General features: G+C 33.2%; 7 protein-coding genes across 12 annotated transcripts; 4 read left to right on the forward strand and 3 right to left on the reverse strand.

Annotated features, from left to right (window-relative positions):
• Positions 1-40,911: 40,911 nt before the first annotated feature.
• Positions 40,912-51,832, reverse strand: LOC125067344 (D-aspartate oxidase). Of its 5 annotated transcripts, none has more exons than XM_047675887.1 (2): positions 51,766-51,832; positions 40,912-42,328 (listed from the first exon to the last, which is right to left on the reverse strand). In XM_047675887.1, exon 2 carries the CDS (start codon positions 42,320-42,322, stop codon positions 41,306-41,308), a length of 1,017 nt encoding a protein of 338 aa, XP_047531843.1. In that variant the 5' UTR covers positions 42,323-42,328; positions 51,766-51,832; the 3' UTR covers positions 40,912-41,305. The 5 variants fall into 5 exon arrangements, with proteins under 5 accessions (XP_047531843.1, XP_047531847.1, XP_047531845.1 ...); XM_047675891.1 differs by lacking the exon at positions 51,766-51,832 and adding an exon at positions 51,229-51,252; XM_047675889.1 differs by lacking the exon at positions 51,766-51,832 and adding an exon at positions 49,637-49,655.
• Positions 47,429-52,316, forward strand: LOC125067539. The gene is made up of 4 exons (XM_047676200.1): positions 47,429-47,483; positions 47,831-48,061; positions 51,216-51,303; positions 51,788-52,316. The coding sequence occupies exons 1-4, from the start codon at positions 47,429-47,431 to the stop codon at positions 51,936-51,938; spliced, it is 525 nt and encodes a 174-aa protein (XP_047532156.1). The 3' UTR covers positions 51,939-52,316.
• LOC125067345 (protein transport protein sft2) lies at positions 48,221-50,753 on the forward strand. Its single transcript, XM_047675892.1, has 3 exons — positions 48,221-48,528; positions 48,608-48,759; positions 49,659-50,753. Exons 1-3 carry the CDS (start codon positions 48,343-48,345, stop codon positions 49,927-49,929), a joined length of 609 nt encoding a protein of 202 aa, XP_047531848.1. The 5' UTR covers positions 48,221-48,342; the 3' UTR covers positions 49,930-50,753.
• A 1,015-nt stretch (positions 52,317-53,331) lies between the features above and the next one.
• On the reverse strand, positions 53,332-67,724 carry LOC125067156 (fragile X mental retardation syndrome-related protein 1). The gene is made up of 13 exons (XM_047675542.1): positions 67,618-67,724; positions 67,200-67,252; positions 66,971-67,124; positions 61,925-62,088; positions 60,648-60,797; positions 60,262-60,348; positions 59,718-60,147; positions 59,178-59,328; positions 58,603-58,705; positions 58,142-58,292; positions 57,920-58,007; positions 55,938-56,012; positions 53,332-55,070 (listed from the first exon to the last, which is right to left on the reverse strand). Exons 1-13 carry the CDS (start codon positions 67,666-67,668, stop codon positions 54,880-54,882), a joined length of 1,848 nt encoding a protein of 615 aa, XP_047531498.1. The 5' UTR covers positions 67,669-67,724; the 3' UTR covers positions 53,332-54,879.
• Positions 67,725-68,901: 1,177 nt separating this feature from the next.
• Positions 68,902-75,001, forward strand: LOC125067374 (GDP-L-fucose synthase). Of its 2 annotated transcripts, XM_047675932.1 has the most exons (9): positions 68,902-69,078; positions 69,164-69,318; positions 70,236-70,350; positions 70,893-71,021; positions 71,554-71,627; positions 72,095-72,234; positions 73,453-73,581; positions 74,145-74,426; positions 74,985-75,001. In XM_047675932.1, exons 2-8 carry the CDS (start codon positions 69,164-69,166, stop codon positions 74,378-74,380), a joined length of 978 nt encoding a protein of 325 aa, XP_047531888.1. In that variant the 5' UTR covers positions 68,902-69,078; the 3' UTR covers positions 74,381-74,426; positions 74,985-75,001. The 2 variants fall into 2 exon arrangements, with proteins under 2 accessions (XP_047531888.1, XP_047531887.1); XM_047675931.1 differs by lacking the exon at positions 74,985-75,001 and having other exon boundaries at positions 74,145-74,508.
• A 250-nt stretch (positions 75,002-75,251) lies between these two features.
• On the reverse strand, positions 75,252-79,784 carry LOC125067372 (phenylalanine--tRNA ligase alpha subunit). The gene is made up of 6 exons (XM_047675930.1): positions 79,423-79,784; positions 79,000-79,351; positions 77,753-78,030; positions 77,155-77,292; positions 76,132-76,339; positions 75,252-75,495 (listed from the first exon to the last, which is right to left on the reverse strand). The coding sequence occupies exons 1-6, from the start codon at positions 79,693-79,695 to the stop codon at positions 75,275-75,277; spliced, it is 1,470 nt and encodes a 489-aa protein (XP_047531886.1). The 5' UTR covers positions 79,696-79,784; the 3' UTR covers positions 75,252-75,274.
• A 325-nt stretch (positions 79,785-80,109) lies between these two features.
• LOC125067365 (saccharopine dehydrogenase-like oxidoreductase) lies at positions 80,110-102,605 on the forward strand. The gene is made up of 9 exons (XM_047675917.1): positions 80,110-80,278; positions 88,260-88,431; positions 91,487-91,674; positions 96,111-96,240; positions 98,244-98,340; positions 98,739-98,825; positions 99,449-99,833; positions 100,146-100,237; positions 100,630-102,605. The coding sequence occupies exons 2-9, from the start codon at positions 88,260-88,262 to the stop codon at positions 100,730-100,732; spliced, it is 1,254 nt and encodes a 417-aa protein (XP_047531873.1). The 5' UTR covers positions 80,110-80,278; the 3' UTR covers positions 100,733-102,605.
• Positions 102,606-105,825: the final 3,220 nt, after the last annotated feature.

Here is a 105,825-nt window from a genome sequence, read left to right on the forward strand (position 1 = left end):
TTAATCAATTATTCCTACGAATTTTATTGCGTTATACATATAATCTAACAAGCTCCGTCATTAAAGATTTTTTGACATCAAAAATTTTTAATAAATTTATACAATGGTGTTTATTCGTGTCGTAAAACCAATTTAAAAGTAAGCAAAGAGATTTTTTTTTTTTTTATACTGATTAAAAGTATCAAAAATATACATATATACATATATATTTTTGACGTCCATTCATCAAGATTTAGTCCATTTAAATTCTTTACCTATAATTTATTCCATAATCAAACTTAATACTATAAAAATACTCGCTGTTCTTAATATAATTTCAAGGAGGCGACACTCTTCAGTGGTTATAACACTCGAATCTTATACTGCAACTTCGAATCGAGATAAACACCACTGAATTTAAATCTGCTAAAAAATAATATCATAGCAATGAAATAAAATTACATAAGGAAGGATCAGATGAGATCTACTTACTTTACTTTATACTTTTATTGTACACCACACAGAGAAAATAAACAAATACAAAACAGATCTTGTCTTAATAAAAGACGCGTACAATTTTGGCGACATTATCGCTACATAGCGATCTCTTCCAGGCAACCAACCTCATGTATCTTCTATTCCATATCAAATCAATTCTTTATTCAAGTAGGCTCATAAAAGCGCTTTTAAACCGTCATGTTACATTAAATGTAAAACTACCACCGGTTCGAAAAGTAGATTCTGCTCAGAATATCCGGCAAGATATTGGAGAAGCGTTATGGAATAGCAGCAAATGTGAAGGAAACCTTCGCTTGGCAGAGAGACAGTTACGGACAGTTACTTTGACTTGTTTTAACTTTAATCAAAATCACATCAATTTTATTCAAGTAAACTTCATAATTAAGCGTTTTTGAATCGTCGATATTAAAATACTACCACCGTTTCGGAAAGCAGAGAAGCCTCCAGCGAGAAGAAACGGCAAGAAACTCGAATAGTTGCTCTTTTCAAATAAACAGATTTACAATGCTGTTTTTTTACAATAATTAGTGTCCTGTGATGGAATCCGAGCCTAAATCCAGGCGGTTTTTTTTTCTAAAAAGTACTCTTTTGATGAATAATAAGATTTATTTAATTATTTATTCTTAATAAACTTTTTAAATGGTAATTTGGTTACATTTCTCGGTATCTTATGATATATGCGTATACCAATACCCAAAAACGTTCTCTGTACCGTATGCAAACGGAAAATAGGGGTTACAAGTTTATTCTAATTTCTTGTATTAATAGTATGTATATAAGCTTTTATAGAATATATTTGTATATCATATATAATATCATCCACAATCAATTACAAGAGTGTATATCTATAAGTAGGTATGTTACAAGCAAAGTGAACTACACGAGAACCACAGCCGTACTAAGCAAAAGGATTTCTCAGTCATTTAATTTACATTTAATTACGATCTTGTTGATCAAAGTTGATCAAGCTTATAGTACTTGAGTTCGACGACTTCAGAACGAAGTAATCAAAGACTGAAACGCACACACATATGTGTAATTCTAAACTCGATCAATAGTGATTGAATTGGTAACCCAAGCTTGAAACACATTTCTTCTCTGAAAGTCGTTACTCATTTATTTCTTCCCTATCTTGTATGAATATATTTTTTTATATATTAGCCCTAAAAATCCCTATTAGGGATGCTATGGAGCTCCGTAACAGTATCCGAAACTATCGGATATCCGAATTAAAAATCTATCCGTAACTGTAACTGAAACCGATAAAAAATATTAATTAAAATTTTAGTTTTTGTAAAATAATGTAAATAATAAATAATAATGGTAGATTTTTTTTTATATCCTATGCGGTATAATAGACTTTTGATGGTGTTGATACGGCTCGTCTAGAGTATTTTAGTTATTTCCACAGTATAATGTCTTATGGCATTCTACTCTGGGTAATGCAGCTGATATTAATACTATTTTTGTATTGCAGAAGAGGGTTGTTCATGCAATCTATAACCTGGACCCAAAAGTTTAGTTAAGATGTAAATTTAAAGAAATCAAAATAATGATTGTCGCTTCTCAGTTTGTTTTTGATAAAGTTATGTATGTACTCAAAAACAATGATAATTTTTCAGAAATTGTGACGTACGTTCTATTAATTCTAGAAACAAGAATAAACTTGTTACTCCAAGTATCCGATTACACAGGGTTAATAACTCTGTTGTGGGGCAATGTATACGTTTTTACAACAGGATCCCAGGAAACGTTCAAATATATTCAATTATAAAATTTAAGAGAATCATTAAAGAGTTTGTTTGTTAAAGGATATTACAACACTAGTACACGTTTGTGTGCTAAAGGATATTACAACACTAATGATTTTTAGTTGATTGCACACCTTGGGAATGACATGATTGCCTCCAGGCTGTTTCAAAAACAAAAATGTGTTTATTATTATTGTACATGAAAACATGAAATCTATACTTGTAAAATTGATAAAAATATATATATAGGTATATCCCGCTAAATTTCTTTCGCCGTTTCTTCTCAGGTCCGAGTTGTAAAATTCCGAATTGGTTGTAGATTTTTGACTATCAATAAGCAAGTGTAACACTTCCATATTGAATTAAGATTATTGACTTTGAATTGACTTTGATTATTGATCTTTCTTTCGATCATTCATTAAAAACTAGTTATTTTCAATTTTCATTCGTATATTTTGATATTACAAAGCTGAACAGTTTGTATTATTCAAGCGCTTATGTCAGATAAAGCAGGATTAGCCTATTGTCCTAGGACAGATGACAGTGTATAAAAATTAATAACTGGCTAAGTAGAATTTGCTCACTGAGGGTTCCGTACCACAAACTTTGATGTTATTGCTTCTACATAATACATAGCAAGAACCAGACGCATACTTGAGAAGTTTTTGTCGTTACTGCTTCGTGAAATCATCAAAATCCTCATTTATACTCTAAATATCTATGTTGGGATATTACAATCTAAGCGTATTTATACCAGCTGCCCCCCACCCTCAAGGGGGTTTGTGTATATGTATTTATACTTTTTTTAATGATGGTTGTAAATGGACCATCTAGTGACTACCATGGACATTGGCACAGAAGTATAAGACAATAATTCCTTACATTGACGTCATCGTTGCTATGTACCACCAACCATGCTAACTCAAAAGTTATAACCATCTCGTCCTTCGTCCTTCGAATCGGAATCTAAATTTAGGTAAACAGGTAACCGGATAAATTGCTTATCTAAATTCTATAATAAAAAATATTTCTGTAATAAAAATGCTTAGTTTCGGTTATACTACATTTTTAAGTCCTTAGGAAACATCATCTAAGGTTTCACTGAGAGGCCGATTTAAAATAATCTTTGATAATAAGGCGATCGCTTTACCGCTTTCCTTAACAAAGAGTGAAAGTAATGATCAAGAATAAAAGTCTAGTATCTTAACTTACTTTAACGCTTTATTTTTTATTATATTGGTAGGCGGACGGGCAAACGGGCCACCTTATGATAAGTGGTCACCATCGCCCATAGACTGTAGCGCTGTAAAAAATATTAACCATTTACATCACCAATGCGCCACCAACCTTGGGAACTGACAGTTTTGTCCCTTGTGCCTGTAGTTGCACTAGCTAACTAACCCTTCTAAGTATTGCTGCTTTGTGATTGAATATATGATGAGCCCGCGGTACCTTCCCAGGTGGGCTTCGACAAAGCCATCAAGTAAATTTTCCATCAAAATAATAATTTAATAAAATTAGTATTTTATGAACAAACTAACAAAACATTATTAGACGAGAAGTACTGAGTTCCAGATCAATAAAGACTCGCTATTTCTATTATTGTTGAAATATTTCAAAAAGCATTCGTGTTCAAGGAGATATTAGTTTGAACATTGTTTGGACTGAGTGCATTTATTGATGACCATTTAGTCGTTATAACAACGTCTTCGAAGTTGTTATATTTCCAATTTATATATATTGATTTGAATATTTAAAAAAAAAACTATATATAGCTACTTATATTATATAATTAATGACAATGTAACTGTTTGTAACATTGTCATTAATTATATAATCAATCAATCATCACACTTAAACCGCTTTTATAAATGTTGCGCAGGTAAAGCCGCTAGTTCAGCTAGTTATGACATAAAACGTATATATAATTTATTCACTAGATATTAATGTACTAAAATAACATTCTTAAATTACAATCATTGACTTCTAAGAATTATTACGCCTTTTTCTATCACGGCTTAACATAATTTAAAAACAATGTTGTACAAATAATAATTATTATACAGAAAGTAACCTTCCCCTCAAATAGAGAGGATCCCTTAGCCCAGCAGTGAAAATTTTACCGGCCGTTACTATTATACATAAAGTAAAAAAAGTAAATAAAACTGAATTTATATAATAAAATAATATGTTATATTTTCTACTTAATATATCATAAAGTATAACAATAATGGACTTGCCAACTTTGACAATTCGCAAATATATTATACCACACAAAATCCAAATAACAAAAAAATTGGTTTGCTATAAAAGTAAATAGTAAAAAGTATTAATACCCTTGATAACAATTGAATATTTATATTACTGATTTATTATTAAAAACATTGAGACGATAGCTTTAAGAAATTTGTTCTAAGTTTAAATTAGAAACATAATTTATTACATGTAGCAACACTGGATCGTTTTCTAAATTCAAACAACTATGGCGATGAGTTATGATTTCATCAAAATATTTTTATGCAATAAATAAAAAAAAAATGTTGTAAATTTCGTTAGTGTAACGACTAGCCCAATTTTCCCCGTCTGCTTGTTAAACTACGCTCGAATTTCACTAAATATTTCTTTAGTAAGCAGTAAGAAGAACTTCCAGTAACGAGAGACCACAATTTGCATCGGGCATTTCTATAAAAAATAAGGTAGATAATTTTCATTCACAAAAATAAGCAATTCTGAACTCTAAAACGCTAAATTTAAAATTCAACTTGGCCTGAAATAGAACAAGTAATTTAACATGACAAAGACTTCTGTTGAATCCTAATAATTTACTAGAGACAAGGTTGGTAATTGAGGAATTTAACGCTTAGACAGATTCACCGCTGGCTAATGAACGCCCGCGTGCTATTTGTTAAACGTATTCCTAACACGCGGATAATGCAGTAATAGATTAAAAGACATTATTACTTAAGTGTGATTTGATTTGTTATATCTATTTTTTTTAATTAATATAAGTTGAGTGTAGAGAGTTTAGTTTTATTGTTTAATTTTAATGTAGTTTATTTTATTTTTTATGACATTGGTCGACTCCACAAATAGGCCAATTTATGTATGTTGGGTATACCATACCATAACCATTCCTTACATCGCTAATGCACCACAAATCTTGGAAAATGAGTCATTTTGTCTTTAGTTACATTGGCTCACTAACCCTTAAAACACATCAATACTAAGTATTGCTACTTGGTGGTACAAATATTATATGTGGTTGGTACCTACACAGATGGGCTTGGACAAAGCCCTGCCACCAATTGAATGAGTAAATACCTGTAATGTTGTATCTACTATGATAGCCTACTAAAGTCGGAATTCGTAAATTTTTTTTCTGAATACGCCGATGCTGTTTCCTATTATCAATAAAAACATTTTATATAAAAAGTTGAACGGGTTTGGCAAACCATTGAACACAGGTGAAACAGCAATTGGAAAAATTATAAATTACATCTTCATATTTATATAAACTAGAAACGATTAATTTGCAAAATCATTACCAGTTTTTTTTTTTTTTAATTTTATTGAATATCATTAAACAAAAAAAGGATTATTAACAATAAGTACTTAACAAACGGTTAGGTTGGTTTGAAGGGAAACGTAAAAAAATAATAACTGAACGTTCAGCACATTTGCAAAATTAAACAATTAAGATCAATTTTTATAATAACGTATATAATAATGTAATAATTTACAGAGGAACATGTTTATTACCTGAATAGTTATAGAAATGTATAAATTTTAAGACTGGATACTCGAATACATTCAAATGCAAGTTCTCTAAAACCTTTATTTTTGCAACCTAAAGATTTTTAAATACGTTTGAGTTTATTCTACCACGCTTCTTTAGTAGAGGATGGTAGATACATAGATATTAGGAGTATGAGAATTGTATTCGATATATGCAAGCATGTTTTCTCGTGGTGTAATTTTCTATAGATCGTAAGATAGTAAAGAATCAAAGAATATGAAACTTTACTAAATATTGCAAGTATTTTAATCTGCATTTTTCGGTGAAAACTGAAGATCCTCGTGTTGTATCCGCTGAACCACGCAATTGATGGAGAGCAGTGGTAGAAGAGGGAACTAAAGAGGCGCGATCCCCAAAAACGTATGAGTTTAATCATGATAAATCTTAATTATTATGATAATTCTACTTAAACGTTTTAGCAACATCACACCACCTAAAGGAAAATAAAGTGCTATGTGCTTTATTTGAATTTACTAAAACCAATCCTCAGCGGGGTCAAACCCCTCCCAAACGACGATCGTGGATCCGCCGTTGATCGAGAGGTCATATAGTTTCAGTGAAAATTTGCCACAAGTTAAGCTACGTGCAGTTCCGACCGTAACTCGGTTAACCATCCGGTAACGAAATTAGTATAAGCGTACAAACTTTGTTACACGTGATTTAAATTCGGTTCATATATATTTTATATTAACGTAATATAATCGCAAAGAATACCAAATGAGTCAATATAGGACAGAGGTTACATGTCCAATGATTTCGGGTTCAAAAGTTGAAGTAACCACCGATTTTCATGTGCATAATTTGTGTTGAAGAAACCTGTATGTGTCGGAAGTTAAACTGCCAAAAGTGTATCTACCAGGGGGCCTTAAGCTCTAGCAGTGGATTTATAAAGCTAAAGGCTAAAGGATATTACAACAATAATGACTTCTTAGTTGATTGCACACCTTGGGAATGTGATGATCGCCTCAAGGCTGTTTCAAATAACGAAATTATGTTTATTGTTATTGTACATGAAATCAATACTTGTTAAAATGAAATTAAAAAAAAAACAATCCCGCTGAGTTTCTTTTGCCGGCTCTTCTCGGGATTTCAAGATTTTTGACTATCAATAAGCAAGTGTAACACCTTCCTTAGTGAATAAAGATTTTTGATTTTGACTTTGATAGGCTGTTGCTTAATCATACCAAAAACTGCTTGTCTTCATTAAATTAATTACCTCTCATATTTTGAAGTTGGTTTATAAATTACAATATAACATACGTATCAATATTTTGACACGAAGAATGAACAAGGAAGATTGATTGATGTAATCACGATTAATTGTTTTATTTTTACACTTTCTGATAAAAATCAAATCAAAAATTATTTACGACGTGAAAAATGATGCTCCGTTCTGCTTCATTTGTCATTTTATTTCCAGTCATAGAGATCTGAATGAGTAATGAAATGAGGTCGTACTAAAATAATTTCGGCCACGGATTTCGGACGAGCCAATTATTTAGGATACTAGATAGAAAACTCTCAAAATGTAATGAATCCACACGCTGACGTAGAGGTTAGAAGCAGAACAAAACAGAACAGCTTTAAGTGCTTTCATAGCCACGGATATGAACAATCTCTGCTGGTCATGAGAACTTTTGACAGTGTAACTACATTAACAAGAGACATCTTAGTTCCCAAGATGGATAGCGCATTGGCGATGTAAGGGTTAGTTGGGTTTAGGGTGACCAAGAACCACCTAATGCCCCATTTAGCCCTCCGCTTACCAATATTATGGAAACAAATATACACGTTTAAGTTCTTATGAGTATAAATTTCATACGCATATAACTAAATGGTTCGTTTTCAATTTCACTTATTCAAATCCTGTGATTCATTGATTATTTTATTATCTTTAAATCAATTTCGATGTTCGTGTTACAAGGTAGGTTCATTGTTCATAGAATCCGATATCCAATTACACGGACACGGCAAATTCCGTCTCCCAACGTTCTGTCAGAGATAAATTGTGGTTTCGCTTCGTTTGCAACCAGATACCGTCCCACCAATTGAATACTGTTACAGTGCTTTAATATTTAATTAAAAGGTACTGAGTCTGAGTCTCTTTAAATTATATACAGTTCCATGCCTATGTATTACAATTGATATGGCCATCGTATTGGCCCCAAATTTGTTGTCATATTTACGATACAAGGGACTTAGTTACTATTTCTTGCAATGCTATATATATGTATATAATTGGCGTTGACCACTTACCATCATGGCCAATTGCTAGTCTCCCAACATATTTTCTGCCTCGCACACCATTCTGTGGAACCAGCATTCGCCGGCGGTTTTTCCGAACCGTTTTTTAAAGGCCGGCAACGCACCTGTAAGCCCCCCGGTGTTACAGATGTCCATGGGCGGTAGTAATCACTTTCCATCAGATGAGCCTCCTGCTCCTGTATTTGCACCCTATAACATAAAAAATAATATATATTTGAAATAAAATACCGTACAAATGTCCCTCTGCTGGAATAAGGCCTCTATGTGGATTGTGTATACATAAGTGGCAAAACTTTAATAAATAAAACATATTACTCGATACAATATAATATTAAAGATAAAAAAGCATGGAATATGTGTTTGTTATTTTCTAGGCAAGATACATAAAAAATACTGTACGTTTTTTTCCGGTTCTCCTCGGTAGAATCTACTTACCGAACCGGTGGTAGCTTTACGTTAATAATGTTGAATTTCTGTAAAATAACGATTCAAAAGTACTTTTATGAGCCTACTTGAATGAAGAATATTTTGATTGTGATGTATTACTTCACTCACTAGATGAATGCTTGAACTAGATTTATTCTCGTGCTGTTAAGTAAATATACTGTAATAAATAAAGCGAAATAACGCGACATCTCCGTGGTCGAGTAGTGTGTACACTGGTTTTCATGGGTACGCCACTCCGAGGTCCCGGGTTCGTTTCCCAGCCGAGTCGATCTAGAAGAAGTTCATTCATCGTTACTTCTGATTTTCCATTTTTATCTTTTACATTGGGATCAGAGCAATGTATGTGACGTTGTCCAATATTTATTTATTATCTCCGAAAATATAATTCCAATTGTAATTTATAGAAATCTTGTCATTTCAAACCAATATATATTGAAATTTTCGACATTAACGGATGAAAATGATAGATTTACTTTATATGAATTATAGCCGTACGTAATCGGGACGGACAGTGGTTAATTTATATGAGTAAACTTATTTGTATATAATATTTATTATTGTTATTACATATCTTTCGCGAATAAATAACCTACACATTGTATTTAAAACAGACTTTGAAGGGAAATGTTATTGAAAACCATATAACAGTTGAATTAATGATTCCCTGTAATCATTTCCCCTGAATGCTATTGCGATACGCTTGGCAATAATTACATCTGTAATTATTGCCAAGCGAATCGCATATATTTATACGATATCTATCGTACAAATATATCGACATATCCTAAACCGAGCTTAAAGAATCATAAGAATCAGATTTACAGTCGCGTGGAATTCAGTTTGTAACTTTGAGAGTTTTATTGTTACTGAAATACTAAATTTTATAGTAACTATGAGAGTCTTTTGACTGACATGAAGAAACTTAAAACGAACAAATCATTTTTCTTTATAAAAGCTTACGTTACAAACGTCTATTTTTCACTTTAACACTTTCTTAAATATCAAGGAGTATTTATAGCAATGATTAAAAAGGGGACATCCAGGTCACGTGACACTAAAGCCTCCTATCTCTCTGCGCGACACAGAACCGTTCTTACTTTGACGGTCTTTGTCTGAACATTTCAAAGAACTGACGAAAGTCAGAGGTTATTCACAAAGGTTTTAAGCTCGCAAATAGGGCGCATTTAACTCTGATGTTTTATTAAAGATAATAACCAAATTAAGTAAAGTGTACTTTTTTAATTTCAGTACTTGCTAGAATCGAATATAACATTAAAAAAAAAAAACAATTTGGTACACACATTTATTTTTTCTACAAACTCATCTATGGCTTTTTAATCTATTTAAATAGTAGGAGCAGTAAATCTAAACTCTAGATTTACATACTCTATGCGATTAGCTTATAGCTCGGCTATATTATGCACAACAAACGCTATTTAATTAATATATTTGTACTTACACTAACTATACTTTACTTCCAAAGTTCTGATAACTTCCAATATTTTGTAATACATTATTTAATCATGGTTGATTGATCAATGATATATTTCTTTATGATATAGGAGGACGGCAAATGTACCACCTGGTGGTAAGGGGTCCCCATTCCCCAAATATATTGGTGCTGTTAGAAATATTAACCATTCCTGATCACCAAAGGCCCGCCAACCTTTGAACTAAGGTATTATGTCGCTTGTGCCTGTAGTTACACCAGCTCACTAACCCTTTAAACCGGAATACAACGTTACTAAGTATTGCTATTCAGCGGTAGAATATCTGATGAGTGGGTGGTTACCACCCAGGTGGGTTTACACAAAGCCCAACCACCAAGTCAATTAAATATGTAAGTTGTTTATTTGTGTTTACTCGGACGCCAACGACATGTTTAATTTTTTTATAACAATGAATTAAGGCATTCAATTAGCCGGACTTACAAAGGGTTTTCTTCGTAATAACTTCTTTTATTATAAATAACACAGAAAAATGAATCTTACAAATTAAAGAATAAAGTTGAAAATTACCCCACACCGTGTTTAAAGAAGTCCATTACCTCTCGAAGCTAAGTAGCAAAATTAAGGTGACCTGCTTCGGTGCTCAACGCGCTCAATTATGTATGAGAAATGTAGAATTGAATAATGTTGTAAGGGTCTGTCGTTGCTGGTCACTGGGGCTATTCAGTAGCAGAGTACTATCCTGAGAAACATTTGTTTTATGACAGCATTGTGTGGAAAGGTATGTTTTTTCTTTATGCTCGTTTTATATGAGTTCATTCAAATATAATCCTTAACCAGTAGTAATAAAGGTGATTACATAATTATAGTCGCTCTTTACATAATAATATATTTATTACTTTCTCCTGGATTACTTACATATTAGACCGTGTTATATGTGCACCACAGAACTTAAGTAGATTGAGTCTTGGAAAATAATATTAATTGTTAATGTTTCTTACAACGCCAAAGTATGACCGGTGATGACCACTTGCCGTCAGGTGATCCATTTGGCTGTTCATCTATCTTTATAAAAAAAATATGCTAAGATGCGTTAGAACATCATAAAACAGTTCTACCATTTCCAGTCGCTCGGTCTAGTCATTATATAATTCCTGATCTCGTTCATGAATTAATTACAGAATAAGTAAATTCGAATTCTTCACGTAAATAGATTCGTAGAAAAATTCCAAAAGGCCCGACCTCATTTCAGATGTAAATTTTCCAACTTCATTATTGAACCTTTCCTTATCTGTTGATGGATTTTTTTCCCATTAACGCCTCAATGATTTCTTTGAAATGACAAAATAGTCGAAATGAAAAAAAGGTAACTTCAGATACTGACGATTAAAATAAGAAGAAATTTATTAGTACGGTATTGTTAAGCCGTAAAAAATTATATTAAATGTTTTGTATGAAGCTGATTTCTGAATCGCACTAACGTTTGGTTCGCCTCATTATTGTATATAGGGTCTCGAAGGTAAAAATACAATGCAGGCATTTTTGAAACTCAGTGTTTTATTGCAATTACCACGTAGTAGTAAAAATTACCGAAGTGGTTTTGTGGATGGTGAGTTTACAAATATAAAAAAAAATTAAATATTCTAAATTGTTTAGTGGTTTATGAAATTTTTCGCTTCGTTTTCCAGAGATGTAATCTACTTTACTTCTGATAGTAAGCTGACAACGACCGCCAGAACTCCGAATATAACTAACTTTACAAGATGAATTATAGACATTTCATGCGTTTTTTAAATATAATAACTCAATTCAAATTTGCATAAACTTACAATAGCGCTAGATTTTTTACAAAAACCCTTACACCTGTCTGGCAACCTTTGCATTTTCTAACGAATTCCGAAAAGCATAGACTTCTTACGAAAATGATGCCGAAAAGGCGAATTTAATGTTGAAGATACGGTGTTTAATCGAAATAAATTACGAAAAAACTGCCAAACGGTAGCATGTATAAGGGATTAAAAAAGGAAGAGCTTCGATTTCGGTCATCTTTGTATTAGTTTCCAAATTTATTATGATAATTTTGAGATTTTATGCTTAGTAAAAAAAGGCTTTTTTTTATAATATAATAAATTTATAAAGAACGATAAACCTGCTATAAGTGCAAATATGTTATCTCCTGGTAAATCATTGTGGTAACACCTATACGAGGTAGCACTATTGTTTAACTTATATTAACAAACTCATTGTCTTAATGCTAGATTTCAGATAATAAACCCTTCCCTCCTTAAACCGAGCACATTATACTATTATGATGGTAAAATGAAAATGCCTTTTCTTTATTAACGCGCGTCTCTCTTCGGTTGATTGCCTTAGTCATTACAACGTTTGTAGGATAAAAGTTCCGTGGATAACTTTATTATTAGTTTAGGGACTGCTTAGTGCTCGATATATAAATAATATATAAAAAAACATTTATTACTTTGTTAAACTACCTCGGGGTTGAGCTCGTACAAGCCGGTCTGGCTATTTACTACCCACTTATAATATATATTCTACAAACGGCATATGTATTTAGTGTTGTTGTATTCCGATTTGAAGGTCGAATGAGACATAACATCTTAGTTCCCAAGGTTGGTAATATGAGCAATGATAAATATTTCTTAAAGCACGAATATCTGTGAGCACTTACCATTACACATACATACCAAAGTGACCCATTTGCCAGTGCCAATAACATAAAAAATACCTAGTTTGTTTATTCGCTAGCTTGGTAGTCCCGCGTTTATATCCTGGGTCAAGCGAATTAAATCCATCGGTCAGATTAGACTGGAATGAATACGTATAGTGGTTGGTGAGAGCTGATGATCAGACACTGTGGCGTGCTATGAGATGACGTCCAGTATTGGACGAATACGGGCTGATGTTGATGACTTTAGACGACGTATCATCAGACTTCTTGTTTGGTACGGAGTCTGTTCTCTATCTTCTAAAACAAAGGATCATGCACCTTAACCCACCTCCACCTTCCCTTCCCGTGTAAAGCATATAAATCATGCTTATTATTTAACAATTGTCGGATATTGGAAAAATAAAAAGTTTTTACAAAATAAATACATATAACTCTGCGGACATAAAATAAGATGGTGACAGAGCGGGCAGACAAAATTGCAGAACAATTTCAAAAATAATCTCTATCATCCGATCACCGATCAATCTCCATCGCGTCTGTTACTCGTGACATAGAGGTTATTTATGGTACACTTGGGCTACACTTGGGCTCAGGAGAATTAACAGTCGTGACCTTTCCACAACACATGCTGAGTCACAAGTGACAATCTTAAGTTTTTTTTTTTCTTAATAGAAATATAATTATTTCTTAATTGTAAAACTCTGTTTGACATAATCCGTTGGAATACTGAGCCCTAAGCTATGAAAGCCCGAATCATGCGAACTTCTCATATCTTTCCCAAACATTGCTTTGAAGGTACTTTAAATTGTTTTTTAACATCAAAACCAAAGTCGTACAATCAACCCTTGCATACCGTCTATTAAATAATAGTTTATATATTTTTTTCTTATCAGAGAATAGCCATTTCTACTAATCTGGTGGGATGACTCTGAATCCGAGCCGTTCGGAGAGAGTTCAGATGCAGCGTCAGCGGTTTTACATGCATTCCAAGTGACAAGGTATTGGAATGTTAATGTTATGTTATTGCCTTCAAGAAAAGAGCGTACTCCTTTCTTTAAGGCCGGCAACGCATCTGCAAGCCCCCCGGTGTTGCAGATGTCCATGGGCAATGGTAATCTTAGCACTACCAATTATAGCAAACTATGGCCTAAGATTTTTTACAAAAACATATAACTCTTTCTAGATTTGCCAATGAGATAGCCAAATGACAATAAATCAGATAAATGACAATAAATATGTTAGTAAGATTTTTAGAATACACAATACACCGAAAATCAGTTAAGATGTTCAACCACTAATATGTAACGATCATTAGTATAAACAGGATTAACGAATAACGATAGACTATACTGTTCAGATAATTGAACAAATTAATATTCCAAGGCTATAATTAATCTAATTGAATTATAAGCTGATCAATTTACTGTACGGAAATCAAATGTCCCAAATAAAATATAGGGCGTGTCTCGGAAGCTTAAGGTGTAACGCAATCACGTGTTCTATTCCAGGCAGCCCTGAAGAATACGACAACTGAATTGGCCTCTAGCTGACGAACACACAAGCAAGGATTGGGAGTATATTGACCATAACCCACCAATCCGCTGCTAGTAAAATATTCTATAGCCAATGAAAATAGGAAAAAGTTAAACGAACCTTAGATTTACGTATTTCATACGATTTGCTAATAGCTCAGCTATATTGTACAATACTAAGAGTTTATGATTAATATATATTTATTTATAATACAACACTATTAAAGTTAACTACTGATTTCCACTTTAATTTTACTTCCAAAATTACGATAACGTTTTAGTCGACGATCAAAACGCAATTTTTTCGCAAATACAAAATGCTGTCAAATCTTGTTTATGTGGCTTTTTTGCTCCTATGGTTGGATTAGAGTAGATGATAATACAGAATTTGTTCTTATAAATGGTACGATAGGTTAGTAAAGCCCAAGAGATAATAATGCCTTCCTTTATAAATCATTTTCTTTACATTCAGATAATGGAATCCTTCACAAAGGTTTTTAAAAAGCACACTTGCCGCTTAATCGCTTGATACTACGTAATATTCGTAACTTTGAGTTATAAGCTTCTCTTATTGATACGCCTACGTCGCCTTGTGACAGACATTTTTGTACAAAAGATTTCGTATTAAGTATAATACTTGCAAGAATATGATAAATTACCTATGATTATGTAATAATATTATATACTAAAACCTTATGTAATCAATTTTATGTATATTGGATTTTTAGTTCGACATTTGTGCCTCCAAAACAAACTTCTTAAAGATAGAAGATAATAATATATAAATATATTTTTTTACGATATAGGTGGACACCCAAATGTGCCATCTGTGATAAACGTATTAAGAAATATTAACCATTCCATATTATGTCCTATGTGCCTGTAATTACACTGACTCACCCCTCAAAACTAAACACTACAGTACTCTGCTGTTTGGCAGTAGTATATCTGATGAGTAGGGCTTGCCCAAAGCTCTACCATCGAGTAAAATATGTTTTTATTTTATCTCGTCATATATCAGAACTTAAATCCGTATCACATGAAAATATATAACCATCTTTATAACTAGCGTACATAGATTGTTCCACACATAAATAAATGATTCTACTAATGACATCTGAAAGAGACCGAAGTGCGTTGAAATAACTACAGTTTTATTACGCAACATTTATGTAACGAGCTTGTATCCGCAACATGGACCGTAATAACTTAGTAATTGATATATATATATATATAAACAATATATAATACATATCTATACATACATGCCTTGCCTATTCGTTCGTTCGTATCCGTTTTTTCTATTGGGTAATCTTTATCAATGTAATTTTGCTACTTAAAATCATTAGTCTAATAAAATGATTGACATTTTTTTTCTAAGATACAATACGATATACTGACCACCTGATGGTAAGTGATAAGAAATTAAAAAAAGGCATCATATTCTCTTTGAAACATAAAAACAGAAATAAATATTTAAGCTTTCCAAGTTTGATATAATTACCTGTATAACACGTGTCAATCTATTTTAAGTGTTTATTGATATGTTATTGTAACTTGAAATACAATTATTTATTTGGCGACTAGTCTAAACAAATAACGATGTCTTTGTGTGGACTATGTGTTGTCACCAGCACCAAAAATGGGAGGACATTCGTATAAAATTCGATTGTAACATTTGACCCGCTCTAGCAAACGAAGTTAAATAAAAAACGTGTGTGAAAGCGACATTTTTACTGTTTTATTACGTATGGGATATAAATAGATATAAAAAAGAAAAGTTAGTATGATTCTATCAAAATAGTATTCTTTCTCACCTTCATAAGTCACCCTATTTCTAAGCAGAACTTTGAACCTAAAAATACCATCATGTTTAAATTATAGTTAAACTTTCGTCTCTATTGTTTTAAACATAAGTTTCTCAATACATGCCAAATTTGATCAGCGTGTTACGAAATATTCCAGATATATTTTTAGCAAGAGAGTTTTCGATTAGTTTGGCAATATCCTTGACAAAGCTGTTTACTAGAAGTTCTGATTTTCTATTTAAAGTTATAATATATTCATTATTTGAATACAGTCAATATATAACTCTGAATAACTTTAGACACATCTATTATGATGTAGACAACTCTATTCTCAAGCAAATGATGGGTCCAAGCTAAATCTGTACCAAATGGAATGTGAACAAAACCGTTTATCTAAATTTGATTGCATTTAATTTTACCTACAGCTACCAGTAACACTACCCACTTAACACTATCTTAGATCCCAATGTTGGTAGAATATTGGGGATGTAAGGAATTTCATACCGCGCCTATGTTTATGGGCGGTAGTGGCCTTACAAGATGGCTATGTTGGCCATCTTTCTATCTATTATTTTTACTTGCATTATTTTTACTTAATGATAGATGTTATAATACTGATGTCTTCCAGTAGAGTTTTCTCAAATATGAGAAGTTTCTTTTGAGTAGTTCATACATGTTGACCAAATTAGCTTTACTAGTAAAACTTTACTGTGTAAAGCGTGTAGAAGCCTATTGGCCTTATTTACTCTAATGCATTGATGGAAACTCAACATCAGAATATCATCGGTGGTCACTGCTAGTTCCTAATTAAATAGGTAAAAACATTTTTAAGTTTAACGATTTTATTTAAAAGGAAAATAATGGTTATATTGATAATATACTAAAAAATAAAATAATAATAAGGTAGGTCAGTACAAGTCGTCGCACCACACTCCTCATCAATCTGACGCATTGATCAAAGTGAATAATGAAATCAACATATCAATTGCTAAGTTTGACCCAACAAAATATCAGCTAAATGAAACCGTTTAAAAACGTTGATTTCCCTAATAATATATACTTATTACTATAATTATATACAGCAACGAATAATATACTACATATCACTGACGTAAATAATATTAGAGAGCGACGATGTTAGAGGGAGATGGCATGACGGTATAAGTGAGCGTCGTGCCGTTTGACGTCACGGTATACGATTCGGTCTTATCCCCTAAGCGGGCTAACAAATACATATGAAAAAAACAACGTTTGTCATTCATGTAAATATACAATTCAAAATCATTAAAGCTCTCGTAATAATGGATAAAATTTCTTTTATATTTCTTATCTCATACACAAGACTGAATTACAAAAGTATTGTTTCAAAACAAAAGCCGTCTCCGTTCGAAAATTTCGTCAAGGGATTCAACAATTGACGTTAACAACTGGCGTCTTTGTCTTAAAATTTCTCCGTTTTATTCATGATATGTAAAGGAAACACTTTAGAGGTTTTTCTTAATCTTAATTATTCAAAAAATTTAATATATCGATTCATAATACTCACCTACCACCCACCCTTCACATATTCTACCATCAATACATAGTATTGCGTGTTATAGTTTCTATGGGGAGTCAGCCAGTATAACTACGACGTCAAACTATATCACTATAAGTAAGAGGATTTTTTTTTAATTTATAATCGTGATTTCACACGAACACAAACGTCATTTTGGCACAGGATTTAAAGTAGGTCTTGCTAGGAGTGCTTGGGCGCGAGATCAACTTCGCTCCCCGAGGAGAGCTCCACCAAGGCTTGAGTTGAGCACAGCATGGGAGGATCTACAGATTCCAGCATTATATCGACACGATCACGCAGCCTCTCCGATCTGCGCCGAAGACGGCCATCGCAATAATTCTAGTTTGTAGGAATGGCCCATTACACGGTCCACCCCCTAGGAGCCCGGATACTTTTACTACTGCTGAAGGTAGTAGAAAAGGATATACAGCAGGTATAATCTATCATTAGATTTATAAATAAATACAACATAGTTGATAAAACAAGTATAATAGAAAAAGAGCCTATAGTGGGATGACCCACAGGTGGGCAAAGGTCTCGTCTCGTATGAATTAGAACTATGAGATACTTACTCACCTTTCAAAACTACCATCAACCACGACCTCAAGTTGAGATTATTTAAACCTTCATCGTGATTCAACATATGCTGGTTTTCTAACGATTTTTTGAAGTTGTGATAAAAATTTAACGAATAACTCATTAATGCTTGCCTCTATTTATATGGGTTTCATTTCTGCTCTACGACAAACAGATACGTCGCTGATGTAAGGAACGATTTACATTTATCAACATCTGAACAGCATCGTATATGTCCGGATATATGTCCCGTTGAATAGACGCGTGCCGGAAATACGGTCGACGTAACATTCTGACCGCTGCGAAGACATTCGTATATATGTATATGTTCATATACTCTTGCATTATCGATCTTGTGGCAAGCTAATAATGCTGTAGATTCCGACTCGCTTAAAGTGGCATTGCAGAGCATGCTGGATTCAAATTCAACTCAATATATATTGTATGACAAATGTAGCTCTTCGTCCTCCCTTCGGATAGAATGTTTCACAATAAAATATAACTATGGTATATTCTAATCACAAGAGGTAAAAAAAAATAAACAATATAGATATCAAATAGGCGCGATATTATTGGTCGAGGACTTGAATAATCTATGATATTAATTATGTATTTCCATAAAAATGGCGTTGTGATCGACGAAGCTGCTATCGGAACTTTGGAAATAAAATGAAACTGCATATAAGTACTGACTACGTACTAGTTACACTTTAATTTACTCACTCATTATATTTTTAATAGAACATTATTCCAATTATTTAAGCGATAATGGATTATTAATCAAAAACTGTTAGTAATGAAGCTGAGCTATTAGGAAATCGTATGGAGTACTTAAATCCAAAGTATGATTATCTTTATTCCGTCTTCAATTTGAATAGACTATATATTGACTAATGTGGCAAAAACCAGTAAAACTTCCAATCGGTAAGTTTTCAACACCTTATAATATTGTAGTATAAGATTATGCAACTAAAACTTCTTCATGTATCGAAGCATTCGTGGTGATAATCCGTTCCGAGTTGAGCTAATTGCGTTCCGACAAAGGAACAGGCGACGGGAGGACTTTGTTCTATAATATGTAATTGTAGTATATGATTCGACTTATAAAACTAAAAGCCGAGTTTCCGTTGCTTTTGCTCTGCGTTCGTACAGATGTCGATTGCTTGCGCTTAATAATTCTCTGGTGTGATTTACGGCTTTTAAACGTGAAAAACGACGTCGATTTCGCAATCATAATTGCCTCGAGGGCCTTTTGGACTTTTGCCAAGCACTGCAGCTGCACTGGGATTCATTGCGATGGAAGAATTTAATTTGTAACATATTTTTTACTAGAGCGGATTATTCATATACAGGTTTATGTAAGTAGACGAACGATTGCAATCGAATGTGTAATTTACAGGATGAAAAATATATATGAAAAGACGCTTATATTTCCTAAAATACCCATTGATTAAAATAACATTTTGTCCATAAGCAATTTAAGATTCTTTTACCATAAACAATTTCGTAAATTACATAATTATGATACGACAAAATTCTCATGGTGGTCTATAATATGAAAATATTATTTTGGTATAATCGAATACAAATATTTCACATTTAATCTTGTAACATTACGATTCATAAGTTCTTATATTACTTGAATAAAATATGCTTAGGTTTTTATGAACATTCTCCTAATGTATAATATCGTAGCGCAATCATTATTATTTATACTTAAGTTCCACTGACCTTGAAAATATATGTAATTTAACCCCAATATATATTTTTTTGATTATAAAACAATTTGACCCTAAAAATATATATTTTTTTAGTTATTATAAAAGTTTTATAGTCGACATCAAATATTTCCCAATACTTTTTATGATGACCGCACTTTTATTTTATTGCTTCCATAAAAGGTCGCTCGATTTCGTCTACGTATACAAAATATCAAATACCCGGATTGAACCGAGCAAACGCCTCTGGTTTCCAAGTGCCTAATTTTAAAAAAAATATATATTTATTTAACACTTTTTGCAAGATAGTTGCGTTAAGAGATCAACTCACTTATAAGCATAGTAATAATATGTTTGTGCCAAAAATCTGTTCTTCAATATGCACATAATATTTAAAATAACCGAGGAACTTAAATCCCACTTGGTAGGCGCTTATTTTGCCAGTTTTCGGCAAACATTTCGCTAAACAGCAGTACTCAGCATTGTTGAGTTCCAATTTCAAATTGGATGTGATTGTTTGGAATCGTTAATATTTCTTACTACCAATGTCTATGGGCGATGGTGATCACATTTTTTGGTGGTAGGGCTTTGACTCACCAGATATTCTACCGCCGAGCATTCGCCAGTCCGCCTTCCTTATCCATTAAAAATTAATGATTTTTACATGATGTGAGCCATTCATTTTGTTCATCATCTCATGTCTTACGATGGTGAATAACCTCAGAGAAAAACTACCAGAAATCTTAGATCATACTAAGTAGGAAGGTAGGAAGTCTTGGCCAGAAAATAAAAAATGATAAAGTTCAATTAACCAGCAAATATGAAAATGCTCAAACTATTTTTTTGGACAAAAGTTTTGTCCAGGAAAGAGTTCTATTAACATTCAAAAAGATGCATATCACGTCGTCTGTTTTTATTTTACACAGATATTTTTATATCTATGTAGAACAACTCGCAGTACTTTATTAAGATAATAAATTTTGAAACATATTTCCGAGAAGTACCATTTACTTCTCATAATATAACCTTCGTTTAAAACCACTTTGGGTACATCAACGTGCTTCATAACAGATAATAATTCACAAATGAATTCCAATAATGGCGTTCATTATTCCTGCCCCAATCTGCGTAAGCTTTTAAATAGGCCTAATAACTTTATATATAGCCTGACCCTTGTTACGGCGTGAAGCTCATAATTGACGCGCTATTTGACCTCTGAAGATCGTTTACAGCGTTCTTACAGTTCTTGTTAAGGGTGTCAAGACTAATAAAGTTATGTTTAAGGAAATACAGACAACAATAATTTAGTTTCTAATAGATAAATTATAGACTTTTTGTTCTTTTTTTTAATTATTCAAGTTATATATATTTATATATTTATCTACAATAAATAAATATTGGACAATATCATATACATTACTCTGATCCCAATTTAAGTAGCTAAAGCACTTGTGTTATGGAAAATCAGAAGTAACGACGGTACCACAAACGCCCAGACCCAAGACAATATACAGAATACTTTTTAACTTTTTCTGCATCGACTCGGCCGGGAAAAGAACCCGGGACCTCGGAGAGGCGTACCTATGAAAACTGGTGTACACACTACTCGACCACGGAGGTCGTCAAATACTAGTAGTTCAAATAAAATACTGTCTGGTAATTCAAAGCCAAAAGAAGAACCAGCGAAAGTACCTTCTTCTTTAATTATCTGAAATATGTGTTTACAATGATAAATTATTAATTTTGTAAACGTTTTTCGTTTCATTTCCAAACCAAAATATTTAATAATAATAAATGTTTAGGACATAAAAACGTTTTTTACGGTTTTTTTGAAAATTACTATAGAATACGTTAGAAGGGATCCTGTTGTAAAAGCCTCATTGTCCCACAAAATAATAACTAATATGTATCGTCTTGTAACAGGTTTATGTTGTTCCTTGTACTTATGTATATCTTGCTCTTCGCAATTTCTAGAAAATGGATTTAAATTTTTACAAACACACATACATACCCATTGAACGATAAGTAAATATGTCCTTCTTTTAATTTATACCTTACGATGTTTTCCGTAACCAACGAGCACAAAAGCAATTACAAATAGCAACTAAGCAAACAAAACTCAGTTGTGCCTGTACAGATTGGAACCCGCATTCATCAAATAAGATAGACGTGTTTTATCAACTCTACCATCACGATTCAGATATAAAAATGAACACTTGAAATACCATGACGTGATTAAATGTACGTTATGTTTTTTGTAAAACATTTAAATGATATTATGTTTAATTGTTTAATGGCTTTTCCTTGTATTACGCTGAATAAAATTCGCGAGCTCACATGATTGATGTACTTTCATTTGTTCCAGGTAACAGCAGTCGCAGAGCGTGTAATCGCGAGCTTGCCAGAAGTTTCATTACCTTATATTCTCATACTATACGCTTAATAATAATTATAATAAAAAAATATATATGAAGTTTGAATATATGATTTTAGAAGTTCTATTATAAAGGATTTACAATTAAATTTTGGGTACATTACTAGGAGGATTTTTATGAATGTTGATCACAATAGATGCAATATTCAAAAGAACATAAATTAGAAACTGTGATGAATACGATGTTATAGAGGCCGAGCTGCTTCTTGGTTAATTACTTGGTTAATTATATCTTCCGTATATCTTCTACGTAATTACTAGTTTTCACTTACGGCTTCGCTCGCATTTAAGCGGCCGTCAGGTGTTAGAGAGAAAGTAGCCTTTTTATGTCTTCACGACTCCTTTTTTGGAGTTCAAGTTTACTTCATACCAAATTTCATAAAGACAACAAACAGACAAACAGAGTTACTTTCACATTTATAATATTCGTTTTTTTTATATATATAGTTGCCAAACGGGCCGGACGCTAACCTGATGGAAAGTGACTACCACCGCCCATGGACATCTGCCACACCAGATAGCAGCTAGCTACTATCGGCTAGTAGATGCGTTGTCGGCCTTTAAGAAAGGTGTAGGCTCTTTTTTTGAAGGTTCAAATAAAGATTACAGAAAGTTTTTGAAGTTATATTAATTATTATTTTTTCGAAAATACAACTCTAAACGGAGTTAAGTGGCGGTTGGGCACTTATATAAACCTAGTTTTTATTCTGTGTTACAAAATGCAAACAAACTGTTTAAAAAAAATATCCAAAGGCATTTTCCTGTTTTTTTATTACATAATCACGCTCAAATTCACGCGGGATTTAAACAAAATAAGGAAAATGAGAAATAAGAAATGATTCCAAAACATAATTTAAAAACAACTACTATGAATGAGTATTTTTATTTGTTAGGATAAAAAAAAAATTACATATCTAAGGGGCAGCGCATATGCGGTTACGCCTTTGAGTATTAATATTGATTGTATTTATTTACTTTTAATAAAACAAGGTGTTATATTTACGCCTTGCAAAGTTAAAATACGCCTCGAAATAAAATCAATCAAGAAATATAACAATATTTCTTCTCTATTAAATAGGTTGAATAGAAATTTCAATCATTTTAGTTCAAGCGGCTGAGTGGAACAAGTACTACAATATTCAGTTGCAAGATTGCACAAGGACGCACAAGTACGAAAGATAAAAAATGACCTATGTATGTGGTGCCGTAACCTTTAATCATTTCTTACATGAACACCGCGTCACCAACCTTGCAGATTGAGATGTTGTGCCTGAATTTATATGCTTTCTCAACCAAACTGGAACACAATAATAATAAGTACTGTTGCTACCCAGATAGGGTGCACAAAGCCCACCCACCAAGCTTGTATAAACGTAATAAATAGATTTATGTTTTAGTTGAAAACAATGAAAAATACCAATAATCAGACTGACTTACGGCCGTTTTCAATAAACTATCTATCCCTTGTTTCAGTAACTAAAGATAACCAAATCTATCCTTCTGCCTTTACTTTGTTTTCAATTACCTATCGACGGTTAGCATTTCCTATCGAAACTAGCTATCTGTCATCGGGAGGACAGATAGCTTACTAGAGATAGGAACGATTATACGATTCGTGCTTACCTACGTTTCTATATACGTTTGAAGTTACTCTCGGATAGACGAAGCTATCTCTAGTAACGTCAATCGCTTATCCGTCAAATTCGGCCGATCGACTTGAAATTTTTAAATATAATTGCTCTAATTTCTATTAATGATGGAATATTTTAGCAGTGATATGGAATTATTAGAAATTATTAATGATTGTGATACGGACAGTGACAGTGATTCCAATATTGTGCGATCACAAAAGAAGTATAAGCCACGAATAATTACTCAATCTCTCAATTACTCAATCGGAACAAAGATATAATGAAGCTCATATAAAAACCAGGAATACAATAGAGAGGTAATGTTAACTAAATAATATCAGAGCTTAAGAAAGGTTGTTGAATATCATATGTACATATGTAATATTCATTTAGGTAACTTTGCAGATGCATTGGTGTTTGGAAGAGAAGATTCCCTATTCTAGCATTAAAATGCCGACTCAAAATTCAAAATTTGCAAGCAGTTATTATAGCTACTGCTGTGCTACATAATATTGCGAGGAAAATGAATTTACAAGAATTAGAACCAGAAATATCAATTGCAATTATACCAGAAGAAAATAATTTTGTTATTGATAACCATTTACCATCAGAATTTTCTTCTTCACGACAATCACTAATAAATTATTACTTCGCCAACACATGATTATACACATAAATATTAAATTTATTAGCGTTTTATTTATTTTTTTAATTATATAGGCATTTTACACTTATCAACAATGAAAGTCCTTCTTTTAAACGGTAAAACTATTTATTTAAATCATTTTTTAATTTTAAATTTTCTATTTTTGCGTTCTCTAACTCCACCTTAAGCTTAAGCAATTACGATTTCTTTTTCCTCTAGTTCTAATTCAACTTTTTTCTTTTTAACTATTAGATATTCAGCTAAAGCATTATCTCTATTAATGCGTGCCTTACATTTTTCTTCTTCTAGTTTGAGTTTTTGCTTTGCTGTAAAAAATAAATAAAAATATTAATGATGGCCAACCAATATTTTTATCCGTACCATTAGAGATACATTCGTAAGGGTTAGGCAAGAGAAGTGTAACAAACCAATTTTTAAAAATGATACACGTATGGCTAGTAAATTTTACGAGACTCCAGAGGCAATCACCCCTATATTTGAGGCAAATTTATTGGAATAAAGTATCAGTAACAACTTAATACTAGTAATGTAACCACCAATTACCTACAGAACCACTTCCACTATTTAAAAAAAAGTTTTTGATTTTTGGGGAAGATGTCTCAACACAGGTTGTGTTTCAAAATTATGTATTTAAAATCATCGTCTGATCTCTGGTCATAGGTGCTGCCTTTGTTGACCAAAAAAGTTGGTTGGTATATCAATGATGTGATGAGATGAATGCAATGCAAAAATGTACTATTAAACATCAATATATTTCGTATATACTTACATGAGCCATTTTGTATCACTTATAAAGAAGCAAACATAAATTAATAACCGAAAACCAAAATTTAAACTTCAAACTGAAAAGACGTTTCGTTTTGTTATTGACATTACCGTGACTTTGTCAAAAAGAATGGAAAATCACACAAAACAAATACCTATTTATATATTGATATCTTTTTTTTATTCAAATTAATTTATTAATCAATTTGATATATGTATTGAATTAAAAACAAATAAATGAAAAAAAAAGTTTTGAGCGTGACATTGTTTCGTGGTTATCGTAAAACGAAACGTTCGAAGAAGCTAAGATAGGTGAGAGGGAAAAGTAATCTATCGTTGGTCGAAGATAGATGACACTTATCCTTGATTGTGAAACGCATATTAACGATAGATAAGTTCTAACTGTCAATCGGGGATAGCGATCTATCTGTAATCTTAGATAGGTTATTGAAAACGGACGTTAATAAACATCCAAAACAAAACACAACATTACAAAGTATTGGTGTTTGGCGGTAGAATATATATTAATACAAACATAGACCTCACTGTTGACTATTCATTCCCGAAAGTACCCAAACGTACGTAAACCTAAATTTCCTACAATTCAAAGCGTTGGTAGGTAATTGATAGAATATTACAGTCAACAGCTAACAACTAAGACTGACAATGTATATAAATATGTTTCTTTATGAACTTGGTGATAAGATTTTATAATATTAATTATTAAACAGTTGCTTCACCTGATGAATCTCATATATTGATAATTTATTTGGGTGCACTAGACATATGGAAGATTGTAGTCCCATAACCCGTAAATCACAAAAACTTTAATGTTGTGAAGAATATAATCTTTCTTAAAAATGCTTTTTATATTTTATTGTTTGTATACGTTGACGCGTAGGTTCAATGTTAGAATGGACACAAAGCTCAACAATTAAGTTTGGCCGCTCTAGACCCGGGCCTTCTCGGCCAGTCGGGAAATCCGTCCATGACACCCGCGTGTGGGAAGGGGGGTAGGAGGGTTTTCAGGTGTTAGTTCCCCTTTGTGTTCTTATCTGTACTCCTAACAATATGTATGTAGAATTTCATATTGGTCGTTCTTAATACGTGAAGGAATAACGACAAACAATCCAACTCATTTTCAAATCTGTATCATTATCTCAGCCGTAGGAAGTCCACTGATGGACATAGGCCCCCAAAGATCACAATGACCGGTCTTGTGCAGCCCGCAACCAGCGGCTTCCCGCGACCTTCACTAGGTCTTCAAACCACCTTGTGGGGGGCAACTCATCCTGCGTCTTCCGGTCCTTGGTCACCATTTAATAATATTGGTTGCATTATCAGTAGCAAATATATTAATTACTAGGTATTCGTACCGACTTCGCTCGCTATATTGCAGATTCTGTTATTCAAGATTTTCGAGAAATTAACCGTTTACGCAGCACACGCTCTCAGAAGGAATAATTATCCCCCGTTTTAACAATATTGTTCACTTATACTCCGCTCCTATTAGTTGTAGCTTACTGGATTTTTTTTTTTTTTTAATAGTGGACTACATCACACACATTACTCTGATCCCAATGTAAGTAGCTAAAGCACTTGTGTTATGGAAAATCAGAAGTAACGACGGTACCACAAACACCCAGACCCAAGACAACATAGAAAACTAATGAAATTTTTCTACATCGACTCGTCCAGGAATCGAACCCGAGACCTTGGAGTGGCGTACCCATGAAAACCGGTGTACACACTACTCGACCACGGAGCTCGTCTGGTATATAGCTTATAGCCTTTCTCGATAAATGGGCTATGTAACATTAAAAGTTTTATTAAAAACCAAGCAGTTGTTCAGATTTATAATATTAGAATACCCATCCCGATTAATAATCTATAGACAATAATGACTTTAAGCCTCGTCTTTAACCAATGAGACATTAAATAATAAACCGATCTCTTCGTCTGTATTTCTCTGAAACAGTGTTTCACGCGTTCATTTTCAAAATGAACTAAGTGCCGTTTGTGGGCACTTAGTTTATTCAGGAGTTTAATTTCGATCTATGTTATCCATCGCATTGCACGTTTTATTATTTGTGTTGCAATTATGTCTCTATTATTTAATTTTGAACGACATTTCGATAGAGTTTTAATTGGTTGTCGACTAATTAAAAATTAATTGGAACATTGATGATGATTACAGAACAACATAATCATTTTTCCTTTTTTTTTGTATGTACGTTACAAATAATCAATCATGTAAGATTTGAACTATATTAAGCATTTCTTGAGCCGAGATGGCCCAGTGGTTAGAACGCGTGCATCTTAACCAATGATTGCGGGTTCAAACCCAGGCAAGCACCACTGAATATTCATGTGCTTAATTTGTGTTTATAATTCATCTTGTGCTCGGCGGTGAAGGTATACATCGTGAGGAAACACGATGCATGTGTATCCACCAACCCGCACCGTGGAGCACCGTGTTGCATATGCTCCAAACCTTCTCCTCAAAGGGAGAGGAGGCCTTAGCCTAGCAGTGGGAAACTTACAGGTTGTTAATGTTAAGCATTTCTTCGATTGAAATTCAAAATATTCTTTTTGTTGTCAAATTTTTATAAGTTCTACATTTATATAAAAAAAATATATCTCCACAATAACTATTTAGTCGCGTTTTTGTTTTTTAACACAACGCATTCCGATCTCATAGACCGGCGGTAATTACGGTCCTCAAAACAAACTACCCAACCAATGAGGACGTTAATAATAAGTGTACATATGGTTAGGTACATTATAATACACAGTGGTCTCAAGGGAGGTTATCTAGATGCAATAAAACCAAGGCCGCAATTATTTGTTCTCCGGAAGGGTGAAGCGGTCTTGCGTGTTAATTAATTTACTTCTATAATACGTCAAGTTTTATCATTTCTTTGTTAGTTGCAACTTCGTTTATGTTTTATTTGTTACAAGCAAAACCGTCCGCAAGTGCTTGCCCGCCATGTATTATGTAATAAATTCTCCAAAACGCGCTGCATCTCTGGTATACATTTTATGTATATTTAGGTTCAGTAAATTTTTTGGTTAGGCAACACAGTAAGTTTCCACCTTTATTAAAATAGAATTATGAACTATACTTAAATTAATTAAAAACGGAATCCAAACAGACGACACATTCTTTTTAATATACTTTTTTAGATAAACGGACAAGAGATGATGTATCTGTTAGTAAGTGATTGCCACTGCCTATCGACATAAGCTGTTTACAAAAAAAAAAAAAAGATATTACGTCTCTTCTGTCTAAAACCGGATTTAACTGGCTTGTGTCACCTGAAAATCAATCCGTAATCATAGTCTTCTATATTCAATTTACACATCCTTATTGATAGTTTAAAGCAAAACTAACATCGGTTCGTAAATAAAAATACTTTAATCTGAAAAGAACTGACGAAACAATCCGAACATTTTTTCGTCTTGTGTAATTCTTTACCATTTTTTATGAAATAAAGATAGCGAACGGACCAAATTATTCTCATTGAGATAATTAATCAATAATTGTGTAATAAACTTTTTCACACAAATAATATTATTTTTATATTAACAAGTAGTTGTTACTTGCATTATATATATTTTTTAATAGTTACCATTACAAAAACAATCTATGTATATACTAACATCTAATAAATTTACCAAAGATTTTCCCGACTAAGATTTACCACGAATACGGACAAGTTTTCCCCCCGAAGTATACGAAGTTTTCTTTTAATTGAGATATATAAGATATTCTAAACAACACACAAATAATGGATTAGTTACGCGTGCGATATTACGTAAGTTGTGATTAATGTTTGTTTTTATTACTTCGGTTATAATATAAGTTCAGTTTAAATATTAGTTGGCTACAACATTCTTTATAAAGCGCCGGTACTGCGGTAAAGTGAAGGTACCTTTAGTGTCAAGTGGCGTTCACCCACATGATGCGGGGGTCTATATGGGACCCACCGATGAGGATTGTATTCAAAATCCTACTAAAAATCAGCGCTAACCACTCCGTCTCTTCGGCACGTCGCAGGATCACTGCCACCATAACGTCCTGGTGGTAGGGCTAAAATTAATTTCAAACGTAAAATAAACTTTATAGACATTTTTTAGATATTTTGATAAGTAGACATTTGGCTGTTCCTGTCAGGGTGATAAAGACACAGACAGACATGATTAAAACATGCATGATAGAAGGCTTTAAATAATGACGCTAATATAACGAGGTAAGGCTCGAAAGAAAGTCTCGCTTTACTAAAGCTATTATTATGTTAAATAAATTTAAAGGTTTCCGAAATCAAACAATTTTCACTTTTAAATTAACAACATATACAGGATACGTGTCGTTTATAATTAAGCTATCCAGGAAATGTCCGTTTAGTTGCACGTTGCAGCTGCCGTACCTTCCCTCTCTCATTCCCGTTCACGTTCTACTAGCTCTCCAAGGTCTCTACGACCCTTTACAAATCATCTTTTGGATATACCTATGGTATCTTCAAAAGAACTATACCTATTCGAATCAAATTCAACATATCATAAAACAATTTTATTTGATGTCAAATTATATGCTGGAATATTATTTTATTATCTTTTCCAATTAAATAATAATAAATTAAAAAGCACAAAAATAAATCGGTAAACTTTTCAAGTTATAGTATAAAAAAGAAAATGCCACCTCAACCAAAAAAAAACATTAACTGTAACCATTTTCCGAGTTGAAAACCCCTGGGCGCTCCACTAAGACCATAAGTCGTGGATAAAAATTTACTTATATTGCATAAAAATATGTCAATTTTTATGTCACTCAAATATTTCTAGTAAACATGTAAAAGTTATAAAGTAAATACCGACTTAATATTTTCATGCTGACCACATAACTATAAGCTATCTAATCATTTGCAAGAGTAATTAATAATAAAACAATTATATAATCAATTCCATGAACTGAATCTAACATATATTATTAAACACGAGATGGCGCAGTTGTTGGAAAACGTTAATCAGAATCGAGTAAGCGCAACTGAATATTCATATGATGAATTTATCTTCATTATCCTGAAGAGAAACAACGATGGGAAACCCATACACACATGCTATGATTTGAGAAAAGTGGTGAAAAAATCTCCAAATATTCTCCTCTAATGGAGGCATTAGCCCAGCAGCGAGTCATTTAGATTTTTACTTAACTAAGACATATTTATCAAAAGTATAACAATATCCCTTTCCTACCCTGTGTATCACTATGTCGACTATTTAGATAGGAAACCTGTTAAGTTAAAAATATCGTGCTACAGAATAAAACTTTTTTTTTAAATGATATCTGCAGGCGGACTAGCAAATGGGCCACCTGACGGTAAGGTCACCACCGCTCATAGGCAATAGCGCTGTAAGAAATATTTACCATTCCTTACATCACCAATTCGCCACCAACCTTGGGAACTAAGATATTATGTCCATTGTGCCTGTAGTAAACTGGCTCACTCACCCTTCAAACAAGAACACAGCAATGCGAAGCACTGCTATTTGACGGTAGAATATCTGATACCTAAATCCATAAAATTAAGTTGTGTGGTTTAGCCCGAAATTGGAACAGACGGGCAAACAATTCCGCATTTATAATACTAGTATAGATTCTAATATATTAATACGTCACAGGTGCATACGAATACGCGCCGTTAGTTTACAATTAATTTATATAGAATGTGAGTGGACGAGCTTCCAGCGTACAATAAAACGGGTTGTCGGTATCTCATAATATTTTGGGTTAGATTAAATTAAATAGTTGTATTTGAGCTTAAATTGGTTCGTGATAGGAGATTTTAAAAAATAATCTCAAATTAAAACAGATGAAGCGCGTGAACATTATAGATAGGAAACAGAAGCGAATAGAAATAGATAGATAGATAGGGGTAGGGTATTTTTTTTTTAAATTAATTTATTAAAACGTTGAAACAAATGAAATTTATTTTTTATCATATTTCTTATTTAAGAAATAACAAACTTCCATTCAAATTTCCATCCCTCCTTTTGATATAATATCCTCTTATAAAACGAAGTTTCAAATATCCTTTGTAAGTGCTCACCTACGATATAAATGTAAGGAACTCCTGTGAGAAATGCCATACTTCTGAATGCACCGTTTAAACTGTACATTGTATGTCAGTTATAATAAAGTTCACTTTTATTACAAGCTTTTTTTAAGTTGCAATGTTTGTTTTTAAGGCCAAATCTAGCATTAGAACCAATTCCTCTTATCCTACGGACATGAAAAATTACATGTTAGTTCAGTTCCGATGACAGTTATTACGGCATGCGTGAAATGCTTTTACAACCTGGATTGACTCCAGAGGAAGACTCTCCTGAACGATCAACAGCACAGACATGGAATTTCGTGTAAAATAACTTGTTTAAAGAATACATATTTCACTATTAATTTATTCAGGACAAAGTTTAGAAGCTCTCTAAGGCGCGTTAGTTTTTCTGTTATTCTTCTCCGATGCGCACAGCATGGATTATGAACACAAATTAAGCACATGATAACTAACTGATTGATGATTTGAGCTGACTAATGGGCCACCTTGGCTTCAGTCATTCTTAGAGTTTTATTGATTTTAAATAACATTCTTGTCACCATTTAAAATAATGCAAGAATACGTTTATATTTTTGGAACAATGTTCTTTTACCCGTCTTACAATGGAGTGAACTGGTAGAATTGCGTTGTGACCCCTCAATGCGACCTTTCCCTCCCTTTCCATTCTCTCTTTCTCCTTCTACTATATACATACATTTTTATATAATCTTATTTCAGCTTATTTTTTCTTAATTTAATAATAATTTTATTTATTGTCATTTAATTAGTCTCAAACGTTCTTGGTTATATATAGCGTCAGCAACTTCATTCTAACTGGGTGTACCAAGATACCTCTCTTTCTCTTTACTTGTCTTTTTAATTTGCAACATTTTTAGGCTTTAAGACGACAATTTTTAGGCTCGCATTTGATCCTATCATCTTCGGTTTATATTCTCGTATGCTAACCACTAGACCGTTTCAACTCAATTCCAATTTATTCAATATAGTCAACGGAGAGGAACTCGAGTGTTAGAGAACAAACTAGCGTGAGACTTGTTGGCATACTAGTTTGACCTTGTTTTACGACAATGGGAAACAACAACATTAAAACAACTTTTAGTAGGAATATATGTATAACTTGGTGTCTTCCACGACTACCTTCGTGTTTTGTCATGTCATGTTGTCATGTCATGATTCAAGCTTGCTTCATACTAAATGTTATAACATACGGTTCTGTGGCATGGCCATATGAGAACAACAGGCAGACGAACAGAAAAACTTTCGCATTTATAGTATTAGTATAAAGTATAGACATCTTAACAACAATAAACTACATAATGAACTTACTAAAATATTATACACTTCAAAGAGTCATAAATAAAATCAGAATTACCTATAATTATAAAGTATTCAAAATATATTCTAACTCCTCAACAAAACCTTCAGTTTAAACGAAGCTATTCAAGCCGCCAACAAAACAGGAGCTGTTCAAACTTTGTCAGAACTGCTTTTTCCGGCCGCAGTTCCGAAACTTCAATAAGTATCACGGCTACGTGTCGGGAAATTCAATTCAATATTTATCGGACAAACAGCTATAGAAATTCTATAACATTGATATCACAAATATAAATATATATTTTAAATTATAAATATATATCATTTTTTTTTATTAAGCATCATTTATTTAAAAGGCTACAAATTTTTGGTTTTATTTATATTTTTAAAAGAGAAATAATTTGTAGCTGAAAAAAAGGGTCTAACATTTACGAGTATAATGTCAGGGCTTCCACATGACTTATTTCAGTATTATGCGTAGGTGATATATTTTTTTTAATACCTTCCAAGAACATTAGAACAAAGATCAGATAAAGCCCATACCACCCTATATTCATAAGCAAATCTCGTTAAACATAGATAAATTAAAAAATAATAATAATACTTTTAAATCACAGCTCAACTCTTTGTTTAGTACTTACATATTCAAAAATCCAAATAGCTGTCATATTAACAAAGTTTCATTGAACCATGAACGCACCCAATCACCCCACCCCTAATTTCGATAATACGGCGCTTTAAACTTTACTGTACGACCCAGCAGCCATTTTGTGGAGGTTTAAACAACAAAGCCTTTCGTAAAACGCTATTATTTTGTTACGATATTCAAATTCAATGCTTATATTTGTAAATCCTTAAGAGCTTATAAATAGGATTTAGTAAGTTTTGCTTACAGCGTTAAATATTTTGTGAAAACTTAATAAATAATAACATTGTAAAACTCTGTAACTGAATTTTTTATAGGAAGGTGGTCAAGCAAATGTGCTGGGTATCTTACAGTACCAATGTATGTAATGGTAGTGGTGACCGCTTACCATCAGGTGACCCATTTGCTAGTACGCCTACGTATGCTATAAAAAAAGATGCACAATTTATTTTACCACAATTATTTATGAAATACAATAAGCGAGTCCTCCGGTCGGCGGCTAGGAATAAGGCCAGATCTCGAAGTCCTGGATACAAACCGCAGGTCAGGCCGATAAAAAGTTATTAGGTTTATATGTCGAATTATTATCAGAAGCAGTCTGGAGTATGTACTACAACCATGTCTTGAAAAGCCCGTACAACCAACCTGCGCCCGAACTCTTTCCGGTCGTATCGAGTTTACCATCCCATTGGATTATGAGAGTGAGGTTAATAGAGAGATCACCTGTGTTTGCGCATTTTTGTAACACGTCTTGCGTAGTCGGCTCGTATCTTTGAGATTAGCCGCTAGGTAAGGAGGAAATATACCCCCAAATAACGTCTATGTAAATGTTATTCTTTTTTAAATAGGTTCTTAAAAGCACTTCTGAGTCGTCATATTATATTGTCTTGCCGACCCAATTACGTGTATAAACTTACACATACTCGTATAAGCTTATAAATTATTTTACTTTACAGATTTAGAAAAAATCAAAAAATGTTTTAGTATATTTTTCAATTTGTGATATTCTTCAATTTGACATAGGACTGAATTTTGGTTGTTAAACGAAGGCATATTGTGATCATAAATTAAAAATTATTTAATATTCCCGTTTCCTTGAAGCTGTTTCTACACAGATCTTTATATATAAAAGCGAAATACCATTTACTAAGTAATCACGAAATCTCAGAAACTATAAAACCTTCAAATCTGAAATTTAGGCAGGTAGGTTCCTTATAGGGTTTAGACACCCTCTAAGAACTTTACGAAAATAATTTTACAAAACTCTACCCCTAAGGGAGTAAAACGGGGTTTGGAAGTTTAAGTTTTATAAATTTCGCGCGGGTTAAGCTGCAGTTTCAGGTAGTTACTTATAATGTAACCGTTGGTGGTAGATCTTATGTGGGTCAGTCTGGGTAGGGTACTACCCACTTATTAGTTATTATTTTTTTACGTACAAGAAATGGGGTATACATATGACGGGCCACTGTGTTTTGAGAGTGTCAAGAAACGAAAAAAAGTAATAATGACATTTTTGACAGAAACATTAGGAATATTGCGGTGGGACGTTTCTTCACTCTGACGCAACTTCAGGCTTTTTTGTGTAATGCATTTGCATATCGTGTAAGCAAGACGTGCCTGGTGGAGGGTCGTTACTTTATTGTAATATCGAAAGTGCTGATTGTATTACTATTATATTGTAAAACCTTCAAACACGTGGTTTTAATTCTCCTCGCCCGCCAACTCACGATCGCTCGGCAGCCACAGATGGATACGGAAAATAATGATAATGGCAATGTGTCGTTACATATATTGCTACTTGAATTAAGTTTACATGAACTACGGGAATGACAGAACGGGAATCACCGAAAGTGACTCGTGATTATACGAGGCCAATTTGTCAATATGTATCTGTAGAGTAAATTTAAAACAACCCGAACACGCAGAGGCATACAGAGGCGGTGAAATCATTTCATCTCTCAAAGGAGTTCGATTGTACATTATTCTCGTAAAATATTAAAGATAAATGTTTTCAAATGATTATATTCACCGAAATATATTAGGTAATGTTCAGTCAATCATCTTTGTGTCTTCTACCGTATTGACTTTGAAAGCAATTACTAATTTATTCGTCCGTAAATATAAAATATTTTATAAAGAAACCGTTTTTCCAATAAAATTCGTTTTTGTAATGTTTAACCTTTACATTATTATCGAGACAGACCCTGTCTCATACCCCTCCCCCTTCTCATAACCCAGTGGGTATTTTATTCATACATAATGATAAAACGAATGATATTTGAACGTAACTCACCATAATTATCACTTATACCGTTTATTGCGTTGTATGGAAATTATAATGAATAATGTTTACCTTTATAGCTGATTCTAGACGATGTTATTTTCTTCTCCATCAAACAAGCTCGGCTCTCTCATACTTCTAGCAGTTCCTTTGGACGATGATAGTTTCGGAGGAGGCTATTTTCAGTAAAATGAGCCGAGATAACAAATTAGTCATATCTATATGTGTGGGCATAATTGTGCTATACGTATATTTATACCCTTTGGAACAGCATTGTGGAATAAAGCTCTAAACCTTCTGTTTAACAGAAAAACAAATCATTGTGTAGCAGTAAAAAAATACGAGCCGTTACTGATCTATAAATATTATAGTAATACTTCTGTATTACTATCTTGTAACGTACTAGCATAAAACTTTACTGCCAAGATAAACGCGAGACCTCTCTACATTGCTGTATTTTTAGTACACTTTGCGAACCAATTTCTTAAGAGAATCCTTTAAACTGGCTTTTTTATGTTGTACTAAGACCAACTTGTTGACAGGACACGTGGGTGTGTTATTAAACATAACACAAAGTTTTTTGATGCATTGCTATTTTAAAAGGTGACCAAATATGTTTTGACAAATGTTCAAAGTAGTTGTTTAATCCGACACGTTCTATACACCGCTTACAGTTGTAATCACTTGATAGGATTATAACGAAATACACGAAAGAGCGCTTAATAATTATTTTTTGAAAATACAGTCGGAATACTTACTATTATGTACGATATTTTATCGAAACAAAAGTGTAGACGCCTCTGCATCAAATTACTCATAATAATTTCATAAAGAATATATTGTATCATTTTCGTTTTATGAAGATTAAAAAAAATCTTTTGAAACAGTATTTAAATATGTACCTAAATTTCTCTCAAACACTTGAAGCGGCTTCACGGAATTGGATTGAGAGCTACTGTTTTATGCTAATGTAAGCAATATTAATTTCATCAAGATCATTGCTGAATATTTTAATTTTGATTATATTTTAATAGTATTTTTAGATGTTTTACGATAAAGCAATTACCATTTAGCTTTGTGAATTAATAAATTTAAAGCAAATTTTAAGAAAACATGAATAATACAGAGTATTTAACATCAAAATCAAAATACACTTTATTTAAGTAGGCTCCTGAGAGGACTTTTTAGCCGTAATTTTACATAAGTGTATTTAAAGCTACCGCCAGTTCAGAAAGTAAATTCTAACTAGAAGAACCGACAGGAAACTCCGCAATTACTATGTAATGTACCTATTTGTCATTTTGTCCCAAATAAAAGTGTTCTTTCTTTCTTTCTTATTTATTACTATAAAAAAGAGTGGAGTCAATAGTCGTTTATTTCCATGGAGCATAAGTAATCAATCAATTGTATTTAATAATCTAGTCGGAAATCCGAACTGGTGGTAGCTTTAAATTTCATTGAATCCTTTGAAATGCCGATTCAGAAGAGGATACTTCACTCAAAAAAAATTATTTGATTTGGTATTTAACCATATAAAAATATGCCTCAACATTTTATACCAATTTCTTAAAATATCTCCGATCAAAAAACTATATCAAAGTTTTCAAATGTAACCGTCACTCAGCCAGTGTTATGACAAGTTTAAGGGATGACGCCCTGGTTGGCGTTGCTATGACATTGTAAGGATTGGTTTATATATGTGCCAAGGTCAACTAGGGTCAACTGTAATATCAAGAATAGGGTTAAAATAAAATTTGATCCATTTACACATTTGTCTTACAAAAATAAATGTTTAACCTAATTCACATATTTCATTGTTTTAAAATATATTAACAATTTCCAATACGAAAAACGATGTTTCATTGAAATATATCAGGAATGAAAATACCAATCCAAGCAAATGAAGCTCGTGAGACATTAAATAATCAACTATATGTCACAATAGTACGCGTATGTACCTGCACTTTTTAAAATTAATTTTTGCATCGGTTAGTACACGAGGGAATAACTGGCCTAGATACAAATATTCAATACTTGATACATAAATGTATAGGTCAGACTGGTACCGAAGTCATCGCATTAAATGAAGCCACGATTAATATTTGTTATTACAAGACTGATAATATTATCGAAAAAAACAAATAGACGAATAATAATAAGGTGAAATTTTTGAACAAAATAATTCACACGGAAATTAAAACAGGATAAAACACCATTTGCAAAATTAGCTCAATAATCTGTAAAAAGGCAAAGTCGCGCGGTAGCGTGAGCGCTGGCCGTACCCGCTCGCCCGCACCCCGCTCCCCTTTGATTTCAGCCGGCATTACTTTCGGTAAATACTTTCGAACTCTCGAATAAGATATACTCGAAATTCGAAATAAGATATACTCGCTTTTATTTTTTGCAATTCATTCCTATAGTTTTAGAAATATTACCCGATATATAACAAAGCGTAAAAAAAACTTGGTGCATATTATAAGATGTATTAGTAGGTGCTGCACGAGCGAATAGTTTGGATAAATTATATTTACTAGCCACCCGTCTCGGATTTTCAGATGTAGAATAAAAGTCTACATAAAACGACTTATTAAAGAATACGGAATAAGTACAGTTAGTAAAGTTCCCAGTCGGTATGATTTTTAAAATCAACAATTGTCACCGTCATGTTTCAGCCAATTTAGAAAAAAAGCGTAAGCTGGTTTTTATATAGGTAGGCGATCGGGCAAATTGTCCACTTGATGGTAAGTGTCACTATAACAGTCCATAGACATTGGAGCTGCAAGAAATATTATTCAATTCCTTACATCGCCAATGTTACCAACCTTGGGAACCGAAAATGTCCCCCTTGCCTCTAGTTACACTGGCTCACTCGCCCTTCAAACCGAAATGCAACTATACTAAGTATTAGTGTTTAGCGATAGAATATCTGGTTAGTGGATTATATTTACTGGTGGAAAATATGTAGTGTTTTAGTTGTTTTACAATATGGAGACATCTTTTTGCTAAACCTTTTTTACCTTTACGATGTCGGGATGGGACATTAAATGATACATATATACATATGTATATTGTCTTTTTATTTCTTTGCGTAATACTTTTTAATAAATGCGCTATCGCCTAACTGAGGCTTGGATTTACTTTTTGGCGGGAAGTTTTGGTGTTTCGAACATATTATTTCTGAGTCATAGAAAATATTACGTATTACTTGGTTATTCTTAATAATTCGTATAAATTTAAAGTCATTATTGTTATGTTGGTACATCTGTTTTAAATATGTTTGTTAATCTTTGTCGGTATATCGGTTGTACTGCCCCCTCTTAGGTAAATCTATAAAAGAGGAAGCACAATGGCATACCAAATTATCTGTTTATAGTAAATGTAATAATTCGTTTACAAGAAAATGCGAATTATATTAGTTACTAACCATATTTATTAAATCATGGAAACAAAGTTAACGTGTTTATTTTTTTTTTACGGCATTGGTTGGCGGACAAGCATATGGGCCACCTGATGGTAAGTGGTCACCACCTCCCATAGATAAAGGCGCATTAAGAAATATTAACCATTCCTTACATCACCTATGCGCCACCAACTTTGGAAACTAAGATGTAATGTCCCTTGTGCCTGTAATTACACTGGCTCACTCACCCTTATAACCGGAACACAACAATACAGTGTACTATTATTTGGCGGTAGAATACCTGATGAGTAGGTGGTACCTACCCAGACGGGCTTGCACGAAGCCCTACCACCAATAATAAGGCCTTTTTAAGACCCACTAAAGAAAAATTGACCGAATTTATTAAGAATTCAAATAATTATGAGCCGAGATGGCCCAGTGGTTAGAACGCGTGCATCTTAACCGATGATTTCGGGTTCAAACCCAGGCAGGCACCACTGATTTTTCATGTGCTTAATTTGTGTTTATAATTCATCTCGTGCTCGGCGGTGAAGGAAAACATCGTGAGGAAACCTGCATGTGTCTAATTTCAACGAAATTCTGCCACATGTGTATTCCGCCAACCCGCATTGGAGCAGCGTGGTGGAATATGCTCCAAACCTTCTCCTCGAAGGGAGAGGAGGCCTTTATCCCAGAAGTGGGACATTTACGGGCTGCTAATAAAAAAAAAAAAAAAACAAATAAATTGCTGCTTTCAACAACTGTCAGCTCCTCTCTCGTAACTTAGTGCGCAAAATAGTAACTCAGTACCGGAAAGCGCGTCTAGTAGTATACATATAAAACAATGATTCTGTATGACTTCCCAAAGCCCAGATCAAACAACTAGATCTGAAAAATAAAAATTTTGCCATTGTATCAGTATTCCTATGAGAATTATTCAAAATTCAACGCAGTAATAAAATGGATGTTGTAAATTGGTAAAAGTACCTTTAATTTGATGTTATGAAGCTTGGTAAATTAGAATTTACTTTCTAAATAAATAAAAATGTCTCAGTTTTTCCCAAATTAAATCTTGAAAGGAGTAAAATGAGAGCTGAAAGCTCCTACAGGACCACCCATTAGTTTTCAATTAAAGTCGTGAATGCTCAGCTCGATTGTTACAAAGCATTTTTAGATATCGTACTTATTTGAAAAGCTATTTTCTCGTACTTCGTATCGGATTTCAATTGAAGTCAACTATACTTACTATAAATTTATTTTCATATCGTGTTATAATGTTCTATTCTTATATTCATTCTTTGTATATATTAAATAAAAGCGAAATCTCATTCACAGATTAATCACGAAATCTCAGATTCTAACACCTACAAACTTGAAATTATATAATTATATAGGCAGGCTCCTTATAGAGTGTAGACATCCGCTAAGAACGGATTTTACAAGCCTCTATCTCTAAGGGGGTACAACGGGGGTTGGAAGATTGTGTTTTACAAATTATGCGCGAGTAAAGCCGCAGGTTCAGCTAGTTCTATATATGACAAATGTATTTGGAATAATTTAGAAACTAATCGAAGTGAATATTTTTTTATTATTTGTAATATAAAAATCTAAAAATTACCTCAGATATATTATACAGCATTTTGAGATAAATCAGAATGTATCATTGTTACAATAACAAAAAAAAAACAATTTATAATAATTATGTATCGATTAGAACAACATCTTGTAAAGTATTTAAACAATTCAATTAAAACAAATTGATGTCAGAGAACATCATAACATGTAAATTATTCAAAGGCATCACTGTAAGTCAGTTTTATAATATTTCAAGCTTGAGATACAAAAGTTCTTAAAATATCACTGCAGAACTGAAATAACGGTGTAATGGCTTAACGTACACTATAGCCATTAAAACGGATAAAAAAGTTATAAGTATGTTATAGGATTACCATTCACTTGATTTTAAATCTTACTCCTAATATTACTCTTTAGCATATCACAGCCCATTTTAACAGCGTCTAAAGCGGTACCCGGAGCACACATTACACCATAGCCCCCGTGACCGTAACAGTGGACCACCTTTACACCGTCTATGATCTCAGGTTCAACTCTGACTGGAACTCTATGTGGCCTTAACCCAACTTTTTCAGCTACAATTTCAGACTTTTTTAAAAACGGCAAAAGTTCATAACATCGTTCCAAAATTGCTGCTGTGTCATGTTTACATACTTCTCGGTTATAACTGTCGTATTGTCTCACGCCCCCCAATGTGGCGACGCCGTCTAACCCAGGGATCACATAAGTATCATAGTCACCGTAAAATGCCATTTTTAATGACGGAACTCTGACTTTAATCACCTGTCCTCGTAAAGGTACTAAATCGTAATCATTACATAATGCCTTAGCACCCATACCGGTACAATTGAAAACTAAATCGAATTCCGAACGTAGTGATGCGAAGTTATCGATTCTCTCCCGCACAATTTTCCCTCCGTTTTCGGTAAACGATTTTTCAACCCAAGGCAAATATTTCTCGCAACCAATTTTTATTGTAGAAAAATATGATCCATATTTCCATCCTTCGCCGCACAATTTCAGCTCATCTTCGTCTACTGGCCTGTAAATGGGCACTAGTTTCTCGATAAGGTGGTTTCTCGTGACATGATAATTTTCTTTGGAAAATATATAACTAGACAGGGTCATGAGACCAGCGTTTTGAGCTTCAGAAGTTTTTAATATATCCTGCCAGAAATACCAAGATTCATCGATCCATTTCTTTGTTACCTCCTTCGTAGGACCCCTAAAACTCGTGCCTGGTCTGAATATGCCTGCAGCGACACAGCTAACCGTATCCTGTGTAAAAGCATCTGCCAGAATTGATATGTTTGCATTTCTTAAATCTCGTTGTAATATCTTGGCGACCGTCATACCCACGACGCCGGCTCCAATTATCGCTATCCTCGACGATTTGTCATCCATTTTTATCTGGAAAAAATATTGTATCACATTAAAATCGTGAATAACAATATTTTATGTTTTTTTCTTGGTTTATTACTCCTAGAAAATATTAACTTACTGTAATTACGGTTGTAAAAATTGTACTTAAAACATATTAAATATAGCTGAACGAGTTTTATTCGTTTCGTGAAAGACGTATTATGTTTCGGAAGAATTTATCTTGCCTGTCTATTACAGAGGATTGTTTTGCCGATTCTAAGTGGTATATCCCTTTAGGTAAAAGCCATTAAAGTTGAATTATATCTATCTCAATTATTAATCATCACTTAATTGTTCTTACAGCTGTATCAAATCTAGATGCGTCGGAATACCCAATTATATTTAGATTATATTATTTGACTTATTTATCAATAAATAAAGCGAAAAGTGAAAAGTAAGCATGCCGATATAACAGACACCTTCAAAATAAGCCTTTCTTGTATCATAAAAAGTAACCCAACCCAAGTTTTTTATTAAACTAGATCCGCCTCTACTAGCACAACGAGCGCGTCTTTCTTAGGTGTAATTTATTTTTAGGACATAAGTGAACTGCATTTAAATGTACGATTAACGAAGGCCACGTGTAAAGCTACCGAGCGTTGTGATTTTATATCTTAAGTTAAAACGCGTAAAAATAACTTTTCTTAAGATAAGCGAGAGTGTACTGACAAAGTTGCTATCTGCTATGTATGTGCATAACGTAACGTTACATTTAATGTTTGAAACGTAACTTTATTCGAGTAGAGAAGTACGTTGCTGCATTTCGTTTTTTTTTCTCTCTCAGAATATTAACTAAATGCACGTAGATGGTTATATGTAATATTTATTATTATAAATTTCGAAACGCAATTAAATTACGCTCACATAGCCTACACCAAAATAAGACACACGCGAAACGATAATTAATAACAATTAATAAAAGTAGGCGAAAGAATTAAAAGCTCACATACTAATATATTTCTAATACATAATCATGGCATATATATATTTTAGGATATTTAAGTGTTTTGAATGGAAGAGCAATTTATGTGTTTGACCTGAAATGAGTGTAATAGATGCATTCAAAAATATACTAAGACTTATCATTACAAAAAAGAAGTTCAATAACTATCAATAATTTACCTTTGAACTCGTAGGTAGGTAGGTAGGTAGGTAGGAAGGTAGGCAGGTAGGTAGGTAGGTAGGTAGAAGTGTATAATTCCGGTCTGGAGTAAATAAAGACTGTCGTGTAATATTATACAACTTAGAAAAATCGTTATATATTGTTGAAGTTTGGGAAATTAAGGAATGAACGTTTGTTATTATATGAAATTTGATCAAACGATAACAAGGCATTACACATACAAATACATTTACAAAGAAATTTATTAACTCTGATTTTGATAAACATTACGACATTGAAATCAAAACTGGAATTTGATTGTTCAATTGAAAGAGTCTTTTAACAAATATGATAGTACTCGAGGAGAGGCTTTGGACGATGGCTTGGATTTTGTCTGGAACCAAGATAAGGATTGCAATATTGATGTAGAGCTTAGATAGAGCGTTGCGTTCAATCGCAACAAAAGAAACAAACATAAAATGCTTTGTGTATAAAACGCCGTGTGCGTTATTTTTAAATGTCTTTGTGCGCACTGTATGTTTTCGAGTTATGATACCAGATATTTAGTATGATCAAACTATATAGCTAGTACATTACATTTTTTTTTTACACTAACAGCCTGTAAATTTCCTACTGCTGGGCTAAGGCCTCCTCTCCCTTTGAGGAGAAGGTAAGGAGCATATTCCACCACGCTGCTCCAATGCGGGTTGGTGGAATACACATGTGGCAGAATTTAGTTGAAATTAGACACTTGCAGGTTTCCTCACGTTTTCCTCATGTTTTCCTTCACCGCCGAGCATGAGAAGAATTATAAACACAAGTTAAGCACATGAAAATTCAGTGGTGCTTGCCTGGGTTTAAACCCGAAATCATCGGTTAAGATACACGCGTTCTAACCACTGGGCCATTTCGACTTTTATATAGCTAGTAAGTGACTTAAAAATAATTGTGAGTATTTACGGTATTATTTGTAAAATTTTAATCCATTTATTTCATATCAAACTAGGTGCCTGCTTCGTCCTGATAAAATAAGAATTATATTTAGACCCTGATCGCAGCGTCACCGGATAGAATCTTAACCACTTAGACACCTACTGAAATACACGATAAAATATCATCGAAATCGTCCAACCGTCAAAGAGGTGTTTGGTTACATATACACGAACAAAATTTTATTAATAATAATAATAATCAAGAAGATTTTAAATAATATCATCAGTACAAATAAAATAATAAATTCGACATATACCCTTATGTCGTATTTGACATGAAATCAGTCCAAGTAGCCGATTTTGATACAAAAGACAGGCAACATTTTAAACGTGACGTCAAATAGTGTACACATCTTGACCCTTGAGATACTTTTACAGTTTATTAAAATAGTTATTATATGCAATTTACCACATAACGCATATTTATTATATAAGTATAGTTCGCGACATTATTTCTGACGTATAAATATAAAATATATAAATAGAGGAGTGAAAAATAAACAAAGGACTATTGAGATGTTCTACCATAATATAGACTTAGATGATATTACAATCCATTGAATTCATTGAATAATATGTCTCTTCCCGCATTAATGTATATTTCAACTAAGTTTTGACATAGTCATCTAATTCGGTCATCTAAATTGACGAATAGGCGTTAGTCAATTTTTCTAAAATTGTCCCTTTGAAAATTTACGCTTTACGGTGCCATTACATAATGTTACGAAGCTGTTTATAAAGCTGATGTGTTCATAAGCTGATATGTATGCAATATACACAATTTTTTAAAACTAGTGTCTGCATAATGTTTACAAAACGGTATTTAAAAATCTCGAAAGCAATATAAATATTATGATAACTATACATTAAAATTAAACAGATATCAATAAAGTAAACATTTATTTTTAATGACAAAATTGAACTTTGACCAAACAAAATCAGCCAAATAGAATTATTTATTTTAAAGAAAATCGATTATTTTTTTTATTTATATTTATATGTTCATAAAAATAAATAAATATGTAATAATACTTACAAATTGTAAATACAGATTATCTTCCTATTTGAACGTCACTGTTCAAATGACTACTTTGAGCTAATTTAAATTAATGAATGTCATTTGACTGTTTTTGTTACTGCGTGAAGTTTTCGAATAACTTTTTTTAATTATAGGTGCGTGTTGCTATTTAAAAATTAATTAAATTTATATATATTAGACTCGTATGAACTTGTCAACTAATTAAATATTTCTTCCACTTAATCAAAAAGATATATTTTTTAATATAATATCTTGTTATATTACATCTATAATCATATATATATAGGCGTACGTGACCACTTACCAAGAGGTATGTCATTTGCCTTTCCTATTAAAAATAATTAAAAAAACATATAAGTATGTTTATTATATAAAATATCAAATTTCTTTAAATGATTATAATATTCAAAACATATTAAAAAAAGTTAAATGGACCGTAAACAACTCCAGCCTAAATGAATAAAGATCAAAGTCACGCACGAATTCCTGCTAAATTTTCCCAAACCAACTTTCTTTACAATCATTATAGGACCAAGTTTCAGTTGAAGTTGTTCCACTTTGCCACTTGAACGATACTCAAGTTTTTTACGACAACCAGTTACGACTTCTTCGGAAGTTCGACAACTTTTTACTTTGAAATTTTTTAGACCAAAATCTTTAAGAATAAGAAAACTTTACTTAAATTTTGTCTGTTATGAGTGGCAGATGCGACACTAAGCCATTTGAAAAATAACTTTGTCTTACTTAAATAACGCATTATTTTATGAGTAAGGCCCCGTTCTCACCAAGATCCGAGAAAAGGAACGGATCAGTGATCAGACGGACGTTTTGTCACTACCATGAGTCGTCTAAACGCACGGATCGGATATAATGTTCACGAATCTGCCGACGAGAGGGCATCAAAGTGGTCGTACCCAGTCCAGGTTCCCGCAAATATCATTTTGGCTTCTGCGTTAGTACAAAATGGACTTCGATGCTTTGACATGATTGTCCAAATTTTTGGATAAAACGTTGGAAGAATATAAAGACGAATAATTAAGAATAGCGGCGTGGCGTTAAATAGGTACAATATTAAATTCTCATTTTGAAACCTTCTTCAATACGACCATAGCACTGGGATATCGTTATCGTCCATCGTGGACGAAGACTAAATGCAAACTGATCGGAGCCGGCCGGAGTATCTACCGTTTAAATGGATGGTCCCTCTTAATCTTAGAGAACAGGTCCAAACAAATCTGCTTGGATATCTCCTTCTAATCATTAATTCTGCTACGGTGTTCCATTTGAAAGTTAGTGAATCAGTACAATTAAAGGTACAAGGGACATTACATAACATGTTACATTCTGTAAGGAATACTCGAAGTAATAGTTGAAGTACATGGTTAATATACTTTCATGATTATTTACGATACTAGCAGATAACATTCATGATTTAGTATTTATTTTTATTTTTACTTTAACCGCGACGGTCGATCACGTTGCATAAAAGCATGTTTAATATAATATTCTTATGATTTATTACAATTGTATCATATTATAATTGTATATATAATTTCCACAGACGTATTATAGTAATAATTGGGAACTATCTACCGCCCCAAACCTTTTCTACGAATATTTTAACTGAATCAAATAAAGTTCTTAAAGGGAATATAAATTAACTGATACACATACCGGACGAAAATGGACAAAAGAATATCAGCACTATACTGGTATATTTTATACTTATTATTTGTAACTAAGTTCACGTAAGCATAAATGTAGGCAAATAAGACTACTAATGATATCTACATAATTATCCATGATGCTGTCATGATAATATCATATTTTTATCGTATGATAATTCCTATCCAAAGAAAATAGAATCAATACGTTTGAGTGGTTACATTGTACGCTGTGTTATTAAAAAAATATACTGAAATATTGTATTTTAATTTACAATAGCTAATGGCTAGATGACACGAATCTGGACCGGAAGTAGCGGGTTCAAACAAGCAAGCCGAGCAAGTGGTACTGAATTTTCATGATAATTATCGTGATGAGATGAAATGTTGCCATATGTGGATCTCCCAACCCGGCATTTGAGCAGCGTGGTGAAATAAGCTCCAAGCTGAATAATGGAAAATTACCAGGCTTTACTGAATTTTACCTTCGACTTTGATCCCGTAGTATTTTACCTTGTACGTTAAAAATAACAATGTCATTATTCCTTTCCTAGCATTCAAATTTTATCATAATCGAATTAGTTTTTTAACCATAAAAGCATAACAAACCGACACATTAACTTAAAAAAATTATAAACTAATATTTTTTTTGTTCTTACCGGTATTCAAAGAAAACTTCTTTTTGTATTACAGAAACACGACCACAACGTAAAGACTACAATCAGCTTTCATCCAATGAGAAACTTGACAACAGACAAATTGAAGATGTGCACATAGATGAAGCCGAGGTGGATTCCGACGCAAGCAGTACTGACTTAGACGAGCGAGACACGCGCAGTGTTTGTCCGCCTTGTACGCATGATCGATATAACAACAACGTCCGAAGGCGTGCCCATGATGATTTTAGCGATGATACCGATTACGGTAAGCTTAAAGAATAATTAAATATTTTATACAATAATATGTTACCTATATTTACAAAAGAAACATCGGTTTTTAAGTGTTAGCGTACGTAATGTCAGCTGTCATCTGATGCTGGCAGACAATCTGTCATTCTGATTGCTCATTGCTGTCACTGTCAGAAAATAGAAGACGAAAGCGAAACTTTGTTCAGTTGTTATAACGAATTATTTCCATTGGATTAATAATTATTACACTTTCTTATTAAGAAATTGTAAATAATACGTTTTAAAGTATAACAGTGCATGATGGCAAACTTAAAGTCAGACCTGGATCAATATCTACTTCAAAACGAAAGCCGTCGAAGTTACAAAATTAGTTTACCATTCTCAACTCCTAGTTTCTTCTCACGAAGCAATGACGAATCTCCCACAAGTACCAGCTCAACCGCAACTTGGTTCGAAAACGTACAAAAAGAATATTTTACCCTAGTAAGTACCGAATTGTTTACTTAAATACAATGATTTGGTTTTGAATGTTTTTAAATTATCATAATTTTTTTCATTGCAGACTCGAACACAACGGTTTCTTGGTTTCGGTATATGTTTATTCTTGGGTATACTATGCTTTACATTATCATTCTTTTATATACCACTTCTGCTACTGCAAGCCAGAAAATTTGCCCTTTTATTCTCATTGGGCAGTCTCTTCTTTATAATGAGGTAAGTTAATTAATACTTAAAATAGTGTGAACTGTGAAGAAGAACATATAGCTATATATAGCTTTATTTACTTATTATATTATAAACATACATGTTATAACAATATTGTGTTCCTGTATATAAGACATAAACAGTGTCATTACCAGAATGAGCAATAACAAATAAGATGGCCTGTTTTTTATTATAAAATAGGCGGATATGAGTCACCTGATGGTAAGTGGTCACCATAACCCAAAGACATTTAGGGGCTTTAAAAATAACAACCTTGAGAACCTCGAGGTTATATTTCTTGTGACTGTAGTTGTTCTGGTTTAGTCCATGGTTAGTTAGTTTTCACTTACTTTTAAATTATCAATTTATATATCTAGGCAGATATATTATATCTCCTTTTAACTAATTTTGATCATGGCAGCTAATCTCAACACAGACTAGCTAACTACATCAATGAAATGAATATTAGAGTGCACAGTTGTCGTAATCTGATCTCCGATCTGCATCTATCTGATACAACTGTTAACAGTTCAGTTTTATTATTATATTTAAAGTGTTAAATCAAATGACATTCATTAATTCAACTTTAGAGTTAGTATCCAACTCAGGTTCTGCAAGCTTATAAACTATTTACAAGACCAGTAACTTAGAATCACATGATAAGCTTGGTATAAAATAAATATGCTAGTTTATAAACTCAGCATTTTCATCTGTACAGTCATTGAACTCATTAACAATATAACTGATAATGAAATTATATGTACAATGTATGTATATATACATACATAAATTATTACTTTGATTACAAAGCTATTAGCGTTAATTTATGTTCTGATTATGGCGAAGCTAGGTTTAAACTATATAGATAGTGTAATTAATTACTTACTAATGTTATTGTCTGTTTTCAGTTTCAGTTTTCTCTATGGTCCTTGGGCCCATGTGAAGTCTCTATTCTCAAAGGAAAGGGCTTTGACAACATCTCTCTATGGTTTTACATTAATAGCCACATTATACTGTGCACTACATCTACAGAGCACACCATTGACAGTAATTTTTGCAGTTGCCCAAGTCCTCGCCCTAATGTGGATGATGCTAGGCTCTATACCCGGTGGCTCATCCGGAATGAGGTTCTTCGGTAGCATGTTCAAATCATCTGTGTCAAACACCTTGCCCATTTAACAGATAATTAAATGCATTTGACTGCAAATATTATCTAAGTATAGGTTGAATTTGTAATTTAAAATTGTATCCAATGGTTTTTTTAGTTACAATTAAATTAATTGAAATACAATTGCCTTATTATATATAAGTATTCTTAGATTTTTTACCAGTAATGTTATCACAAGTAACCTTTTTTAATGTGTTATCTTTTGAATAGTTTTCATACTTAAATGTCCTTATTTTATTTAAAAACTCAATTAAAACTATTGTTATTAAATTTGACTATTAACTTATAACTTTGACAAATTTATTTTATTTTGTGTAATACACTGCTATATTAGGTTCATTTCAAATTATGTATTAGAAAATTAAAATAATCTATTTAATTTATTCACAGAACCTTTGTTATTTGAAGAAATTTTGTTATTTGAAGCTACAATGGATTTTTATTTATATAAAAATGGAGTTTATTGCCAGCATGTCTTTGGTATTTTAATTATTCCGTCTAATTCATATTTTGTAGCTTTGACTGGTATTCATTATTTTTCAAAATACAAAAAGGGGCCTTAAATAAAATCTCATAGATGTGTTCATTGTTATTGTTTAAATGCATTTGTAATTCTAAACTTATACATATCATAAAATGTAAACAGAAGCACAAATAAATAATACATAAATTAAGATACTTAATAAATTTATAAGTTTATTTTCTAAACTGCGCTTATCATTGTATTTATTCAACTACTTTATGAATTGGGACTGGCATATATGTTTTTGAGTGTGTGGGATGGACGAGTGGAAGATTTAATTAAGAAAACTTTGTAAATAAACTTTAAAATTATGATGATCTTTTATTTCACATAAAACTTTCTCGTGAACATACCTTTAAAAATATGTAACAGTTATATATTTAAATGTTGTTACCATATTCACAGTTGACGCATCGTTAATCCGATTGAGATACACATTACGTAGAGATACGTGAAGGTTTCTAACTTATACCCCAAAAGTACAAATAAACAAAGAACAGCAGCGTGAGTCACATCAGTTGACAAAAATATTTTAAGACAGCTTTTGAACGCATGTCGAACATTTGCCTTTTAATAAATATTAGATTGGTTGTGCACATTATATATTATCAATACATGGGTACACTAAATGCCAATTAAAAAAACATTTAAAAAGTAATCATTACCTGTCTTATTTTAGTTCAACCTAACAAAATATAACCATTAATTGCTCATTAATAATTCCTAACATTAAGAGGAGCTACGAAATTAATAGAAAATTTTAATTATTTTCAGATGAAGCACTGACCTGCAACGTTTGTGACCGATCATTCCCGAGTCGACGTCAGCTCAGTGACCACCAGCAGAAGAAAAGACATTTTGGGTAAAAAAAACATTTTTCAAATAACAAATGAAATAATACTGAAATATAATACAATAAATATCGCGTCAAGCGAGTTAAGGCCACAAAAAAAGCATTCAAACATGAGCCCAATTTCACTGAGGCGTTAAAGCAATACAAGCAAATACACTTTCACATACGAGTAAGAATAGGAAGTACAAACTACATAGTTTTAATCAGTTGCATGTTATTCCAAACTATTACGTGTAAATTAACGAACATATAACTTTAGTTTTAAGTAGTTTACAGACACCATTTAGCCTACTAGTAAACATTAAAGTAAATTAAAAAAAAAAACATCTTATGTTTTATAAAGATTGAGATTATATTAAGAAGGAGAGGGTATTTAGATACCTTTAAAATTTTTAATAATTTAAAAAAATGTATGGGTATGTTTAGAACATAAGAATTTCGTTATTAGTTATTTAATTTGAAGAGTCTTACTTAATTAACCGTCCCGTTACAGCTGCAGCTCCTGCGATAGTCTGTTCCCGTCGCTGATGGCGCTCGAGCACCACAAGGAGGAGTTTCAGCACTGGAGCGACTCCTCTTACTGCTCGCACAGCGATTCTGACGAGAGCGACGAATGTCATGAAGACAGGCATCGATTACTATAATGCCACCATCTCATTATTGCCGGGGACAAACCAGCCAAGCTGGGCACTTTTGTTTAGTAACCTCTAGATTGTAGGCGTGATGCAAATACAGATAACAACTCGACCATTTATCTTATTGAAAATGTATTTATATCAATTATAAAAATTGTATCTCTACATTACTTTGTAAGATTCATCTCAATAGAAACAATGCAATGAAATATGAAAAATCCCAGTAAAACTTCTTGTGAAGAAAATTTATTTTTTTCTAAAATTTGGGACTAATGTTAGTTTGTTTTAAGGTGTTATATTTAAAACTTACCTATCTACCATACCCAATACAAATAATGAATTTTATACTAAGTGTATAATATCTTGTATGATTTGCAGAGTACAGAAAAAATTATACTTCGACTAAAGAGTAGTATTTTATAACGATTAAATACAATTAATTATGTAATGTAATATAATACCTTAACTAAAACTTATTTGTAGTCCGTAAAATCATCCATAACGTTTAATTAATTTGTTAATTTCATACGAGCTTAAAGTAAAGTAACCGAACTTTTTCAACATGAAATATGCGTTTGATATTATATATTTTAAGTTATATGTAATTACTCAATAGTTTTGGTGTTGCAAAGTTTCTATTGAAATGGATGTCGATCAATCACGGTTGTATTTATTTTACATGACTATGTGTACTTACAAATTTAACTTTAAGTTGAAATCAATACAAAAAGAAATAACCACACATCGAGATTTAGGCTTTGACAAGGTGTCGCTGACTTTGAGGTAGAGCGAAAGCACTGTGGCTTACAAATAGTGCGCTATTGACAAACATATTATATGAGACACTAAGGCGGCAAAGGCAACGCCATGTATGGATATGCCGTTACATTTAAACACAAAAATGTGATAATTAATCTACCACGGTGATGACGATATTGGACACTTGATTGTATTGAACATTTGAGTTTATCTATTACTATATTTATCTGGGTGAAAATTGCAACTAACGACTACAAACATTTTACAAATTAAATACAATCTGTTTTAGGTAATTGTGAGTTCAGGCAATAATAAGATATTATCAAATTTCATTTACATACACAGTAAAACAAGCCACAAATAAGTTCCACATATGTTGAAATTTAACTACTTACACAATTATCCCCATATTTATTACATAACATATAAAACACGTATTTTATTTTAAATATTGACTGCATAGTCAATATTATCAATAAAGAAATATATTTTCTATTTTGGGAAAGGAAACATTTTTGGCAGAAACAATGATTACTTTAAATGGTAACTTTTGCTACAAGGATTAGGTAAAGGGTTCAATGGTGCAACTCTGAATTAGCATTCAGCTTGCATTTCACACATGGAATAAAAAAAACATAAAAAATAGTTTCATCAGTTCCAAAGTTTATTAGATATAATAGTCTAAACAAATCAGAGTACGATTTTATATGTAAAGTGAAATAAATAAAGGCAACATATTTCTACTTAAAAGAAAAGAAAAAACAAACACAATGTTTTTTACAATACAAATAAATTTTTAAAAGAAAGAAAAAGTCAGTAATTTATAACTGTCAACTTTATTGTTCAAGAAGTTTGAATAATTAAATGAAACTCGTTATCTGTATGTATTCCGTTCCTACAACTATGAAACGTCCTACAAAATTGTCCAAAATTCGAACTTATGGTAATGTCTAATTATAGAGTTTTAAAACAAAACAAATATCCGTAAAAACATATCAAAATATGCTAATTGCATACAATTCGTACCTAATGTTGGATTCACGTGATACAATATTCTAATGTCAATACAATGTTATTAAGGAGCGACTCATCGCATGAACTCTGTCAACTGCCGTGTCACACCCGGCCGGACTTAATTACCAAATAAAACCTGTTATACTTTGTACATGTAGACAGAAGACATTTCAATAGTTAGCTACTTGGACCCAGTGTGATACGACTAGTTTCATATCCTTAATTAGATAATAGTATAGATTTGATCACAGATACCTACAGCAGATAACATATTTGATACCGGTATCTGTAATCAGGCGCTCATTATATGCCGCGAATAATTCATACGATAAGTCGCACATTTCGTGTAAAATCAAGTGAATCCACAAATTCTAGATCATTCCTGAAGCATATCTGTACTTTGTAAATATTTTTAGTAGTGATATCCCGGCAATAATGCATATCACAGTATTGTAATGACTGATGTAGTTACCTTTTGTAAATAATTATTATAACGCTGCCTAGAGAAGATTATCTTCGGTTTATTGCAGTTTATGAACTGTATTAGCTCGAATTTCGTATAGGCTAAGTGAAATCTTATAGAGTAGGTACATAATTTGTAATCGATATCTCGTTAAGAACTTTATATTTCTGAGTGTCACAATAAATGTACCCCAGGACCTCCCTTCCGAGAATTTAAGAATTTTTAGTCATAATTTAGTCGTTGTATTTGTAACATCCTGACTAGTCATAGTATTTTTATAAAAATGAATGTATCGCCTCGACGCCGTCGTCCCGCGGCGGCGACGCGACGCGACGCGACACGACACTACGCGACAGTCGCGTCGCCGACCGCGCGGCGAATATTCGTACAAATAAAAATACGTTTGAAAATATGTACAGAAACGTTTATTTCATAGGAAATCACATAACCACAGAGTACGAGCTACGGCACACGTACGCAGTACCGACTGAGCTATGTCCGATCTCCCATGGGGCGCCGAGGGGCCGCGATCGGCGGGTATCGTCCGGGGGAGCGACGTACACGTGTTTAATTTTCATATTATCGAATAATCAGGAATACAAATCACGAATCTCTTACAAAAGCATAATACGAGTAAGTCTAGCGAGGGCCGGCCGTCCGCGGGACGCGCGGGCACGATACGGGACGTGACGTCGGCGACGTCGGCGCGCCGCCCTACGCCGTGCCGTTGAGCAGCGGCTCGGCCTTGGCCTTGGGCGCGTCGCGACGCACCTTGCCCGCGCTCGCGCCCGCGCCCGCTGCCGCTCCTGTCGCCGCGCCTCCGCCCGCACTCGCGCCCGCGCCTCCTGCGGCTCCCGTTCCGGCCGCGCCTCCTCCGCCGCCCACGCCGTTCTTCCACCCGCCTCCTGTCGATAGTGCGTTAAGATTTAGACTTGTACACTCCCCTTTGTTCAATGCCAGCTTTGTTTTTTAATAAAAAATCAATATGTACACAATTTTGTACTTATATTTTAATAGGCTAAAATATCACTTTATATGAATACTCTATTTGGAATCTCTCAAATGGAAAATTCAGATTGAAAAAATTTATAACTACACATCAATAACAAGCATGTTAAGTACTGTTAATGACAAGCTCTGGTGCAACTGGCGCACGATGAATCCGAGACTGTAAATCACAAGATATTTAAATATATACACATAAATCCTAAAATATTCAATCTGAAAATCTTACATCGTGTGATCATTAAATTCTACATTTTCATGCACCACTACCGAAACACTTTAAATTATAAAAAGCTTTTAACTACCGAGGCTCATGCTTTGGTGTGTAAAACAATTTACTATATGTAAACAAAGTATCAATATAAAGAATTATACTTCATTAGCTTGGCAACCAAAAATAATAATAGTAGTATAATAAATATAAACACTATTTTTTCAAATTTTATAATAAAAAAATTATCATATCTATTATCAGTTTTGGGCCAAATGTGTAAATGAGTGTTGCATGGTGAATATGATAGATTAATATAATAAATAACTGTAACAAGTATTTTTATCTCGAAATCCAAATCGTAATCAACTTAATAGTAATAAACGTAGAAGAAATGTGAACGTTGTTTTAATTCGAGTATTAAATGAATCATCGAAACAGGAGCCATCACCCAAAACAGAATAAACGCAGAGTAAATAAACACATCCATGAGTAAGATGAAAGTGCGAATGTCATGAGTGTGGAGCTCGGCATGCAGCAGTGAGAGTGCGAGTACCTTGCCGCCGACGGCGCCGGCGCCTGGCGGCGGGCGCGCCGCGGGGGACGCCCCCGTCCTCCGACGACGCGGACTCTGCACACCACACACACGTGTCGGGTCAAGCCGCTACTCCTGGACGCCGCGCCCTACCCCGCTCCCGCTCCCGCTCCCGCTAACTCTACCTGCTATCCTACCGCATGCGGCTACCGTCGCTCTAGTTCGAATGTATGCGTACAATCCGCTCGATCTAAGTTAGCCCCTAAAGTGGTCGCCGAGTGCCTGCACGGATATTGTTAGGAACAAGAGCGGAGATCTGCACGGTTGCGGTTCCGGTTACGCGATTAGGCGATTTATCGTTCTCGTTTACTATCCGACCAACTTAGATTGCGCGTATTGTACCAACGTGTATGTTAAGTCACTCGTTTTGGTATTTTACAATTACAGTAGACTAAATGTCAAAGTAATTGTCGATATTATCAAATACAATGATTGTAACGACTTTTTCCTTATGAAACGTTAACATGTGTAAAGCCCACAAGAACAGTAATAAAAGTCATTTTACTGGTGCTTTACCACCGACTCGAAGATCACGGAGACCATCACCTGAGTTAATCATTCAATCTATGCAAATATGATTATAAATTCTAAGAGGCAGAATAAGATCATCCAGAAATAGCAAACTATTCACCCCACGACTAATTAAAAATACAAAAATAATTAAAAAAAAACACCATTCCTTTATGTACTAATTAAAATGTAATAATAATAAATAGGGTGCAAAACAAACAAAACCACTATATGCATAGATATATATATAAACATAACAATATCAAAACTACACACTACATTTTAACTAGCACATTCAGTAATATTTTCAGATTTAGATAATTGAGATAAGACCATTTATTTTAAAGAAAGACGGAAAAAGAGAAAAAAGAAATCAATATATTTCAAATATACGCACTTATATAAAGCTAAAAATGCTTGTTTCGCGTTTTAAAATAAAATCATCAATTATAATTATCGTTCTATTAAATCAAAATTGTTAATTGTGTTTATTACAAATCAATAGAATTTATTTATGAAATATAAGAAAAATATGTTTTCAGCATATGTGGAGTTTTATTTAATATGTAACATGATTTACTGAATAATATTATTTATGTTAAGTAATTTGTACTGCCATGTTTTAAAGAATCATACGTCAGAATAATGTTATTATGGAAAATCGATATACTGGTCACTGTAAAAAGATTAATTAAATGTTTGTTGGCACAAACAGCCTTAAATAATGAAGATTTTCGAAAACAAAATTTACAATGAAACAACTTATATTATCAATTCCTACTGTTGGGGTGGAAAACTCTTGAAACTATATTATGTTTGTATATAGTAAACCTTCCAATTGTATCTATTATACTTAAAGATCACAGTGCGGTAGGGCAAAGTTTGCCGACGTTTAATCTTAACATGCAGAGAATAATTTTATTATTTGTATTGAGTGCATATCAATATTACTAATATATGGATAGGCAAATGTTAATTAAATCAACATGGCCTTTTGGTACACGTTTTTTATTCATAACATAAACTTTAAAACTATGTGTAGTAGCAGAAAAACAATCAAATAAATTTAATTTTTATTTTATATTTAAGAAGTCTTCTATTTACAATACTAACTTAAAAAAAAATGCTTAATCGTTTTAGTAACTACTTACACAAATTACAAAAAATAATCAGTCATAATATTAACTGTATACTAGTCAATTTACTTTCGTTACTAGCGGTACATGCGTCAATTGTCGTCACGTTTTATTTCAACAGCACTTAAAAAAATTATATTATAAATTTTCAAATTTATTAAATATTATTAATAAATATTATTTCACTTGATGGTATTGTCATACTTTATTATAAAACACGGCAGTACAAAGCGATGTATATACTAGAACAACACCATATACTACTGTTACATAAAAATTAAGTATTTATTGACGCACCTCTATCGGCACTGGAAACGTCCTGGCTGTCGAGTACAGAGCTCTCGTCGTCAGTCTGCCTTCGCCTTTCGTCACGTCTGCGGCCGCTCTGTAAAAATTTAAACATTTGTTGGATGGTGAATTCCCAATGTAATAACTAAATAAGAATGCATTCTTTAGCCTTGAAGACTTCATGTTCGAGGCAAAAGGTTATTTTGATATTTATCTAACTGCAAGTCTCACCGCGTCCCGCGCGTCCCGGTTGTCTCGGTTGTCCCGGTTGTCCCGGTTGTCCCGAGTGTCGCGCGCGTCCCGCGGGTCGCGCGGCGGGCGAGGGTGCGCGCGTCCATTCTCGAGCGGGACACGCCTCTCCTCGCCGCGGCGCTCACTCGATCTGCAATACATTATATTTTAAGTCACTACTTGTTGTATTATAGAAACATTTTATTTTTTTACCAAACTAATTTGAAAATATACCAGTAATAATTATACTAGTAGTAACTAATTTAAATATACCGATTTTCATGGGACAAATTTTATTGTTATCAGTGAAACGGACTTATAATAGACCACAATGAGTTGAGTTATATACCCATATACATACCCAAGGTAATTGAGCAATATCGATAAAAGATTTTTTATATTGAAGGCATTTGTTATTTGTGGTTTCCACTTCCACCCGCGATTGTTTACGCTGTACACACCTGTTGGGACGCGGCGGGCGCGCTCGTCCGCGGTAGGAGCCGTCCCCGCGCTCCCCGCGCTCCGTGCGCTCCTCGCCCAGCTCCGGCGTCGTGCGCCGCGCGCCTGCCACACACACACACTTATGATACGTCCAATTCAGTTTGAAAGATTTGTTGTTTCGAATGATGTATGTACGATAACTTGGAAAATATAAGCTATGTAGACAAATACACACAATTTCATAAATTTACTATCTTATAAAGTGATATACTTGGTTATTGGGAGTAAAACATATTATAAATCCCTTAATTTGATTAAATATCATAATATCAAAATAACTTCCAAACGACGGTTATTAGCTTAATAGATTTTGAGGACTATTAAATAATGTCGAATCTTATAACCATCCAAAGCTCTTTTGCAATACCCTCTTCAAGGGCCATCTATCTCTAACATTGTGCAAATATAAAAAAAAACCCTTTGATTTTATTTATTTACATTTGTTTTAAAACTGTTTGGTTTTTTTTTTAAATATTTTTAGATTTGATATTTTCATTTATGTCATGTTGGAATTATAATATTGCGGCTGCCGTACCGGGCGGGTAGCGCGCGTGCGGCGGGCGCGGGCGGCGCGCGCGGGCGGCGGGCGCGCCCCGCGGCGGCGGGTACGAGGCCGACGCGCCGCACATCACCACGCGGAGCTGCTGGTCGATCTCCAGCTTCTCGGCGCGCAGCTGCTCCACCTCCTGCGGCATTATATCCTTTTCAAAATTCACACTTTAATCTTATGCATGTTTTGTATCGAGAGGCATCGTCATCATCATCGTCGCCGAGAGTTGCCTCAGATTCTATATGTATGATAAATATTAAAAAATAGAATAGTAATGATTCGAAAATATTATTGTTTTTTTTTGTTCTCATTAAATTATATCAAAAAAGAAGTGTTGGGTGACCTGAGCCAAATAAAAATTGTCCATCCTAAATGTTTAACATAAATTTTTGTAAAGTAGGAAAAAAATTATATTAACCCTAAGAATTGTTACATAAATATGTAACAATTCAAATAAATGCCCACTGTATTCACTTTCTTGTATATAGTATGTCATAAAAATTAGCACTTAATGCTCTGACCGACCTTGAGGTGCGCCACGTGGTACTCGACTAGCACCTTGGCGTTGGCGATGTTCTCGCGCGTGCCCACGAATACGAAGGGCACCATGCCCTCCTCGCGCGGCGCGGAGGGCTGCGGCTCGTTGTCGCCCTCCACCTTAACGCGCACGACACTGCTCTTGTCCACGATCTCCTGTATGACCTTCCCGTTCTTGCCGATGACCTTCCCCACGAGCGCCCGCGGCACCTTGATGCTCTCCTCCGCGTACTCGAGCAGCGCGCGCGCCTGCCGCACCGCCTCCGCGGACTCGCCGCAGATCTTGAAGGTGCAGGAGACCTCCTCCAGCTCGATGTTGGACACACCGGCCACCTTGCGCGCCTGCTGGATGTTGGCTCCGTGCGTGCCGATGGCCAACCCCATGAGGTCCTCGCGCACGCTGAACTCGTCAGAGTACCTGTGCACGAGATGTGTAGTAAGTACAAAATATGTAAAGAGTTAATTTTAGAGTTACAATCACTATTGAAATATCCGAATGAGTTTGATAAAAAAAAAACATTGAGATACTCACCCTCCTTGATTATGTATTTTCGTAGACTCCAGCTGTCTCGCAGCTTCCTCAGTCTTTTTAAGTATTAGCAGTTTTTGCGTTAAATTTCTGAAATTATCCACAAAAAATTATTGTACAAAATAGAATATTTTAATATCTGTTTCAATAAAAACTTCAATAAAAATTATATTAATATCGTATTAAAGCAGTTCTTAGAAATATTTGTATATGTCGGAAACTCAATACTACCAATGAGGCATAGCTATCACCCTTGGCCCTGTAGTTTCCTAGTTTAATGTGAGCACTAGTTTCGGCCGCCCGGTGAGTCCGCCGGGCGGGCGAGCGGGGCCGCGGGCGAGGCTCCGGCCAGCGGCCCCGCGGCGTGCTGCGCTGCGGACGAGCGTTACCTGAAGTGCATCTCCTGCAACATCTGCGCGCGCTTCTGCGAGGTGTCGCTGCGCGAGATGACGGCCAGCACGCCGCGCTCGGGCACGTACCACACCAGCGCGGCGCCGATCACCTTCTGGAACTCCTTGTGCGCGTTCTCGACCTTCGCGCTGTGGAGTATTCGCATAAGTCATTATTACACGATATTTATTTATTTATTGAAAAAATGACACTATCAACTTCATTAAGCACTGAAAATTAACAACTGATGTGGGTAACAATCAAGGTGTGAACATATATGGTACAGATCGAACTATTAGATCTTTGGAATGTTTACAAAAAATAGTCTTATTATTATGAAAGATGTCAATATTGCCGGTAGATGACAATTCATTAAACAAATTCATGAGTCTTTTAAGAGATGCATATATACCTAAATTTGTTTTATATGTTGAAGTACAAAAGGATTTTTAATTTGACTTCTATGAAATATAAGAGGAACTGCTAAGTTGATATGCTGGATTAATTCAGATGAAGATATGTCACCATGGATTAGTTTGTTAGGTCAAGACATCAGTATTTTTATGGCGCAATTCAAATAATTTCAAAGTGTTAAAGACCAGGAAAAGTATCAGACATAAATGAGACCCTTGAGGAACACCAGACGCAGGCACAAATGCAAAAGATGTATAGCCATGTGTAATAACACGCTTTTTTAGATAAGATTTGACCCAACTTAATAAATTGCCATGAATACCGTAATGTTCTAATTTTGTCCGTAATATGTCGTGGTTTATCTTACCGAATGCGCTACTGAAATTATTATAACCAGTATCTAAATGAGTTTTATCATCGACATTCTTGGTAAGATCGTTTTTTCGTTTGCGTAGCTCAAGATATTACTAGACCTATTCTGTCTTAAACTATGATGTAGCTTGGAGAGAATATTTTTAAAATATTGAGTTATAAATGGACAAATAAGTTTTTCAAAGAGTTTTGGAATTGTGTATCATATTGAAATTGGTTGGTTATTTTTCACACATAACTTAATGGATGCGGTTTACTTTCTAAGCGCCGCGCGCTTTACAGGATCTTTAAAATGCTTACGATTTACACCTAAGTGTAATTTAAATAAAAATTGTATTATTTGAACAATGAATTCCACACTTTTGATACATTTTCTGAGAATAAAAACAAAAATTAACTACTGATCGATCAATTGATCGCATTTCATTTTGTCGACAAGTTTTACGACGTAACACAATTTGAAGATCGGCAATTTTTCAATAATACTTACTAGTCCTTAGCATCATCAGGCACTACGATTTCGAATTTGTGAAAGGTATTTTTGTCAATCGGCGTCTTCGTAGTTTTGACGCGAAGGCGATCTTTTGGCACAATCTCTGTGTAACAATTGTCCCATTCTAAATACTCTATCACGAGGAATTCGCCTCTCATCATCTGGAAGAAAAGACAAAATGCAAAACAATTATTCAGATTATGAAATTAATATAGCTTATTGTACTAGTAACATTTTTTGGTATTTCAACCGATGGTATAATGCAGAGGGCATTCAAAATTTACAGTTCGTATTAGTTTAATTATGATTTAGTTTTGGTGCAATAAGAGTTAAAAATAATATGGAACAACAATTAAAAGTTTTATGAACAACGAAAGTAATAAAAGTATTATTCATGATAAATTTTTCAATAAAAACTTTAATATAATACTAACATCATAAGAAACAACTATTTGGCATAATTTTTTATATAATATAGGTAGGCCAAAGGGCGACCTGATGGTAAGTGGTCATCGCAGAGACATTGGCGCTGTATAAAATATTAACGATTCCGTACATCGCCAATGCGACATTAAACTTAAGATGTCATGTCCCTTGTCCTGGTAGTTACACTGGCTCACTCACTCTTCAAACCAGAACACGACGATACTAAGTATCGTTATTTGTTTGTCGATAGAATAACTGATGTAGAACATACTACCAAATAGGGTACATAGTCGAACATACTACCAAATAGTGTAGCACACTCTTTACACAAATAAGAATTTCTGAATTGGAAAGTGAAATATGACACATGACAAAAGGTTTATATTTTAATAGCTCTGCTCCCAACTTCGTACTGATAAACCCTCTTCATAGTCATCATTAAATTTTCCTAAAATTATGTTTAAAAATGAACCTATATTGTAAATTTCAACTTTCTACATTTAATTTATATTGGTTGTGTGTCGACAGTCAGTCAGGACAAATGAATTTTATAAGTATATGAGTTATATTAGTTTGCAATGCATAAATCACTTATGTATTGCGTAATAAGTGTTATCATCTAGTTTTCATTTCATAGAAGGTAAAGAATATCTTATATACTTAAATACTATGACTATCTCATACATAAAGGACAATTATAACAGGGTCATAATAATAATGACACAAGTATTGGATGTATCAAAAACAATTTCTTCTTTACAAGGCGACAATTTTTTCTTTACAAGAAAATCCACTAGGGCGATGAATTCATAGACATGTATATAAAGACGAATACTTATTTTAAACTATTAATTTTAACATTCAAAGAATATTAAAAAACACATCAAATTAAAAGCTTTGTGATACATTTAACTATTCTGGATAATAACACAATAATATAGTAATATTATTGTGCGATTAATTCATTTTATCACGGCATCATCAAACGCATGCTTTATATGATGAATTAACTCGAATAAAACGTCTTAGTTGCACGCTATTTGGAATTGAAAACAATTTGTGGATACGTTCATTATAGTTTATAAAATCATTCAATAGAACCGAAACGTGTATCTCATAAATGTTTGATTAACATAATTCATTAAAGAATAAAAACGGCGATATAACTATTGTATATTTACGTTATATATTTTATGTTGTTTTTCTTTTAAATTTTACATATATTAAGTAGTAAGTACGTGCATTCCGTTCGACTAATATTGAACCAAATCAAATGTATTTTTTTCAAATACAATTAAAGAGTTTTTGAATAGACAATATTTTAACTGTCATCGATGAGATACGATACGAATCTAAAGCAGCCTTCAGCGAGAAGGAACGCCAAGAAACGCATACATTGCAGTAGTACATGGTAGCATTTACATTGTTCTTGATCAGTCCTACGTTGGAAACTTAACTTAAATCGAAGAACAAATATTAGGCGTAATTTTCACGAAGGCAAATGTTTATTTTTATTTTAAACACTTTAGCAAAATGTATTCAAGAATCTAGCTATTTTCATCATGATCCAGATATGAGTCACTTTTCTATGTAAGTACTCTTGGGACTTTCTTCAACATATTGTTCGAAATTTATCAATTTATGTTTTTGAGAGAGAGACGTAACTTTTGATTGACACGACAATATTATGTTATTTAAATTGAACCAACTAGATTCGACCTGAACAGACTTCTTTGGATAAAAAAAAAATATCATTATCCGTACGTAACGAACGCACATAATTTTAAAGCTTACTAATTAAAGTACTTTAGTTACTGCATTTAACCATACAGACGATACATCTTTATAATATAAAATAAATATGATATAAATCCGAGCTACGGATACGAGTAGATATTTAGAAAAACTCTCACGAAACAGTTAAACAGGTCGCGTCCCAGTTCCGAGTCAAGGTTGGCGCAAGCGATTCTACGAGCTACGAGAAATGCTATTTAATTAAAGAAAATATAAACGATTCAGGAAAGCGTTGTTTGTTTAATACGACATTACTATTGTAAATTCCGGAATATTGATCAGATTCGGATATCATTTTAAGACTAGATGACAATCTAGGCACATATTCTATACGGTCATGCCTTATCAATGTATCCTGAGAACTTTTATAATCTAAAAGTCAGTTATTATAAAATGCCTGAAATAAATCTTCTTACATCATATGAGTAATTTTCTGCATTACAATTATTAAGTAAAAGATCTTAACATTACAATGGATGTAGTAAGAAAAAAAAGTAGTAAAACGTCATAAGCCTAGTTATAAAATAAAGATTCCTTTCATTCACGGTTGTTATAATTACATGAAGTTAAAATAAAATAGTGTTTGCTTAGGGGTAACCACAATAATTATTGAGAATTCGAAGAAAACATTGATATGAATTTACATGTTGTGAATGTTTTTTTATTTAATCTTATTTCCATATGTGCATATTGATAACAATAAACATCAATAAGGCCAATAGAATAAAATAAAACATGAAAAAACCTTTAACAAATAGAGAAGAAAGGGTTCTGAACAGTTATGCACGTGCCTATTTCTATATATATTTGCTATCTTATTTAATACTGTATCTGAAGTACATCGCAATGTGTAAGAAACAATACTTACCTAATGTATGATTTATTCAATAATAAAATTACCAAAATTCTTTGATATTATTGTAAAAACTAGTAACATTAGGAACTCCCTTTATTTCATAATTATCCTACATAGTAAACAAGATTTACATGGAAATTTTATATAGAAAAACTCCACATCAAACCTCCATAAATATAACCAAAAAAACCTTTTCCTGTCTATGGTTGATGCCTATTCAATGGGGTCAAATTATTGTAACATTAGCTATTTACTAAAATTTTATATACTATAATAAAGGTAATCCTTTATGTAGTCTTAGAACATATTACAACCTATGCAGTAGTTGCATAATGCATGGTTAAGAAAACACCACAGGCAATCTTTTTGATAAATGTCACAATAATTCATCTCTATATGCATCTGGATTTAAGGAGCTAGCCTATATAATTGCCAAGACATTTTAGTATAGAGATTGCATTGCATAAGACAATACACACACACCATGATTAATTTTTATAAAAATATTAGGTTTCATACACATTAATAGCGTTAGACACCAATATCAAATGTTATAGCCATATATTATTTATTAATATAAAACTTCTGATATGATTTGAATTTTTAATTAAAGAATATGTTTCGATTTGATCTCTTGCATATAATATGAATATATGTTATCTAGTTTATTTTTAGATACTGTGCATTTTAAGTTGTATTTATTTATATACAAACCTTAAATTCGATTGATAACCAATTATCTAACATGTTGTTAAATAGATAAAATATATAAACAAAAAAGAAATTCAAACACAACTTTACAAATTTTCTTTTAAAATTATTATCCAAGATTTCTATTCAGAATATGAATGTTAGAAGGATTAAGAATTTAGAAGATGATTTAAAACAATCAAAACTACGGGCATCAAGAGACAATGAAAATATCATCATCTGCACCTAATAAGTAACACAAGATGTTAAACCTACAATGTGTTAGTATGTAAAGAACACACAATCAAATATATGATTTAAACAAATACACATATTACATCATAATACACAAGATATCTTAAACTCTTGATTATTTGGTTATTACAGTACTGTTACATACTATCAAATTTAGCAACTTAAACAATAAAATAAATTGAGAATGATTATTTTATTAATAAGTGCAAACCTCCTAAGCAATAATGTCTACAATATATAATAGAATTACACACACATTTGCAATTTTTGTGTGAACTTTTAATGTGTGAATCTTCCACTATATTACATTATAACTCTTTACCCTCAATTCTTCGCATGATATTGAAATTACACATGCCTTTATTAATTACATTGCTTGCATGTCTGAGCTATATTTGTGTTGCTTGATATATATTTTTTTACTTATATAACCATTGTTATATATTGGGTCTGCTGAATACTTTCTTTTTTAATACTGGCCTGTATTTATTATGACTTCAAATTTGTTAATTTAATGTTTTAAAAAAAAAAACTTTTATTGTAATTCAAGAGTCTTAAATTAGAGTATTAACTTTATATATGTAAGCCTTATATAAAGCAATATATAAACTAAAAATACTTGCAAAAATAAAATAGAAATACATCAAAATTTACACACATATATTTATATGTGTATGTATATATATATATATATATATATATATATATATATATATCTAATTTTAGGACATTTTTTCGTAATGTGATGTGTGATAAGTGGCACTGTTATGCTAATTAGGAGCTGTTATATTAAATAGGGACTAAAATACCAGTTTGTATTATGCATGCACTTCTCATATCTACTTGTGTGAATAAAGCAGCTGTTGACCTCAAAATGTCAAGATTACAAATACAATAAAAGTTCCAATATGATTCTTCCTGAGGGTATTCACAAAAAAATGTGGCTTCTGTCCCACAGATCTGATATAGAAAGTGGCAGACTTAATTTCTGATATGATAATATGACATTTGTAATTTAATACCTTGATATTAGCTGTCCACCACCCACATGCTTCCTTTTCGTTTGACCTCGCGAACACCTCGACCTCTTGGTTCTCCACGAACTCTGTGTGTTTGCCCGTATCCTTGGGTGGTAAGAACACTTGAGAAAACGGAAACTTAGATTCCGGCTGCCAGCTAAAATGCAAATAATGGATGTAAATAACGATTCTACGTGAAAAATAACACTTCATATGTCCAGTATTAACTCACTCATTTTCAAAGGCTACTAGAACCTCGTTGTCGAGCACGTCGGTGACAATGGCCTAAAAATATAGAAAAATTTTAGAACAGTGATGATCCAATAACTTGGTAATGCGCTAGAAATAAATAAGTTTTCTGGGTCAGATATAAGAAAGCTTATGCATTAAATTTAAGTATCTGCAGATAAACTTGATTTCACAATTAGGCCTCCATTAATGAAAGCGAATCGACTAAAACACATGGAAAATTCACGCCCTGTCAGTCGGACATGGCGTCCATTCCAGCCGCGATGATCTTCCCGGAAAAATATTTTTGTAAGTATGTGACAAAACTTAAAAACGATGGCTTCACATAACTGAATAATTAAATCACTAATGAAAATGATACGTTTTATGTAGAACTCAAACGTACTTCACAATTTACAAACCTTATAATAAGCACCATTTTCACCGTACACCTCGACCGACAAATCCTCCATTTTGGTTTGAAAGCGTATTTGGCGTTTTCAGAGCGAGAATGAAGCTCGAAGAGAAACTGTTAACCAATCATTATCGAGGATTCAGGCATAGACACTATTATTTTAGTTGAAAAAAATGCTGGCAACATAAAATTTAAAAAGCAAATAGTTGCAATGTTTTCGGATGTTGCAAAAATTAAAATGAATCATCAAGGAATCATTGGTGATTTATTTGAATATGGAATTCCCATGCCACAGTTGCCCGATTTTTATAATTTTCTTAACTTTAATAACATTAAGCAAGTAATTATTGAATAGTATTAAGATTAATAGATAAATTTTATGATGTAAGAATTTTGTATGTATACTTTATACAAACAAAACTCTTAAAAAATATAAAGATACAAAAATTAAGCCATTTTAAATAGTAACTAATTAAAATTATAACTCTCATTAAATATGCTCAATTCAATATATTTATCCTCTATGTTAAAATTGTTGTATTACTTTTAGTCTCTAAAATTTAATATGTTTCTTTACGTTGACCTCAAGGTACATGGTTTCATTATGTATGTATGAAAATTTTATTTGCATACTGCATGTTTTTTCTTACATTTTAATAAAAAAAACGATTAACTATTTTTTACAATAATGTAAGACATAGATGATTGTGTATAAAGGAAGACATAGATGTTTAATCTCTTCTAGGGATAATGGGGCTACTATATAAATATTGTTTGAGTAATGGATTGAGTACTTATATTTTGGGTTATGAAATTATTAATAATATATATCTATTAATATAAACCTTTCGTAGATTGAGTATTAGGGAAAAGTCACAGAAAAAGATGACGCTGAGTTCCTGGCGTTTCATAAAAGTAAAAAAACAGCAAAAGTATCCTTTTTTATTCCTGTTTATTACATTAAAGTTGTTAACTCGTCGAAATATTGTTTTTTTTTTTAATCTATTTTGGAGTCCTTGAGGTCTTGGTTGTCACTTAAATTCACCCTTGTGATTTCGACGATTTTAATACCTATATTATATTATTTCTATCGCTATATAAAAGTAAAATATATTTAAAACTTACTGAATTCTTTTTAATATTAAAATAATTACTTACAAACAGCTTTCCATTCCAGTCCACGTGTGAGGTTGAGGGTAAATTTTCATAAATAAATTTTATGAGATATGTTTATTTGGCAACACCTAGGCACATACAGATTACAGACTCAAATAAAACGTAGTGGTTAAAAGTAAAACAATACTCTTTGATGTCAACATTATTATTGTGATGTGTTAATTTCGCTGCCGGTATAATTTAACAGCTGATAAAAGAGGACTTACTTGCTTACGTATTCAATTACTTTATTTATATAATTAATCGAATATATTATATTATTCCAAATAGTATACATTATTAAAATACAAAGGTACGTTTTCTACTGATGTTTTACTACTTTTCGTAATGAACTTAATTTTTGAAGTACATAATAAAATGAGGCTTATAATATTTAGATGAGTGAAGAGAAAAGTGTTATACTTGTGACTGGCGGTTCCGGACTTGTGGGCCAAGCAATAAAAACGGTGGTTGATGAAGAGAGAAAATTTGATACAGAGAGAGCCAGTAAAGAGACTTGGATATTCTGTTCGTCGAAAGATGGTGATCTCAGGTAATTATTATAATTGAATAAAGCTTGGACAAAATGGAATTGATGCGAATAATCGAAATTATCATACATGGAAAGCAAATCTGTGCTGTTATAGAAATTTCAGTATGAGACATATTATTGGAAATGCTGAAAATTGCTTGTATGTGTTGTTAAACTATTTTAGCAACTTAAAACCACTCTAGTTTCATGTTAATAATGTTAGTTACATTATGTAGGAGTTCTTAACATATATTATTAAGAAACATCCAACTGTCTAAATAGCATAAAAGATATATATAGTCTGATATACCAGTTATTGGTGGATAAGTACATTGTATAGTAATTAGACTAGATTACTACCCTATTAAAAGAGCTCTCTAAATCAAAATCAAAATATACTTTATTCAAGTAGGCTTTTACAAGCACTTTTGGATCGTCATTTAACAAACATAAAGTAAAGCTACTAAGATGTAGAGAGAATGGTTAAGTAATATCGGTTTGTTTAAAGATATTATAAAATTAATGATTTCTTAGAAGATAACACTCCTTGGTAATAAGACAATCACTTTCAGGCCATTGCAAAGATAAATATGACTAATTGTCTTATAAATAAAATTCTCGAAAAATAAACCTTATTTCTCCAGTAAAAGTTAAATAAACAGACAGGCAGATTGACACTCAGTCATAAATACTATGCTAAATATATATATGTATTTTATTTATATTTATTGTTTTTTTTAGTTTGACTTTTGATGTATAATTATAAAGCAATTAGGGACTTGAAATAAAATTAATTGTAACTCATACATAAAATTTTGATATCAAATGGTACCAGAAGGGAAGGGTATATTTCCCTTCTGGACAAAAACGGAGTTTTTCCGAATTCTTAGTGAACAAACATAAAAAAAAAATTGAGAACATTTTTTCTTTCGTTCTAGAGATAAAGCACAGACCGACGCACTCTTCGAGAAATATAAGCCCACCCATGTGATACATCTAGCAGCCATAGTTGGTGGATTGTTCCAGAATATGTCACATAACTTAGAATTTTTTGTAAGTTTAATTTAAATATTGATATTTGCCAGTTAGTTTAACGTCAATGTGTGAAATATTATATTGTGCTCTGGTTGAAAGTGTCAGTGAGCCAGTGTAAAAACAGGCTCAAGGGATAAATGGTGGTGTATGATGGATGTTATGGTTAATATTGCTTATGCCCATGGTGACTTTAAGAGTGGTGATGACTTACCATAAGGTGGCCCATTTGTGTCTGCCTACCTATTTTATAAAAAAGTAAAATAAACAATGTGTTACTATAAGATTTGTATCTTTTGAATATTATTTTTAGTATTGTGATTAATAGTATTACAATAAATATTATTAAATAATTAAAATATTTTAAATACATATCAAAATGTTCTTATAATTGATATATTATCCTACTCATTAATTTAAAGTAAAGGTTACTAAAATATGTTTCTGTACTATAAGTTCTCTGTAAATCTGCTAAATACATTTGTCTTATCTTTTGAAACGACTTCTGTTGTTGACTATCTTTTGTAGAATCACTAAGGTACTAATATATTTTTTAATTTCAGAGGGAGAATATGGCTATAAATGACAATGTACTACACGCTTGTTTCAAAAACAATGTCAAGAAAGTGGTCTCTTGTCTTTCAACATGTATATTTCCAGACAAAATTACATATCCTATCGATGAGACTATGGTATGTATTTATTATCCATGATGTAAGCGATCAGAATATATTTTAAGAAAATATTAAATAAGTCGTATGCATTATATTTCTGAAAAAATATTTAAAAATTAAAATCAGGATTACAACTGTCCTTATGAAAGTGGAATGTTGGATGTCAAGACATATATCGCAAATTCCATCATTTTCGTTGTTTGTTTCCTGCTTACCCATTATGATCTATGATTGAATATGGCTCTATGGTATCATTTGTATTGTAGGTGTTGGTTAATATGATGTACTGTCATCCATTGTAGTAGACTTGAATCGAAAGACTGCCTGTTCAGCTTGTCATTGCTGTTTTATCCATTAAAAAGGTTTTTATATCTTTAGTATATGTGTGTGTGTGTGTGTGTGTCAGCTTTCAGTGACTAAATTTAATATTTTGTATGGTGAACAATAAATGGTTAACCTAATTATAATATCTGCATGTTGTTAGCCTGAACAACTAAGGTGATCCCTGAGGGTTCCTAATATTATTAAATTATGGTATACATATTTTTAGGTTCATAATGGTCTTCCTCACCCCTCAAATTATGGCTACAGTTATGCAAAGAGGATGGTCGATATTTTAAATAGGTAAGTTTGAAATTTAACTTTACATTAAATACAAGTTGGATTTTTAATTCAGATAATTTAAAAATGGATATTAGTAAGCCTTAAAGTAGTTGTATATAATGTGTATTATTTGATCTTGGTAATAAGCAACATAAACACTTTATCCTTTCGGAGAATGGGTTGCTACTATTATATGGCCAAATTACTCCAACAGATTGTGGGAATTTAATGGGAAAGATGTAGCACATACATTTTTTTTTTTTAAATATCGAATTATTATCGTTTATACTGGCTCTTTTCGAATATCACGACTTTGAACCAATCTGAACGAAGAAGGATCATTCAGGAAACATTACAGAACAGATGTCGCAGAAGCACAATCTGTATTTTCTTTCATAATCCGATGGGAGGGTTCGACACTAGCTCGACATAGTCGCTGCGTGTCGACACTCAATATATGATGCGACTGAGCCGGTGTGTGGTCGCAGAGGCTACAACTCGCAGCACGGCTGCGCGTTCACGTCGGTGATCCCGTGCAACGTGTTCGGCGCGCACGACAACTTCAGCGCGAGCGCCGCGCACGTCGTGCCCGCGCTCGTGCGCCGCATGCACGACGCGCTCGGCGCCGGTGAGCGAATGTTCATTGTTAAAACCGTAGTGACTCATCGCAAATAGCTATTTTTTCTTTTTTTCTATCGGATATTCGATGTTTATAAAGTACTAGAAAACTATCAAGTAACTATTCGTTTATTTTGTTTTTGTCTAGATAATTATCAGGTATAGATAATACTCGTAGATTTGATTTTATAAAGTTTTTTATAAAGTTTGAATAGTTTATTTTATCTTTTTCTATTTTTTATCTTTACATATTGTACATAACAATCCCATTAATACAAAAATATAGTTATATAGTTTAAGTGTATATGTAATAGAAAAATCCAATTAATAATAATTATTAGTGTAACTGCTTGACAAAGTTACCCGATAGTTATAAATATAGTTTTAAATATTATCATAATTCCTGATGAAAAGTATGTCATTGATTAGTTTTAATTTACAACATTATTTATTAAATGATAATTAGTCGAAGTGTTACTATCTAGTAATTATCAAGATTATTATCAGTGACAATTTAATATAACATAATACGGAACTAACTCGTGTCCTTTTGTGACCACATCACAACTAAACCACTCCGCTGATTGTAATATTCACATGTAAGGTCGATTTACAAATGAGATTAAATATACAATATATTCAAATATCAACTCACTGTGCTCACATGTACCGCCTTCACCGCGCGCCATTTTATATCTCTTTTGTTCCCGCGCTTTCGCGATGTGTCACTCGAGATGACAGATTCATAAATACACACACACAGATTATATATATATATATATATATATATATATATATTCATACAAAATATAAATAGAATACTACTTAAAATATAATTAAAGATTTGTGTAAACTACTCTGATTGTAATCTAATTTGACATGGATGTAACTTAATTCGTCTCACGCACACTAAGACATCCTTTACTAATTCACACGTATGTTCACCGATAATTTAAACTGGAAGAGCGCGCCTTTATGAGTGAATAGATCTATATGTAGAAGTTCAGACAATAATAGAATATTATTCCCATTAATAAATAATTTAAGCCTCAATAGTATAATAGTTTAAGGGCACCGATGTAAGTTATTTAAAAAGACGTCGGATCGATTTTGACACCTAACGCTAACACAAGTTTTAAGTTTAAATGAAGGGGTAAATAGGAATATTAGTAATTCCTTATAACGAGGCACTGCAATATTTTTTTAAAAATACTGTATTATTTTCCAGGTGACCCAACATTCACAGTGCTCGGCACTGGCAAGCCACTGAGACAATTTATATACTCCCTGGACTTGGCCAAGCTTATGATTTGGGTGTTGAGGAACTACAACAGCGTGGAACCCATTATTTTATCCGGTAGTAACAATTTATATTTCATTGTATAAGATTCGACGTCCTTATCATTGTTCGTTTTTAACAATATTTATATTTGATGGTTATTTTTGTACTAATTTTATAACGAACTAATACTGTTTCATTAAAAAGTTGTAATTTTTATTATATATATCTTAGCTTATAGCTATAGTTGGTTATAGGTGGCAGCTTCACTTTTAATATAGTTCTGTACAACAGTCCAAAAGTGACGTAACGATTCAAAAGTGTTCGTAAAAGCCTACTCGAATAATGTATATTTAGATTTTGTATTGAGTTCTCGCTCGAGAGTAGGTTGTGTCGGCGTCGATTTTCGCTCGTCATTTGTCACTCCCTTGCTTGAGAGATTTGTGATAAAATGATTATATTAGTAATTAAAGGAGAGAGAGCTAAATTTTAAAAAGTAATTCTGGCAGTTAATTATACACACATGTAAACTAATATATATGTATATGTCGAAAGAGAGACGATCCGATTCAAAAGAGGTATTTGCGCCCAGCAGTGAAAGCAAAAAATACGAAAATATTAATGAACTTTTTAAATTTTAGTGGACGAAGAAGACGAGGTGACGATAAGCGACGTAGCGGAAGCTATAAAGAAGGCGTACGGCTACCGCGGGCAGATCGTGTACGACACGAGCAAAGCCGACGGACAGTTCAAGAAGACGGCCTCCAATAAGAAACTTCGCTCGCTGTACAGAGACTTCACGTTCACCCCCTTCGACGAAGCCATCCAGCAGACCGTCGCCTGGTTCATACAGAACAGGGACCATGCTAGATTATAAATGCCTCATTTATATATAGTAGTTTTTTTTCGCCGATATTATCTTAGTAAGTGTATTTATTTAACTTTATTGCTTATTGTAAATAAATGAAAAAAATGTATATTTATAAATATTGCGATTATATTTTTCTGCTTATTTTTTTTTAATCATATGTCGTTTAAATAATGTGCATTTAAAATAAACATTCTGTTAATAAATAATTATTTATTTATTAGTTTTTTAATTATAAACAAATTTGCAACTTTTTTTATCATTCATTAATTCTTGTTTCAAATTATTTTCCGATATATATATAAATATATTTACAACTATTACAGCTAGTACCAAATAAAAACGGCAGGTTTTTTGGTTATAAAAGAGTTAAGATGACAAGTGTCACCACTGCCCGTAGAAATTGGCACTGTAAGAAATATTAACCATTCCTTACATCGCCAATGCGCCACCAATGTTATGTCCCCTGTGCCTGTAGTTACACTGGCTCACTCATCCTTCAAACCAGAACACAACAATACTAAGTATTGCTGTTTGGCGGCAGTTTTAAAAGGAACACATTTGTTTATTGATTACAATAGCCGCGATTAATGTTATCTATAACCTGTTTCAGTGGAAGAAGAAATAAAGATAAACAAACCTTAGATCTACGTATTCCTTGCGACTACAAATAGTTCCTGATTCATTTATCTTTGTCTGTAATAAACCACTTAATTACTTAAATCCACTCTAATTATACTTTCAAAATTCATAACGAATATAAGATTTTTTAAGCTGTCAACCAATTATATGTCTATTGTTTATTTGTCTTAATCTCTCTTGTGGTTTAAGAGTGTAGTGTTTTTGTCGAAAAGTGATAATAATGAAATTAAACAATATATTAATTTAACAAATATATAATTTTCACTTATCGAGCCTACAGATCGGGTTATTCTGAACCATCTGTAAATCGACCTTCGGCCCCACGAGATCTCTTATATTGTTGAGTCCGTATTTGATCATGGTGGGCCTCTCGAGGGAGAGCCCCCACGCGATGACGTTGACGTCCTCGGGCAGCCCCATGGGCAGCAGCATCTCCGGCCGGAACACGCCCGAGTTGCCGATCTCGATCCACTTGCCGAGACCTGGTGCAAGTATCAAACAGAGGTGTCGTGTGAATTCATTAATAACCAGTATTTTCATAATGTTGTCTTTAAATAATATTTACACTACAAATTCAACCAACATTATCCAATGAACGTATAGCTACGAAAACAAGCATGACACTGACGTGCTGGAAGCCTGGAACGTATCGACAACGTATCGGGGTGTTATCGGGTATCGACACCGTGCGCGGCGCGCATTAGGAGAATGTTACTGTGTCTGACACGTGACACGTGACACGTGCCGAGCACGCCCATGGGATTACAGTTTTGAAAAAATTTAAAACAAACAAAAAAGAAGATGAGTTTTGGGAACGAAGAACGAAACGTTTGGAACGAAGTTGCTTTCGCTATTTATCATTTATTAAATACCAAACACAATTAAATAAATTAACCACGTTTGAGTAAAATTTAATGGCAAGAAATAATATCTCGTGTGAATTAAGTGAATATAAGTAATAAAGGAGGCAGAGAGAAAGCGAAAACTATTTTTGCCAATTTACTCTACTGTAAGTCGGCTAAAAGAAGTTCGATCCAAAAACAATCAAGCAACTGTATGGGCAAAGATTTGGTTTAGAAAATAGGAATTCAATACAAGTATATTTTAAATTATATTACCTTCGTGATAAGCGAATATCTCCATGCTGGGTTCGGTGTAAGGATTGTAAGCCGGTTTGAACTGCAACTTGTGGAAACCGAGGCGACTGAAGAATGTGTCCAGAGTGCTGATGAGGTCCGCGAGGCCCAGTCCACGATCGGCTATCACACCCTCAACTTGGTGGAACTCCGCCAAATGCGTCGCATCCAGTGTCTCGTTACGGAAAACCTGAAAAGACACAAAGTATACGAGTTTATTTATTTATTGTTTAAAAATAATTAACGAATAAATTAAATAATATTCAAAACTTTATATATTCATTTTTGAGTAGCGTTTTTTTTTTACTTCCGATTCCAAATGAGAGCAACCCCTGTACCGAATATATTTACCATTCGCCTATTTTGGTACTACCAACTCGTAACAAATTTTCGAATAAATTATAGGTAATCAAAAGTTAGTTCTCTGGTTATTAATATTATAAAGAGGAAATAATTGTTTCTTTGTAATCGATAAACTCAGTTTCCGTATCCGCGTATGTTTTATATACTCTTATAGTCACCAATTGTTTTCCACGTGGGTGAAGAGGCGGAAACAGTCAATATCAAATTATTTGGATTTATATGGGATTCTCACTATCACTATTAAAACCATTCTTGAATTAATGTTTTGTGATTTATCTAAGGGGTTTGATTGTGTGTAACATAAGACGGCATAAAATGTCACACATCACTAGGGCCTTAGAGACGCTGCCCGGAATCTTCCGATTTATTTGCGGAGTAATCGAGTTTACATTGTTAACGTTAATAGAAGGATATCTTTAAAAGCTCCAGTTAATATCGGATTCCTTCAGGGACCTTTTCTTGGTCCATTTAAATTCCTCATATATATAGTCGACTCGTCTTACAAATACGAGATAAAAATCGTCAAAGATGATCAAAATAACGCAATAGAATACACCAAAAGTACCATATCGATGTAGTACTGAACTTTTAGTTGCAAAGTAAAAACCAATATGCGTAAAAACGTGCAGTGCTCACGCGGACCTTGTCGATGCTGAAGTACTTCCGGCGCGCGAAGGCGGCGCGCGCGGCGCCGAACAGCATGCGCGCGCTCACGGCCGTCGTGTGCGTGCGCAGCAGGTTCTTCTGCGCCTCCTCCAGCTTCCACTCGTACCTGTAGCCCTGGAGGACCCGGTTGTCTTTGTAGGCGCTTACGCTCGATCCGAACATACTTTGTTTGATGCGAAATAGACAGCGAATACACGATATACTACATTGTATCCGATGATACGTGATCCATTGACACCGGCGATACTGGCAAACCTCTTCTTAGATGTAATGTCTCTAGTACGTGTGATTACAATGTCTCATTGGGGCCAGATTTAGAGGTCTGGATGTACTGGGAACATATTTCGTAATGTAAACATTCGTAATTTAAAGAAGGCCATTACAACTTTGAAGGGGGGGGGGTGTGGCTGGGGTGACATACGAAGTCAAAACGGGCGGAAAGTATTTCAGCAATAGTTGCATTTACTTATATAAATATATCTAAAATCAAATCAAATCAAATGTATTATCAATTAATTTGTTTAATACAAAGTGAGTTTTTTTTTTATTTCATGAATAAGATTTTTAATTTTACCTGTGACCCATAACCACCAACGCTATGCACTTTCTTGACTCTTTCCAAATAATCCATTGGGAAGTCAGTGGATACAGCCGGTGAGGATACAAAGAAAGTGTCATGGGCATCTCTCGCTGGATGCTGTTGAGGTTGGAACAGTGCATCAAAATTCCAGAAAGAACTTTCCACATATTGATTGGTTGGCATCTCTGTGAAACCCATTTCAAGGAAGATTTCACGGAACTCTGATCGTACTTTCAGAAGTGGATGTAGATGGCCACATTCTGGTGGTTGACCTGTGAAATAATTTTAACATTTAATAAATATTTAATTTTGATACACTTAGTAGAGAGAACAAATATATCTGGACAAGTATCACTGAATAAAAAATCTAGTACAATGTACATATATTTACCATCCCTATTAGAGTCACATGGAGGAATAAACTCGAAATGTTCTCCTTAAGAGTTAAGGACAGCCCAGCAGTGAGTCATTAACAGACTTAAACTTAATTTTACTCAAAAAATTAAATATACATTATATTAAAATTTCAATATACATATATGATAAAAAAGTATTGATTCACATATATTTGTTATTTATCAGGTAATTTATTATATCAGAAATTCTTATCACATGTAACTGTTGACCAAACTGAAGTATAACAATAATGATAAGTATGAATTATTTCTGTATAGTAGTATTTGTTAAAAAATTACATAAATAATATATATATATATATATATATTTATGAAGTGCTGATATTCCACTCAGTCATTATTTATACAGCAAATATTTTTAATTTCTATGTAAAGTTCCACCTTCAAATATCTCTTATGTAATTATTAATTAAATACCATACCATTGTAAACTACAGTCTGCAATAAATTCATGAATTGAATATAATTTACTAATTAAATTAATGCATGGATAATGTTTTATTCCCTATTTCACTGTCAAATAGATTACTCCAGGTGGCAACTGAAAATTCCTTAAACAAAATGATTTTTACTCAGGGGTGGACTTCTCTATAGGTTATGGAGGCCCAGGCCTAGGGCAATAAAGTTAAGAAGTCAGCAAAACTTTTTCAGCACATCAATGTTTAAAAAATTTAAAATATCTCAAAAAATATTAGTTATTTGAATTCATACTTTTCAGTCAATTGTAAATAGTATAATATGAGAGGAATTTATTCCACAAATAATGACTGTTCTGATCAATTTGGAATAATAATAGTTTATAATTAAAAATTAGTAGATACTTACCAAGGGCTGAAAAGTTATATGGTTTGAATTGTAACTGTTTCCACGAACCAGTCAACAGCATGTCACTTGTTAGATCTGTCTCTAGCTTCTTAATTGATGTTGCAAAGTTAGGTCCTTTGGATAACAAGAAACTCTTTATTGTGATTTCTTGTAGGAGCTTCCGTTTTTTGTAATCGTTTCTTAAATTATCAGTTAAGTTGTCTATGCCTTTCTTTATTTCATTGAGATGGTCTTGCACAGTATCAGTGATACTTTCTACTTTACGTTTCACTAATGGTGCTCCTGATTTGTCAATGAATATCCAGCCTAGTGACATAGCTTTGCTAAATCCTACTTTTGCATTTGGAACACTCTGAAAAGATTATTTAATTTATAATTTATATTAAAGTTAATTTTGAGGTACGTTAAGTGACGTATTAATACCTTCATAACATCGGCCTGCTTAATTCCTTCCGCAGGTATGCTTCTGTATAAGACAGCTTCGTGGCTGCCTTTTTCAGCAACTAGCCTACCTTCATCCGTTAATTCCCATTTAGTACTTTTTACTGGTTCGGAAATAACCATTTCTAGTGCTTCGACACTTTTCACTGCACCGACGATCTTTTGATGTTCTTCATTAAATTCGCTAGCTAATGTTAATGTATCAACTTTATCACGCCCTTCTAAATATTTCAAAATTCTTTCGTTTAATTCCATTTTTATTTATAATGTTTAAAGTAATTTAAGGTTATACAAGACTTTTAAATAAATTACTACCTGTACCTAACATCAATGCAATAATGCAATTGACGTGAGATGACTTTGAGTTTGACAAATGACACGACACAAGTTAAAAATGAAATTGTCAGTCGCAGTTATCAATGATATATAGAAACATTTGTTTTAAGCTGCCTATTTGTTAAATATTAAATTAAAAAAAAGAAGTAGTATGCGCAATTTATTCTAATATAAGATTATATAATACTAAAATGATGGATCAGAAAAATGTTCTTGTTAAAATCTATATTTAAGTATTGGCAACTTTGTAGTACTTGTCTCTCAATAATTATACTCTGTGGTAATTGTTCATAGGCGCGTATTTGGTTTACTTTCGTAGGTATATTGCTATCTTAAATTTTTCCCGATTAGCCGGCCGGCAGGGCGGGGAGTGACAACGAGCAATGTTTAGTTGCTTGCCGCAACTGCAGTGTTCACTTTAAATTACGTTATGGTAGAAGATAAAAAGCTATAAATTTTCATTAATATTACTTATATTGATTAATTCAACAGAAACAGCAGGGTAAGTAACTGTTAAATTAAATTTATTACATATCTAGTCGGGATTGCATTGTGATAAAATACAAAGCTGGTTGCATAGTTTCTTATCACTAATATTGATTGTAAAAATTAAATCATATTGTTGACATTTATGTTACAAATGAAATTAGTAAACTATCTTGAGTTTAATCTAATAGTCTAATAGGAAAAGCAATATGAACGTTATGTTATTAGGTTATTGGTGTTGTTGAAAATATATTCATAATTCATATTGACGTCGCATCATATTGTCTTCTCACGCAATTGTTAAATTCCAATAGTTATTTTTAACTTACAACGTAAAGTGCATTTCGTTTGTGTGTTAATATGATTGTTTTATTTACTACAAATTAATACGAAAAACATAAACAAATATAATTATATTTGGTAATTCAATTTATCGAATACAAATATATTTTTAAAACAAAAATTTTTAAATAGTTATTTTTCTATACTTACAAATCAAAACTACTAAAAAAATTAATAAAGTGTATTTTTTATTAAAGTTTTCTATATATTTTTTTAAATCCAGTCATTTCATGCTCAAAAAGTGCGTCTCCTAAAAATAATTAGGCTTTTATTTTTAAATCAATTCTTCGAAGCTCAGCGTTCACGGCAGTGAAAACAGTGTTAACTTCAGTGCGTGCGCCGGACGACAATAGGGTAGTGAAAAATAAATTATGAAATTTAATAAAAATTAAAATATATTTAGAAATATACTTAAATGTTCTGATTTTGAGTCATAAAAGCACATTATTGTTTTAATATATTAAAATTAGAAGTCGCAATTTTTAGTCTGTATATCACGTGACCTTAAACACGAACCGCCATGGTGCGACGTCCTATAGGCAAAAACTGACATTTCAATTTCATCTGGCACTTTACTGGAGTTTTAATGCTAGTATTTGAACACTATTCACCAACTAATGCGATTGTAATTCATTATTTTCCCAAAAAACACCAAATATTTATAGCTGTTAACGTTGAATGACTGCCTGTCGTCAAAAACTGTTATTTTTATCAATATGACGTCACTAAAGTGACTGACAGCATTTTTGCGAGATAAAAAATATTTAAAATTCATTTTATGGCAAGAAAACGTGTTTATTTGGTCTAAATAGTTTTTTGTGACTTTTTATTAGGAAAAATAATATTTTGAAGTACTTTCAAACTTAATATAATAAACTCTTCGAGGTGGTAGAAATATCTTGTGTTTGATAAAATAACTCATTTCTATTTAGTCTTTGGGTTATTGGGATGAGTGTCTGTTTACGATCGATCATTTATTTAATTTTAGAACGCATCCTCTGTTTGCAAGGACACATGCGCAGTAAGGGGATTCCCGTTCTGTCTAGAATTTCTTCCTACATACAGAAGGGGGCAGGACAGGCAGGTCACTAACTAAACATCACGTGACATCGGTAATCGATATTGCTATCAGTTCCCGGTGTTACAAAAACTAGCTCAATTTCGTTATTAAAAAAATAAATATTGCTTGTTAATAAAATTATTGAAAGCTCTTTTCACGCAAGTCCGAGTCAGCGGTTCCATACGTGTATAAGCTGTAAGGTAAAACTCTGTCGGATTTTAAAAAAGATGTGTGTAAATGATTTATTATTTTTGGCCATCCTAACTACCCAGTGTTTCATAGTTTTCCTTCTTGGTATTTGCCTGTGGGTGTTGAGGCGTGGGACGGATCAGGGTTGGTTTTCGTTATACTGAAAAACTGCATTTTGAAATTGTGAAAATAAAAACGATTATCAGGTAGGTAAAAAAATTAATTATCTCATGTACTAAAATGGCGTCTTTGCATCCCAAACCCGGTAGAAAGATTTTTAAATGTTCCTCGGTTATAAAGAAGTAATTGCTTAAATTATTGTTGGCACTGTTTGATTCAAATGACCTAACCATGTAAGTGCGTATTATTATTGTAATAATAAAAGAAAAAAACAAACAAAACTTGTGAATAATGAATATTATACTATATTTATTAATATTATTTAAAATATAAAGACAATACTGGAGCCAATTAAAATTTTAGCGTAATTTGGTATAAGACGATGCAATAATGCTGCGTGCTATTTTTATTTTATGAAGAGGCTATTTATGATAAAAAAGATAAGTTGTGTCTACATTATTACGTGATGAATATTAAGAAAAATAAAAATAATTCATATACATATGCACCAAACAACTGTTTACGTTTTGTCAATTGCTATGTTCGCAAATATGACACGTGGCAAGCTTGATCTGTTGATTACAAGATGGCTACCAATACTTCTAATGCTTTCGGACTGTTATTTCTTGTATTTCTGAAACTGAAAATAAACTCGCAAGGCTAAGATAATGGAGAAAAATCTACCAAGAAGCTAAAATAATAACACCCAAAAAGTTCAATGAAGCATGAACTCATTTTGCATGAACAGCTATTATTATGCAGTTTACTTCACCTGACCATGATGGTATACACGTCGACATTTGCATTATAGATATCATAAAAACTAGGATCTTTCTAGCAATATGTGCTCACGTAAAAGAGTGCTAAAGTAAATTTAGAGGGAGCTTTTCTAATAAGTCAGGGTGCTTTGTCCCACTATCGGACAGCTTGAACGGAGTAAGAATTAGTGACGAAACCGGAATTATGAGTAGGAACAGAAAGAGGAATCTTGAAGGTAGGAAATTTGAATTTTCCTTTCAAATAATGAGGAGAGAGAGGATCACAGAGAATAGATAAAAGATGAAAGTAATCGGAAGTCTCTACTTTTTCGAATTGTAAACCATTTTAATTTATCACGATACTGAAAGATACGTTCAAACTTACGGAGACAAAATGAAGAGCAAAGAGTTATATAAGAGACGGTCAAGTTTATCCAAAAGATTTTCGTTGATAACATACGTCTGCATAATCAAGTATGGGAAACACCAAAGCGTGCACAAATAAAATCTTAGTCTTGATGGGAAGGAAATATCGAAGAAGATTGAGACACCTTAACGTGACTGTGACTGAGCGACTGATATCAGACATATTACATGGCACAGACCAACTTAATGTGGAATCAATATGGAGACCAAGGTCTTTTACATGATTGAGGATGATGATGATATTGTATTTACGAGTAGAATTAAAAATTAATTCAATAATTTTATAATCAGAAATGAATATAACAATAATTTTTAGTTTTTTTTTTTTAAACGAGTCGCCACTTTTATATGGTAACGCTTTTACTGATTCTGATTTCGTTGTGTCTAATACTACGCTTATGTTTTGTCGTGGCGCCAAAGCAGTTCTGAAAATGTGTACGTGCTAAGTAGAGCAAAAAAACGCATGTTCCGTTTTTGGTCTCACCGCATCCTTCTGCAAATTTGAATCTCATTGTTGAGATTATATTTGAGAGTGCTATATCAGCGGCGGACTGGAGATGTTTTTCAATAACGCGGAATTAAAACAGTTGTGGAAAATTATTCATCTTTCTAAACTAAAACAAAATTGCGCAGATGCTTGCCTTAATTTTTTGATTAGGCACATAAATGAGTGAATTTTAAATCGGATTGTTACTTGATTGAAAGTTGATTCTTTACCAATTGCCAACGTTCGTTACACCACGGAGGTAACCAAATTATGCCCTGAACGCAATTTGAATGTGAATTAGTCCTTATGTATTTCATACAGAACATACGAAACGGCTAGCCAAATATAGAGAAATACTAGCTGAATTCGAAATAAGGGAACCTTTTTTGATTTTGAAGAAGATGTGAGATGACTGGAGAGTAAATCATACCGGGCAGTCTGATTTACTCAGAATACTTAGAATACGTCAGAATAATTGTAAGGATGTCTTCCTTCACCGCTGAGCGCGAGCTGAATTGTGCACAATTTAAGTACTTAACTCGCGATATTGGTTTCAAATTGGTACTACACTCACTGGGCCATCTTGTTTCGGCTAATTATTAGATGTGCAAAATGTCGTAGATAATGTAGGAGTTCGTCTCGAGGATTTGGGCTTGGACGCCTTTAAAGATAAACGAAGTTTTGTATAATATGATATTAATAAGACTGATAGCATTTTCAATATTTTAATATGTTAAATCTATACTGATATATTGCGAAAGTGACTCAGTCTGTTAGCTTTCCACGCTTGAACCGCTGAACCGATTTAGATATAATTTGGTATGGAAATACTTTGAACGGGGAATGACATAAGCTGGTTTTTTAATTAATCATCGATGGGCTAAATTGGGGGCACGGTTGCTTGCTATAGGTAAAGTTTTATAAATTTCGCGTTGGTAAAGCTGCAGTTTCAGCTATAAAAAACATATTATTTCAAACATATACTTAACATTATTTATAAACAACTACAAGAATCACAAAATTTTTATTCAATCGAAAAATTTACATTTTAATCTTCCATTTTTAAATTTCGCGCGTAATTTAACTATAGAACTTTGGACGCGGTGCACGCCATGTGACGGTTATGACGTCATTTGGCTGTGTAAACAAATGCTCTATACTGTGTATGATATTAAAAACTTGGTCCAAAGGTGCGAGTAGGGCCCCGAACTACTACCGGAAAGTTCGTTGCACTTCAGTTTTGCCTCTCGTATCGCAATCAAATAGTTTTTTTTTAATATATGAGAGTTGGAGGTTACTTACATCGATATTTTAACATTACGTAACTCAGCAGAACAAAAAATCGAGATTTGAAGCTAATAATTTATTGATGATGAAAGATTCTATTTTTGGAAAATTAGTGATGTATTCCCTTAAGAAACCGAATTCATGGTGTTAAAAAAAATGATGTAAAACTATTACATACTAATCAGTATTAATCAGTAATCAGTATTTACTGATTACATTGAATTCAATTTTGAAGATAATTTTGTTATTCTGTAAACTAAAACTGAAAAATTTGTGAATCCTTTCTGCAGAATAAAATATTATTGAGATAGCTGTATTCTGTAGAGTCGGTAATGGACTTTAATTTATGCTAGATCGATATCCAAACAAATACAAAATGCACAATCCTGCATTCTTAGTAAGGATGTGAAGTGTATTTTTAAAGTGCCGTGGTATTTGTTTTTAACTTACCGGCTTACATTCGCTTCCTCCGTGTGATAGTGCGGGGGTCTTAGATTTAAAAAAAGGCCTGTCTCCTTTGGGGTTTAACCTTGCTTCATATCAAATTATATCAAACAAATGAACTAAACCACTGCAACGAATTCAGCTGCGAACGCGTTACAGACAAACAGACAGAGTTATATGTTATAAATGCGAAACTAATTCTATATAGATAAACGGTTTTGTACGCCGATATGCCCTTAAAATTAGTTAAATAAAATAAAAAGAAAACATTTTATTCATGTTTTAGTTCATAAAATGTCTTTTATTTATCTCTAAATTGTGAAACAGCTTCTTGTAATAAAATAGATTTTCGTTTTTCGGTTATAAAAGCATAATAAATGCAAGTAGTACCCTCACAAAACAGGTCCATTACTATTTCATTTACTTTTTCTTTGACTGATAGTATATAGTCTATTCTATAATGTCTAAAGACAAACAAAAAGAGTTAAAAAATATTGTGACACATCTGCGCGATCATCTCGGCTTAATCACCGAACTAACCCGACGCATTCCTTCCCTTTTCCGACGCCGTGACACGTTTTAATTTTGAACAGCTTGTCTAATAGTATACGTATAAGTCAAAGATTACTATATATTTTAATGGAGGAACAAATATACACATTAAGATTAGTTTGAGATTTACATATTCCATGATATTTGCTTATAATTATAGTGAGTGTTGCATTCCACTTAACTACTTAGGTACACTTATATATAGATAATAGCGATCGACCGATCTTATAGGTAGAAATCTGGTAAACGCTCGAAATGAATTTCTGTGATAACATATTAATATCGATAATAAAAATAGCAATCAATTTGTTTGACCTTCATAAGTAACCTATTTTTAAGTGCTTAAACAATGTAGCTTTGATATATGACACTTCTTTGTATGATACTTCTTTGTGTGATATTACTTCAGGGGCTGGTTAAGATCCAAATTTCATTTTATGAGATATAATTGACTTTATTTTTATTTTTGTTTAAATGCGAAAGAAACATCTATAATATTTTTATTGTACGTACTAAGATGTTTTATTAAAATTTTCAATGACAAAATGAACACATCCAAAGCAGGAGGCTTTACTCTTAAATTTGGGGGCTCGAGGCCACGTTAGGTCGTGAGCCGCGGTCTACGTCGCCAACGCCTGGCGTGGTTTATGATAAATAATATATGTATATAATATATAAAGTAATTTTAACTTAATCTTCATCAAAATCTATTATTAACATTTCAAGCTACCCTTCTAAACACCTTTTAGAGCCTATCAAATTAATTTTTTGACCAGTATGTATATATAAAATGTATTCTAATAAATGGGGAGACGTTCTGTCTTGTAAGACCTGAAGTTTTTTTAGTTAGTTACTAAAACAATATACATAAAGCCCGCCAGATAGGTATATCTTTGGTTTTGCACAGCCTGTCTGGGTACCACCCACTCATCGGCTATTCTACTGCCAAGCACCAATACTTAGTATTTTTGTGTATCGATTGAAAGAGCGAGCGAGCCAGTGTAACTGTAGGTAAAAGGGAGATAACATCTTAGGTGCCAAGGTTGGTAGCATATTGTCGATATGGTTAATATTTATTACAGCGCCTATGTCAATGCCATTGGTGACCACTTACCATCAGGTTGCTCATTTGCCACCAATGTAGCAGTGCTTTATAGTTCCGTTTGCTTTACATTAAGACTATTGGCGTGATAAGCGTTGATTTTACAAGCTTTTATTTAACTTGCAATGAAGTATGTAAGGGTGAATTTAGAAGCAGATATCTTTAACAGATTGAGCTGAAATTTTGTGTTAATTCGTTCAGTTTAGGTGACAATGCATGTTCGACTGGGCGACGTCTTTCTAAATCCAACATGGCGGCATACTCAAGATGGCAGACCAATACTTTTTAATGCACTAAAATATGGGTATCAAATAAAAGGACTTGCTAAGTAGAAGTCAAAAAACAAAGAGACGTTACTGTAAACACAGGGCGGAATAAGTTTTTAGTGCTTGCCTATAATATTATAGATATTAAATAAAAGGACTAACTGAGCATACGAATGCGAGTTTAATAAATAAAAAGTTATAAATAAATTAAACTTCCTTTTTAAAAAGTAGCCTTTATTTAAATGCGCTTAAAAGAAAAAGGTAAACTGTATGTAGTAATTACATATATATATACACGCACACACACATTATATTACAAATGAATGGTCCAGTTGTGATTAGTTTGAGTGAATCGGACCGTTATTTAACTTTTTAAACGATTTACGCCTTACGTTGAACATTAACTTTGTGGTGAATAGGTCAATAGATAGGTAGGTATGATCACATCAAACTTATCTTTTATAAGACCCTAATTTGATTTGTTTATTTTTATAACAATTAATATAACAGATTCTTGCTGCTCGTGCCTACTTCGTACGGCTAAACTACATGTAGATCTAATCGCTCAAGAAGGCGCGACCCACCAAGTTAAATTCAATTTTAATTAAACTTTACTCATAGTCGCCTCACACACATTTCGAAAAAAACATCGTGCAAGCACCAGCGTTAGTCACTAGTGCTAACGCACTTTGTAAGTGAATACGTTAGTTGATACGGAAATTGTTATTTACCCCACCACCTAGCAGTTAAAATTACCCAATTTTTTTTTCTTATTGAGCGTTCACGTCACGAAATAAGTCGTTCTGTGTAGTTATAACTTAATTCAATCTGTAGTTTCGGAGATCTCGTGATGAATGGTATTTCGCTTATTTAAAAAAAATATCTGACGAAAGTAAAAATATTAAAATGTGTGTGTGTGTGTGTGTGTGTTAAATATTATAAGTTTTTTTGTTTTCGTTTACAGATGGCTCGTCTAGACTTAATAATTTTCGGTGCGACGGGTTTCACGGGCAAGCAAGTCGTCAGGGAGCTGGCTGGTAACGTAATTGAAAACTACCCTGATTTGAAATGGGGCGTCGCGGGTCGCTCACTCACCAAACTTGATGCCATGCTTCAAGAAATATCCACTAAAATCGGTAAGTTGTTTTTTATTATATTGAATATATATTGTATTGGATTTAAAGATGCAAGATCATAACCACTCGCCGCTATGGTAGGCTTTGTGCAAGCCCGTCTGGGTAGTTAGGTACCACCCCCGCAGATATTCAGATTTATGTTCTGGTTAGAAGGGTGAGTTAGCAGTTCGCCTATTTATTACATTAATAAAAAATTGGTGAAGATGTCGTTACAAAACAGGAAACTCAGCAGTGTAGGAAATAATTGTGTTCACCTTCATAAGTCTGATACAATTTTGCAACAGGTGTCCTTACCAAACTGACTTGAACATTGTGGTGAAATAAGTTTCAAATCTAGGCAAAAAGTTTGGCCCAGCGCTGGCCCAGCTTGTCCCAGTTGTAATGTATTACTTATTTAAATAGCTGTCTTATGTTTTAAATGCATATATGATTTCGTTATTTTTAGATTCTTAAACTAATTTCACTTCACTTATGTATAGATATTTATGCAAATGCAGTCAACGATTTTTATATAAATATGTATGTCAAATTTATTTAAATAAAAATAGATATAAAAACATAAAGAGAAGTACGTCTTATTATATTTATTTTTTTATTTTATCTTATGTTGATAAGGCGGTTAATTTAAAAAACTTTTCTTTTTTTTAAAGTAATTATTTTTAATTAGCTCGTAATATTTTTTACCGATGTAATGAAGTTGTATAAAAATGAAAGTACTGGCTGTAATCGCTGGTAAGTTAATTTAATATGCTACACTGTTTCTACAGCAGTCGATATATTATGTTTTGTGATGTTTATGTAAACGGTTACACGATCGTTTTTTGTAATCAATTTCAGTGTATCTAGTTTATTCCTATTCTAATGTCAGAAGTAAAGATTTTTTATTTTGAGTTGTTGTTAAACACAAATTTATAAGTGGCTTACATTAATAGTTAGGGAGTTTTAGCGTCTAATAATTTGAGTGTAATATATTAATTATTGTTTAATCAGTTTCCTTGCATATGGTTTTTTTGGGGGTGGGGGCTTGTTTGTTATCCTAAAATGTTCTTTTTTGTACCCTGAAAACGTGTGTAAAAATTTCATGTTGGTAGGTTGAAGGAGAATTTAATTAGTTAAATAGTAAAATTATCATAGAGGATTTCCACGTCACACTAATAACTAAAATTAACAAATCGCTTGCGAGCGTAAGTGAAATTTGTTTACATAATGGCAACACTCGCACATAACAAATTCCTGCGCGCAACTTGCATAGTAACAAACAAACTAATATCTATTGTTCTTTATCGATTTTCTTATTTAATTCCAAATCGAAATTCATTATAACAAAAAAACGTTCCCTAACTTTTTTTATTATTAATTTTGCAATTGAGAAGAAACTCATTTATTATTATTTACTTTTAACAAAAGAACAAAGGTATAAATTTGCAATGATTACAGAGTTAATTTATACACGAGTCACAGACAATTATTCCAGTATATTTAAATAAAGATACATAGTATGTATATCCATATATTGATTTGTGCATACTTCTTATTACATCACCATCACGTGATGATACTCCAAGTAAACCCTCCGAGTAACGGTCTTCCTGTAGGGTCAGAAATTTGTACACATATGATTTTATCTTTCTTCTCTACTACTTCTGCATTTCGTAATGCTTTAAACGCCTTCTGATACTCACTACATCTCTGCAATATTTGGAAAGGTTTTTTTACATCTTCTTAAAAAAGACGGATTAAAATCGCAACCGGTTTATGCATGAAATCCCGGTAAGATTCGGCTTTCCCCTCGCCTGTCAAGGTCTTATGATATTCAAAATCGCCTGTCATTGTACATATTTTTTCTAAAACGTTTACTCTAAAATATATTTACCAAAATAAACTGAAAGAGATCTTCTTTTATATATAAAATAGGTAATTGGGTGAACAAATAGACCACCTAATGTTTATTGGTTACACAATTATTGATTCATTGAAGTCAAACAATTCGTGATGAGACATCACTCTATTAAGATGAGATTTTCGTTATAATAACGAATATATATCGGTTACATACACGTCTGTTCGTCGTCGTACGTCGTTGATGTTAGCTTATGATATTGTGTTCTTACAGTACGCTAGTTAAAACCACGAAATTAAAAAGTACACAATTACATATCGCATTATTGTTATGTATATAACGAAGGTAAATGAGGACCATAGTTATCAGATTTACAATTAGATTAACGAGAAATTGTAACAATTCAAATATATTTTCTATATTTCGAATTCATTTATTTTCCTATGACTGCTGTCAACCCGTGATGACGCTAATCCCGTCACTGCCGCTCCATCTACTTAACTCCAGCGTACTAAAGTTATAGATATTATTCTTCTATTGAGTGTCAATCAAAGCAATAGACGGCGTCTGCGACATATACATACATATTACAAAAACGTAAAATTTCCGCTTGTCAGGTCAGTAGTCTAAATTTAAAACGGGTGAAACAGCGAAGCGCAGCTATTTGTATAATAAAAACTTATATACTAAAACGTTTTCCGAAAAACGCTGCATATTCTGGTATGAGTTATATGTACATACCGATGGTGTAGTAAATTTTTCAGTTAAGCATTACAAAAAATATCTCCTTACTATACAAAGACAGATTGACATGATAGAGTCGTATACTAATTTTGGATAGGGTCATGATTTTTATGCTTTGTGTTCCAATAAAGTAACAGTTTGTAAAGGTCAAACTGCTGGCCTAATATCTCCTTCCCCTTTTGAGGAGAAAGTTTGGAGCTTATTCCACTATGCTGCTCCAATGCGCGTCGGTTGATACAAATGTGCAGAATTTTGTTGAAATTAGACACATTCAAGTTTCCTCATGTTGTTTTTCTTCACCGCCAACCATGAATGAAGAATTACTAGCACAAATTCAGTGATGCTTGCCTGGATATTAACCACTATCCATTCACCCTGGGCTCATTCTACCCCTGGGCCGTCTCGACTCGTTCCATTAGACCTTAAATGAAATCGTTGAAATTATTTTCGTCACTGTATACTAAATTTCAGACGTAGATATAACGTCAGTGAAGAAGTTCGAAGCTAACGTCAAGGACGCGGAGTCGCTGAAGGAGATGTGCTCAAAGTGCAAGGTGCTGGTGAACTGCTGCGGGCCCTACCGCCTGTACGGCGAGCCCGTCGTGCGCGCCGCGCTCGCCGCGCGGGCGCACTACGTCGACGTCTGCGGGGAGCCGCAGGTACAGCAAACCATTTAAGGGAATGTATGAACTTATAAATTCCAGACTTCGGGTTGCTATTAATTACATTTCGAAGGAATACCCCAAAACCTTTCTAATCATCCGATCCAATATCCCAATATGACCCCGGGTGCTCGGAACGCGCGGCCTTGCATCTAGCCACTAGACGTACGACCAAAAGAGGAAGATAATATATAAGTGAAGTTAAGTTACAGTCTGTTGATATCCCACTGCTGTGTTAAAGATTCCTCTCATTTCGAGAATCAAGTTTAAAGCTCGTTCCACCACGTTGCTCCAATGTGCCAAATTTGTATACACAGGCAGGTCAATCTATATTTAATAAAATAATCGACATTAGGCAATCTCGTGTTCGAGGCGGTGGACTGTTATGTAATATTTTGTAAAATAAATATTCCTTGCTATTTTTAAAGGCATCGGTTACGTAAAATAACTATGCAAATTACAATGGTGCAAATAGTCAAATGTAAATTTCAAGGCTCTTAGATGTGTTATTTATGAATTGTTATTTGAATGGCTGTGAGATTCTTTTCTGTACAATATATTAATTATTAACCATTCCTTATATCTCCTTTGCACCATTAATATTTCTGTTTAACGGTGGAATAAGTTATTTGTGGGTGCTACGTATCCAGACATGTATCCACAGAGTCCTAACATTAAGCTAAAGAAACTAGACGCGTTGGCAATGGTATATCCCATCAGAAGACACGGTTCGGTCTCTTACTTATAAACAGAACCTTAAAAGCCGACTTCCATGTTTCGAACTTAAAAAAGACGAACTTCCATTCAAATTTATATCCTAAATTCTTAAATCTTTGCACTTTGCAACTGTGAGTTTGCACTTTGCACTTTGTAACTTGAAAAAAAGTAATAAATTCGTTTGAAATGACGTTTTTAGCAAATACAAAGTCTCAAATTTCGTAGATTTCGTCGTCGTCGTTATTGTACAGGGGTCGGTTGTTGGGTTACTTGCCTAAAAGACAACAATGCCTACTTGCGCTTTTTAATTTTACTTTATTACCATAAATTGTAATTGTTTTGTTCAAAACTTGTTTTTATTTGCTTGATTTATGATTTCACTTCTTGAATTATTGTATTCATTTACAATTAACAAATAATTATTAATTATGAGATTAATTAGGAAGAAGCTACTCATGTTAGGTAAGATTAGTGTTTTAGAACGGTAATAAAAATTGCGAAAATATCAGAATCCAACTAATTCTCCTGTGCGCCGTTTCCATGACGAGCATATTCGAAAGGTTCATAAAAAACGCAAGCTATTATTATTTTTTATTACTCTATCACAATTCCTTTAGCAAATAACTCTATAATTTTAATTAAAAAAATAGTAACGAATATATTATTAGTAAATTCTAAAAGTATATAAGTAATACGGTGACGACTGTACAGTGTTACTGTCTAGTGTTCACACTTATTGTAAAAGAGATAAATTACTATTGATTTCGTCGACCTCCGTGGTCGAGTAGTGTGTACACCGGTTTTCATGGGTACGCCTACTCCGAGGTCCCGGGTTCGATTCCCGGCCGAGTCGATGTAGAAAAATTTCATTAGCTTTCTATGTTGTCTTGGGTCTGGATGTTTGTGGTACCGTCGTTACTTCTGATATCCATAACACAAGTGCTTTAGCTACTTACATTGGGATCAGAGTAATTAATGTATGTGATGTTGTCCAATATTTATTTATTTATTTATTGATATTTAAACTTGTGCACAACCTAAATTATAACTGAACCCGTGTACCAGGTGGGACATCCCTTTCAAAATCATAATATTCTTTATTTAAGTAGACTCATAAAAGTTTTTATTAATGAAAGCAAAGCCACTGGTTCGGAATGTAGATTCTACGGAGAAGAACCGGTAAGAAACTCAGTAGTTACTCTTTTCCACCATTTTAATTACAGAATATGTCATTAAAGTACAATTATTTTTTATATATTTTGCCTAGAAACCAATAAATACAAAGTCCGCGCTTTTTATCTTGTATTGAGCCTCATTAATGAATGTTTTTTTGTTTGAATTTATTTAGTAGGCCAAGTTAAAAAAAAAACTGTTATCTTATTATAGAAACGAATGCCGTACCCCAGAAAGGATGTATTCAATTTGCGAAGTCAGAATCTAGGTGTTATTGGTTTACCTTTCCTCCTCGTATTTATACAATGCATATCACCGCTTCTTTCAAAAAGATATATTTTATTAAGTATGTATATAAAAAATATTATCGTAAACATAGTTTGACGTAACTGTACCACTGTATTAACAACATCTCGAAGGGAGTCTCGAATACTGAACACGATATTGATAAACTCGCCCAATGTTCTTAAACTTGGAAACCGGCATCGCTCATGCTAACTGCACACACATGCACTTTATCTTGACTACGACACATAATCTATCTAACAAAAAATATTTGCTACGACTATACAATATAAGATATTTAATACGAGTTTTCTCTCGCTGGTTTGCAGGGGAGGATGTCTTAAATTTTAGATAGAAAAAAAGTATTTAACCATTCATACAAACTTTCATCCCCAATTTCACCCACTTTAGGGACGAATGTTAAAAAAAAATTGTTACACCGGCCTTTTACTCATAAGCAGATGATAAACTGAATTTATTTTCTAATTTTCAAAATTTCTATATATATATTTATAACTCAAAGAGCAAATAAATCAACAATCAACAATAAAGAGATTTGACGACTTTGGGCAATTGTGCCACCTGGTGAGTGGACACCACTATTAGACACTGGACATTGGTACCGTAAACAAAAAAAAAAAACATTCCTTACATCGCCAAAGCGCCACATACCTTGGGAACTAAGGTGTTATGACCCTTGTGCCTGTAGTTTCTGACTGGTTTACTCACAGTGTATATCTTAGTAATATAAACGAGGCCTTGGTTGTGATTATTTATTAAATATAAATACACAGTGTTTGTGCTCAATAGAAGGTCTCAAATAGGTCTTCATTGACGATGTGTGTTTTATAAAACACGTAATATTATTACAAATAATAAAACACGCAAGGGTATTTACTTTGCTCCTTATTTATTTACTTGTTGGTTTATTCTGTTTTATGTATCTATTGACTTATTACCTTCTTTAACTCCTAATTACACTCTATAGTATTAAAAATAAAATAAAATAAAATAAAGTAATTATTATTACAAAGTCCTTTGGAATTGACTATATGTACAAAGCCGTCTACATAATATCATAGATATTAAACGATCAAAGGCAATGAGATTGAGTCATAGATAATTTTAGTATTTTTATACTCATTTTACATATTTCAAATGTATGTTATTCTAAATTTCTCTAATTACCGTGTTTGACATCAGCTGAGCTTTGATAGCCATTTTTTTTCTATTCATTGAGCGAGTAAAATTGTTTTGAGTATATATTTAACAAAAATTGTTCTGTGTATAATGATTAATTTTATATCGGTATGCGGTCGGGGAAATTTGCGACCTGATGGTAAGTGGTCACCATTGCTTATAGACGTTTACCAATATATTAACGATTCTTCACATCTTCAACGCGCTAGCAACCTTGGGAATTAAGAGGTGTCCCTACATGCCTGTATTTACTGTATTTACACTGGCTTACAGAACTTCCAACCGCAACACAACCGTAATAACATACTTCAATATACCGCGGTGCTCTGTTTTCAACAGCGTTTCCATCACGCGTATATTTTCTTGACCCCGATGACTCAAATGAAATACTCGAGAAACTTAGGCCGTAACGTATTCTACATTATATTGATTGTTTCGAATAAAATCATATAATATTTATTTAGGTTTGTCATAAAATTGATTGGTGCCCTTTATAGAAATATGAACCTTAAAGGTCCAGGTTACAGATCTTTTTTTACCATCTTTTTTTCGGCGGTTGGGCTCTGTGCAAGCCCCTTTGCCGTCAGCTATTCTACCGCCAAACAGCTGATTACGCATTGGCGATGTACGGAATGATTAGTATTTCTTGCAGCGCCCTTGTCTATTTATTTTATTTATTTGAATGCTTAAATAAATAAATGAATTTATTTTTACACTTTGTTAAAACGATTGTTTCGTTTCTTATCTAACTTTTAAAGCATTATTATGGAGACCGCAGGGTTAAAGTCCCCTGATGCCCTTAATTGCAGCCTTGATAACAACAATACAAGTAGCTTACATGCAATATAAATATTTATTATGTTTGTTTGGACAAGTAATTTAACCAAAACACGAGATTACGAACTGAATCAATAAGTGTACCTGACGTTTACGAAATTAAACTTATTGACGTAATTGCGTGCGCGTTTCGTAACATCCAAGGATAAATCTCGTAAAAGGCATCCATTGCGAAAAACATTGCATCGAACAAGTTAAGAATGAGATTTAATTGATTTCAGTTTATGGAAAGAATGCAACTGGAGTACGACACGCAGGCGCGGGAGGCCGGCGTCTACATCATCAGTGCCTGCGGCTTCGACAGTATCCCCAACGACTTAGGGGTCATTTACCTCCAGCAGAACTTCTGTGGTAGGTTGTTTCGTGTTGCACAGGCGGCCCTGTCCTTAAATTAAGCGATAATTTAAATATGGCTGTCCGGTGTAGGGTCTGGTACTTTTCTCATTATATTGCAATTCGGCTTGAATAATTCTCGGTTTAAATTGCGAGGGAGTCATTGACACGAGGACTTATGGCTACAATAACAATAAACCAGTAGCTCTGTAAATATTTGGAATTTTTAAGGATATCAAAAACTAGGGATATATTTTAACGAGTAATCAAGAAGAACTAACGCGGGTCTCTCTCGAAACGTCGCGTTTGTTCAAAACATTTTTTTAGGAAGTTCGAATCCTATGGCAGGTTTTGATTTCATTACATTGTAAACTGCAAAATGATGAAACCTTTTTGAAAAGTTTTTTTTTTTTTTAATATCAAATAGTGTCAATTGGTTCAGTAAGAATGTTTACCTTTTCTTATACGGCCGTAGTACCGCTCTCTAACCGTCCGGTAACTTTTTTCCGCTTTCTAAATTTTTTTATTCTTATTATCTAATTCTTTATTAAATCGTAATTTCTTTAATTTTCGGCACATGTTCGGCTGGAGCTCTTCAAAATGAGACCTATAACCAATTTTTTATATGCAGCCATCGTCATATAATCACTGGGACAAAAATGGGCTTCCGCTATTAATATATAAGAGATGATAAACTATTTTTGGAACATACTCGTATGTATTTCTTCACTTTTATCGTTTCCTCTGATACGTGCATTGTATAATTTTATAAAGGACTAGTATGAGGCAACATGTTATGTGTGATGGAATGCTGATATAAGATCTACGAGTATGAAAAAAATTCTGGTGGTAGGGCTTAATGCGTTTGTGGTTTGGTAACCTACCGACAAAGTGTTTCACTACTACTAACACATGATAGCTTCATATTGGTGTTTCCTGGTTTAAATAATGTTTTATTACATAATACTTATTACAAATAAAAAAAAACTTTTGATAAAAAAATATTAAACTTAGTATTTTTTGAGTGCTAGGCAGGATGTATAAGTCAAATGTACTTTACTCAAACTCAAACTCAAATTCCTTTATTCAATATAGAAGTATTACACTTTCTTATTGATGGTCAAATTAAACACTACCACCGGCTCGGAAAAAGAAAACACCCTGACCTGAGAAGAACCGGCGAAAGAAACTCAGCGGGACTTTTTTTTTTACGTCATTACTGACATATTCGTTAATTCAAATGGTTTAAAATAAAACTATTGAGATTCTTCTCGGTTGAATTCACTTTCGGAACTGGTGATAGCTTTACATTTAGTTCAATACTTTAACATGACGATTCAAAAGTACTTTTAGGCTCACCTATTTGCATTAGCAGCCCGTAAATGTCCCACCGTTGGGATAAAGGCCTCCTCTCCCTTTGAGGAGAAGGTTTGGAGCATATTCCACCACGCTGCTCCAATGCGGGTTGCCGGAATACACATGTGGCAGAATTTCGTTGAAATTAGACACATGCAGGTTTCCTCACGATGTTTTCCTTCGCCGCCGAGCACGAGATGAATTATAAACACAAATTAAGCACATGAAATTTCAGTGGTGCCTGCCTGGGTTTGAACCCGAAATCATCGGTTAAGATGCACGCGTTCTAGCCACTGGGCTCTCGACTCACCTATTTGAATAAAGAATATTTTGATTTTGGTATTGCCCTAAAAGATGCTTGATAATAAAATATCTGATATGACGTCATCAAATAAATTATATATTCAAATTCAAGTAAAGCTATTATCATAACTTTGGAAGAATATGGGTAGTTAAATGAAAAAGTGCGGTATAAATAATGATATGTCAACCAAGAAGTATTACCTAAGTACTACATAATATAGCTATTAGCATATTGCATACAATATATAAATCGAAGGTTTGTTAATTTTACTTCTCCTGCCATTGGAACGTACTTACGTTTATTTCAATGGCAGGAGTAGTACTATAGTAAGATATAGTCATACTTGTGCATTAAATTTCAGGCACGCTTAACTCCGTGGAGTCGTATATCTCAACAAGTAACGACGTCGAGACGCAAGGTTTGATCAACTACGGCACTTGGGAGTCGCTAATATACGGGTGAGTTCAGAAGTTTACGATTAAATAGGAGTCTTGTGTACAAGTTTAAAACGTAAAAGATATTTCTACGAATAATAATTATTATTATATCTGATGAAAAAAGTTACAGCTGGCAAATATCTTCTTAGATTCATTTATATATCTAGATAGCGTGTCGCACTGCAAAAGAACTAAAACAAACGAGCCAACTTTATTATCTTGGTGTGCGTGACACTCGCCAAACGTGATACTTCTTTATTAGTGTGCGTGTATTTAGGTGGTCTAGTTTTATCGATGCGTTTTCCTCTTTGACAGTATAAGGCATATAAATAATCAAAGATAATCTTGTAAAATGTCGATTCAAAAGTAGTCGTAGTATAAACTCATCGATATATTTTTCTTGTTTGTTTTTCTTCAAGTTTGGCGCACTACAAAGAGCTTCCTGCTCTGAGAAAGAAGTTGTACCCGGACAGCTTGCCGCCGTTGCAGCCTAAACTGAAGCGCAGGTATGGAATCGTGACTGATCTTTCATGTATACGTGATTGTAAAGCTTCGTGCAAGCCCGCCTGGAGAGGTACCATCCACTCGTTAATATTCTACCGCCAAACGGCGATACTTAGTACTGCTGTGTTCTGGTCTGTTAAAACGCGAGCCAGTATAACTACAGGAACAAGGGTAATAATAACTACATTTTCAAGGTTTGTGATGCAGAGAATACTTAATATTAGTTCTATCGCCAAAGCATATAAGCGCCGATGCTATGTTTATTTGTGAATTTTGCGCTCGCCGCTGTTCGGGGCAAGCGGAGCGGCACCACACGGTAAACCTTTTCATTCTCGCTGTGGACCTGCAACTTGAACGCCGTCCACAATCACTTCGCGACGCCGAAGCCGGGCCTACCCTTCGTTATCGAGACCCAGATGTCCTCTCCGGCCGGGGCCGCGTGGAAAGGATCCTTCACGTGTCACGCGAGTCTCGGCCGGCGGCCCGGGCCTGGCGGGCCGACTACTACTTAAGCAACAGATTTCATGCGATTCTAAAGTCCACCGCGCCGAATCTATACTAGAACTCCGCAGACCTTTTTAACTTTGCCGTTTCATAAATCATGTGCGCCGCGGCCGCCGCGCAGGGCGCTGGTGCACCGGCGCGGGCGGCTGTGGTGCGTGCCGTTCCCGGGCGCCGACGCGTCGGTGGTGTACCGCTCGCAGCGCCGCCTGCGCGCCGCCTCGGCCGCGCGGCCCGCGCAGATCAAGACGTACGCGTGCTTCCCGTCGCTGGCGGCGGCGCTGGCGGCCGTGCTGCTGGCCGGCCTGCTGCTGCTGCTCAGCCAGTGGGCGGCCGCGCGCCGCCTGCTGCTGCGCCACCCGGAGCGCTTCTCGTGCGGCCTCGTCACGCGCGCCGGCCCGCCCGAGCGCGCCATGCGCGACACGCGCTTCGCGGTGCGCCTGTACGGCCGCGGCTGGCCCGTCGGCGCCGACCTGCGCGCGCCGCCCGACCGCGACCTCTGCGTGCAGGTACTTCCTGCTGTGATCTGCGGTTAAAAAGAAATAATACCTAACATTTGGAACGAGATGACGATGCCGAGTACGAGGCCTTTAATCGTAGTCAGCGAGGCTGAGCTCGTTGACCCAATTTTATACATAAGATGGTGTATTTACATTGTAGATGTGAACACAGAGAGATATGCCGAAGTTCCAGTAAGTGTGGGGTCTATCTGGGATCTGTTCTATACCCACTATTCTTCCTCAGTGATGTAAATGACTCCGACAGGAATTAGTTCTGCAAAGATCGTGAACAAAGTATGTGATATATGTCCGCTGCTGCAGGTGTCCGGCGTGAACCCCGGCTACGGCATGACTGCGCTGGGCGTGCTGTTCTCCGCTCTCACCATTTTAAACGAGAAGGACAAAATGCCCGAGTGAGTAGATTTTTTTAAAATAACAGCAAATTTTATAACATTTGTTCGCATAAGCATCCCAGTAGACTACAAACTTAGACATCTACATCGAATTCCAGATTATGGTTATTAGTAGGTCAACTCAAAATTACTTAGTGATATGGCTTTTCTTAAGTTCGTATGGGTAGGTACCACCACCCATCAATGAGAGTGAGTGTTCGTACAGACACAAGGGACATAATATCTTAATTCTTAAGATGGGTGGCGAATTGACCATGTACAGGAAGGTTAACATTTTCTAGTGTCTATGCAATGGGTGTTGACTACCTACCGTATTATGGCCCTGATGATAAACTGCCTACCAATTTTAATTAAAATCAGAAACAGTTTAAATGCTCGTGTTGTGATTACAGGTGTGGAGTGCTGACCACCGGATATGCGTTCAAGGACACCAGCATCATTCAGCTACTCGACGAAAACAATATTAAATTCGAAATGATTAATCGTTACGATTAAATAATTTGATTTTAATGTTTAATATTAAGTCAAAATCTATATCAACATTCCTCATTGACGTACGACAAATTCATCGGAAAATTATGTATTTTGTAACAACGGTTTCTTTAGCAAGAAGCAGGAAGCAAACGAGTGATATTGTATCCAATATAGAGGGTCTAAGAGTGAATATTTCGTATTGGAAAAATAAAGATTAAAAAAAAAAGTTTTGGATATTTCTATTTAGAAAGAGGTTTTGACATGAGTTTTGGGGGAAATACCAAATTAAAACACTGTATCGAAATGCAGTGTTGCTAATGTTGTAATGTTATCTACGGAAACTTATGTCAGTTCCATATATTTTGGTAGTAAATGGATTTATCTGCGCATTATATTGGCCTATTTAACGATATTGTCATATTAAGCATAAAATCGAGATGGTCCATTGATTAGATGGTCCATGATTCCGAATTATGACAAACAACGAGTATGTCAACACTTTGAAAACAACAATGATTGGTTGTAAGAAAAAACTACCGCGTCAATGAGATACGTGGGTTTAAATATATATATTTGTGTCTATTTATAAAAATTAATCATATTAATAAAAAATACATACAAAAAAATATAATACCCATAATATATTTTAATATAAGCGTTTAGAATTTTAATGTCTCTACTGTATATTGTATACGACGCTGATTTTAATAAGACTTAAATATTGTGAAGATATATATTATCTTACCTCTATATCTATTCTATATATCCAAAGATGTTATTCATAGTATAATAATCTATCCTTTATGTTAGATTTAAGGGCATTCCACGAAACGAGCTCCTAAAGGAAACTGCTCGTCTGTTTTCATTGGTCAATGCGCGTGACCTTGATTGGCCAATTTCTAAGAATGTAAAATTTATCTCACTTCGACCAATGAGGTGCGAGTGTTTTGCTCCTTAGTAGTTCGACTCTTGGAATGGAGATTGAGTTTGATATTTTACCAAAGAAGTTTCACTTCAACAATGTTTGTTTAATTCTGGTGCTTTTGATATTAAAACATTGTGGTGTTTTTTTATTATTAAGTTTAAAGGGTGCGTATGCCAGTGTAACTTGTAGTTACACTTGCTCACTTCAAACCGAAGGTAAGGAAGGTAAACTGAGATGGGCTTGCACAAAGCCTTAGTAAACTGCGTTTTGTTATTTTTGAATTATTTAAATATATCGATGTCCATTTAGGTATGTAGGTACAGTTTCTGTGGATTGTTTTTAAGGAGTACTAATAATATCGGTGATTATCATTGTTAAGGCTTGAATTTATTTATTGATTATATAATTACAATACATTTTAATTTATTATATGATGTCGCGACTGATTTAGCATGAAAAATCCTAACATATTTTGATAAATTTGATAAATAGCAACGTTGTCCGTTTAACAAATATTGCTATGTATTTATTTTCAGGATATACTTAAGAAAAATATAAATCAACGTAATAAATTGATGAATTATTTCCTTGAATTTGATATAATTATAGTACTATTTTTTTTTAACTTAAATGTCTACATGGTTAGGACAAAGAAATATACGGTGGTAAAATGGTATCCTTTGTTTTTATTTAAGTCCATGTACTTTACGTTGATTCTACTTGTGTAAGCCAATCTCCACCAACTACCACTGGAATAGCGTGGTCGAATAAGCTCTAACTTCTCAAAGGAAGAGGAGGTCTTAGCCCAGCAGTGGGGCGTTTACAGGCTGTTGCTATGCTTTTTCCTTTTTATTATGAGTAAGCAAGTGTTCTGTTAATATGATTGTTTTCAACTCATAAAATTAGTTAAGACTAAGTGTTAATGTAGAGAATATATTTAAATGGTCATGAAATAAAAAAATGTCTTCATTTTTGTTTTATTTACGGCACCCTCTTATGAAAATTAGATTTTGTTTCAAAAGGGTATTCTACTATATTTGAAAAAGTATTTCTAAATGTTGATTTTCCTAAAAAAAAGCCACGAAAAATATATTTCGGCAAATTAAACACGTTTTCTTGCTCTCTCTTATTCCTGCAAAAACGCTGTCAGTCATTTTGGTGACGCCATATTGATTAAAAACTGGTTTATGTACGACTCATTCAACGTCAACAGCTATAAATATTTGGTGTTTTCTACGAAAATAATGAATTACACTCGTTATCGTTAGTGTGGAATGTACAAATACTAGCATTAAAACTCCAGAAAAGTTGTTTATCAAAGTGCCAGGTGATATTGAAATGACAGTTTTTGCCTATCTGACGTCACACCGTGAGTGACGGCTCGTGTTTTTGGTCAATTACGACTTTTAATTTTAATATAATAAAATAATAATGCCTTTTTTTAATTTTTAACAAATTTCATAATTAATTTTTCACTACAAAAGTACTGCATAGCCGCGTCTCCGTTTTTATCATTTTTTAAGCTTGTTGCGTGTAACTGCGAAAACGAGCATAAGCACAACTACTATAGTTAAGCCAATCAATATAAAGGATCGTGATACTACTACATTATTTATCCCGTATATTTTCTATGGGTTTTATTTCAATTGTATATAATATACATATATTATAAGCATATATTATATACATTCTAGAGAAGGCAATCTGCTTGTTTATGTAGTGCTCACATAAATAACTCTCAACTCATCTTTATAGGTGATACAGCGTTCAATTTATACAGAAATGTAGTCATTTTTGAAAACAGGCATTTTTAACAAATAATTTGTCAAATATTCGTAGGTAATGTTTATTTAGTATTTTTTCTATAAGGTACAGAAAAAATCCTAAATAAACATAATATAACTATTAAAAAGAAACTAAACTTTTGTACGGTATTTTTTGTTTGAATAACTGAATATTTGGCTCACAATCCGTTTCAAAAATGTCGCGATAACGGCTAATCCAGCATTATAACTAAATTTATAAGTTAATTATAAATGTCTCGTTCTGAGTTCAAACGTCATGTCGAGCCGATAAAAAGTTCTTGGGTTTTCTGACGATAAATTCTCACTAAAAGCCCGAACTCTGTTCACGCAAAAGTGTACGTGTAATGTAAGTGTAGTGAATGAATTCGCCTTGCGCCTGAATTCTTTCCACTTGTGTCTGATTCGCCTGAATCAAATCGGAATATAAGAGAATAGAAAGTGCACCTGTGTTGGCGCACACACGCCCTGTAATATGTCCTGCGTAGCTGGCTGGTCTCCCTTGAGATGTTCCACCGTGACCGAAACCAATCAGGACGTTCATCGTCAAACTATAATATAATTTGACTTAAAAAGTAGTTTTAGTGCAAGCAATGCAAGTTAAATAAATCTAAACGAATCTAATCTACAAAGTTTCTTTGTCTCAACGAAACTCCTACAATTTCAGATTCATATGAAATCTAGCCTCTTCGAATCAAAAGAGTGGTAAAACCTAATAAAATATCGAGATCTTAAATAACCAATAATATTCTCTTTGGAATCGCAAAAAAATGTGTTTTGAATATTGGCATAGTTGTTATCAGTACCTACTGGTAGTATAATTATACAAGAATTAATGGTATTGCGTTGTTAATCAAATGTTTGTGTATCTTTTTTTTTTGGATAATAATAATAGAAGAAAAAAAAATAAAGCTCATAATTAGGCGTAAATATATTGTTTTACCTTGTATGAAAATTTGTAATCGTTGTACAAAGGCTTTTTCTACAAATGGAATGTAGGAATCCAGTATTTTAGAATCCATGTGTTAGAATAAAAATAATAAAATAGATAACCTCTAATAGGTATTACCTCACTTTTTCTCACTGTTTATTTGTCTACTTTATTTAAATATTTCATAATTATTAATTTATTATATAATTTACAGTTTAAGAAGCAGTATTATAGGAATGAATATTTACATAGAATATAAAAATGTATTACTACAAAAACGTATTCGATTTGGTTTGACCATTTGTAGCAAATGGTTTTTATTGCGTAATTCTAGTAGTGGCTACTACACGTCACACGATATCATTAGACAACGCGACGTCTGTTCAACTCCACGGTATGTATGTCCTTTATTTTATTGTTAGATTTAAAATGTACTAACTCAAAACCTATTAATTAATCGTTATCTAATATAATTATGTGATTGGTGTAAAGTATTTAAAGTAATACTATTTCTTGTTTGACGTGATCTAAGGACTAAATTGCCTTTTTAACGAACTGTTACAGATTCGTACTTGTATATTTTAACATACTTATTAATCGTGTATGGTCGTGTATTACTTTTCTGTTTAAGTTTTAGTTTAATAAAATATTATATGTTGTATTAACTTTAATCTTTAAAAGCTTTTTCAATAATTATTCTCAATTATAAATATAATTAAAGAAAGTGACGATAGTCATCATATTTAAGTTATTTAATTTAACGCAGACTTAGTGAACCGACTCGAATAGACTACAAGACTTCTACGTATATTGACAATATGTTTTGTAACTGAAAAATAAGTATATAAAGTATTCATTATAAATAATTTAACTTCTAATTATTGTGGTGAAAAGTTTTCCATGGAAGGTAATACTAACTTCCTTATTAACATAAATAATTTAAGGCCAATAACGGCTAATAAAGTAAATTGTTTTAAAATTATCTTATTTAGATTTAATGACATAAGATTTATATAAACTTAAATAATTTATTAATCAAAAAAACCTGCTGTGCTATTTGGTATTCTGTTAAAATTAATGAATAGCATCATATATATGCAATGTTTATTCACAGTAGCATTGATCACTTTGATAAAATCAGTGATAATCATTGTATGTGCACAAGAAGTAAGGATAAGCTTAGAACGCCAAGTTTCTAACTCCGCAAAGTCAATAAATCATTCTTGGGGCAAGGTATCCGCTTCTATAATAAAATTCCGCAGACATTTTTAACTTTGTCGTTTCATAGATTCAAGTCAATTGTAAAAAATATATAGGTAAAGAAGGCATGTTATTCGATACAAGATTATATTGATGATAAAAAAGCGTGGAGGTAATGCTTGTTGACTTCCAGGCAGGAACCATAACATACAGATATAATTGTATTTAACTAACATGGCTGTATTTTTCGATGTTG

Source organism: Vanessa atalanta, chromosome 11, assembly GCF_905147765.1.
Source record: "Vanessa atalanta chromosome 11, ilVanAtal1.2, whole genome shotgun sequence".
Classification (NCBI taxonomy): domain Eukaryota; kingdom Metazoa; phylum Arthropoda; class Insecta; order Lepidoptera; family Nymphalidae; genus Vanessa; species Vanessa atalanta.

Bases quoted from the DNA above. Each gene is read 5' to 3' on its own strand.
- LOC125067539 (XM_047676200.1), top strand. From the start codon at position 47,429: ATGACACGAATCTGGACCGGAAGTAGCGGGTTCAAACAAGCAAGCCGA. The intron at 47,484-47,830 runs GTACTGAATTTT...TTTGTATTACAG, and splicing joins ACAAGCAAGCCGAGCAAGTG to AAACACGACCACAACGTAAA. The intron at 48,062-51,215 runs GTAAGCTTAAAG...AATTATTTTCAG, and splicing joins TAGCGATGATACCGATTACG to ATGAAGCACTGACCTGCAAC.
- LOC125067365 (XM_047675917.1), top strand. From the start codon at position 88,260: ATGGCTCGTCTAGACTTAATAATTTTCGGTGCGACGGGTTTCACGGGC. The intron at 98,341-98,738 runs GTGAGTTCAGAA...TTTTTCTTCAAG, and splicing joins TGGGAGTCGCTAATATACGG to TTTGGCGCACTACAAAGAGC. The intron at 100,238-100,629 runs GTGAGTAGATTT...TTGTGATTACAG, and splicing joins GAGAAGGACAAAATGCCCGA to GTGTGGAGTGCTGACCACCG.
- LOC125067345 (XM_047675892.1), top strand. From the start codon at position 48,343: ATGATGGCAAACTTAAAGTCAGACCTGGATCAATATCTACTTCAAAAC. The intron at 48,529-48,607 runs GTAAGTACCGAA...TTTTCATTGCAG, and splicing joins AAAAAGAATATTTTACCCTA to ACTCGAACACAACGGTTTCT. The intron at 48,760-49,658 runs GTAAGTTAATTA...GTCTGTTTTCAG, and splicing joins AGTCTCTTCTTTATAATGAG to TTTCAGTTTTCTCTATGGTC.
- LOC125067344 (XM_047675887.1), bottom strand. From the start codon at position 42,322: ATGGATGACAAATCGTCGAGGATAGCGATAATTGGAGCCGGCGTCGTG.
- LOC125067156 (XM_047675542.1), bottom strand. From the start codon at position 67,668: ATGGAGGATTTGTCGGTCGAGGTGTACGGTGAAAATGGTGCTTATTAT. The intron at 60,349-60,647 runs GTAACGCTCGTC...GGATAATTTCAG, and splicing joins TTGCAGGAGATGCACTTCAG to AAATTTAACGCAAAAACTGC. The intron at 59,329-59,717 runs GTCGGTCAGAGC...ATAATGCCGCAG, and splicing joins ACCACGTGGCGCACCTCAAG to GAGGTGGAGCAGCTGCGCGC.
- LOC125067374 (XM_047675932.1), top strand. From the start codon at position 69,164: ATGAGTGAAGAGAAAAGTGTTATACTTGTGACTGGCGGTTCCGGACTT. The intron at 71,022-71,553 runs GTATGTATTTAT...ACATATTTTTAG, and splicing joins ATCCTATCGATGAGACTATG to GTTCATAATGGTCTTCCTCA. The intron at 73,582-74,144 runs GTAGTAACAATT...TTTAAATTTTAG, and splicing joins GGAACCCATTATTTTATCCG to TGGACGAAGAAGACGAGGTG.
- LOC125067372 (XM_047675930.1), bottom strand. From the start codon at position 79,695: ATGGAATTAAACGAAAGAATTTTGAAATATTTAGAAGGGCGTGATAAA. The intron at 78,031-78,999 runs GTAAGTATCTAC...ATTATTTCACAG, and splicing joins ATATAACTTTTCAGCCCTTG to GTCAACCACCAGAATGTGGC. The intron at 75,496-76,131 runs GTAATATAATTT...TACTTGCACCAG, and splicing joins GATATTCGCTTATCACGAAG to GTCTCGGCAAGTGGATCGAG.